The sequence below is a fragment of the Rutilus rutilus genome (assembly GCF_951802725.1).
Source record: "Rutilus rutilus genome assembly, chromosome: 9".
NCBI lineage: Eukaryota > Metazoa > Chordata > Actinopteri > Cypriniformes > Leuciscidae > Rutilus > Rutilus rutilus.
The window spans coordinates 44125374-44269552 of record NC_140223.1 but is presented as its reverse complement, the minus strand read 5'-3'; the positions used below and the strand labels follow the sequence as shown (position 1 = coordinate 44269552).

Here is a 144179-nt window from a genome sequence, read left to right as displayed (position 1 = left end):
TGAATCCGATCATTTAAAAGTACACACTTAAATGTTTATAAAGGTATATGGCTCATAAATGTGTGACAAGTATTCGCTGAGTTTTGTTTCAGTTTATAGACGTGCTCAAGAAAAAAAAGTTCACCGCGACGGAGAGGCAGAACGCACACCCTGTTTATTTTCTTTATTTTACAAAAGCACAATGTTTTGATTTGATTGTAAGTGGACACATACAAAAGTAGAAATATCACAGATTCTTTTTTTATATTTCTTTTTTCTGTATGACCATAAATGACGGAGTAATTTAAGTTTATAGTTCTACAATGTGAAGAAAATCCAGCAAAACGCGCGGGCGCGTTTGTCGACCTCAGAGGGTTAAAACACTCTGTATCGTAAGGAAATATACAAGTTGCCATAATTTTCTTCAAATGAATTTACTGCATGGAGGGGATGGTAACGCAGAAGATCATTGACGTCTACTGCTTCAACACAATGTGTAGGCTGAACTCCGTATGCGGAAAAAATGGCGCTCAAACCCAACTGTGTCCCACCTCTGAACAATAAGCTTGACCACAGTGTTAATAGCCATGATGGTTCGTACAAGTCCAAACTCAGGCTCACCACCTTGGCTATAGGACAAAAAGACTGTCATTCCCGGTCTATATTCAGTGCCCTTGAGGAGTTTGCTAGATGGTGCGACGACAACCTCCTTGACTTAAATGTGTCAAAGACTAAAGAACTGATCATCGATTTTAGGAAGGTTAGTGACGAACCAAAACCGAGTGTAATACACAATGAAGGTGTTCAGGTGGTACAAACATACAAGTATTTGGGCACAGTATTTGACTCACATATACATATACCTACTGAGGAAGCTGAACTCCTTTGGGGTTTGTAAAAGAATTTTATGTACATTCTATCAGGCATTCATTGAGAGTCTATTAACTTTTTCTTTCTTGGGTTGGTTTAATGGTCTAGCTGTGAAAGACAAAAAGAGTTTGAGTGACATTGTTAAAGTATGCTCAAAAATCACTGGTACCCAATTAAATGATCTTTGTTCTCTCTGGAAAAAAAGAGTGGTTCAAAAAGCAGATAAAATACTGTGCCAACCAGATCATGTGCTCAGGAATGGATTTCTTCTCATGCAGTCAGGTCGGCGGTATTATGTGCCAATACGGAAAACGAATCGCTATGCAAACTCATTCATTCCCTCTGCTATAAGATTTTTAAATGATAACTCATAACTACACAAAATGGCTCTTGTATTCCACTGCTTGTTCTGTCACTGGCAGGTGAATGTGTGTGTTGTGCTGTGTGTGTGTGTGTGTCTGGGTGTGATTGTTTTGTATACATTTTTAAATTTACAATTCTTATATTTACTGTGTGCTAATAATTTAATTTGAACCCTTATTGGATGGGTTGGCTGTAGAACTGAATTGCCCCCTTGGGGAATAATAAAGATATCTGAATCTGAATCTCTGTCCTTAACCCAGACTGGTAAAAACACTTCAGTTTGAGGTGGAACACCTCCGAGACCACTTTGAATGTCTCTGAAACCATCCAAAGTAGCGAGAAAAGCACAATGACCTGGTCCCACTTCAGTGTTTTGAGCAAACATGGAACCAGAGAGGAATGTGTAGCACTGCATCATTTGGTGCCGAAATGCCATAGTCTTGCATATGTTCTTAAAGTTGCAAGTGACTTGGCTAACACGCTTGAAAAATCCATGCTTCGATTCAAAACACATTGCCCAAAAGTGAACCAGTGGTCCCAGCTACATGATTGCCCTGGGGTAGTGTAGCATGAAGTGATGCTTGGGGTGTAGGTGGAGATGTGGGTACAGCTCCAAAAAGAGGCTATGATGCTCTTGGATAATGTAGGCTAGAAAGATTGTGGCTCCTGGTGTAATAGATGGAGAAAAGATGAGCTCCATACACTGTAAAAGTAGGAGCAGCAGATTCCAGTACCTGTTGCAGCGTGGAATAAGATCACCAATCATTAACGGTAGCAATCTTAATAAGCACCACATCTGGGAGGCAGATTGGCGCACACCCCCATCAGGTTTACGCAGATCACTTCTGCTGATAGGGGTAGGTTGATTCCGCTAATCGCAAAAGCCGTAATCAAAGCTAGTGATCCTGTAGTTTAGGGTATCAAGGGAGAATGTTTTTCCTCAATTAGAGAATTTATAACTAGCTTAACCTCAACTGACCCTACTTCCAAAATGTCATGCATAATGTCAGGGGCAACATTATCAGTCACATGAAAGAAGTGTAAACCATTTAACATACTTTGCTCTCTCACAGCTATACCTGAAGGATTATTTTCACAGAGATCAGCTTGGTAATTGTCTGGAAATTAGGCATATCTATGGAGATGCCTTCCAGTTCTAGAGACTTCAGCTCATCAATAATGGGATTCAGGACTGCACTACGACCATAAGTCTTGGCATCATCGGTTTTATAAACGGCCAACAGAAATTTGTGAATTCAAACTTGACGACAACTCTGGAGGCAAGCTCTTGATAGTGAAGTAAAGGAAGCCAAGTTTGTGCACAACAGTTTTGGATCCTAAAGGATTTACGGTCTCACAGTCATCATTGTATAAAACCAAGGGAATGGTGAACTCTTTAGAGAAAAGTGCATGTTCATGCCAAATCTCCCCATTACAAAAATCCTGTAGGACATCTGCATTGTCCCTTTGCTGGCACTGGAGTACACCTGGGCATTCAAGAATTTTTGTCAAAAGGGGCCTGAGTGGCACAAAGTATCCTGAACTGCAACCTGCCTAACTATGCCTGTGTCTGAGGCCCTTTGTGGCATATATGGCACACCAGGAAACACTTCTTCAATTGGTTCAATGAAGTTGCCCGACTGAGTGAAGTATGCCATTTGCTTTACATGAGTCTCAAGGCCTTTAAATGGTTCAGAGGCAATATTAAATTCCTCTCTGAGGACTTTTACCTCTGGAAAATGTATCTGGCCTAATCTCTGAAAAATCGACATAGTTTTGTTTTGTAGATCTGTGACAATGTCGTGAATCAAAGACGAAGTCTCCTGAACCACATAATTGACAGAACTATAGGTCTGAGAGGATCTGGACCTCAAACAGGCCAAGAATGTAGCAACCCTGTTCATGACACCCTCAGGGCCAAGGTCATCCCAATCATCATTTGGACCATCCGCATTTGAGTCCAAAACAGCATGATCAGCTGTAGTTCTGGGCTGTTCGTTTTCAGGAGCACTAGGCCCATCTTTCTCACTACACGGCTCATGTTTCAAAAGATGTAGTTTATATGATCTCAAGTAATAAAATGTCCTTCTGCACCCATGCTCACAACATTTAAAATGTGTGCATGCTGAGGTTATGCTATGTACTGCCCTCAGATGTGTAAAAAGACTTTTTTAAATCACCATGTATGAGTAAATCACATTTAAAACGTGTGTACCCCATGTTGGTTAATGAGCTCTTTGTGGTACTTTAGAAACTTCAGACGAAGACCAATTTTTGGTATGAGGTTTACAATTGCAGGCTCATCAAGCAGCATGAAACTGTCCTCATCAATTTCCTCATCTGAAAAATCACAATAAAAATAAACACATTAGACAAAAATACCAATTCTGCCATAATCAACTCGCCCTTGCATGTGACAAAGTGCACGGAAGAGAGCAACCTGGACATTCTGCTACATAGTTAGGTATGTAGGTGAGGTATACAGTGAGCAGAATTTCCAAGCTGCTCCTGGCAGAATTTAAAAATTGCATTTCTGTATCATAAGTACCGGTAATAGAGCAATGTGCTAGCAATGCTGAGTTCATGGGTTCTATTCCCAGGAAACACATTTAAAGGAGTCCGATTATACCCTTTTACGAAGTCTTGATTTTGTTTTTGGGGAGTCATTTAGTTCCGGTTCCGATGAAGCCCCTCCTTCCGAAATACGACATGTGCAGTGATTGGTTAGCTGGCCCAATGTGTTGTGATTGGCACCGCTTAGCGTGTGTTCGGAAAATGTCATGCTCCTCCATAACTGTGAGTTCTGCTCTAGTGTAAATATAAACAATGGCGGCAATTTCAAACCAATTCAAACCTGATTCAGACACTTAACAAACAAGAGGATCATCCAGAACAAATTTTATGCACGGACTTTCACAGATTTCACAGGACGTTTTAGAGTGGTAGGCTGTAGGGGTGGGGGAAAAAATCGATTCTTACATGCATCGCAATGCGGACGTGGACGTTCTGAATCGTTTCACAAATGTCAAAAATCGATTTTCAAAAAAAAAAAAAAAAATTCTAAAAAAGACGTAACTCTAAAGCGGACGAGCAGTGCGCGGACAGACTGTGGCGCGCACATAACAGAAACGCATGATGGCGGAGCGCCAGATTCGAACGGCACCCTCTTCGTTAAAAGCTAACGTATGGAAAATTGGTAATTTCATTGTGACCTATTTAGTATTTTTTGTATGAGAGCTGCTTTCTGTATTGTTTAGTTTTCACATCAGTATGCTGTAAACCGATCTGTTATACGTACGTTGTACTGCCCTGCAATATGTGCAATGCCAGTCACAACAAGCTACATTTTGACTGTGCTCTCTGCAGATGTTCATTCACTTTTTTGTATAAGCTGTTTTTGATTGTGGTATACAGTCATAACTCTTTATTATTTAGTTGTGTATTAGAGCGGCTTTGTATGTTACTAATTATTCAGCTGCTGGTACATCATTCTATATTTTTGAACGAAAACTGTTTGTGATTTTGCTACAGTAAAATGTTTTTTGTCTGAAGGATTATATTGCTCATTGGAAATAACAGGAAATAGCATTATTAAATGCTAGAGATTCAGAATATGCTGAAGTTTGTATTCATTGGCTACAAGTACGCTGCTAATACAGGAACACTTTTATTTTCCTGCTGCTGGTTCTTTGCAGTGTTGGGACATATGCCGGCAAATGTAAACTACAGTTGACTTGACAAATCACTTCCATTTGTTTTATTAATAAAATTAATACAATCGGGATCAGGGTTTACCGTCCCGAATCGTACTGTACCGTACCGTACTGTACCGCTCAGTGGAAACAAGCTATTAGTTTCTGGAAGTGATTGTTTGTAAAATGTGCAGCGCACAGAAAAACGTTGGGATTATAATGTTTAGGAACAGTGTTTAAAATAATTTGTGTTCGTGAGCCTTAGGAAGGTCAAACAAAAAAGTTGTGGGGAAAAAACAGCGTCTCTTTGACATTTCAGCAGCTCATTAAATACTGTGCCCGCAGTTTTTTTACCTTGTCTCTACACTGCTCTGTAGTTCTTTGATATCCATGACGAAGAAGATAGTCACGGATTTTTCTAAATATATCTGAGTTTTTATGCGTTTTGTCCAGCTGTTCTTGTATGCTCTCATCTGCCCAAATTTCCAACAAGCATTGCACCTCTGCCGTAGACCAAAGCGACCCTTTCCCCGCCATGTTGGTTTTGGAGCGTCGCAAAACCGTGACGTCACGCGTCCTGTTCCGTGCTCCAGCACGGTTAGCGCGCCCGAGTCCAACTGAACCGTGCTCTGGCCCACCTCTTCCAAGCGGGCCAGGGCCGGCTAATCGAGCCGCGCCCGGGCACGGTTCGGAGCACTCACTCTAGTCAAACGAACCGCGCTTTGGTGGTCAAACGCACTCGGGCACGGTTCAAACTGGCTAGTGTGAGTACACCCTTAGTGTGCCCTGTTGCCCTTCCTGTCAGGTTTCGCATAGATTTTAAAATTCTCATGCTCACCTACAAGGCCCTGCTTGATTTATGGCCAGAATACCTGTCTGAACTTTTAACTGTCTACACCCCAAGGTGTAATCTTCGCTCTTCTGAATCTGGCTTTTTAACTATTCCTGCAACTCGTTTACGCTCTATGGGTGACCAGGCTTTTTCTTCCTTGGCTCCAAAACTGTGGAATTTTTAAATCTTCTATTAAAACGTGTGTTTTTTTTCCGGCTAGCATATATACAATATTTTGATTGTATGGTTCTATTTTTTTTATTTTTTTATTTTTTATCTCAATGTATTTTTTCTGTATGTCTTTGTGAAGCGCTTTGAGATGCAACTTTTAAAGGCGCTATATAAAATAAAGTTTATTATTATTATTATTATTATTCAGAGATTATTACAGAGGCAGCTGACTTTGATGGAGGAATTTGCAGGTTTACTCACAAACTATTCCTGTTCATCAATTAGGTGAGACCCAGACCTGTTATAAACCTAAATCTACTCAAATTAATTCAATTAATTGAAAAGTGTCGGATCAAAGTAGTGATAGATGTTTGTTGTCGTAATGATGACAGTAGCGCACAGCTGTTGTGGTTAGCGATCACACTACATGTGTACTGCACCCAAGCCCAACTGAACCGGCTCTGGTCCACCTCTTCCACATGGGCCAGGGACGGCTGAGCGGACCACACCCGGGTACGGAGAGATCACACTACATGTGTACCGCACCCGAGCCCAACTGAACCGGCTCTGGTCCACCTCTTCCACACGGGCCAGGGACGGCTCAGCGGACCACACCCGGGTACGGTACGGAGAGATCACACTACATGTGTACCGCACCCAAGCCCAACTGAACCGTCTCTGGTCCACCTCTTCCACACGGGCCAGGGATGGCGTAGCGGACCACACCCGGGTACGGTACGGAGAGATCACACTACATGTGTACCGCACCCGAGCCCAACTGAACCGTCTCTGGTCCACCTCTTCCACATGGGCCAGGGACGGCTGAGCGGACCACACCCGGGTACGGTACGGAGAGATCACACTACATGTGTACCGCACCCGAGCCCAACTGAACCGTCTCTGGTCCACCTCTTCCACATGGGCCAGGGACGGCTCAGCGGACCACACCCGGGTACGGTACGGAGAGATCACACTACATGTGTACCGCACCCAAGCCCAACTGAACCGGCTCTGGTCCACCTCTTCCACACGGGCCAGGGACGGCTCAGCGGACCACACCCGGGTACGGTGCGGAGAGATCACACTACATGTGTACCGCACCCGAGCCCAACTGAACCGTCTCTGGTCCACCTCTTCCACACGGGCCAGGGACGGCTCAGCGGACCACACCCGGGTACGGTACGGAGAGATCACACTACATGTGTACCGCACCCAAGCCCAACTGAACCGGCTCTGGTCCACCTCTTCCACACGGGCCAGGGACGGCTGAGCGGACCACACCCGGGTACGGTACGGAGAGATCACACTACATGTGTACCGCACCCGAGCCCAACTGAACCGGCTCTGGTCCACCTCTTCCACACGGGCCAGGGATGGCTCAGCGGACCACACCCGGGTACGGTACGGAGAGATCACACTACATGTGTACCGCACCCGAGCCCAACTGAACCGGCTCTGGTCCACCTCTTCCACACGGGCCAGGGATGGCTCAGCGTCCCTGAACTTACCGTTAACCCTCTGGGGACCAAAAACGCGCCCGCGCGTTTTGCTCGTTTTTTTTTTTTTAGCAAGGAAAAATAAACACAAAATGCTCTGTTAATTTTGATCTTTCATTTTCGTGTAATACATCAATCGATCCTGTTCAGTTTCTATTTTTTTTCTGTATTCTCACAATAAAAATAAAGTGTTTTGCTTTTTGACAAATAAAGAAAAACTAACATGATGCGATTTCTGCCTTCTCTCTGTCAGTAAACTCCCGTTTGAAACGCGTTCGAAAATGATCTATAACTCCGCGAAAATTCAGTCAAACAGGCAAACAGACCCACGGGCATAAAGCTTGAGATCGCAGCTTTTAAATGAAGTAATTTATATAAAAAACAAATATTATCAGCTTCTGTAATCTGTATAAAAAGAGAGCGACTCCAGTCGAGCTCATTACGAGCCATTCAAAAGTAATTTGACCACTCCCCGGAGAGCGCGCGCTATTCAAACGCAAATTCTGAGAACCATTTCAGTCTGTGAAACGCCCCCACATCAGCTGTAAACAAAGAGGCATAATATAGCCTACCTTATGGAGAAAAGTTTCCGTGCTGATATGAGGAGCAGATCCCGCTGAGGAGTGAGGTAGGCTAAGTTATCCTTTCTCAAGTGTTAATGTGGAATAACGTTATGGAATAACGTTAGTGTAGGCCTATGTAAACAAAAAGATGAATCGCGTTTCTATAATATGAATCGCGTTTCTGTGAGATGAATGAAGGGTACATATTTGTAAAGACTGTTTACCCTAAATATGAATCGCGTTTCTGTGTGATGAATGAAGGGTACATATTTGTAAAGACTGTTTAGCCTAAATATGAATCGCGTTTCTGTGAGATGAATGAAGGGTACATATTTGTAAAGACTGTTTAGCCTAAATATGAATCGCGTTTCTGTGAGATGAATGAAGGGTACATATTTGTAAAGACTGTTTAGCCTAAATATGAATCGCGCGTCTGTGTGTGAATAAACTGCTTTGCTATAGCCTACTGAGATGAGTAAAAATCGACTGAAATATGTTGAAATAAAATGTATTTGTATAAGCAACGTATTAAACTGCAAATTAACATTTATAGGCTATGCCCTAATATTTCATAAAAACAACGTTACAGTCAGGCGAAGTATGAAAGACAATATTTTGTTGACTAGATTTGGGTACAGTTTTTACTGTAGAATATACTGTCACATCAAATAAGCTTTTCTGCTCATATATATAAAATACTATTTTGTCAAAAATAAAGTCATAGACTAAGATGTTCCAATGTTGGCTATATTCAAACTAATGAATACATATGATAAAATGTAGGCCTATAATCTTTTTTTTTTTTTTACAAAGAAAGAGTACTTTTTTGCAGAAATATTGCTGAAATTGTAATTATTGTTGTAATTGTAACCTTTTTAATAAAATAGCAAAACATATTTACAAGATAGATGTAAGCAAAATCTTAAATGGTCAATATAAGTCTTCTTCTAAATATATATTTTGTCCTTGCATTGTGGCTCAGTCAGTGTCACACCTGAATGAATGGCTAATTATGCAGAGTCATTATGCAGAGTGGGTGGGACATTGTAATCTAAAGCCTGGAACACACCAAGCCGACGGTCGGCCTTCGGGCAGTTTCCGTGCGTCGGCCGACTAAATCTTCTCGGTGTGTTCCCCTCCGTCGGCTGAAATTGGTCCTCGTCGGCTTTGTAACGGCCGATTCGACATGTTGAATCGGCGTCGGGCCGTCGGTGAAAGAGGGAACTCTGATTGGCTGTTCAGCTTAGTGAATGAGGCAGTGCACGAGAATAATAGCAAAACAGCGAGCAAAGTCAAAACGGTACAGATAGAAGGTTGTTCTAATGTTACGTCATCTTACCTGAGTGTTCCTTGGCGAATATTTCAATATTAACACGAGCGGAGTGGAATAAAGAAAGTGTTTAGCAGGATTGATATTCAAAACGGTAAGCACGCACTGCTTTGTTTACATTTGTGTATTTGCAGCCGGCAGCGTCCGTTTACCTTTTTGAATAACGAATATAGACGAATATATCTGCAAAATAGACAGTTGTCTCATTTACACGCAGGCGCAGAACCCGCTTTCTAGCTGACAGTCGGCAGGAGTTCTCTCGGTGTGTTCAAGTGCACTTTTAACCCCGACGTGAGGCGACAACACAGTCGGCTTTCATCAGCGCTAGTTCGTCGGCGTCGGCTTGGTGTGTTCCAGGCTTAAGGTGTAAACTACTCCTCCCCCTCGCATATTGGCTTTCCAAGCAAAACCTGTTTTACACCATTTAAATCAATGTATTTTTTTTTGTGAACGATAAAGCAAGACTATTTTCACATAATTTTGAAGCTAGAACTCGAAGAGAAAACATCCATTAGTCAAAAGTCTTGTGGGCACATATTTTGTATGAGTTTTGTGGTCTTATTTCAGCAACTTTCATTTTTATTTTTTTAAATAACCACGCATAAACATTATTCTCTTAAAAATACAAACATCTACATACATGTTGCTCGCATATTATGGTAGGCCTGTTTGTGCTATATAGAGTGAATTTACACCTTTGCCATTAACATGTTTATAAATAACTGAAAAAAGCACAAATGTCAGAGCATGTCAGAACATCTCAAGGGCCCCAAAAACAGCTTGGTCCCCAGAGGGTTAAACTTGTCGACAAGGCTGGGAAACTGCCACTCGAAGAGTTTTTCCCTCACTAAAGAATCCATATGCTTTTCTGATTAGAGAAAAATGACATTTTGAATTACATTACTGACTAATACTTTTTGTACCACATATGCATCAGATCACCTCAGTGGACACGCCACGTGTTTAAAAAGTTTCCGCGGCGCTGATAAGGGGATTCGTTTCCGGGAATCATTTTGTTTAAAAATTGGTGAACCGGTTTATTTGAACCGGATGGTCGGTTCTTTTAGACCTGCGGTCCCAGGACATTTTACGTACTTTTTATGTCTTTTACATGTCACTATGGACAATTGCAGGGGTTTTACAAATTACTCAATTGTTTTGTTTTGAGTGACTCACTTTGTTCAATTCGCTTGTCAGTGACAGAAACGACTCTTTCCTCTGTTTTCACAGATATTCACGTATTTCAGGGTTGCGTGTTGTAGCTATTAATCATGAACTGTATTAATCTGTCGTCTCACATACCTTAAAATGAATATGCGAGTCAATGGCATCTGATTCTGAGGTAACAATTGTTTGTCGTCCAAGTTGCATTACCAATTTTAGTCTGTATAAGTTTAAGAATTGTTGCCGCGAAAAAAAGTTATAATTATGCTAATTTAAAATAATTATTAATTAAAAATAACAATAAAACATTATAAACTTACCTTAAATCAGTTGCACCCAGCTGCTTTGCCCCTTTGTCCTCTCAAAATGACGGGTTGGGAGCGAATTTAAACATCTCCAAGGCACGAAGCTCGTGAAACAAACCAGCTGGGCAGAAACAACCCAGCGTTGCGACCCAGCAGGTTTAACCCAGCAACCGGAAAATTAAAACTACGGTTAAAAATGAGAAAAACTAAGCTGTTTAAAATGTGATAAAATAACCCAACAAAATTACCCAAAAGACTCGACCCAGCATTCTGGGTTAAAAAACACCCAGCATTTAGTGTGCCCTGTTGCCCTTCCTGTCAGGTTTCGCATAGATTTTAAAATTCTCATGCTCACCTACAAGGCCCTGCTTGATTTATGGCCAGAATACCTGTCTGAACTTTTAACTGTCTACACCCCAAGGTGTAATCTTCGCTCTTCTGAATCTGGCTTTTTAACTATTCCTGCAACTCGTTTACGCTCTATGGGTGACCAGGCTTTTTCTTCCTTGGCTCCAAAACTGTGGAATTTTTAAATCTTCTATTAAAACGTGTGTTTTTTTTCCGGCTAGCATATATACAATATTTTGATTGTATGGTTCTATTTTTTTATTTTTTTATTTTTTATCTCAATGTATTTTTTTTGTATGTCTTTGTGAAGCGCTTTGAGATGCAACTTTTAAAGGCGCTATATAAAATAAAGTTTATTATTATTATTATTATTCAGAGATTATTACAGAGGCAGCTGACTTTGATGGAGGAATTTGCAGGTTTACTCACAAACTATTCCTGTTCATCAATTAGGTGAGACCCAGACCTGTTATAAACCTAAATCTACTCAAATTAATTCAATTAATTGAAAAGTGTCGGATCAAAGTAGTGATAGATGTTTGTTGTCGTAATGATGACAGTAGCGCACAGCTGTTGTGGTTAGCGATCACACTACATGTGTACCGCACCCAAGCCCAACTGAACCGGCTCTGGTCCACCTCTTCCACACGGGCCAGGGACGGCTCAGCGGACCACACCCGTGTACGGAGAGATCACACTACATGTGTACCGCACCCGAGCCCAACTGAACCGGCTCTGGTCCACCTCTTCCACATGGGCCAGGGACGGCTGAGCGGACCACACCCGGGTACGGTACGGAGAGATCACACTACATGTGTACCGCACCCAAGCCCAACTGAACCGGCTCTGGTCCACCTCTTCCACACGGGCCAGGGACGGCTGAGCGGACCACACCCGGGTACGGAGAGATCACACTACATGTGTACTGCACCCAAGCCCAACTGAACGGCTCTGGTCCACCTCTTCCACACGGGCCAGGGACGGTTCAGCGGACCACACCCGGGTACGGTACGGAGAGATCACACTACATGTGTACCGCACCCGAGCCCAACTGAACGGCTCTGGTCCACCTCTTCCACACGGGCCAGGGATGGCTGAGCGGAACACACCCGGGTACGGTACGGAGAGATCACACTACATGTGTACCGCACCCAAGCCCAACTGAACCGGCTCTGGTCCACCTCTTCCACACGGGCCAGGGACGGCTCAGCGGACCACACCCGGGTACGGAGAGATCACACTACATGTGTACCGCACCCAAGCCCAGCTGAACCGGCTCTGGTCCACCTCTTCCACATGGGCCAGGGACGGCTGAGCGGACCACACCCGGGTACGGTACGGAGAGATCACACTACATGTGTACCGCACCCAAGCCCAACTGAACCGTCTCTGGTCCACCTCTTCCACACGGGCCAGGGACGGCTCAGCGGACCACACCCGGGTACGGAGAGATCACACTACATGTGTACCGCACCCAAGCCCAACTGAACCGGCTCTGGTCCACCTCTTCCACACGGGCCAGGGACGGCTCAGCGGACCACACCCGGGTACGGAGAGATCACACTACATGTGTACCGCACCCGAGCCCAACTGAACGGCTCTGGTCCACCTCTTCCACACGGGCCAGGGATGGCTGAGCGGAACACACCCGGGTACGGTACGGAGAGATCACACTACATGTGTACCGCACCCAAGCCCAACTGAACCGGCTCTGGTCCACCTCTTCCACACGGGCCAGGGACGGCTCAGCGGACCACACCCGGGTACGGAGAGATCACACTACATGTGTACCGCACCCAAGCCCAACTGAACCGGCTCTGGTCCACCTCTTCCACACGGGCCAGGGATGGCTGAGCGGACCACACCCGGGTACGGTACGGAGAGATCACATTACATGTGTACCGCACCCAAGCCCAACTGAACGGCTTTAGTCCACCTCTTCCACACGGGCCAGGGATGGCTGAGCGGACCACACCCGGGTACGGTACGGAGAGATCACACTACATGTGTACCGCACCCAAGCCCAACTGAACGGCTCTGGTCCACCTCTTCCACACGGGCCAGGGACGGCTGAGCAGACCACACCCGGGTACGGTGCGGAGAGATCACACTACATGTGTACCGCACCCGAGCCCAACTGAACCGTCTCTGGTCCACCTCTTCCACATGGGCCAGGGACGGCTGAGCGGACCACACCCGGGTACGGTACGGAGAGATCACACTACATGTGTACCGCACCCAAGCCCAACTGAACCGTCTCTGGTCCACCTCTTCCACACGGGCCAGGGACGGCTGAGCGGACCACACCCGGGTACGGTACGGAGAGATCACACTACATGTGTACCGCACCCAAGCCCAACTGAACCATCTCTGGTCCACCTCTTCCACACGGGCCAGGGATGGCTGAGCGGACCACACCCGGGTACGGTATGGAGAGATCACACTACATGTGTACCGCACCCAAGCCCAACTGAACCGTCTCTGGTCCACCTCTTCCACACGGGCCAGGGACGGCTCAGCGGACCACACCCGGGTACGGTACGGAGAGATCACACTACATGTGTACCGCACCCGAGCCCAACTGAACCGTCTCTGGTCCACCTCTTCCACATGGGCCAGGGACGGCTGAGCGGACCACACCCGGGTACGGTACGGAGAGATCACACTACATGTGTACCGCACCCGAGCCCAACTGAACCGTCTCTGGTCCACCTCTTCCACATGGGCCAGGGACGGCTGAGCGGACCACACCCGGGTACGGTACGGAGAGATCACACTACATGTGTACCGCACCCAAGCCCAACTGAACGGCTCTGGTCCACCTCTTCCACACGGGCCAGGGACGGCTGAGCGGACCACACCCGGGTACGGTACGGAGAGATCACACTACATGTGTACCGCACCCGAGCCCAACTGAACCGTCTCTGGTCCACCTCTTCCACATGGGCCAGGGATGGCTGAGCGGACCACACCCGGGTACGGTACGGAGAGATCACACTACATGTGTACCGCACCCAAGCCCAACTGAACCGTCTCTGGTCCACCTCTTCCACACGGGCCAGGGACGGCTGAGCGGACCACACCCGGGTACGGTACGGAGAGATCACACTACATGTGTACCGCACCCAAGCCCAACTGAACCGGCTCTGGTCCACCTCTTCCACACGGGCCAGGGACGGCTCAGCGGACCACACCCGGGTACGGTGCGGAGAGATCACACTACATGTGTACCGCACCCGAGCCCAACTGAACCGTCTCTGGTCCACCTCTTCCACACGGGCCAGGGACGGCTCAGCGGACCACACCCGGGTACGGTACGGAGAGATCACACTACATGTGTACCGCACCCAAGCCCAACTGAACCGGCTCTGGTCCACCTCTTCCACACGGGCCAGGGACGGCTGAGCGGACCACACCCGGGTACGGTACGGAGAGATCACACTACATGTGTACCGCACCCGAGCCCAACTGAACCGGCTCTGGTCCACCTCTTCCACACGGGCCAGGGATGGCTCAGCGTCCCTGAACTTACCGTTAACCCTCTGGGGACCAAAAACGCGCCCGCGCGTTTTGCTCGTTTTTTTTTTTTTAGCAATGAAAAATAAACACTAAATGCTCTGTTAATTTTGATCTTTCATTTTCGTGTAATACATCAATCGATCCTGTTCAGTTTCTATTTTTTTTCTGTATTCTCACAATAAAAATAAAGTGTTTTGCTTTTTGACAAATAAAGAAAAACTAACATGATGCGATTTCTGCCTTCTCTCTGTCAGTAAACTCCCGTTTGAAACGCGTTCGAAAATGATCTATAACTCCGCGAAAATTCAGTCAAACAGGCAAACAGACCCACGGGCATAAAGCTTGAGATCGCAGCTTTTAAATGAAGTAATTTATATAAAAAACAAATATTATCAGCTTCTGTAATCTGTATAAAAAGAGAGCGACTCCAGTCGAGCTCATTACGAGCCATTCAAAAGTAATTTGACCACTCCCCGGAGAGCGCGCGCTATTCAAACGCAAATTCTGAGAACCATTTCAGTCTGTGAAACGCCCCCACATCAGCTGTAAACAAAGAGGCATAATATAGCCTACCTTATGGAGAAAAGTTTCCGTGCTGATATGAGGAGCAGATCCCGCTGAGGAGTGAGGTAGGCTAAGTTATCCTTTCTCAAGTGTTAATGTGGAATAACGTTATGGAATAACGTTAGTGTAGGCCTATGTAAACAAAAAGATGAATCGCGTTTCTATAATATGAATCGCGTTTCTGTGAGATGAATGAAGGGTACATATTTGTAAAGACTGTTTACCCTAAATATGAATCGCGTTTCTGTGAGATGAATGAAGGGTACATATTTGTAAAGACTGTTTAGCCTAAATATGAATCGCGCGTCTGTGTGTGAATAAACTGCTTTGCTAGAGCCTACTGAGATGAGTAAAAATCGACTGAAATATGTTGAAATAAAATGTATTTGTATAAGCAACGTATTAAACTGCAAATTAACATTTATAGGCTATGCCCTAATATTTCATAAAAACAACGTTACAGTCAGGCGAAGTATGAAAGACAATATTTTGTTGACTAGATTTGGGTACAGCTTAAATAAGCTTTTCTGCTCATATATATAAAATACTATTTTGTCAAAAATAAAGTCATAGACTAAGATGTTCCAATGTTGGCTATATTCAAACTAATGAATACATATGATAAAATGTAGGCCTATAATCTTTTTTTTTTTTTTACAAAGAAAGAGTACTTTTTTGCAGAAATATTGCTGAAATTGTAATTATTGTTGTAATTGTAACCTTTTTAATAAAATAGCAAAACATATTTACAAGATAGATGTAAGCAAAATCTTAAATGGTCAATATAAGTCTTCTTCTAAATATATATTTTGTCCTTGCATTGTGGCTCAGTCAGTGTCACACCTGAATGAATGGCTAATTATGCAGAGTCATTATGCAGAGTGGGTGGGACATTGTAATCTAAAGCCTGGAACACACCAAGCCGACGGTCGGCCTTCGGGCAGTTTCCGTGCGTCGGCCGACTAAATCTTCTCGGTGTGTTCCCCTCCGTCGGCTGAAATTGGTCCTCGTCGGCTTTGTAACGGCCGATTCGACATGTTGAATCGGCGTCGGGCCGTCGGTGAAAGAGGGAACTCTGATTGGCTGTTCAGCTTAGTGAATGAGGCAGTGCACGAGAATAATAGCAAAACAGCGAGCAAAGTCAAAACGGTACAGATAGAAGGTTGTTCTAATGTTACGTCATCTTACCTGAGTGTTCCTTGGCGAATATTTCAATATTAACACGAGCGGAGTGGAATAAAGAAAGTGTTTAGCAGGATTGATATTCAAAACGGTAAGCACGCACTGCTTTGTTTACATTTGTGTATTTGCAGCCGGCAGCGTCCGTTTACCTTTTTGAATAACGAATATAGACGAATATATCTGCAAAATAGACAGTTGTCTCATTTACACGCAGGCGCAGAACCCGCTTTCTAGCTGACAGTCGGCAGGAGTTCTCTCGGTGTGTTCAAGTGCACTTTTAACCCCGACGTGAGGCGACAACACAGTCGGCTTTCATCAGCGCTAGTTCGTCGGCGTCGGCTTGGTGTGTTCCAGGCTTAAGGTGTAAACTACTCCTCCCCCTCGCATATTGGCTTTCCAAGCAAAACCTGTTTTACACCATTTAAATCAATGTATTTTTTTTTGTGAACGATAAAGCAAGACTATTTTCACATAATTTTGAAGCTAGAACTCGAAGAGAAAACATCCATTAGTCAAAAGTCTTGTGGGCACATATTTTGTATGAGTTTTGTGGTCTTATTTCAGCAACTTTCATTTTTATTTTTTTAAATAACCACGCATAAACATTATTCTCTTAAAAATACAAACATCTACATACATGTTGCTCGCATATTATGGTAGGCCTGTTTGTGCTATATAGAGTGAATTTACACCTTTGCCATTAACATGTTTATAAATAACTGAAAAAAGCACAAATGTCAGAGCATGTCAGAACATCTCAAGGGCCCCAAAAACAGCTTGGTCCCCAGAGGGTTAAACTTGTCGACAAGGCTGGGAAACTGCCACTCGAAGAGTTTTTCCCTCACTAAAGAATCCATATGCTTTTCTGATTAGAGAAAAATGACATTTTGAATTACATTACTGACTAATACTTTTTGTACCACATATGCATCAGATCACCTCAGTGGACACGCCACGTGTTTAAAAAGTTTCCGCGGCGCTGATAAGGGGATTCGTTTCCGGGAATCATTTTGTTTAAAAATTGGTGAACCGGTTTATTTGAACCGGATGGTCGGTTCTTTTAGACCTGCGGTCCCAGGACATTTTACGTACTTTTTATGTCTTTTACATGTCACTATGGACAATTGCAGGGGTTTTACAAATTACTCAATTGTTTTGTTTTGAGTGACTCACTTTGTTCAATTCGCTTGTCAGTGACAGAAACGACTCTTTCCTCTGTTTTCACAGATATTCACGTATTTCAGGGTTGCGTGTTGTAGCTATTAATCATGAACTGTATTAATCTGTCGTCTCACATACCTTAAAATGAATATGCGAGTCAATGGCATCTGATTCTGAGGTAACAATTGTTTGTCGTCCAAGTTGCATTACCAATTTTAGTCTGTATAAGTTTAAGAATTGTTGCCGCGAAAAAAAGTTATAATTATGCTAATTTAAAATAATTATTAATTAAAAATAACAATAAAACATTATAAACTTACCTTAAATCAGTTGCACCCAGCTGCTTTGCCCCTTTGTCCTCTCAAAATGACGGGTTGGGAGCGAATTTAAACATCTCCAAGGCACGAAGCTCGTGAAACAAACCAGCTGGGCAGAAACAACCCAGCGTTGCGACCCAGCAGGTTTAACCCAGCAACCGGAAAATTAAAACTACGGTTAAAAATGAGAAAAACTAAGCTGTTTAAAATGTGATAAAATAACCCAACAAAATTACCCAAAAGACTCGACCCAGCATTCTGGGTTAAAAAACACCCAGCATTTAGTGTGCCCTGTTGCCCTTCCTGTCAGGTTTCGCATAGATTTTAAAATTCTCATGCTCACCTACAAGGCCCTGCTTGATTTATGGCCAGAATACCTGTCTGAACTTTTAACTGTCTACACCCCAAGGTGTAATCTTCGCTCTTCTGAATCTGGCTTTTTAACTATTCCTGCAACTCGTTTACGCTCTATGGGTGACCAGGCTTTTTCTTCCTTGGCTCCAAAACTGTGGAATTTTTAAATCTTCTATTAAAACGTGTGTTTTTTTTCCGGCTAGCATATATACAATATTTTGATTGTATGGTTCTATTTTTTTATTTTTTTATTTTTTATCTCAATGTATTTTTTTTGTATGTCTTTGTGAAGCGCTTTGAGATGCAACTTTTAAAGGCGCTATATAAAATAAAGTTTATTATTATTTTTATTATTATTATTATTATTCAGAGATTATTACAGAGGCAGCTGACTTTGATGGAGGAATTTGCAGGTTTACTCACAAACTATTCCTGTTCATCAATTAGGTGAGACCCAGACCTGTTATAAACCTAAATCTACTCAAATTAATTCAATTAATTGAAAAGTGTCGGATCAAAGTAGTGATAGATGTTTGTTGTCGTAATGATGACAGTAGCGCACAGCTGTTGTGGTTAGCGATCACACTACATGTGTACCGCACCCAAGCCCAACTGAACCGGCTCTGGTCCACCTCTTCCACACGGGCCAGGGACGGCTCAGCGGACCACACCCGTGTACGGTACGGAGAGATCACACTACATGTGTACCGCACCCAAGCCCAACTGAACCGGCTCTGGTCCACCTCTTCCACACGGGCCAGGGACGGCTCAGCGGACCACACCCGTGTACGGTACGGAGAGATCACACTACATGTGTACCGCACCCAAGCCCAACTGAACCGGCTCTGGTCCACCTCTTCCACACGGGCCAGGGATGGCTCAGCGGACCACACCCGGGTACGGTACGGAGAGATCACACTACATGTGTACCGCACCCAAGCCCAACTGAACCGGCTCTGGTCCACCTCTTCCACACGGGCCAGGGATGGCTCAGCGGACCACACCCGGGTACGGTACGGAGAGATCACACTACATGTGTACCGCACCCAAGCCCAACTGAACCGGCTCTGGTCCACCTCTTCCACACGGGCCAGGGACGGCTCAGCGGACCACACCCGGGTACGGTACGGAGAGATCACACTACATGTGTACAGCACCCAAGCCCAACTGAACGGCTCTGGTCCACCTCTTCCACACGGGCCAGGGACGGCTCAGCGGACCACACCCGTGTACGGTACGGAGAGATCACACTACATGTGTACCGCACCCAAGCCCAACTGAACCGGCTCTGGTCCACCTCTTCCACACGGGCCAGGGACGGCTCAGCGGACCACACCCGGGTACGGTACGGAGAGATCACACTACATGTGTACCGCACCCAAGCCCAACTGAACCGGCTCTGGTCCACCTCTTCCACACGGGCCAGGGACGGCTCAGCGGACCACACCCGTGTACGGAGAGATCACACTACATGTGTACCGCACCCGAGCCCAACTGAACGGCTCTGGTCCACCTCTTCCACACGGGCCAGGGACGGCTGAGCAGACCACACCCGGGTACGGTACGGAGAGATCACACTACATGTGTACCGCACCCAAGCCCAACTGAACCGTCTCTGGTCCACCTCTTCCACACGGGCCAGGGACGGCTGAGCGGACCACACCCGGGTACGGTACGGAGAGATCACACTACATGTGTACCGCACCCAAGCCCAACTGAACCGTCTCTGGTCCACCTCTTCCACACGGGCCAGGGACGGCTCAGCGGACCACACCCGGGTACGGTACGGAGAGATCACACTACATGTGTACCGCACCCAAGCCCAACTGAACCGGCTCTGGTCCACCTCTTCCACACGGGCCAGGGACGGCTGAGCGGACCACACCCGGGTACGGTACGGAGAGATCACACTACATGTGTACCGCACCCAAGCCCAACTGAACGGCTCTGGTCCACCTCTTCCACACGGGCCAGGGACGGCTCAGCGGACCACACCCGGGTACGGTACGGAGAGATCACACTACATGTGTACCGCACCCAAGCCCAACTGAACCGGCTCTGGTCCACCTCTTCCACACGGGCCAGGGACGGCTCAGCGGACCACACCCGGGTACGGTACGGAGAGATCACACTACATGTGTACCGCACCCAAGCCCAGCTGAACCGGCTCTGGTCCACCTCTTCCACACGGGCCAGGTACGGCTCAGCGGACCACACCCGGGTACGGTACGGAGAGATCACACTACATGTGTACCGCACCCAAGCCCAACTGAACGGCTCTGGTCCACCTCTTCCACACGGGCCAGGGACGGCTCAGCGGACCACACCCGGGTACGGTACGGAGAGATCACACTACATGTGTACCGCACCCAAGCCCAACTGAACGGCTCTGGTCCACCTCTTCCACACGGGCCAGGGACGGCTCAGCGGACCACACCCGGGTACGGTACGGAGAGATCACACTACATGTGTACCGCACCCAAGCCCAACTGAACGGCTCTGGTCCACCTCTTCCACACGGGCCAGGGACGGCTCAGCGGACCACACCCGGGTACGGTACGGAGAGATCACACTACATGTGTACCGCACCCAAGCCCAACTGAACCGGCTCTGGTCCACCTCTTCCACACGGGCCAGGTACGGCTCAGCGGACCACACCCGGGTACGGTACGGAGAGATCACACTACATGTGTACCGCACCCAAGCCCAACTGAACGGCTCTGGTCCACCTCTTCCACACGGGCCAGGGACGGCTCAGCGGACCACACCCGGGTACGGTACGGAGAGATCACACTACATGTGTACCGCACCCAAGCCCAACTGAACGGCTCTGGTCCACCTCTTCCACACGGGCCAGGGACGGCTGAGCGGACCACACCCGGGTACGGTACGGAGAGATCACACTACATGTGTACCGCACCCAAGCCCAACTGAACGGCTCTGGTCCACCTCTTCCACACGGGCCAGGGACGGCTCAGCGGACCACACCCGGGTACGGTACGGAGAGATCACACTACATGTGTACCGCACCCAAGCCCAACTGAACCGGCTCTGGTCCACCTCTTCCACACGGGCCAGGTACGGCTCAGCGGACCACACCCGGGTACGGTACAGAGAGATCACACTACATGTGTACCGCACCCAAGCCCAACTGAACGGCTCTGGTCCACCTCTTCCACACGGGCCAGGGACGGCTGAGCGGACCACACCCGGGTACGGTACGGAGAGATCACACTAGTCAAACCAACCAGACTTTGTGGGTCAAACGCACTCGGGCTCAGTTCAGATCGCCTAGTGTGAGACACCCTCAGACTTTTGTTGAAACATAAGCAGGAAAGAGCCCTTATTAACTTTTGAGATGAGGCCTCTCCTAATGAAAAACATTTATTAACAGTTGGCCAATCCAAACTGCGTAATGTACGACATCTTGTCCTTTCCACACGAGGCTTGTCACACTAACACTAGTCGGTGTTACCGTAGTTAAGCCGCAGAACGTTTACATCACTTGCCCACCAGGGGACCAACCCCACCATCATTTTGATATTTGTTTTAAGTCATTTAGTTCAGTTAGAGAACAGACACTACAATGAAAAACTGAACGTGTGTGCTCAATGCAGCGTGAGCCGAACAAGAGTCCCAGCAGGAGTCAGATCTCACCTCACTTCAACCATTTCGCCTCACCCTTGACTGACAAGATGACAGCGGAAGATTTGGTTTCAAAACTAAATGGAAAAGCTCCTATTTAAGCGAGTTTGTCATTTCACTGGTTTGTTGTGTTTTTCATTAAGAATAAGAATAAACCCACCATTCAAGCGACTGCCGCCCCCAAACTGGCGCTCGGGCATTCATAACAGTGCGTATCCACTATTGTGGAGTGAGTGTGGTGTGTGTGTGTGTGTGTGTGTGTGTTTGAACCCTTATGAATGCCCGTTAGCATTTTACTGTCGGTTTTCGAATTAGCAATTTAAAAGTGAGGTGCAAAAGAGGGCAGAACTCCAATGCCCCGCTCCCGCCCCGTTGATACCGATATTACCGGTGTTGTCACACATGTCGATCAACACGCGTCACCTCCCTATTCCACACTTGAAGGTTTTAGTGATGTCAGAATCAGGGAACATAGTTTGAACCAGTTTTGAAACGAGTGGTGTTTTGCTTTCGTGTGTAAAGTAAAGAGCACCTCCGCTATTAGTGTTGGCATAGATCCAAACGCCATCATTGGAAACCATGGAAAGAATGCCACAAATGACTTCCTCATTCTCCACAACACCTTCGCTGACTTCAAAATGACTTGTCCAGGGGATTTCTAACAATCTCTTGACATACGGGCAGATCTCTGACAGATAAAATGATGGCTGAAAAACAGAGTAGGGAGCCTGACAAGTCAAAGACTCATCTGGCTCAAGGTTTACTTTGAATTGCATGTATGTGTAACGATCACCAGTGAGAGTGCCCGGGATTACCATCAGAGGGCACTTCAACTTGGACAGTCACAACACATCCACAGACTCCATTCCCCATAATCCTTTGCCCAGACCATCATCCATTATCACTTTCACCTGTGTCTCATTACTTTAACTCACCCTATAATAGCCTGGTTTTCACATTCAGTCCCTGTGAAGTCTTGTTTAGTGTTTGTACTGCACTTCTGAGCGTGTTTGTGTCCTTCATTCTGGATGGTTTTGGAAGTGTACTTGGTATTTTGTGGGATATTGGATGTAATGTAAGTATTTACCTTTTTCCCCAAAAAAACCCTGCATTTACGCAATCCTCCTCATTGTCAATGTTTCCCGGTCCCCATGTAGTGGAAGCTCATTGACCGCTATAAATGTCACGTCACCTGCCATGCTTTTCATGTTCTTAGCGATTCGAGCTCGGATGCTAAAACCGCCTGTAGGCGAGTCGTTCTTTCAGCTGATTGATTGAAATGGCTGGTTGAGGAACTAAAACCGCTGTATGTTGCTCAGAGATGCTCAACGGTTCTGTTAAGGCTTTGTCTGTAACTATTTCCATCTGCAGAACAGACCAAGCAGCGAAACAGTATCACACAATATAAACTTTTTTATTGAACTGTTATATAAAATCAGTTTCACGTGGTGATATTTGGGTAAAACAATACGCTTGTTTGTGTGATATTGCTTAACTATATCATATAGAAATATAAAAAAAAGGCATTTTTGCTCCATGTATTGAAGGTCATTCGAACTGCATTCAACTAGCAGTATTTAGTTCGTTTTTTTGCAAAGTGAGTGACATACTTCCTAATGTCAGCTCACACATCATTAAATGAACAGTTGCGATATTATCGTAGACGATACACATCGTCAACCATTAACATATTTACTGACATATTGCTTGAGACTTATTGATGTAAATATTATGATTAAACTTTATTGGAGTACTTTATTGCAAAATGCACATTTCTTAATATTAAGCCATTTCCTAATATTAACCTCACTACTATTAAGGATAGTATGATATTTATATCATATCAGTTTTTAAATGCAAGATATTTAAAGTGTACCTACAGAATACTTGCAATAGTTCAATTTTAGCAGACTTTAAGTATACCAATTTAGTAAATGTATTTGTGGAATACTTTGTCAGTCTTTGTGATACTTAGTGAGTCAGTCCTAGAGCTCCTCCTGTCCGATTTTAGGGGAAAATCGGGTCCATCGGAGACGTCCGTTAGATTTCTTAGGCGCGCCGAAAGAACCCCACAGACACAGTGTAATCACCATGGGAAAATCTCACAGTAAAACTGGGAGTTGTGAAAAATATGATATGGTGTTTTGCCAGATGAGAAGTTTATGTATCATCTTTTTACTCTTTTAATTAATTTTATAACTGTATCATATATTAGGGTGACCAAACGTCCCGTTTTCCCTGGACATGTTTTCACGTCCTGTCCTGGCCGTCCTGGCTGTTTTTTATAAAGTGATGAAAATGTCCTGGTTTTCATTATTTTTCATTGGGCCATTAAATTGACCGGCACTAGGGCAATCTACACCTGCGGTGCTGCATGTGACGTGATCCCTGAGAGGCTGCCGTGTGGGCGGATCTCTTTACACACGCAACGAGCGAGCAGACAGCCATCCGAGGCGAGCACGCCTGCAACATGCCGAAGCACAAATGCACATTTACCAATGAGTTACAGAAGAAATTCCCCACTTTCTCTCCCGGTCGGGACAAGTGGGAGGCTGCGTGCACCGTGTGCAAACCTGGCACATATGTTTCGGTGTCCAATGGGGGTGCCACAGATCTCAAAGCTCACATGGACACCGAAAAACATAAAAAAGATATGCGAGGTGAGAGTAGTTCAAGTTCAACAAAGTTGACGGAGTTCTTTATGAGACCCAGGAAATCTGAGGATGCTGTGAATGCAGCAGAGGGTGCATTGTCATTTCATACAGTGAAACACCACAACAGCTACAGGTCCATGGATTGCACTAGTGCATTGCTAAAAAAGGTATTCCCAGATTCTGACACGGCCAAATAGTTTAATAGTGCCCGCACTAAGACCGAAGCCATTGTGAATGGTGTTTCAGCGCCCCACTCTGTTGAAGTCACACGTGAAGCACTGAAAGAAATCCAGTATTGTGGTATTTGTACAGACGGGAGTAACCACGGAGCAGTGAAAATATTCCCGATCATAATCCAGTACTTTGGTTGGAAGAAAGACACACCTAATGAGAAATCAGAAACCATTGCAAATTATCTCACTGAAACGCTGACAAAAAACGATTTGTCTGAAAAATGCATTGCATTTACTGGAGACAATCGCAACACAAATTTTGGTGGAATCCGATGTGATGAAGGGGGAAACAATGTGTTTGCAAATGTGAAGAGGTTGCTGCAGAACAAGACTCTGATTGGTGTGGGTTGCCCAGCACACATATTGAATAATTGTGTTCATCATGGGGCAGACACAATAGAGCTTGACCTTGAGAATATCATGTTTAAAATCTACCAGTACTTCCACATTTACACTGTGTGCACTGAGAACCTGAAGGAGCTCTGTGATTATGTTGACATTGAGTACATTGAGTACAGGAGGATGCTTTCTCACAGCAAGACACGGTGGCTGCCATTGTTCCCAGGCATTGAGAGGATGCTACAGATGTTTCCAGCTTTAAAGGCATTCTTTCTGTCACAGCAAAAGCCACCCATAGTGATCAAGACGGTTTTCTTCAACGACTTCAGTGAGATCTACCTGTGGCACATGCACTCGCTCATGTCTGTGTTCCACACCTACGTTCAACATATGGAAAAGGAGAACAACTCCATCATGGAGGTGAAGAAAATATTGAACAGCATCCACAACATTCTTCTTGAATGTAAAAGCAAGAATTTCATTTCCCTTAAAGTTAAGGGACTACTGGCAGAATATCGCAGAGATGGATTTGGTGAGGGCTGCGACAAGTTCTGTGCTGATGTACAAGTTCTGTGCTGATGTACAAGTTCTGTGCTGATGTACAAGTTCTGTGCTGATGTACAAGTTCTGTGCTGATGTACAAGTTCTGTGCTGATGTACAAGTTCTGTGCTGATGTACAAGGCCTGTGCTGATGTACAAGTTCTGTGCTGATGTACAAGGCCTGTGCTGATGTACAAGTTCTGTGCTGATGTACAAGTTCTGTGCTGATGTACAAGTTCTGTGCTGATGTACAAGTTCTGTGCTGATGTACAAGGCCTGTGCTGATGTACAAGTTCTGTGCTGATGTACAAGTTCTGTGCTGATGTACAAGGCCTGTGCTGATGTACAAGTTCTGTGCTGATGTACAAGGCCTGTGCTGATGTACAAGTTCTGTGCTGATGTACAAGGCCTGTGCTGATGTACAAGTTCTGTGCTGATGTACAAGGCCTGTGCTGATGTACAAGTTCTGTGCTGATGTACAAGGCCTGTGCTGATGTACAAGTTCTGTGCTGATGTACAAGGCCTGTGCTGATGTACAAGTTCTGTGCTGATGTACAAGTTCTGTGCTGATGTACAAGTTCTGTGCTGATGTACAAGTTCTGTGCTGATGTACAAGTTCTGTGCTGATGTACAAGGCCTGTGCTGATGTACAAGTTCTGTGCTGATGTACAAGTTCTGTGCTGATGTACAAGGCCTGTGCTGATGTACAAGGCCTGTGCTGATGTACAAGGCCTGTGCTGATGTACAAGTTCTGTGCTGATGTACAAGTTCTGTGCTGATGTACAAGTTCTGTGCTGATGTACAAGTTCTGTGCTGATGTACAAGTTCTGTGCTGATGTACAAGGCCTGTGCTGATGTACAAGTTCTGTGCTGATGTACAAGTTCTGTGCTGATGTACAAGGCCTGTGCTGATGTACAAGTTCTGTGCTGATGTACAAGGCCTGTGCTGATGTACAAGTTCTGTGCTGATGTACAAGGCCTGTGCTGATGTACAAGTTCTGTGCTGATGTACAAGGCCTGTGCTGATGTACAAGGCCTGTGCTGATGTACAAGGCCTGTGCTGATGTACAAGTTCTGTGCTGATGTACAAGGCCTGTGCTGATGTACAAGTTCTGTGCTGATGTACAAGGCCTGTGCTGATGTACAAGGCCTGTGCTGATGTACAAGGCCTGTGCTGATGTACAAGTTCTGTGCTGATGTACAAGGCCTGTGCTGATGTACAAGGCCTGTGCTGATGTACAAGGCCTGTGCTGATGTACAAGTTCTGTGCTGATGTACAAGTTCTGTGCTGATGTACAAGGCCTGTGCTGATGTACAAGTTCTGTGCTGATGTACAAGGCCTGTGCTGATGTACAAGTTCTGTGCTGATGTACAAGGCCTGTGCTGATGTACAAGTTCTGTGCTGATGTACAAGGCCTGTGCTGATGTACAAGGCCTGTGCTGATGTACAAGTTCTGTGCTGATGTACAAGGCCTGTGCTGATGTACAAGTTCTGTGCTGATGTACAAGGCCTGTGCTGATGTACAAGTTCTGTGCTGATGTACAAGTTCTGTGCTGATGTACAAGGCCTGTGCTTGTCTGGAGTATATGGAGAAGGGGATGACTCCCATGGAAGAGTTCTCAACATTTATGTGGATGGATATGAGTGAGCCACCAGATTGGAATGATGTGGAGGCCTGCATCAAGTACCTTAGAGAGAAGGGGGTGCCAATTGACGATGTCAAGTGTTTTGACTAGGTCGCCAATCTGAAAAAAATCATAGAAAGGTACAACAGTGATGAGGAGTTCATTGGCCTGCATGTGCACCAGAAGTGGACCCAATACTTTGAGACTCAGAACTACTGAAGATTTCACAGTCTGTCTTTGCGCTGCCCTCTCACAATGCAAATGTTGAGAGGGTTTTCTCACTGATGCAGAGCCAGTGGACAAAGGAGAGGAACCAGCTCTCTGTTGAGTCACTGAAAGGGATTCTGTTTGTGCAATACAACTTCAGACACTTCTTGCAAAGACTTTCATGCTTATTTGTTAAGCAACAAAAAACTGCTGGGAAAGATCAGCTCTACAGCAAAATATAGATGGGAAAACAAGGAGGATGAGGAAGAAAAACAGGATAAAGAGGAAGAAGAAAACTAAAGATATAAATATCTTTTGTTAGTTAGTTTGTGAGAGCTATTTTTGTTCAATTTGGAGGTATTTTTTAGTTATTTATAATTTATTTATTTTTCTAATACAGAAGAGACATTAGTTCATTCATTATTTTTGAAACCTGTCATAATAAAACATGTTGAGTAACCTCTGAGAAGCCTATCTGAATTTGTGTCTTTGGTTATAGATAGTATTTTGTAATATAACAATTTTCTATCCATACAGAGGAGGCATAGCCATACTTTAAAATGTATTGAAATTAATAAGGCATGTTTGAGTAAACTTCGAGTATCATTTGAGTATCTCATTGCCGGGCCGAGTGTCCTGGTTTTCGGTAATCAGAATATGGTCACCCTGTCATATATCCCTTTTAATTCCTTTTATAACTGTTTTAATTTTCCTTGCTTTTATTTTGTGATTATTTTAATTCCTTTTTTGTGTAAAGCACTTTGAATTGCCATAGTGAATGAAATATGCAATATAAATAAAACTTGCCTTGCCTAACTTAGCATAAAATAAATATATTTCAAATGTATTTATTTTTCATTTGGGCATTTCTGTGTGAAATGTTTTACAGGACGAGGGGATTGCCCATGTAGTGCGTTCCTCCTCGTTCAGGCTGTCAAGTCTAGATTTAAACCCTCTTTGCCAATAGTTTTGGCGATTACACACGTATATAGCATTGAGTTGGATGTAGTAAGGAGGTTCTGCCATATTATATACAGAAACAGGAACTGACTAGCAGGCACAATGTGACGCATTATTAGTGTTTCATGACTTCACACATAACATCTTTATTATGTCATCTCTTTGCCAGCTGAACTTTTCAAACCCTCCAGTCCCTGACCAGATAGACAGGTTTGTCAGCCTTCCTCTCATTTCTCTCCCACTATGTCATTTTGGCCATGGCAAATGTGTGCAGTGCTTAGCTAGAACCATCCAAAGAACCTGTAATACTAGTTTAAACCACACCCGTTCAGGTTTAAAAGGAAATGCACCTCAGCCAGCATCTGTACTTTACCTTGGATTGTCCCTCTCCAGTGTCTCCAGTGTCTCCAGTGTCTCCAGCCTTGGATTGTCCCTCTCCAGTGTCTCCAGTGTCTCCAGTGTCTCCAGCCTTGGATTGTCCCTCTCCAGTGTCTCCAGTGTCTCCAGTGTCTCCAGCCTTGGATTGTCCCTCTCCAGTGTTTCCAGTGTCTCCAGCCTTGGATTGTCCCTCTTCAGTGTCTCCAGTGTCTCCAGCCTTGGATTGTCCCTCTCCAGTGTCTCCAGCCTTGGATTGTCCCTCTCCAGTGTCTCCAGTGTCTCCAGTGTCTCCAGCCTTGGATTGTCCCTCTCCAGTATATTTCCAGTGCCATGGCTTCAGCTGCGTGGGCTCCGGAGGCGTTTGCGTGCCCGATATGCTTGGAAACTCTGAGCGACCCTGCCACCCTTCCCTGTGGACACACGTACTGCCTCCTGTGTATCCAGAAGCACTGGGACCAGCCCTCGACCAAGGGCTCCTGTGAGTGTCCTCAGTGCAGACAGCGCTTCACCCCGAGGCCCGTCCTGGCCAGAAGCAACGTGCTGATGGAGGCGCTGGAGAAGCTGAGGCTGAGCGCGTCTGAGCACCCTGTCCCCGTGTGTGCGGATGCGTCCCCCCCGTCTGGCCTGTATCCCGCTCTTCCCACGGGATCACCGGAGCTCTGTCCGCTTCATCAGCAGCTGCTGGAGCTGTACTGCTGCCACGACCAACAGCGCATCTGTGACGAGTGTGGCCTTCTGGGACACAAAGGCCATCAGGTGGTGCGTCCGGATGAACAACAACACAAGATCCAGGTGCGCGACTGCATTGTAACCTTTATTACATTTGTGTGTGAATCATACATGCCTTAATTTACCCCAAACTTTTAATTATTATTAACTCACTAAAAGGCCTGGACCTGGTCACATAAACACTGTCTTAAGAACTAGTCTGACCAAAGAGCAGTCAGCCAAGAGGGAACCTTACTTCACAGATTCAAGAGAGACCAGTCTACGTTTCCATCTAACTAATCACCAAACGACTGTAAACATCATATACTGAGATCTTTCTACGAACGCTCCACAGATTAGGGCTGAACGATCATATATTGTGATTCTTTTTGTTCCCTCGCTATATTGTATCAATACTTTAGGTCTTTGTATCAATATTTTTGAGTTTATGTATTCATCAGTGAATTAAAAAGTAATTATTCCTTATGAAATGAGCAGTATGCGGTCAGCTTATGGTTTAGCGGTATAAATGACAGTGAGGTGCACCAGAAGAGCTTCTCTCTAACAGGAGTGACCCCATCTGCTGACTGAAATCAATATAATACTTCTGTATGAATGTGAGGACTTTTTGTTATGTTAACCATATTGCTGTGTCCACAAACAACTTCTTAATAGGGAATCATCTGAATTCAGTGAGTAAACATTACTGATCACTAGCTGTGTTTTCAGGGACACTTTTTGTTTCAATCCGAATGAAATTATTGAGTGGAAGTAGAGATTTAGATTGACTGACTATATATGTGTTTAGAATTTCAAAACCATTTACTGCTGCTTGACTCTTATAATATACATTGGCTGATGGCTATTTTGTGTTTTTGTTGTGTGTATGTGTCTCTTGGACTTTGGTACACTGACATTATACTGTATATCTTTGTGATTATTCAGCAAGAGCTGATAGGGTTGAACGCCCGGATTCAAGGGAGCATTGAAGACAGAGAGAGGGTTATTCAGAGCCTTCCCCAAGTTTCCCAAGCACACAAGGTAAACACTTCTCTCAATAACCATGTCAGAAGTATTGCAGCTGTGTGTTGAACCCGTCTGTGTGTTGAACCCGTCTGTGTGTTGAACCCGTCTGTGTGTTGAACCCGTCTGTGTGTTGAACCCGTCTGTGTGTTGAACCCGTCTGTGTGTTGAACCGGTGATGGGCTGTGTGTGTCCCCCAGGTCTCCCTGCAGCAGCTGATGGAGGACAGCCAGGCCGTGTTCGTGGATGTGTTGAGGAGCGTTGAGCTCAGTCGATCGCAGGTGCTCGAGCTGCTGCACACACACGAGAGCTCGTCCTCTACACACACCCAGGCCCACACACACCAGATACAGCAGGAGATCCTCCTGCTACGCCAGAAGCAAGAGCAGCTCAGGAGACTGGAACACATTCAGGACCCAGTCACTTTCCTCAATGTAAGTGAGCAAATTCACCTTCAGTAATGGCAGATATTAATAAAGCAGGCATATGACATTGCTCTATCTATGCTAACAGATGCTAGCGTATGAAAAGATTGCTCTGTTTTTGTTTTGTTTAAAATTGCTACATCTGAAGCAAAATATATATATATCAGTACAGTACTGTTTAATAGTTTGGTTGCAGTTCGGTCTCTTCTGCTCACCAAAGCTGCTATTATTTGGTCAACAATACACTAAAACCAGTCAAACATTATTTCAATGTAAATCATCTGTTCTCTATGTGAATATACAGTAAAGTGTAGTTTATTCCTGTGATCAAAGCTGAATGTTCAGGATCATTACTCCAGTCTTCAGAGTCACATGATCCTTCAGGAATCACTCTAATATGAGGATTTGATGCTCAAGAAACTTTTGATTATCATCAATGATGAAACCAGTTGTGCTGCGTAATCTTATCGACCCCAAACAGTAGCACATAAACAACGGCTGGACAATGAAACAGAAACACTGGCCAGTATATAGTGTTGGAGGTCTCATGCCTATACGCATGTTCACTGACTTCATCAGGAAGAGTCGAGATTAGATTGAAATCTACAAGAGTTCCTTATTTAAAATGATAAAATGAATATGAAGATAATGTTGTGTAGTCTATAATACTATAGACACAGCCAGTTTTACTGATTTGAGAGACGTGTTTGTGATGGGATAATTACTTTAAGATTGTATTGGAGTCTTACACACATGCTGTACAGTAAATCTGAGCCGTGTGGGGACAGATATTGTGTGTGTGAGTGGCTCGATAACTTGATCTTGACCCTTAATAAACTTTAATTACTGCTGTCACATTACAAATCTGCTTCAAAGATACAATTAAATGAATTGCTAATTCAACAAAATAAAAATGTAAAGCAAATACTAGAAATCATGTAAAAAACAAAACAAACAAAAAACTGCACTTTTTATTTATCTATTATAACTTTTATATCATTTTGGTCGCTTTCCTTCCTTGTAAAGGTCCAGAAATTTGTAATGAAACAACATGACGTGTTTTATAAAGTCTGTCTGCAGAAGAGTCATTAACCCAAGGGCAGAACTGATGTTCTTAAAGAGCCAACAGATGGACATATGTGTCCCAAACCATGACTGAGTCCAGCTGAACCTCTCTCCCAGGAGGAGTGTGTGTGTGTGTGTGTGTGTGTGTGTGTGTGAAGGAGATGTGTGTGAGCTACAACATCTCCTTAGCAAGGCCACAATTATTATTATGAAAAATTGGGGCAAAAACTAAAGTGTTTATAATTTTGTTCAGTGTATGTGTGTCCAAATAATTGATTTTATTTTTTATACTAGACTAGTTTATGAACAATGTTTACTATAGGTAACCATTTGAAACAACATGAATAGAGAGAAAATACATTGTTGTTGTTGTTGTTTTTCTGTCTAATACAGTTAATGGAGATTATGAAACCATAGACGTTTATGAGATTATGCAGACACTTGAATTGTATACTGGTTATTTAACTGGTGCTGATATCACAGGCGTGTGTGGCTAGTATTATGAAGGACAGTATGATTATTGTGAGCAGGCCAGAGGATGAAGGCGTCTTGAATACCTCTGCGTATCTATCTATCTGTGTCTGTTTTCACTTTACCATGGTATAATGTCTGAGACTCACAACCTTCTGAAAATCCTGTAGAAAATGATGCTTGTAATGATTCCTCAGGCGTTCATGAGCGTGGACTGTGCGGATCCGCCTGTGAACATCGCAGCGATGGAGATCTGGACCCCGCAGGCGCTGATATCAGGGGTCAGGTCAGTTCTGGACGCTTTCAGAGAGGCGCTGGAAGACCTCACCAAAACCAGCCTGGCCCGTGTCTTCAGAGTCGGTGAGTTGTGGAACGGCTTCATCTGCAATATCCTCTGGTCTTCCTGCCAAGCCATCAGCTCTACCCACTCTCTGCTGCTTCAAACCATTTCTGTTCAGACATTAATCATTTGAGAAGCGACAAACTCTCTGCGTTCACATAACTGTGGTAAAGTCACATGGTCTTTCATAGCTCATTGATTTGACAGAAATTGGTCAAGTGCAATAAGTGCATTCATTTGAACTAGAATGAAGTGTATGGTTGCCAAGCAACGTAGACATTTTGTAGATTATTACAGAAATGCTTCAAACACATTTATATTTATTTGTGTTTTACTATAGCAGAATTTAGTGTCTGAATTATTTGCTTTCTATAATAATCTACGAGCCATTCCACCGAATGGGTGACATTTGCCTGTTGTAAGTGAAAAAAAAAAATAATTTCAACACTGAATCTAATAACACACATATTTCACTGTTCAAAATGTATATTGGTCAATATCAGGCAACTTTATTTCATTTTTTTACAAGGTTTCAAAGTGGGAGATTTTTCTCAGTCCTGTTACCGAAACTCATGTGTCTTTTTAAAAGCATGTCAACTAATTTATTTGTTTTCCTCTCACAAAAGTGTTTATTTGAAAGCAATGGTTGGTTGCATGTTTGAATGATATTTTTCACTAAAGATCACTGTATAGGCACACAAGGGTGTATTTAAAAAAAAAAAACTGCAAAGCCATTATTAAATTTTAAAGGAGACCCAAACCTCAAGTTTATATATATTTTTTATCATGTAATTAATTAAGCATAGATGCAACTGAAGTCAGCCATCTCTCATGTGCTACAGTGCCCTGACACTGAGAGTAATGCTTCATTCTGACACCACAACCAGGATTCTAATTAATGTGGTTGTGAATTTGACTTTTACCGTAAAGCAGATGTATCAGTGAAATAGTGATCTATCATCTAGTGTATAAGTGTAAGTGTATTAGTGTATTAATGATCTAGTGATCTAGTGATCTAGGGCCCTATTTTAACGATCTTAAGCGCATGGCCTTAATTGCAGGGTGCAAGTTCACTTAAGGCGTGCCCGAATCCACTTTTGCTAGTTTAACGATGGGAAAAATGGTCGGGGCTCCCGGCGCTGGTCTAAAAGGGTCGTCCCTATTCTCTTAATGAGTAATGGGTGTGTTTTGGGATTTACGTGCGTTAAACCAATCAGAGTCTCATCTCCCATTCCCTTTAAATGCCAGTTGCGCTCGCGCCATGGCGGATTCGCTATTTACATGACGGAATTTGATAGTGGAAAGACCGAAGCCGTCTCTAGAGCGCAAACGGATCTGCTCGTGCGCGAGGTCAAAGTACGCAAGCAGAACATCTATGGGACACGCCGGATTCACCATATCTTTATGTACACAGTAATCATCTTTTACATTGTAATCCTTTTAATCTTAATATTTGGCATGTTTGTGTGCTGCTGTGCGTCCCTGTGTGTGTAATAAGCGGAGTGTACGTGTGTTGTGGACCCGCCTATAGGCGCACATTACAAAAAATATATATAAATATTGCGCCATTGACTTTAGAGCAGGTTTCAGTCGGTCAACGGCTCAGTCTGTTTCAGATCCTCAAAATAGCACTGAGCCAACAATGCTCCAGAACACACCTCGTTCTCAGACCAGCAGCCCATGGGCGCACAAATGGGCGCAGATGCATTTGCTATTTAAACATAGCGGCACAGGACGTGAAAATGAAAACTGCGTTGGGGTGAAACTAGCAAAAAACACTTGTGTCGCGCTTGGCGCTGCATTGCGTCGGGTGTAAGATAGGGCCCTAAGTGTATTAGTGATCTAGTGTATTAGTGATCTAGTGTATTAGGGATCTAGTGTATTAGTGATATAGTGTATTAGTGATATAGTGTATTAGTGATATAGTGTATTAGTGATATAGTGTATTAGTGATATAGTGATATTGTGATCTAGTGTATTAGTGATCTAGTGTATTAGTGATCTAGTGTATTAGTGATCTAGTGTATTAGTGATATAGTGTATTAGTGATATAGTGTATTAGTGATCTAGTGTATTAGTGATATAGTGATGATTTAGTGATATAGTGATCTAGTGATATAGTGATCTAGTGTATTAGTGATCTAGTGTATTAGTGATCTAGTGTATTAGGGATCTAGTGTATTAGTGATATAGTGTATTAGTGATATAGTGATATTGTGATCTAGTGTATTAGTGATCTAGTGTATTAGTGATCTAGTGTATTAGTGATCTAGTGTATTAGTGATATAGTGTATTAGTGATCTAGTGTATTAGTGAGATAGTGATGATTTAGTGATATAGTGATCTAGTGATATAGTGATCTAGTGTATTAGTGATCTAGTGTATTAGTGATATAGTGTTTTAGGGATCTAGTGTATTAGTGATCTAGTGTATTAGTGAGATAGTGATGATTTAGTGATCTAGTGTATTAGTGATATAGTGTATTAGTGATCTAGTGATGATTTAGTGATATAGTGTATTAGTGATCTAGTGTATTAGTGATCTAGTGTATTAGTGATCTAGTGTATTAGTGAGATAGTGATGATTTAGTGATATAGTGTATTAGTGATATAGTGTATTAGTGATCTAGTGATGATTTAGTGATATAGTGTATTAGTGATATAGTGATATAGTGATATAGTGATCTAGTGTATTAGTGATCTAGTGTATTAGTGATCTAGTGTATTAGTGATCTAGTGTATTAGTGATATAGTGTATTAGTGATCTAGTGTATTAGTGAGATAGTGATGATTTAGTGATATAGTGATCTAGTGATATAGTAATCTAGTGTATTAGTGATCTAGTGTATTAGTGATCTAGTGTATTAGTGATCTAGTGTATTAGGGATCTAGTGTATTAGTGATCTAGTGTATTAGTGAGATAGTGATGATTTAGTGATATAGTGTATTAGGGATCTAGTGTATTAGTGATCTAGTGTATTAGTGAGATAGTGATGATTTAGTGATATAGTGTATTAGTGATATAGTGATCTAGTGTATTAGTGATCGAGTGTATTAGTGATCTAGTGTATTAGTGAGATAGTGATGATTTAGTGATATAGTGATATAGTGATATAGTGATCTAGTGTATTAGTGATCTAGTGTATTAGTGATCTAGTGTATTAGTGATATAGTGTATTAGTGATATAGTGTATTAGTGATCTAGTGTATTAGTGATCTAGTGTATTAGTGAGATAGTGATGATTTAGTGATATAGTGATCTAGTGATATAGTAATCTAGTGTATTAGTGATCTAGTGTATTAGTGATCTAGTGTATTAGGGATCTAGTGTATTAGTGATCTAGTGTATTAGTGAGATAGTGATGATATAGTGATATAGTGTATTAGGGATCTAGTGTATTAGTGATCTAGTGTATTAGTGAGATAGTGATGATTTAGTGATATAGTGTATTAGTGATATAGTGATCTAGTGTATTAGTGATCTAGTGTATTAGTGATCTAGTGTATTAGTGATCTAGTGTATTAGTGATCTAGTGTATTAGTGAGATAGTGATGATTTAGTGATATAGTGATCTAGTGATATAGTAATCTAGTGTATTAGTGATCTAGTGTATTAGTGATATAGTGTATTAGTTATCTAGTGTATTAGTGAGATAGTGATGATTTAGTGATATAGTGTATTAGTGATATAGTGATATAGTGTATTAGTGATCTAGTGTATTAGTGATCTAGTGTATTAGTGATCTAGTGTATTAGTGAGATAGTGATGATTTAGTGATATAGTGTATTAGTGATCTAGTGTATTAGTGATCTAGTGTATTAGTGATCTAGTGTATTAGTGATATAGTGTATTAGGGATCTAGTGTATTAGTGAGATAGTGATGATTTAGTGATATAGTGTATTAGTGATATAGTGTATTAGTGATATAGTGATCTAGTGTATTAGTGATCTAGTGTATTAGTGATCTAGTGTATTAGTGATATAGTGTATTAGGGATCTAGTGTATTAGTGATATAGTGATCTAGTGTATTAGTGATCTAGTGTATTAGTGATCTAGTGTATTAGGGATCTAGTGTATTAGTGATCTAGTGTATTAGTGAGATAGTGATGATTTAGTGATATAGTGTATTAGTGATATAGTGATCTAGTGTATTAGTGATCTAGTGTATTAGTGATATAGTGATGATATAGTGATGATATAGTGATATAGTGTATTAGTGATCTAGTGTATTAGTGATCTAGTGTATTAGTGAGATAGTGATGATTTAGTGATATAGTGTATTAGTGATATAGTGTATTAGTGATATAGTGATCTAGTGTATTAGTGATCTAGTGTATTAGTGATCTAGTGTATTAGTGATCTAGTGTATTAGTGAGATAGTGATGATTTAGTGATATAGTGTATTAGTGATATAGTGTATTAGTGATATAGTGTATTAGTGTATTAGTGATCTAGTGTATTAGTGATCTAGTGTATTAGTGATCTAGTGTATAAGTGAGATAGTGATGATTTAGTGATATAGTGTATTAGTGATATAGTGTATTAGTGATATAGTGTATTAGTGTATTAGTGATCTAGTGTATTAGTGATCTAGTGTATTAGTGATAGTGTATTAGTGATCTAGTGTATTAGTGATCTAGTGTATTAGTGAGATAGTGATGATTTAGTGATATAGTGTATTAGTGATCTAGTGTATTAGTGATCTAGTGTATTAGTGATCTAGTGTATTAGTGAGATAGTGATGATTTAGTGATATAGTGTATTAGTGATATAGTGATCTAGTGTATTAGTGATCTAGTGTATTAGTGATCTAGTGTATTAGTGATATAGTGTATTAGGGATCTAGTGTATTAGTGGTCTAGTGTATTAGTGAGATAGTGATGATTTAGTGATATAGTGTATTAGTGATATAGTGATCTAGTGTATTAGTGATCTAGTGTATTAGTGATCTAGTGTATTAGTGATCTAGTGTATTAGTGAGATAGTGATGATTTAGTGATATAGTGTATTAGTGATATAGTGATCTAGTGTATTAGTGATATAGTGTATTAGTGATATAGTGTATTAGTGATATAGTGTATTAGTGATATAGTGTATTAGTGATCTAGTGTATTAGTGAGATAGTGATGATTTAGTGATATAGTTTATTAGTGATATAGTGATCTAGTGTATTAGTTATCTAGTGTATTAGTGATATAGTGATGATATAGTGATATAGTGATGATATAGTGATCTAGTGTATTAGTGATCTAGTGTATTAGTGATCTAGTGTATTAGTGAGATAGTGATGATTTAGTGATATAGTGTATTAGTGATCTAGTGTATTAGTGAGATAGTGATGATTTAGTGATATAGTGTATTAGTGATATAGTGATCTAGTGTATTAGTGATCTAGTGTATTAGTGATCTAGTGTATTAGTGATATAGTGATGATATAGTGATATAGTGATGATATAGTGATATAGTGTATTAGTGCTCTAGTGTATTAGTGAGATAGTGATGATATAGTGATATAGTGTATTAGTGAGATAGTGATGATATAGTGATCTAGTGTATTAGTGATCTAGTGAATTAGTGATCTAGTGTATTAGTGATATAGTGATGATATAGTGATATAGTGTATTAGTGATCTAGTGTATTAGTGAGATAGTGATGATATAGTGATCTAGTGTATTAGTGATCTAGTGTATTAGTGAGATAGTGATGATATAGTGATATAGTGTATTAGTGATCTAGTGTATTAGTGAGATAGTGATGATATAGTGATCTAGTGTATTAGTGATCTAGTGTATTAGTGAGATAGTGATGATATAGTGATCTAGTGTATTAGTGATATAGTGTATTAGTGATATAGTGATGATATAGTGATATAGTGTATTAGTGATCTAGTGTATTAGTGAGATAGTGATGATATAGTGATCTAGTGTATTAGTGATCTAGTGTATTAGTGAGATAGTGATGATATAGTGATCTAGTGTATTAGTGATCTAGTGTATTAGTGATCTAGTGTATTAGTGATCTAGTGTATTAGTGATATAGTGATGATATAGTGATATAGTGATCTAGTGTATTAGTGATCTAGTGTATTAGTGATCTAGTGTATTAGTGATATAGTGATATAGTGATGATATAGTGATATAGTGTATTAGTGATCTAGTGTATTAGTGAGATAGTGATGATATAGTGATCTAGTGTATTAGTGATATAGTGTATTAGTGATCTAGTGTATTAGTGAGATAGTGATGATATAGTGATATATCCCATGTTCCCCTGCAGTGAATGATGCGGCCGCTCTGGCACAATCATCCAGTCAGTCATGTGACCCAGGCGTTGTCTCCAGCCAATCACAGCCGCCCTCACTAAACCCAGGTAAACACACACTATCCTCAGTGGACAATGAACTCATCTTTCTAGAGTGTTATTTTTGAAACAGGCTTCTTCTCAGCTTTTCAGATTACAGAAGTAAAGTCTGACTCTGCAAAACCGGATGTTGAACCCAAAGTCAAAGCTTCTTCTCCTGCAACACAAGAACACCACACGAACCAAGGCTCTGCCAATCCTGGTAAATAATGAAGAGTATTAGATTACACAGTACTTTTGACTAATCACAGGAATAAAGTTACGTTATCTAAAAATGAGAAATAGGGGAGAACGGGGTAATGTGAGACATCGGGTAATGTGAGACACCCCCTATATCTAGGCAACGGAACACAATTTTGGTCATTTGACCATTATGTTTTCAAGCCCCTTTCATTTCACCTTGGCCATGAAGAAGAGGACCTCATGGTGCTGTAGTAAGCATGTTTTTTTCACAAAAATATTTTTTTTGCATGTAAAAGTAAATTTTCTTGCTGTCAACTTAATCAACTGTTGTGCCAAAGCAAATTGATTCAGGTAGAAAAACTTATATCATACATGTTGATGAACTACCAACATATAAAACCATGTGATGATGCTAGCTGAAGATAAGCCCGAATTGCTTAGAGAGATCGTTTTTTTCTAAAATGTGGCGGTGGGGTAAAGTGAGACAAATGCTGTGGGGTAAAGTGAGACATGAGGCACAAGTTAAGTTTAGTCTTAAACATATTTTAATGTAATATTACATGACATATGTTTTATTTTTAATGTCATAAACATAGTAGAAAAGCCATCATGCCAAGGCAATACACCAGGAAGAAAACCTGACGGCCCGAATGAGAGGGTGCGCTCCTCTGGGCCCCAGGCAACCCGGAGGCGCCTGTTTTCCATTACCTAGTCCGATAAGAGTGTCGTCTTCCTCCTCTACAACACCCCGAGCGTCCGTGTTTGGACCGTCATTGCTCCAGCAGGAGCGCCAGCAGGTGTACGGATCTGACTTTGACCAGAGATGACCCACCCTCCCTGGGGCCGGCCCGGGAGGTCTGCAAGCATGGAGCTCTTCTTCAAATACAAGATATTTTTGGACATTTTTACAAGGAGGAATATCCTCCAGTGTGTCTTTCACCCCAGCTCACCCAGGATGGTGCACATTCACCGGTGTGCACGCCCTGGCACCGAGGGACTGGGTGTCCAAACCAGACCCTATTTACTGGAAGTCTCGCCCGCACAAAGTGCACTTTCTCTGGGCTGGATCAGGCTGTTTCTCCACCCGGTCTGACCACCATGGTTCTCTGGTCCATGTTCCTTGTCCGAGCGGAGCATTGTCCCTCCTCCACAAAGACCCAAAGGTCCGTTTTAGGACTGACTTTGCTCCAGACGGAGCTCCAGCGGTGGCGGACAAATCCGAATCTGGCTCAGGACGGGCCACTCTCCCTGGGCTGGCCAGGGGAGGTCTGACAGCATTGAGTTTTCAAAATGTATCACAATAATTTGGACATAGTTCTTTTTTTTTAGGAGGAATTTCCTCCAGTGTGCCATTCACCCTTAGCACGCCAAGGGCGTTGCACCTTCACTTGGATGCGCACCGGTGGGTCATAAAAAAATGTGCTTAATTGACCAATCTCCATGATTCTGTTACTAGTCCGACATTAGTTCTGGAATGTGTGGTTGTCAAGCTAGCTGTCAAGATTCTTACTGTTACAACATGTGTTGTTATGGAAGTTTCAGAGTGGAAAAAGTAAGTGGATCAGTTTACCCCCAGCTGGTTCACTTTACCCCCTTGATTTCTCTGGTCTGTCTCAGTTTACCCCTAAGCTGGGGTAAAGTGAGACACAAGACCACTTTTTTAAAAACAATCATATTTTCACTGCCCTTCGTCCTGAATACATTCTAATAATTTCCATTGCTAGGAAACATCCTGAATTAATGGAAAATGTGTAAATTTGACTGATATATAATTTTAGCTTGCTTAGAGGGGAACGAATGTAAAAAATGTCTCACTTTACCCCACTCTCCCCTACAAAACCAAACTCAAAAGTAAAAGATTTGCATTATGGGGCAGAGGCTTGTGTAAATAAATGTTACAATGCAAAAATCTTAATGGTACTAAAAGTAGTGTGTGTGCTTTTGAAACGCGTGAAGCTTCGAAACCTTTGTGAATCATTTGTTTGGATCCAGTCGTTCGGAGTGCTTAAGCGTGTCATGTGATTTCAGTAAACGAGGCTTCGTTACGTTTCGAGATGCCAATGGTTCGCCGCTAGGGGGCGATGATCTCTGTGAATACATGAACCAGTCTCTATATATGATTTTTAATCATATATTTCACACGATTTCTATATATGATAAATAATGACATATTTTTATAATAAAAGGGAAGAGTTGTAGTTAAAAGTCTGTTATTGGTCTTATTAACCAAGCTCTCCATAAAACAAACAAAACAAGGTCTACAGTTTAATAAAATAACACATTATAAAGACACTTCATATTTAATGATTTGTTAATGGCATTTAATAGATTACATCTTCAATAAGACAGTTGCAGTTGGTTTGTAAAAGGTGTTTTTATTCATATTTTTATTCATAATTCATATTTATTCATAATATTATTCAGTTTTTGCTGCATTTACACGCTCTGACCAGCATGTGGCGTTTTGAGCGCTTCGAAACAGTGAATAATTTTGCGAAGCAAATTCTGAAATTGATTCAAAATTTACAAAAGCTTTGGTTCACCCATTGCTACCTAAAATATGCATATATTATGTCTAGTACACATCATTTTTGTAGGCGTGAAATGTGACCTAGATGTGTTTTCCTGAGATTTGCCCTATTACACATCTTCATTGTGTCTCTACAGTGGAGGGATCAGCATCGTGTTGTCTGGCTAAACCAGCACCTAAAACCCGAGAGGAAATGCTTAAATGTGAGATCAACTGTTACTGATTTTGTACAAATATGTCCTTTCTCTTTCTTTCGGTAATGTTTAATGTTGTATTTTCTTTCAGTCCGCACCGAGCTTACTCTTGATCCCAATAGTGCTTTCCGTCAGATCCGTTTGTCTGATGGCTATCGCAAGGCGACGCTGTGCGCGGAGAGCCAGAACTACCCGGCTCACGCGGACCGCTTCATGTTCTGGAGGCAAGTCATGTGTGCGGAGCCGCTGGCTGGGGGCCCGAGCTACTGGGAGCTGGAGTGGACCGGGCAAAGGGTAAATACAGCACACTTTAAATCAAGCATAGCGTCAGTTCTGGCAGGTCACGTTAGTCAAGCTCACATCAGTTACTCTCAGCTGATCCACATCTACCTATAGGAAAACAACGCCTATCACTGAATACATATATAAGCTCCTTCAGTATTATCAGCAGATATCGCCTTTCTCAGGAGCTAATTACCCTCCTCCCTCCCCAGCTCCTCTTGTCAGTCAGGATTTGCCGTTCTGATTCCCTTTGAATCAGAATAAATTCTCAAATTATGTTGTACTTTAAAATCTTGAATTAAATATATATCGGACCCAGGCGAAAGTATAAACAAGGCTTAAGACAGGACCTGATAGACCGACCCAGGTCTGAACCAGTCTAAGACAGGAGGACCTGATAGACCGACCCAAGTCTGAACCAGTCTAAGACAGCACCTGATAGACCGACCCAGGTCTGAACCAGTCTAAGACAGCACCTGATAGACCGACCCAGGTCTGAACCAGTCTAAGACAGGAGGACCTGATAGACCGACCCATGTCTGAACCAGTCTAAGACAGCACCTGATAGACTGACCCAGGTCTAAACTAGTCTAAGACAGCACCTGATAGACAGACCCAGGTCTGAACCAGTCTAAGACAGCACCTGATAGACAGACCCAGGTCTGAACCAGTCTAAGACAGGACCTGATAGACCGACCCAGGGTTGAACCAGTCTAAGACAGGACCTGATAGACTGACCCAGGTCTGAACCAGTCTAAGACAGGACCTGATAGACAGACCCAGGTCTGAACCAGTCTAAGACAGGACCTGATAGACAGACCCAGGTCTGAACCAGTCTAAGACAGCACCTGATAGACTGACCCAGGTCTGAACCAGTCTAAGACAGGACCTGATAGACCGACCCAGGTCTGAACCAGTCTAAGACAGGACCTGATAGACAGACCCAGGTCTGAACCAGTCTAAGACAGGACCTGATAGACAGACACAGGTCTGAACCAGTCTAAGACAGCACCTGATAGACTGACCCAGGTCTGAACCAGTCTAAGACAGGACCTGATAGACAGACCCAGGTCTGAACCAGTCTAAGACAGCACCTGATAGACAGACCCAGGTCTGAACCAGTCTAAGACAGGACCTGATAGACAGACCCAGGTCTGAACCAGTCTAAGACAGGACCTGATAGACCGACCCAGGTCTGAACCAGTCTAAGAGAGGACCTGATAGACTGACCCAGGGTTGAACCAGTCTAAAACAGCACCTGATAGACCAACCCAGGTCTGAACCAGTCTAAGACAGGACCTGATAGACCGACCCAGGTCTAAACTAGTCTAAGACAGCACCTGATAGACTGACCCAGGTCTGAACCAGTCTAAGACAGCACCTGATAGACCGACCCAGGTCTGAACCAGTCTAAGACAGCACCTGATAGACAGACACAGGTCTGAACCAGTCTAAGACAGGACCTGATAGACAGACCCAGGTCTGAACCAGTCTAAGACAGCACCTGATAGACAGACACAGGTCTGAACCAGTCTAAGACAGGACCTGATAGACAGACCCAGGTCTGAACCAATCTAAGACAGCACCTGAGAGACAGACCCAGGTCTGAACCAGTCTAAGACAGGACCTGGTAGACCGACCCAGGTCTGAACCAGTCTAAGACAGGACCTGATAGACAGACCCAGGTCTGAACCAGTCTAAGACAGCACCTGATAGACCGACCCAGGTCTGAACCAGTCTAAGACAGCACCTGATAGACCGACCCAGGTCTGAACCAGTCTAAGACAGCACCTGATAGACCGACCCAGGTCTGAACCAGTCTAAGACAGCACCTGATAGACCGACCCAGGTCTGAACCAGTCTAAGACAGCACCTGATAGACCGACCCAGGTCTAAACCAGTCTAAGACAGCACCTGATAGACCAACCCAGGTCTGAACCAGTCTAAGACAGCACCTGATAGACCGACCCAGGTCTGAACCAGTCTAAGACAGCACCTGATAGACCGACCCAGGTCTGAACCAGTCTAAGACAGCACCTGATAGACCGACCCAGGTCTGAACCAGTCTAAGACAGCACCTGATAGACCGACCCAGGTCTGAACCAGTCTAAGACAGCACCTGATAGACCAACCCAGGTCTGAACCAGTCTAAGACAGGACCTGATAGACCGACCCAGGTCTGAACCAGTCTAAGACAGCACCTGATAGACCAACCCAGGTCTGAACCAGTCTAAGACAGCACCTGATAGACCGACCCAGGTCTAAACCAGTCTAAGACAGCACCTGATAGACCAACCCAGGTCTGAACCAGTCTAAGACAGCACCTGATAGACCAACCCAGGTCTGAACCAGTCTAAGACAGCACCTGATAGACAGACACAGGTCTGAACCAGTCTAAGACAGGACCTGATAGACAGACCCAGGTCTGAACCAATCTAAGACAGCACCTGAGAGACAGACCCAGGTCTGAACCAGTCTAAGACAGGACCTGGTAGACCGACCCAGGTCTGAACCAGTCTAAGACAGGACCTGATAGACAGACCCAGGTCTGAACCAGTCTAAGACAGGACCTGATAGACCGACCCAGGTCTGAACCAGTCTAAGAGAGGACCTGATAGACTGACCCAGGGTTGAACCAGTCTAAAACAGCACCTGATAGACCAACCCAGGTCTGAACCAGTCTAAGACAGGACCTGATAGACCGACCCAGGTCTGAACCAGTCTAAGACAGCACCTGATAGACCGACCCAGGTCTAAACCAGTCTAAGACAGCACCTGATAGACCAACCCAGGTCTGAACCAGTCTAAGACAGCACCTGATAGACCGACCCAGGTCTGAACCAGTCTAAGACAGCACCTGATAGACCGACCCAGGTCTAAACCAGTCTAAGACAGCACCTGATAGACCAACCCAGGTCTGAACCAGTCTAAGACAGCACCTGATAGACCGACCCAGGTCTGAACCAGTCTAAGACAGCACCTGATAGACCGACCCAGGTCTGAACCAGTCTAAGACAGCACCTGATAGACCGACCCAGGTCTAAACCAGTCTAAGACAGCACCTGATAGACCGACCCAGGTCTGAACCAGTCTAAGACAGCACCTGATAGACCAACCCAGGTCTGAACCAGTCTAAGACAGCACCTGATAGACCGACCCAGGTCTGAGCCAGTCTAAGACAGCACCTGGTAGACCGACCCAGGTCTGAACCAGTCTAAGACAGCACCTGATAGACCAACCCAGGTCTAAACTAGTCTAAGACAGGACCTGATAGACAGACCCAGGTCTGAAGTTGGTCGAGTAGAATCTCCTAATCAACGGTGTCAAAAGCAGAGGAACTTCTGAGATATTAGCGCAGGTACATGATCTCAGGCTTTTTCTCGCAGCACTTTGTTGTAATGAAGCCAAATTTGGAAAGAATCATTAAAGCTACACCTGAGAAGTTAAAATGTTTATGAACCCTAAATTAGACTACATTATAATCAGATCTTCATCTAACTAGAAAAAGAGAATCCTATCAAACTGACAATAAACACATCTTCTTGTCTAGTCGTGAGATTTCTCTTCCTCCTTCCATCTGTGTGTGTGTGTGAGGCAGATTAATGTTGATGACGCGGATCATTGCTGTGTGCAGGTGACGGTCGGCGTGGCTTATAAAGACATGGATCGCTCCTCAGCCGAGGACAGTGCCAGACTGGGCCACAACACACACTCCTGGAGCCTGTACTGGTCCGGCAAGGCCTTCTCCCTGTGGCATGCTGGGAGAGAGACGGCTCTGGCGGGTCCTAAAGCCAGGCGTGTGGGAGTGTATGTGGACCAGCAGGCCGGAGAACTGGCTTTCTACCGCGTCTCACACACTCAGGCCCAGGAGATCTGCTGCGTTCACACACACTTCCACGGGCCGCTGTTCGCCAGCTTCCGCTTCTGGTCTGGAGTCGGCTCCTCCGTCACCATCTGTGAGCTCAACTAGGAGGAGAACAGATTTACTGACGGAGAAGATGAAGAACTCCTCCATCACTCTCCTCTATCAATCTCTGTGAACTCGACTGAAGAGAAGGTCATCTTTAGAGACAAAGAAGATGAAGAATATCAGCTGTTAAACATATGCATTTATGCCTTTCTATATCTGTTTCTTATCACTACTAGACTATGAAAATAAAAGCTAATACTAATGCATCAAAAGGTTTTGTGATTATATGATGAATTTGTCTGTAACTTGGATTCAAATAAGAGCAGATGTGATCATTAAGCTCAGTCATCTGTACTCTATACACACACACACACACACACACACACACACACACACAGCAGTTATACGGGGGTTAAAGTGGGCACCTGGCACCTCAGATAAATTAAGAAGAAGAAATAGGGCAGGATAATGAGACTGAGAGAAAAAGAAAGACTGGTGGATAAGGAGAGAGCAGGTATTGACAAATAATCGCATGCTCACTGACATGGTTTTAAAGCTATTTCTTATCCATTTTTGGATAAAAAAATTGCACATATGTAGGTCAGAGAAATCCAGATTTCCTCGGGGGAACATGCCCCCGAACCCCCGTGTCTGTGGGGGGATGTGGATGGTAATATGGGCTGGTGTGGCCAGGGCTGAAGTTTTGTCCCAGTCCATTTTCAGCCCAGTCAATTTTTCACATAGTATTGTCATCATATCAGTGTAGATGTAGATGGACCAAAATAAAACCATTCAAATATCAAGTAAATAAGTATTGTGATAGTTAGTGCCACAGTGACACTCTTGTTCCAAAAAAGTATTGCTATAGGGTTAGTCAATATCACCATACTCAATATTATATAGAAAGTTTCTCCACATGCTCACCCTGCAGCCATGATCCACACATGTGCCACACAGGTGAGCACACACACTAATACAGACACCACAGCCCCGGTGACACACACACTAACTAATGACGTCACTATGCACGTGCACAACAGTATAGACAAAAGAGGAAACATCATAGAAGACAAGTCAAACCCAATGTATTACACTCTACAAACTACATTCCGGCCCCAAATTATTTCATAGTAATAATTGACCACCACCATCACCTTGTGGGAGACAGACACCAATCAAATGCAAAGTGATCTGTTTGTCCTTTAAAGTCCAATAACGTCAAAGTTCATGTCCGCTGTATCCAAAGCTCTTCACTGCCCCTCTTCTTCCTGCAGAAGGCACACTTTGGTTATTGGCTGGTTCAGAGAGCCGGTTTTAGTTTTAATCCATACACTTCGCACCAGTCCATTTTTGTCCGGAACAGTATCCACAATTCTTCCTGTAATCCAAGTATTGTGAGGTGCCTTATCATCCACTAGCACCACAAGATCTCCTGGAACAAAGTTTCTTTTGGCAGTATCCCACTTCTGGCGCTCCTGAAGTCCAGGAAGGTACTCCTTCACCCAGCGCTTCCAGCGACGACGAGCATAAACATCCTCCTTCTCTAACAATCCTGATGGCAACAACGGCCGCGACTTAAGCAGAAGTAGATGGTTAGGGGTCAACGCCTCGCTTCAGCCTCACAAAACACCGTCGCCAAGCTTTCCTCGTCCAGTCTGAGTCTTCAAATTGGAGTTTAGCACTTTACGGACTGACCGAATCACCCTTTCCCACGCGCCTCCGTGACGCTGCTGGGGGATTGAAAACACCCATTTCACACTCTTTTGTAACAGCACGTCATTTATGAGGTTGTGGTTCAGATTCTCAATGGCCTCCCTCAATTCACGTTCAGCGCCCATGAAGTTAGTACCATTATCTGAACGGCTTTCCAGGACTTGACCACGTCTCGCCACACACCTTCTAGAACCATTGATGAAGGAGTCTGTGTCTAAAGATGAAAGAACTTCAAGGTGAATGGCTCGCATCGCCAAGCTCTTCCACGTTTAACCTCGAACGGTCCAAAGCAGTCCAAACCAACTCGACTGACAGGAGGCTCATCAGGAGTTACTCTGCTGGGAGGAAGGCTCATCAGGAGTTACTCTGCTGGGAGGAAGGCTCATCAGGAGTTACTCTGCTGGGAGGAAGGCTCATCAGGAGTTACTCTGCTGGGAGGAAGGCTCATCAGGAGTTACTCTGCTGGGAGGAAGGCTCATCAGGAGTTACTCTGCTGGGAGGAAGGCTCATCAGGAGTTACTCTGCTGGGAGGAAGGCTCATCAGGAGTTACTCTGCTGGGAGGAAGGTTCATCAGGAGTTACTCTGCTGGGAGGAAGGTTCATCAGGAGTTACTCTGCTGGGAGGAAGGCTCATCAGGAGTTACTCTGCTGGGAGGAAGGCTCATCGGGAGTTACTCTGCTGGGAGGAAGGCTCATCGGGAGTTACTCTGCTGGGAGGAAGGCTCATCGGGAGTTACTCTGCTGGGAGGAAGGCTCATCGGGAGTTACTCTGCTGGGAGGAAGGCTCATCGGGAGTTACTCTGCTGTGAGGAAGGCTCATCAGGAGTTACTCTGCTGTGAGGAAGGCTCATCAGGAGTTACTCTGCTGTGAGGAAGGCTCATCAGGAGTTACTCTGCTGGGAGGAAGGCTCATCAGGAGTTACTCTGCTGGGAGGAAGGCTCATCAGGAGTTACTCTGCTGGGAGGAAGGCTCATCAGGAGTTACTCTGCTGGGAGGAAGGCTCATCAGGAGTTACTCTGCTGGGAGGAAGGCTCATCAGGAGTTACTCTGCTGTGAGGAAGGCTCATCAGGAGTTACTCTGCTGTGAGGAAGGCTCATCAGGAGTTACTCTGCTGTGAGGAAGGCTCATCAGGAGTTACTCTGCTGGGAGGAAGGCTCATCAGGAGTTACTCTGCTGGGAGGAAGGTTCATCAGGAGTTACTCTGCTGGGAGGAAGGCTCATCAGGAGTTACTCTGCTGGGAGGAAGGCTCATCAGGAGTTACTCTGCTGGGAGGAAGGCTCATCGGGAGTTACTCTGCTGGGAGGAAGGCTCATCAGGAGTTACTCTGCTGTGAGGAAGGCTCATCAGGAGTTACTCTGCTGTGAGGAAGGCTCATCAGGAGTTACTCTGCTGTGAGGAAGGCTCATCAGGAGTTACTCTGCTGTGAGGAAGGCTCATCAGGAGTTACTCTGCTGTGAGGAAGGCTCATCAGGAGTTACTCTGCTGGGAGGAAGGCTCATCAGGAGTTACTCTGCTGGGAGGAAGGTCAGACATTTTCTGATGTCCAGGTGAAGCAGACAATCTACGACAGATGACACACTTAGTCACAACCTTTCTAACGGCAGCACAGGCACCAGGACTCCAGTACTTCTGACGCAGATGAGAAAGCATGTGGTTTGGTCCACCATGGCCTGTCTCTGGGTGTACATGACAGAGAGTAAGACTGGAGATGTGTTGATCTTTAGCCAGTATAACTGGATGCTTTGCTTCAGCTGAGATCTCCATCCAGGATCGGGTTAAGCTTGTAGAGGTGACTCCTTACACACTCTCCTTTCTTCAGGTTGGCCAGTTCTTCCGGAAACCTTATTTTTTGACAAAAGCGGATGATATCTGACTCTGCTATACAACCATATCCTCCATGGACAGAACTTGAGCCTTGACTCCCTCCATCCGGACCCATAGCTCAGTCTCCAGCTGCTCAGCTCAGGTCCGGTCCAGAAAGGGTTTCTCTCAGCAGCCTTCGATGTCGCACCACATTTGATGTCGCTGATTTAGTTACTTCCTGTAAGCACCTTGGTTATGCTTATTCTATTAATCAGGATGAAAACGTTTTTTGGTGATTCACTAATTACTGTTGATGAGGTTAAGGAGGCAATTTCTCAACTAGAATGTAACAAGTCGCCTGGTGACGACGGGATAACGGCTGGATTGTACAGGTCTTATTCCGAGGTTATATCCCCTTTCCTCCTGGAAGTGTGTATAGAGAGCTTAAACTGCTGTGTGTGAAGCAGGGTGTCATCTGCTTAATACCTAAGCCTAAAAAGGATACGCTTTTCTTAGAAAACTGGAGACCCATCCGCCTACTTAATAATGATTATAAATTGTTTGCCCTCGTTTTCTCAAGCCGTTTCAAGTCGATTTTGAACTCCATTATTGATGAAAATCAATCAGGTTTTATGAAAGGCCGCCATATTTGTAATAATGTTAGGCTTGTGTTCGACCTTATTGATTTCTCTGATCTTATTGAGGATGACAGTCGGACAGTCTTTCAAGGCCGTTGACACTATTAAACATCCTTTCATTCTTTTCTGTTTAGAGTGTTTTGGTTTCGGTTCCTACTTTTGTGATGCCATGAACACTTGGTATGCCGGAGGAAATAGCTCAGTGAAATCAGGACATGGCCCAACCCAGAGACTTCTTCTAGAAAGAGGAATTCGGCAGGGCTGTCCAGTTTCGCTATATCTTTTTCTTATTGTATCACAGGCCTTCTGTCATTTTATTACGGACAGTAAGCTAGGAGGAGTTCATATTGCTGGTAGAAGTATTGTAATTAGTCAACTAGCGGATGACACTCTAGCCAGGTTCATCAGGCAATTAAAAGTATTCAATATATTATATAATATTCAATAACAAATCTATTCGTTCTCTATTTTTAAAGGAGGTTGTCACCAAATCTTGCTCTATTGCTTATTGGACTAAATGTGTTAATGATCCTGATTGGGAAAGTGTCTGGTTATTACCTCATACGTTTTTTTTTGTTACAAACAAGGTGAAAGAAATCTCAAGATATTGCACACATTCTACCCTGTCAAACATTTCCTTAGTAAGTTTAAGAAAGACACTGATGTAAGCTGCTGGTTTTGCTCTTTGCACTTGGAAACAGTGCCACACATCTTCTGGCATTGTCGTCATGTGAAGAAGTTATGCTATGAAGTGTCTATGTTTATTAAGGGAAAGGTACTCTCTAGTTTAGTTTTGCATTTTGAAAATGTAATTTTTGGATATTCAAAGTATGATAACAGTGTGATTAAGGAGGCTTTTGTAATTAATCTGTTAATTTTATTAGTCAAATTTCACATCCATAAGTGTAAGTTTTCTAACAAAAAGCCCCTTTTCTCAGTATTCCTTAAAGAATTAGAATATTACTTTTCTACTATTCATTCTAGTTCAAATGGAAAAGCTATGAAGACTGTTAATTTGTGTAGTACTGTAGTCTGTCTGTGTACAAAATATTTGATTGATACTAAGGTCTTGTATTCTTGTGATTCATTATTGTTTACTTTTATTTTATTTTATGTGTGTTTTCTTTGCTCCCCTGGCTCTAAAACTGTATGTTGTATTGTTTTGTTGTTTAAAGCAATACAAAAATACAAAAAGAAACTGCTTATACGGGACCATAAGCATCGATTGAAGCTTTTGAAAGGGAACTAAAGAAGAGAAGAAGAGAAGAACTGAAGAACTGCAGCGCCATCTAGTGGACAAACAGATAAACGGACAAGATCCACTTAACGTTAGTCTTTCAGCAAGATTTTTTTTTTTTTCCTTTTTTATTAATCTTTACTCTCTGTCTCTTACCAAAGATGCACATTTTTATTTAAAAAGCGTTTTCAAAACCTATTATTAATTTATGCAATATTTTGCCTATCACGTTCAGATCTCTGCCGTCACGTGATATATGTAACTTTTCTCAGCCATTCGCCTTGGATTTAATTGACAGGCATTTATATTTATTTATTTTATAGTAACAGATGAGGCAGATTTCCGTTTGAATTTCAGACTAAATGATCCAATCACACCAGAAGGAAAAGCGACGGCATGTATATATAAGTATATTTGAGTTTGTGGACGGTGACAGTGTCGGACACCGGATGTGACGAGCAGATGACGCATGCGGATGTTTGTCTCGGTACGAACACGTGACGCGGGTTGAGTTATGTCGCTGCTCGAGTTGATAAAGAATGACTTTAAACATCTCGGAAATAAAACACACAAGCGATAGCGAAACACACCACCGTTACTACGAGGTAAGAAGAGCTCTGTCTATCACCCTGACAGGTTTGGGCATCACTGTCTCAGACCGGCTGTTTAATTAGGCCATTATGTTTCCTTAGTGTGTGTGGAATTAATTATTTACAGTAGAAAACGAGCTGATGTGTTACAATATTATTATTATTATTATTATTAGTAAACAGCGCGACATGTTTTTGAGAACTTCCGGTTTCTCTCTCTCTCTCTCTCTCTCGCTCTCGTTCTCTCGTTCTCTCTCTCGCTCTCTCTCTCTCTCTCTCTCGCTCTCTCGCTCTCTCTCTCTCGCTCTCTCTCTCAGCTGTAAGTTATGAGCATGAAGTATATCGCCCTGTCAGACACATAGATCATAGATTAAACATGACAGGTGTAGAGTGGAAATATGAATACGACACATTACACACCACTGTAAGTGTAGCAACACGTTGGCGTATACCTGTGTGAAGGAAGGAGGGAATAGAGCAGAACTATTGCAGTGTTTCAGTCAGTTGAAGTGTAAGTGGTTTTAAGGACTCTTAACCCTAACCCTAACCTATAGTTGTAGAGTGAGAGAGTTCCCAGTCCTGATGGAGACATGGGGTCAGTGGTTTCCCTGAGGTTCAGGTCTCACAGCAGATCTGCTTTACAGTACTGGTTCAGTTCCATACAGTGGATTAACACAGCCTATGTGATAAGATCATCATTAAAGTAATAACCAAGAAAACAATTTGGTCAAACAAATACGTAGAACAAACATTAAACAGGAGTAAATAAAACAGGAAGTGGGAGCTGTGTCTGAGTAGTACCCAATAATCATGATTTATCAATGTAAAAAAGCCCCTTTATCCTTATTTACATCAGATTAGTAGTATTTGTATAAATAAATATGCTATCACTTTTTATTAGATGGATTAGAGTCATTCAGTGTTACTCTTCTTTAAAATGTAAGTCACATATGAAACCAGCATTCATCTCAGCAACACCTGGCACATGCGTCTTAAACTAGATTTGTCCATTTCTTTACTGTAGTATTTTATTTGTTAAAAACACAAATGTGTTTGTGCGGATGAAGGAGTCGCATGTAAAGCTCTGCGAGAGACTGGAGACCGCAGAAGCTGTTTCATCGGTCCTTCCCAAACCCATCCTGTGGAAACACACCATCCCTCCGCAGATCCTCCCTGTTGGGCTGTGTCTGTCTGACTCTACTGCACTGGTTTATCATCCCATCTTCCTCTAACGTTGCCCAAACACAGCATGACACTGAATGTTTTCATGTTTCCACATGTATCTGGCCTCTGTGTTGAGCTATTGTGACCAGAGTATGTGGCTGTTTTTTATGGAAGCTTGTTTCCGCCACAGAATAAAACATTTTAAAAGATAATTGTGACTTTTTTTATCTCACAATTATGAGTTAACATCTCGCAATTCTAGTAAAAAATCAGAATTGCGAGGAAAAGGTCAGAATTGCGAGAGAAAAAGTCAGAATTGCGAGAGAAAAGTCAGAATTGTGAGAGAAAAAGTGAGAATTGCGCGAGAAAAAGTCAGAATTGCGAGTAAAAAGTCAGAATTGTGAGTTAAAAGTCAGAATTGCGAGAGAAAAAGTCAGAATTGCGCGGAAAAAGTCAGAATTGCGAGAGAAAAAGTCAGAATTGCGAGAGAAAAAGTCAGAATTGCGAGTTAAAAGTCAGAATTGCGAGAGAAAAAGTCAGAATTGCGAGAGAAAAAGTCAGAATTGCGAGTTAAAAGTCAGAATTGCGAGAGAAAAAGTCAGAATTGCGAGAGAAACAGTCAGAATTGCGAGAGAAAAAGTCAGAATTGCGAGTTAAAAGTCAGAATTGCGAGAGAAAAAGTCAGAATTGCGAGTAAAAAGTCAGAATTGCAAGAGAAAAAGTCAGAATTGCGAGTTAAAAGTCAGAATTGCGAGAGAAAAGGTCAGAATTGCGAGTTAAAAGTCAGAATTGCGCGGAAAAAGTCAGAATTGCGAGAGAAAAAGTCAGAATTGCGAGATATAAAGTGAGAATTGCGAGATTTAAAGTCAGAATTGCGCGGAAAAAGTCAGAATTGCGAGTTAAAAGTCAGAATTGCGAGAGAAAAAGTGAGAATTGCGAGAGAAAAAGTGAGAATTGCGAGATATAAAGTCAGAATTGCGAGATATAAAGTGAGAATTGCGAGATATAAAGTCAGAATTGCGAGAGAAAAAGTCAGAATTGCGAGATATAAAGTCAGAATTGCGAGATATAAAGTGAGAATTGCGAGATATAAAGTCAGAATTGCGAGATATAAAGTGAGAATTGCGAGATATAAAGTCAGAATTGCGAGATATAAAGTGAGAATTGCGAGATATAAAGTCAGAATTGCGAGAGAAAAAGTCAGAATTGCGAGATATAAAGTCAGAATTGCGAGAGAAAAAGTCAGAATTGCGAGATATAAAGTGAGAATTGCGAGATATAAAGTCAGAATTGCGAGATATAAAGTGAGAATTGCGAGATATAAAGTGAGAATTGCGAGATATAAAGTGAGAATTGCGAGATACAAAGTCAGAATTGCGTGATATAAAGTCAGAATTGCAAGAGAAAAAGTCAGAATTGCGAGTTAAAAGTCAGAATTGCGAGAGAAAAGGTCAGAATTGCGAGTTAAAAGTCAGAATTGCGCGGAAAAAGTCAGAATTGCGAGAGAAAAAGTCAGAATTGCGAGATATAAAGTGAGAATTGCGAGATTTAAAGTCAGAATTGCGCGGAAAAAGTCAGAATTGCGAGTTAAAAGTCAGAATTGCGAGAGAAAAAGTGAGAATTGCGAGAGAAAAAGTGAGAATTGCGAGATTTAAAGTCAGAATTGCGCGGAAAAAGTCAGAATTGCGAGTTAAAAGTCAGAATTGCGAGAGAAAAAGTCAGAATTGCGAGAGAAAAAGTCAGAATTGCGCGGAAAAAGTGAGAATTGCGCGGAAAAAGTGAGAATTGCGCGGAAAAAGTGAGAATTGCGAGATATAAAGTCAGAATTGCGAGATATAAAGTGAGAATTGCGAGATATAAAGTCAGAATTGCGAGAGAAAAAGTCAGAATTGCGAGATATAAAGTCAGAATTGCGAGATATAAAGTGAGAATTGCGAGATATAAAGTCAGAATTGCGAGATATAAAGTGAGAATTGCGAGATATAAAGTCAGAATTGCGAGAGAAAAAGTCAGAATTGCGAGATATAAAGTCAGAATTGCGAGAGAAAAAGTCAGAATTGCGAGATATAAAGTGAGAATTGCGAGATATAAAGTCAGAATTGCGAGATATAAAGTGAGAATTGCGAGATATAAAGTGAGAATTGCGAGATATAAAGTGAGAATTGCGAGATACAAAGTCAGAATTGCGAGATATAAAGTCAGAATTGCGAGATATAAAGTGAGAATTGCGAGATATAAAGTCAGAATTGCGTGATATAAAGTCAGAATTGCGAGATATAAAGTGAGAATTGCGAGATATAAAGTGAGAATTGCGAGATATAAAGTCAGAATTGCGAGATATAAAGTCAGAATTGCGAGATATAAAGTGAGAATTGCGAGATATAAAGTCAGAATTGTGAGATATAAAGTGAGAATTGCGAGATATAAAGTCAGAATTGCGAGATATAAAGTCAGAATTGCGAGATATAAAGTGAGAATTGCGAGATATAAAGTGAGAATTGCGAGATATAAAGTGAGAATTGCGAGATATAAAGTCAGAATTGCGAGATATAAAGTGAGAATTGCGAGATATAAAGTGAGAATTGCGAGATATAAAGTGAGAATTGCGAGATATAAAGTGAGAATTGCGAGATATAAAGTGAGAATTGCGAGATATAAAGTGAGAATTGCGAGATATAAAGTGAGAATTGCGAGATATAAAGTGAGAATTGCGAGATATAAAGTTAGAATTGCGAGATATAAAGTGAGAATTGCGAGATATAAAGTGAGAATTGCGAGATATAAAGTGAGAATTGCGAGATATAAAGTGAGAATTGCGAGATATAAAGTGAGAATTGCGAGATATAAAGTGAGAATTGCGAGATATAAAGTGAGAATTGCGAGATATAAAGTGAGAATTGCGAGATATAAAGTCAGAATTGCGAGATATAAAGTCAGAATTGCGAGATATAAAGTCAGAATTGCGAGATATAAAGTGAGAATTGCGAGATATAAAGTGAGAATTGCGAGATATAAAGTGAGAATTGCGAGATATAAAGTGAGAATTGCGAGATATAAAGTCAGAATTGCGAGATATAAAGTGAGAATTGCGAGATATAAAGTCAGAATTGCGAGATATAAAGTCAGAATTGCGAGATATAAAGTGAGAATTGCGAGATATAAAGTCAGAATTGCGAGATATAAAGTGAGAATTGCGAGATATAAAGTGAGAATTGTGAGATATAAAGTGAGAATTGCGAGATATAAAGTGAGAATTGCGAGATATAAAGTGAGAATTGCGAGATATAAAGTCAGAATTGCGAGATATAAAGTCAGAATTGCGAGATATAAAGTCAGAATTGCGAGATATAAAGTGAGAATTGCGAGATATAAAGTGAGAATTGCGCGGAAAAAGTCTCAATTAACTTTTATATTTTTACTCTGTGGCGGAAACAAGCTTCCATAGTGTTTGGTGTAGAGCCTGAACAACATCTCACAGGAACCTGGAGTTTAGTGATGATCGACCTTAGATCTGGAGCACACTGACATGGCTTTGATTTTGTTAAATATAGCCTAGAGCATATATATTTAGATTTTATATATATATATATCTGATTAGTGATAATGGAAGCGTATCTTCCTCTATACTCTGCTGCTCATCTGATGTGTGTGTGTGTGTGTCCGCAGCTCCTCTGATGTGTGTGTGTGTGTGTGTGTGTGTGTGTCCGCAGCTCCTCTGATGTGTGTGTGTGTGTGTGTGTGTGTGTGTCCGCAGCTCCTCTGATGTGTGTGTGTGTGTGTCCGCAGCTCCTCTGATGTGTGTGTGTGTGTGTCCGCAGCTCCTCTGATGTGTGTGTGTGTGTGTGTATGTGTCCCTGCTGCTCATCTGATGTGTGTGTGTGTGTGTCCGCAGCTCCTCTGATGTGTGTGTGTGTGTGTCCGCAGCTCCTCTGATGTGTGTGTGTGTGTGTGTATGTGTCCCTGCTGCTCATCTGATGTGTGTGTGTGTGTGTCCGCAGCTCCTCTGATGTGTGTGTGTGTGTGTCCGCAGCTCCTCTGATGTGTGTGTGTGTGTGTGTATGTGTCCCTGCTGCTCATCTGATGTGTGTGTGTGTGTGTCCGCAGCTCCTCTGATGTGTGTGTGTGTGTGTCCGCAGCTCCTCTGATGTGTGTGTGTGTGTGTGTATGTGTCCCTGCTGCTCATCTGATGTGTGTGTGTGTGTGTCCGCAGCTCCTCTGATGTGTGTGTGTGTCCGCAGCTCCTCTGATGTGTGTGTGTGTGTGTGTATGTGTCCCTGCTGCTCATCTGATGTGTGTGTGTGTGTGTCCGCAGCTCCTCTGATGTGTGTGTGTGTGTGTCCGCAGCTCCTCTGATGTGTGTGTGTGTGTGTGTATGTGTCCCTGCTGCTCATCTGATGTGTGTGTGTGTGTGTCCGCAGCTCCTCTGATGTGTGTGTGTGTGTGTCCGCAGCTCCTCTGATGTGTGTGTGTGTGTGTGTCCGCAGCTCCTCTGATGTGTGTGTGTGTGTGTGTATGTGTCCCTGCTGCTCATCTGATGTGTGTGTGTGTGTGTCCGCAGCTCCTCTGATGTGTGTGTGTGTGTGTCCGCAGCTCCTCTGATGTGTGTGTGTGTGTGTGTCCGCAGCTCCTCTGATGTGTGTGTGTGTGTGTGTATGTGTCCCTGCTGCTCATCTGATGTGTGTGTGTGTGTGTCCGCAGCTCCTCTGATGTGTGTGTGTGTGTGTCCGCAGCTCCTCTGATGTGTGTGTGTGTGTGTCCGCAGCTCCTCTGATGTGTGTGTGTGTGTGTCCGCAGCTCCTCTGATGTGTGTGTGTGTGTGTGTGTGTGTCCGCAGCTCCTCTGATGTGTGTGTGTGTGTGCCTGCTGCTCATCTGATGTGTGTGTGTGTGTGTCCGCAGCTCCTCTGATGTGTGTGTGTCATGGCTCCGCCTGGTCAGAAGCGTATCCTCCTCCTCTCTCCTCTGCTGCTCCTCTCGCTCGCCCCGCTGCTCAGCCACTGCTCCTCCTCCTGTGGGCCGGGCCGCTCCTGGGCGGTGCGGCTCCGGTCCGGCTCGGCTCCGGCGGGAGACTCCCTGCACCGGCTGGCCCAGAGCGTGGCCCAGGAGGCGGGTCTGCAGAACCGGGGGCAGATCGGGCAGCTGGAGGGGCACTACCTGCTCTGCCAGGGGCCTGAGGACCGGGTGGACCCCGGGTGGACCGCGGCGGCTCTGGACCAGAACCCTCATGTGCTCTGGCACTCGCAGGAACAGCTGCTCCGGCGCTCCAAGAGGAGCCTGGCCTTCAACGACCCCAGATACCCCAGCCAGTGGCACCTGGTGAGTGCTGGAACACATAACACACACATCACGGGTGACAGCGTCGAGGGCTCTCGCTCATTTCAGTAATCGAGGATTCTTCTGATTAAACACAATCTGCGTTCCCAAACGCACGTTATCGGACACATAAACAAACAGCGCATGCAGAGACTGAGTGTGTGTGAGCAGCGGTTACTGTGAACGAGCTGATGCTTTTAATATGTAATCTGCACGCATGTAAATAATTAAATCCTCGTGCTTCTCTGTGAAAAAATAATAAAAAACAGCGCATATCTATTTAACTGAATCGCAGCCTTTGTGATTCCACAATAACACTATGCTATATTATGAGTGTAAATGCTTTTATATATATTGCGTAGTCTTAGAGAACGGTGTAATAATGCGGTCAGTGTATTCTGGTCTGTGGAGCGCGCCACTTCCGCTGTTTTACCGGTTACTCGACACAGGTAAATTACAATCGAGGATTTTTAGTTTTTGGTTTTACAAGAGGAAGTGAGAAGATGAAGACAATTACTTTATGATCAGAGATGCCCAAATCATGACCCTGAGGATGAACACTGTCAATGCCACTAGTACAAAGCAAATCGAGGGTATGAGAGTGAGAATGTGTGGGAAAATCAGTATGCTGAGATACTTCAACATAATCCAAAACAGACACAGAGTCTTTTACAGCAGTACAGTCAGCATCAGCATCAGGATCCTGTCACGCCGGCACAGGCCAGAGTGAGAAGCTCAGTCAGATCAGAGCAAAAGGTATTATATCTAGGGGGTCAGAAGCGGAGCGGGACCAGCACGTTTCACAACTAGAAGCGTCAAGAACGTCATATTTAGTCACTATATAATTGTTCTTAAAGATGACTGCCAGACCACCACCTCTGCCACTGAGTCGAGGCTTTGATAACTGTATCCAGGAGGGGTTAAACGGTTCAGGTCAGTGAAATCATCAGGTGTTCTCAGGTTTCAGTCAGAAAAAGTAGGAGTTGCAATCATAAAACCATTGACGTTTAGCAGGCCGATGGATATAACGTGTTGCGAGGGTAGTCCACCAATCAGATGTAGAGGTTTCCAGTCGGGAGGGACGGTTTAGGTTGTACAGTTGCAATGAAGTATAATGGAAATCCACACCGTCATTGAGAAGCAAAGCAAGCCCAACAAAGCCCAGGGCCAGCGGTCTCAATGCCGGAGAGTTATTGATAGCTTCTCTTTGCACAGTTTGAGACCGCACTCACACAAAGCCGAACGGCCACCCATGTTACAACAACACCACGTTAGCCAGACCCAGCTGATGCTAGGTGTGATCCACAAAACAGCTCGCCGAACAAGCGGAAACTTGCTTACCGGCTGCATCAGATGTTCTGGGACTCACGGATATGCAGCGGTGGAGGGCTCGCGGGAAACAGTACAGTGAGGCCACAGCTCTCCATAGCCGCGTTTCCACTGTCGGGCCAGGGCTTGATCGGGGCTTACTCGGGGCCAACGGCCAGGATTTCTGGCCCGTCGAATACCTTGGGCCAAAGCGGGCCAGCTCGGGCTAGAGGAGTGGTTACCAACAGAGGAGGAGTTTACCGTTGGGAGACGGCAGCGCCGGATGATTCTGTCAGCATTAAAGACTTAAAAATAAAATAATTTAAATCACGTTCATGTTTGAATGCCTTCTGTTTGTGATGCAAAAGACTATGCGCGCTAGCCGTTACCATAGTAAACATAGTAAACGCTTGAAGATACGCATAGTAAAAAAAACAACATAGCGAACGCTTGAAGAAATCAGACCAATCTTAAAGGCTATCACAGTCATGTTTTTATTTTATCTGTCATAGCCTACGTCTCGTCTCTTTAAACCGGACTATCATAAAATAAAGTAACTTTTTTTTTCGGGAGCTTCCTCTGTTTCTCTGACTGAAAATATCTGTATGGGAGTCGAGAGAGTGCTAAAGCTCCTCAGGTCGTATGGCATATATTTGTAGAAATTATAATTTTTTCTAAATGTGATGTAAATATGTCCTGTAACTAAGTTACCAGATAAAGAAACAGACGCGACTGAAAAAGTAAGTGTGCATGTCCTCTTTCTTTTGTGAAATAGACCTAACGGTAATTTATTTCTGAGTGACTAATGTGCAATTTTTACATAAATTAATTCATTATGATCAATGTATCACTTTTTATTGTAAACCTGTGGTAAAACATCGATGCTTGGGTTTTAAATATTCAAGAAGCTGCTAAACAATCAAACAAAAAAAAGCTAGCAAACGGCCGCTTTTATCGTGTTTGTTTTCAACGCTGTTTCCAGTGATTTCTGATTAGTTTTCTGATAAAACTTCCATTTGTTGGTGAAATGATGGGTTAGTGTGACGTTGTCCCAGAGAGGCGTGTTACGGGCGTGTTTTAGTGAAGCGCTGTGGAGCTTCTGGCCCGACAGTGGAAACGCATGCCCGGTGCTATTGGCCCGAGGCTATTAGCCCGGCACGGCCCGTTTAAAGCCCTGGCCCGGCCCTGGCCCGACAGTGGAAACGCGGCTCATGTTAGCCAGAACCACAAAGAAACACTACCCAATGAACAAGAGGAAGCGTACCCAATATCACAGAGCAGTTGAAGATGCTTCACTCAAACATCCAACACTGTTCCAGGAAGTCCAGAAGCCCTGTTCCAGCAGTGTGGCCCAGAAGAAAACAACAGGTTGACATGAACAATTGATGACGAAACGTATCAAACGATGAACGATGAGAAGCGGCAGCCATCCGCGCACAGCGTACTCTCGCCGCAAGTCAAGAGCCTCAGAGACTCGACATAAACGAAACGTTTATTATGGTTATCTTCTAGTCATTGATTAGCATAACCTGTCATGATAATCAATCAATCGTGTTCTGGGGGGCGGGGTTTATGTAAATTCTAGGGTTGGTGATGTCACTAACCCGGGAGGAATGTGGTGTAGTCCATATCAGCCGTCCTTAAAAAGAAAGAAAATCTTCAAAAGCAAATATCTCCCTTTGCTCTGAACTTTGAGTGTCGTAACTTTGCAGATGTTGTTTATGCTCAAACAGCTTCATTACACACTAACTAAAGTTAGAAGAGTGAAATCATACTCTACCAGCCCTAATGGTGTCTGATTCTCTGCAGCACAACGATGTGAAGGACGGGATGGACATCAACGTGACGGGCGTCTGGGAGCGCAACATCACCGGCGCCGGGGTCACAGTGGTCGTGGTGGACGACGGGGTTCAGCACACCCTGGAAGATATCCAGCCCAACTATGTAAGTCAATCGCCATTTCTTTTCTCGTGAGTGTTTTCTTCTTCTTTTTTTAATATATATATGTAAGGGATAATCCTCTGCTATTTACTTCCCTGCCATGTCCTGATAAAGAAGAATAAACAATCATACTTTATTATTAAAGTGTGTATTTGTATCAGGGCCTGACTTTCGGTGCAGGATTAATATAAATTATTCCCGCAAGCCTCACTTTTATAATGCTAGAACTTCCCAATCAGATTAATTCACTTTATTTTTAAACAAATTAGGAAACTAATGCAAGATGTGAACAAATGAAAGTTAGCATGTGACGTCGGACGAGGAGAGGTGGACCTGAACCTGAATGTGTGTGTGTTAAACTATAAACGCCATGAATATAGCCAGTGTTAAACTATAAACAAACACCCCTAACTGGAATGAAGACACAGGCTTAAACAGAGAGAGGAAGTGGACGAGTAACAGGACACAGGTGAACTGAATGGCAGATGATTAGAAACTATAGCGACCTAATAAAGCAGAGGAACCACAGCCCTGCAAAGAAGAACAAGCTGACCGTCTGGAGGAGCAGAAACTGAGCCTGTGTTTCTCTAGTTCAGCTCCAGCAAGGCCTGAAGATCAAAGCTTACTACAGTTTCCGAGAGCTGGCTCAGTGTCGGGGTGATGGAGCTGTCTCCTCCTGACTGCACTACAGCTGCTTCTGCTTTATCTGCACTCAGATGTGGTCTCAAAACATCTCTCTTTTCTTTGGGTTTTAATATATTGCAATGTCTTGTTCTCTTCTCTGTCTCCTTTTATCTGTCATCTTTATGGTCTTTTATTTTGTATTGTACAGCACTTTGGTCAGCCTTGTTGCTGTCATTAAATGTGCTTAAGAAATAATCTGAACTGATGTGACTTCAGTGGTTTAAAGTAATGCACCACTTTATTTACAAAATATGAATCCCCAAATGGCAAGAGCACCTGTGGGAGATTGATGTTTAATAAAAAAGCAAGAAGGGTTTTCTGTGATAATTGGCCCAGATGTTGCCGACAGAACATGAGATGTGTTGACCCTGGATGTGAGATTTGTTTCATGTGTTTCAGAGTCCCGAGGGAAGTTACGACCTGAACTCGGACGACCCCGACCCCATGCCTCATCCCGACGGACACAGTGACAACCATCACGGCACGCGCTGTGCCGGAGAGATCGCCGCGGTGTCCAACAACAGCTACTGCGCTGTGGGAGTGGCGTACGGCGGACGAGTGGCAGGTGTGGCTCACTCACCTTAATCCAAGAGTTAATATAGAGATTTATTACCCATTACACTGAGTAATGCTTTATAGAGCTGAGTGATATAGCTAAAATACTAATTGATATATTGATATCCAGCTGATATTCAATACATATAATAGATAATACATGAACTCTTGTCCTTTCAGCATTGCATCCACTGTAGCCTAGCACACTCTTTAGCAAACTTGATGGCCGTATTAAAATTGCAATGTTCACGATGTTGCTTAATTTTAGTAGTACGTCAGTGGTATTCTCTCCATTGCCCAGCCCTGCTGTCATGCTTGACTACAGGTGTGTGTGTGTGTGTGTGTGTGTGTGTGTGTGTGTGTCTCAGGCATCCGGGTTCTGGACGGACCCCTCACTGACAGCATGGAGGCGGTGGCTTTTAACAAGCACTACCAGGTCAACCACATCTACAGCTGCAGGTGTGTTTCTGTGCCCAGATCAATCAGCAATGACACACTTTGACACTTTGATCGTCTGATCTGACAGCGAGTGCTCTGCTGGACAGCTCAAGAAAGCAGGAGATGGCTGATGAGGGCGAAGAGGATTTACAACCCGAACCCTCACAGCCACCCTGCCCCGTGTATGATGAGTTGTGAGTGTTATATAGCGCACTTCAGCGCGGCTTCAGCTCGTGGCAGACTTGACAAACGGTTTCTTTCCAGCCGTAACGCTGCTCGATCTATACAATGAGATCGAAAAGGCATGGAAGAACCCGTGTTCAGCGTGCATTCATCGCCTTCAGCGAGAGGACTACGCTGATGCCGAGGGGATACGCGAACATGGGTATGTGTCGATGCCCCGATTGATGAGATGTTTGCGAACTGTCTCACAGCTGGAGAGGCACCGGCACTGAGTGCTCCGGCCCTGCCTTCTAAGCCACTAAAAATTACATTGTGTGTATATAAGCGGTTGCGGGTCTGGCTAGTGCTGCCTTGTACACTATGGCTGTGTTGCGGAGAGGCTGGTTTAACTTGGCTGACATCAGGGAGAAAGAAAAAGCCTTTCTTCTCGTTGCACCAGTGTCGCCTCTGAACTGTTCGGCACCTCCGTCAAGACGGTGATGGGAAAGTTCAGAGATCGGAAACAGGGCCAGAGGCCCAGAGTCGCTTCTCTCGCCCCTTCCCCTCCCAGGAGCAGATCGCAGAGAAGGCGATACTCACGGAAGAAGGCTCTGAGAGAGGTGATCCAGCTTAAACGCTCTGAGAAACATCAGTGAAGGACCCCCTTCCTCTGAGGGTGAATAACCTCTCCTCTCTTCTCTCCTATCTTCTCTCGACAGGCCCGCCTTTTGCATTCGGTGTAAATGCTAGTGGTGTTACAGGGTAGATAGCAGCACAGGTAGCAGGCTACCTTCAAAAAGCCTCCCATGCCGATATCTCATGGGCGTTGTCAGGCCTTTCTCTCTAGAAAGGAAGAAGCAGTGTGCTCAGCCCTCCGCCCTTTAGAGCTGAGTATATTAGCTAGTTTATCCAGCAAGGCCTTAAGTTGAAATAGGGTTTTTCCTCTGAGCCCCTTGAAGTCATGAGGTTGAATGTCGTTGGCCTCTTACTGAGGCCTCCATTCCCTTGGGTTTAGTAGAGAATATAAAACCTTGTAAAAAAATACACGATAATAGGACTTGACCCTGATACATCCTCAGGGTCAGCTGATAGTACTCCATTAGGGTCATTTAGAGTACTTTGCTACTCATGGCTCTTATGTTATCACCCTTCAGCACCCAGGCTCAGGTAGAGACAGATTAGTTACTCCGTCCCACTTGGGATGGTTGAGTATGCTCCCTTAGAGCCGAAGCACTGACGCCCGTGACTGTCGAAGCTGTTGGCCTTACAGTAGGCCTCCTCGATAGTCCGGTAGCGTAAGATTGTACTATCCTTGCTTTAAAGGGTCGATAGCACTTCTGCTGAGTACACTGCCTGTTGGCAATGTGAATAAGTATAACCAGGCCCACAGGAATGTCTGTGATAGCACCTGGCTTCTGAGGCTAGCTCTGCTAACAGTCCCGCTATCAAGTAGTTAGGCCTCAACAGGCCTCCTTGAAGGCGGCTCCCCAACGAGTTGGATGCTTAGCATGGCAAAGGCATTAAGTATCAAGTTGCAGGCCCCATGGAGCCTCCCTGATTTCAGCCCAGAGCCTGGTCAATACTTATCAGGTTGAGCATACCTGTTCCAGAATCCATCTGAGGATCGCACTGTATGAATACTTAACTCCCCAAGACTGGTCGGAAGGTCGAAGGATTCTCACGAGGCCTCCCTGTTAGATCAGCCCTAGAGCTGGAGGCGCTCCCCTTATTAGGGTCCCTGTAGAGTGCCCAGGATCGAGTAGAGTTACTCCCCATGTTTTAGAGGGTTAGGATGCTACTCTCCAGGATGCCCGTGTCTATGATCCAGTCTGTGAACGATCACTGCCACTATCTGCAGTCCTCTCTATCGGATGCCTCCACAAGTGAGGCAAATAATGTTAAAGACTCTGTATAGGAAACAAACAGGTTGTTGGCAAGTCACTAAATTAGACCAGGACAGCCTCCCTGGTGGCATGAGGGGTTGACTTCATGTCCCTCTCAGAAAGTGGCTGGACAGGACTCCTTTTGGACCCACTGGCCATATTCCCTTAAAGGAACCCTTTCCACGGAAGCTGTTGGTTCCAAGCCTTTGAGCGGCCTTGGTAGGCCTTCGTTGTTCGAAGGTCACTTTGAGTCTTATATCTTGGGCAGTGGCCGTAGGGAATACTGTCACCGACCTTTCGAAAGGGAACATCTCAAGGTACGACTGTAACCTCTGTTCCCTGAGACCGCGTGTTTCGCCATGCCTCGGGGATGCCTACTGAACAGTCCCTTCAGACGAAAAGTGGATGACATGTTCTCTAGGCGCCCCTTACTGCCGGGTAACACTAGTAGTGACGCCATAGGCTGTTGTTGGCCAATACGATTGCCGTGATTGGATAAGCGTTTCAGACACCAGTTCACGGGGAGGATTTCCCTAAAAGCGTTAATCGACGCAGTGCGAGTTCCCATTCGAAAGGAGATATAGGTTACAGTCGTAACCTGAGATGTTTTACGTCTTTATTCTGTTTTGTAATATCACAAAATGGCATGATGATAATCATTTTGTGATTTTGATCCAATCTTTTTATAGTTTAAGGGTTTGTTCAGGTAACTTTATATTTTCCCTGTAAACAGCATTTTTCAATCACAGATTTATATCAACAAATATTCATAATGTTTCTGTTGTGAATTAATTGGTTAAAAGTGCCTTTTAAAAAATCAACTTGTACATTTTTATCTTAAGTGAACAATGAAATGTTTTTTTTTAGTTGAACACAACTATTCTCAAGTTTAAGATTTGTTAAGATTAGGCACTAATGAATGTCTTTATTTTATTTATTTTGTAAATGACAGCTTTCATGATAAATAATAATATATAATGTTATATCATTTTTATAGTATGTTTCACTTATAGTTCCATGATGCAAACATTAACATTAGTCAATGCTTATCAACTAATAATTAACTGTACTTTTTTCACAGCATTTATTAATCTTGGTTAATATTGAGTCATGAATATGTTAGTTCATAAACCATGAACGTATGCAACGTTTCCACTGAGAATGGTCACCTGACATGTATGGTTTGTCTTGTAGCTGGGGACCGGATGATGATGGTCGGACGGTTGATGGACCTCATCCCTTAGGCAAGGTCAGTCTGAATATGCATCTCATCAGTGTAATGCAGTTTATGAAGGAGATTCATGAAGCATATGAGCAGTTCTCTGTGCTTTCACCAACACACAGCGGTGGCGCTTCGGCCATAGCTTTAACAGATCAATAAAGCCAGCGATGGTTTAGAAACACAATTACAGTCATCACTCATTAGTCCATGTTTTAGTGTGATTTTGAGGAGTAATGCAGTCCCTGCTCTCTCCCACAGGCGGCGCTGCAGCACGGCGTGATCGTTATAGTGTGTTTTAGTGTGATTTTGAGGAGTAATGCAGTCCCTGGTCTCTCCCACAGGCGGCGCTACAGCACGGAGTGATCATTATAGTGTGTTTTAGTGTGATTTTGAGGAGTAATGCAGTCCCTGCTCTCTCCCACAGGCGGCGCTGCAGCACGGCGTGATCGTTATAGTGTGTTTTAGTGTGATTTTGAGGAGTAATGCAGTCCCTGCTCTCTCCCACAGGCGGCGCTGCAGCACGGCGTGATCGCGGGCAGGAAAGGTTTCGGCAGCATCTTCGTTGTAGCCAGTGGCAACGGAGGACAGTATGACGACAACTGCAACTACGACGGCTATGCTAACTCCATCTACACCGTGACCATTGGTATAGTTCTCTCTGCTCCGTCACGAGTGTGTAGCCCTGTCTGCTTCAGATGTGTATCAGCGTCAGTGATGTGTGCTTGCAGGAGCGGTGGATGAGAACGGCAGAAAGCCGTTTTACGCTGAGGAGTGCGCCTCTATGCTAGCAGTGACCTTCAGCAGCGGAAGCAGACAACTGCGCAGCATCGTAAGCATTAGCAGCCTGCTAAAGTCTGCTTTATCCCGTAGGTGTTGGGTGAAGGAAAGAAGATGATCAAGTTTAGACATTGATTCAGAGTTACACGTTTAACAAACAAACAAATAAAATAAAGATATACAGTAGTCAACAGTAGTTCATCAAAGTTGTCCTAAGACAAGAACGGGTATTGTTCAAAATTCATGTATTACTCTGATGAACGGTTTTGATCCACTTCAACTGTTGACTACTGTACATTAGAGCTGCACGATTAATCGGTACAAGATGTTGATCTCGATGCAAACACACCCATGATCTTATTCCTAGATGACAGTGATTCGGCTCTCTCCGTTTAAGCCGTTGACGAGTGGGATCACGGCAAACAAACAGATGTGTGTTCTGATCCAGAGGAAGCCGTTGTCATGAATCGAGATGAAACCGCTTCAGTGTTTCAACACACAGTTTCAATATTTTTGTCTTACAGTAAATCAACGTCTGAAAGTAACTTGAAAAGATTGTATCAGTTACAATGGTCCACCAGTAGGTGGCGACAGAAGTGTTAAAGAATTTATTTCTCATTGAATCATTGAAGAGATTCGTTCAAAAACACTGAATCATCCAATATATGAAACAAGCTGAGTCTTTATGAGTGAGTCCATGAATCATTCATTTTATTTAATTTTTTTAAATAGATGCAGCAATTAACATGTTGTCAGAACCTCTAGTAAATTACATGTTATTTTGTTTAGTTCTCTATTCAGAATCACGGTAGAATCAATTTATCCCAGTGTATCCAGAATCGTGCAGCTCATGGATGAATCCGATCTATAACATGCATTTAGAAAATAGCATTGCATTTTAATTTCACGACGGCTTTAACCAAACACACTATTACAATGTAAAACTTCAGTATACTGACACTGGAGCTCACCCAGATCTAGTTAGAGAGGAGTGTGTGCGTGCGTGTGTGCGTGCGTGTGTCAGAATCAGAATCAGAATCAGAATCAGAAAGAGCTTTATTGCCAAGTGTGCTTGCACCCACAAGGAATTTTTCTTGGTACTGAAGCTTCCAGTGCACATATACAAATACAAATACAACAAGAACATAGTAATACAAATTCTAAGAATGAAAATATATAAAAAATAAATAAAAATAGTATAAAAGTAAAAAAGTAGGGTCACAGTTGGGTTTAGTCTGAATAAACATTTACAGATTATGAACATATTTACAGTATTTTGAGTAGTATGAATAATATAAATATCACCTGAATTAGAGAATATTACACTAGACAGTGGGAGTCTAGCGCATGTTACAGATTATAAACATATTTACAGTATTTGAGTAGTATGAATAATATAGATATAAATATCACCTGAGATTATTGCACTAGACAGTGGGAGTATTGCACTTACAGGCATATGCTTTGGGGGGCATGTTAAGTGTTCAGAAGGGAAATGGCCTGTGGAAAGAAACTGTTCCTGTGCCTGGAAGTTCTTGTGGCCAGTGATCTGTGTCGCCGTCCTGACGGTAACAGTTCAAACAGGGGGTGTCCAGGGTGAGTGGAGTCTGTGATGAATATACCTGCTCTCTTCCTCACTCTGGAAGAGTACAGGTCCTGGAGGGTTGGCAGGGGGGCACCAATAATCCTCTCTGCAGTCCGGACTGTCCGTTGTAGTCTCCTGATGTCCGATTTGGTAGCTGAACCAAACCAGACAGTGATGGAAGTGCTTAAGACAGACTCAATGACGGCTGAGTAGAACTGGATCAGCAGCTCCTGTGGCAGATTGAACTTCTGTGTGTGTGCGTGCGTGTGTGTGTGCGTGCGTGTGTGCGTGTGTGTGCGTGCGTGTGCGCTCTCCTGACGTGCGTGTCCCGTGCCCAGGTGACGTCGGACTGGTCTCTACAGAGTGGCACGGGCTGCGTGTGTGCGTGTGTGTGAGTGTGAGTGTGAGTGTGAGTGTGCGCTCTCCTGACGTGTGTGTCCCGTGCCCAGGTGACGTCGGACTGGTCTCTGCAGAGTGGCACGGGCTGTGAGTGTGAGTGTGTGAGTGTGAGTGTGTGTGTGCGCGTGTGTGCGTGCGTGTGTGCGCTCTCCTGACGTGTGTGTCCTGTGCCCAGGTGACGTCGGACTGGTCTCTGCAGAGTGGCACGGGCTGCACTGACGGGCACACGGGCACGTCTGCAGCGGCTCCTCTGGCCGCAGGGATGGTGGCCCTCATGCTGCAGGTGCGGCCCTGTCTGAGCTGGCGGGACGTTCAGCACATCATCACCTACACCGCCACACAGGTAACATAGCACTCACGCTTCAGTGCCAGTCATCTGCTGTGCACACACATACTACAGTCCTATAAACCGGCACATAATTTAAAAATTATAAATGAACATAGATCAACCTATATCACCCAGACAGCGAATTAATTCAGTGACCACAACCTACAACTCTCTCGTCAATTTAAGATGGACCAAAGTTATTTTTTTAGCATGTTTGTAAAACAGTTATTTAATTTATTCAATGAACACATGCTTTGTTTAATTTAGTTTGTTTTCCTCGTTTACCTACACATGGTCCAGATTTCACAGATATTGTCCAAATGTCCAAAGCCTTGCTCAGTCTGTCAGTGCTGATCCGATTGGAGGACTGTCATAGTTAGCAAGTGTGAATGGCAAAAAAACATCCAAACATCTTGGAGCGAAACTCCTGACACTAAGGCCTAGAGGCAGCTGTACTCCTAGTAGAGTGGGCCCGTACTGCTAAAGGGGCAGGCAGTCCGCTCGATTCATAAGCAAGAGAGATAGCCTCGACTATCCATTTGCTCATTCTCTGCTTAGATGCAGGGGACCCTTTATTAGGAGGTCCAAAGCACACAAACAGTTGTTCTGATCTACACCACAGGGCAGCTCTGTGGACGTAGGCATCCAATGCCCCAACTGGACACAGCGGATTATTTCTTTCCTCGTCGGCATCCCGGAATGGAGGAGGACAGAAGGCCTGCAGAATGATGGATCTGGCCACATTAGGGCCTTTACCATGGCGGGCGCAAAGGCCAAGCACAAAGGGGAAACCGACAAAGCTTGGAAATCTCCTATCCTTTTAAGAATAGTAATATCCAGGAGGAACAACGTCTTGAGAGTCAGACACTTGACTGGAACCTCATCAATAGGCTCAAAGTGAGCCAGGGATAGGCCTTGGAGAACCACGGCCAAAGCCCATGCCGGTTCCCTAGTGTAGTGTAGTAGACCTTTAATGTAGTGAAGCGCTCTTTCAGGAACTCCAGCACTGTACCAACAGGGCAATAAACTGGGTCCAGCTGACGACCAGTGCACCAAGAGGTGAAAGCTTGTCACTTCAAGGCAGACAGTTTCCTCGTGGAGGGAGCTCTGGAGTGTAGAATGGTCTCCACAACCTTGGTTGAGAGACCAGTACCTATGAGCTGTGTCCCCTCAGAGGCCAAGCCCTCAGCTTCCATTGTTCTGGACGGGGGTGAAATATTGACAACAGGTCCCTCCTGATCGGACTCTCCAGAGAAGAGCCGTCGAGGAGAGACACTCGATCTGAGAACCACACTCACCCCAGCCACTTCGTTGCAATCAAGGTGAGCCAAACTTTGTCCTGGTGAACTCTCTCCAGAACCCCCTGGGAGCAGAGCGATCCTCCATTCCCCGGGCCTCAGCCCCTGTCTCGACAGGGTGTCTGCTCCTATATTCTGGGCCCCAGGGATGCAAGCCAGTATGACAGTATCTTCTCCTGGGACCACAGGAGGATTTGGTGCGCCAGTTTGCAGAGTAGACGCGAGTGCAAATCCCTCTGGTGATTTATATAGGGGACCACCGATCTGTTGTCTGTGTGGACGTCTGCAAGGGAATTCTTTAAGGCAAGAAAAACAGCCATCATTTCCAGACAGTTGATTTGCCAGGAAAGATGGTGTCCCCTCCACAGACCTTGAGTCGAACGACCCTCTAGGATTGCTCCCCATCCCGTGAGGGAAGCATCTGTCTTTAGCATCTTGCGACGACAAAGAGCTCCCAGCACGGGACCTTGGGATAGGAACAAGGGTTTCTTCCACATAACCAAGACACGAAAGCATCGCCACGTGACCTTGATCATGTGAAAAGGATTGCCCCCCGGGGAAAACCCCTGGTCCTGAGCCACCACTGCAAGGGTCTCATGTACAACAGGCCAAAAGGTATCACGTTGGATGCTACCACGTCTAGAAAAGTGGTCCTCTGAACTGGAGAAAGTACACTCTTTTTGACATTCAACCTCAACCCCAACCTTTCCATGTGCGCGAGAACAACACCTTGATGTCCGCTAACTGATGCGATTGAACTAAAATCAACCAATCGTCGATGTAGTTCAGAATACAAATGCCTCATAAACACAGTGGTGCTTGTGCCGCATCCATGCATTTGGTGAAAGTGCGGAGTGATAAAGCTAGACCTAATGGAAGAACCTGATACTGGTAAGCTTTGCCCCCGAAAGCGAACCTCAGGAACTTCCTGGATGGATACATGGAAGTATGCGTCCTTGAGATCTATCGTAATAAACCAGTCCTTGGATCTCATATGTGGTATGATCTGTCTTAAGGTTAGCATTTTGAATTTAAGCTGCACGACAGACTTATTCAGAAGGCGCAGATCCAAAATGGGACACAACCCCCTATCCTCCTTTGGAACGATAAGATACCGGCTGTAGATACCAGTTTCTGTGTCGGGAATAGGTGCACATTCTATGGCCTCTTTCGCCAACAGAGTTTTTACCTCCTGTTCCATGACCAGAGTCTGCTCGGGGGCACGACCCCCATGAACCTGAATAGTGTAACCCTGCTTGATTGTTTGCAGGACCCACTGAGATATATTTGGCTGTAGCTTCCATGCTGCCAGAAAATCTGCTAAGGGAACCAGCCTCTCGAGTCTGGCCTCTGGTGTTTTCCGAGCGACCGGTGCGATGTCCTCTCTAAGACCCTCCTCAGAGGGGGCGAGCCTCCCAGCACTGCTACGTGTCCGGGCTGTTGCTGAGATATGTGCCCGTGGGAGACCGCTGCGCACTGAAGCACACGAGGTGGCAGGGTTAGCAGAACGGCCCCCTGAGGGCACAGAAGGGATTTGGGCACCGTGTACTGCGTTGTTGACAATTTCTCTTCGGAGGGGACTACCCTCAGAGGCCTGACGCCATAGACGTCAGGACCTCTTTTCCGAAGCCTTCTTGCCAATAGGAACGGTCCTCAGATCCGCCTTACCCCTCAAAGGCTGCGGATGAGAGGGCCGTCCTGGACCCCCTTTTTTATAGGGGGGGGGTACGGGTAGCGAAGCTCTGCTTTTGTACCGCATGGTCTGGCTGTAGTGGTTTGGGGCTGCTCCCGCTCAGCATCGGGGGCTCCAGGGACGACGCAGACTGAGGGGAGAGAGAGCTGGCAAGCGTCTCCGTCACCATAGGCCACCGTGCCCTTTATGGCCAACTATAGAGAATAGTGTGATGTATGTTTTTATAGGAGACTGGTTTCTTCCACAGGCCCCGGCGAGGAGGTTGTGCTCGCGAGGGCAGAAAACGGTTATCCAGTTTGGATTTAGAAAAAAAAGTTATCGCGCAATCGTTGAAGATGAATTACCAATCAGTAATAAAATTTGAAAAATGTTGCTGCTGTTGTTGTTGTTGTTATTATTATTATTATTATTATTATTATTTCTACTATTAATCTTAATGTGTTAATGATGTGTGTCCAGCATGATGCACAGGCGGACTGGAGAAGGAATGGAGCAGGTTTCCATCACAGCCACATGTACGGCTTCGGGTTGCTCAACGCCTGGAGGCTGGTCAACGCTGCCAAGGTCGAGTGTGTGTGTGTGTGTGTGTGTGTGTGTGTGTGTGTGTGCTCATCACAGCACTGCTGCTTTCAGACAAACACAGTTCGCATAAACAAGCTGAGTGTCTGTGTGTCTGGCAGGTTTGGGAGTCCGTCCCCTTCTTGGTGTCCTACCAGAGCCCAGTTCTAACGACCAATGAGATCATCCCAGCCCATCCGAAGACGCTCACTCACACTTGGAATGGTAAGAGATTTATATGGAGGATATTGTTTGGATAAACAGCAGAACTGAGGATGAATTGTGGGTAGAGATCTTAAAAACATGCAACATTTCACCCTGAAATCAGAATGAAAAATAAAGATAATAGGTTTTGCATAGATAGAATAATGGAATGAATGAGTAAATTTTCTTTATTTCAGTATTTAAATGTGTAACTTAACCGAGATCTGATTATTTGCTGTTCTCCGATCAGTAGTTGGCCATAAACAGGGCTCTTATGACCGCAGTGTGTGCTGAGCAAGGCTCATGGACCCGTCCCGCACACAGCAGTGTTCTGCCCTTACTTGGACATGTGTGTCAGTGTGTGTGTGTTTAAGTATACAAGTGGAAGTGAAATGTTGCTTCCCTTTTCAGTTTCACTCACAGCTTTCTGGCTGTCTTCATCTGGTCTCTCTCTGCCTTTAGTCAGCTGGTGGAGAACCGCTGCACTTCTTGCTGTGTTTGACAGGTCTTCCCTCTCTGAAAAACTGTGTGTCTTTTGAACTGAATCTTCTGACACAATTCAGCAGCATTTGGTCATGGGAAATATCATGTGTCCACTTGCACAGTATTGAGAAGTGACTTTTGCAGCTGAGCATCACTAGACAGCACTAATGGAGCAACGCACAGAAAGCGGAGGTTTATTTATGCTTTTATTTTCTTCCTGTGACACTAATTTGCTATTTTTACATTCAAGCTTTTACAACCCCAAATCAGAAAAAGTTGGGACACTGTACAAATTGTGAATAATAACAGAATTCAATGATGTGGAAGTTTCAAATTTCAATATTTTATTCAGAATACAGCATAGATGACATATCACATGTTTAAACTGAGAACATGTAGCATTTTAAGGGAAAAATAAGTTGATTTTAAATTTCATGGCATCAACACATCTCAAAAAAGTTGGGAAAAGGCCATGTTTAGCACTGTGTGGCATCCCCTCTTCTGTTTATAACAGTCTGCAAACGTCTGGGGACTGAGGAGGCAAGCTGCTCAAGTTTAGGAATAGGAATGTTGTCCCATTCTTGTCTAATACAGGCTTCTAGTTGCTCAACTGTCTTAGGTCTTCTTTGCCGCATCTTCCTCTTTATGCACCAAATGTTTTCTATGGGTGAAAGATCTGGACTGCAGGCTGGCCACTTCAGTACCCGGATCCTTCTTCTACACAGCCATGATATTGTAATTGATGCAGTATGTGGTCTGGCATTGTCATGTTGGAAAATGCAAGCCCTGAAAGAGACGACGTCTGGATGGGAGCATATGTTGTTCTAGAACTTGGATATACCTTTCAGCATTGATGGTGCCTTTCCAGATGTGTAAGCTGCCCATGCCACACGCACTCATGCAACCCCATACCATCATGCAGGCTTCTGAACTGAGCACTGATAACAACTTGGGTTGTCCTTGTCCTCTTTAGTCTGGATGACATGGTGTCCCAGTTTTCCAAAAAGAACTTCAGATGTTGACTCGTCTGACCACAGAACAGTTTTCCACTTTGCCACAGTCCACTTTAATGAGCCTTGGCCCAGAGAAAACGCCTGCGCTTCTGGATCCTGTTTAGATATGGCTTCTTTTTTGACCTATAGAGTTTGAGCCGGCAGCGGCGAATGGCACGGTGGATTGTGTTCACTGACAATGTGTTCTGGAAGTATTCCTGAGCCCATGTTGTGATTTCCATTACAGTAGCCTTCCTGTATGTGATGCAGTGCCGTCTAAGGGCCCGAAGATCACGGGCATCCAGTATGGTTTTCCGGCCTCGACCCTTACGCACAGAGATTGTTCCAGATTCTCTGAATCTTTGGATGATATTATGCACTGTAGATGATGATAACTTCAAACTCTTTGCATTTTTTCTCTGAGAAACTCCTTTCTGATATTGCTCCACTATATTTCGCCGCAGCATTGGGGGAATTGGTGATCCTCTGCCCATCTTGACTTCTGAGAGACACTACCACTCTGAGAGGCTCTTTTTATACCCAGTCATGTTGCCAGTTGACCTAATAAGTTGCAAATTGGTCCTCCAGCTGTTCCTTATATGTACATTTAACTTTTCCGGCCTCTTATTGCTACCTGTCCCAACTTTTTTGGAATGTGTAGCTCTCATGAAATCCCAAATGAGCCAATATGTGGCACGACATTTCAAAATGTCTCACTTTCAACAGTTGATATGTTATCTATATTCTATTGTGAATAAAATATAAGTTTATGAGATTTGTAAATTATTCCATTCCTTTTTTACTCACAATTTGTACAGTGTCCCAACTTTTTCTGATTAGGGGTTGTATTGTTAGTCTTACTATATCAAAATGACAGACTAGATGTTCTAGATTGAGATCCTCATATCTCTGGAATTGGACCCCATATAGTGCCTTTAAAATGAAGATGCCAAAATAAATGTTTATTGAGAACCAAAGTCTAAAAGGATATTAAAATATCTTTAATATTTGAGTTACAGGCATGCAGACTTGGGCCAAATGAGCTTTTCTTCTTCTTCTTCATTTCCAGCAGTCACTGTTGGCATTAATATGCAACACAGATTGCTTAAGTCAATAGATTTGACTAAAAGATCTACAAATCACCTATTAAAATAAAATAATGATGCTGCCATTTCTCCAAGTCATTTTGACCCCCCTGTAAATTAGCTTCAAATCTCAGGTGGAAATGGTCATTTTGACCCCCTCTACAACATGAAGTATGGTGGATTTGACACGGAAAGACTCGCGTGTCTTTACAGGATCTTTACGGGATGTGTGTGTGAACGCACTCAGAGATTCCAGGAAATCACTGGCAGTGTGAATGAACCATAATCAGGTGATCCTGGGACACATTACCAGAGTATTGTCCTGAATCTGTGTGTGTAAGGGGCTAAAGTGACACCTGCTGATGTCTGTCATCGTTCATCAAAGAATACAAGAGGAAATCACTCCCTGCTCTAGACTCAATAACTGTTCTAGCTTTAGTAAAGATTGAACTATATTCACTGTTTACTTCCTGCAGTGTGGACAAGGTTACACAATACCTTACAAGTACATCGTGTTTGGATCACTCTCAGACCCTAGCGTTGAGCCCTGATGATAACAACGGCTAAATCTGACAGTCTGAGTTATATATATGTTTAAAGCCTATTAAATGTTCAAATTGATAGCTTTCAATTATACTGTAATGTTGATATAATTAATTGTTAATATTGAGGGGAATCGAGAGACGTCAGTATCAGTGATGCTTCATTCATAGGGCTTAGAAGATGACATTAAACACAAGTTTAAAATATACCGTCTTCATGTTGCTTTACATTATTCTGGAGATTTAATGTTTCTAAAACATGTAGTGCTGTTAATCAATTACAAAAACATCTAATCAATCACACATTTTTGTTCTGTGATTAATCGCGGTTGATCGTCATTGATCGTATTTTTAGATTGTAATAATTTGACATTTAATCTCCACATTAATGTAGAAACAGTATAAAGACACTAGCCTACATTTTAAACACTTGTTTAATGGCATCTTTTTAAACCAATACCACCACTGATGTCTCTATGAGATTAAATCCTCTCAGTGTTTTAGCCATTATAAGCACTGGGGATTACAGTATAACTGAAAGCTATCAATATGAACATTTATTAGGCTTTACATAATATAACCTTCACATAAACCCATTTTAATAAATGTCACATTTACCTGTACATGTAAGCTGTTATGTTTATTATTATTATTATTTATTTATTTTAATCTAATGTTTCTAATAAGTTACTAGATAAGCCTGTTTGGGGGGTGTTTGGGTGTGTGTGTGTGTGTGTGTGTGTGTGTGTGTGTGTGTGTGTGTGTGTGTGTGTGTGTGTGTGTGTGTGTGTGTGTGTGTGTGTGTGTGTGTGTGTGTGTGTGTGTGTGTGTGTGTGTGTGTGTGTGTGTGTGTGTGTGTGTGTGTGTGTGTGTGTGTGTGTGTGTGTGTAGAGAAAACACACGAGATCATCAAGTCATGTGGACCACAGACCTTATATATAAACAGAGAAACCCCCTTTATAGAAACCATAGGAGCATCCGGAGGGAGCCGTGATGAGTTAGACGTCCCGCCAACACTAAATAATCGAGCTGAATCGCGACGACATTTGCTTGGCCCGATGCGAGTGACAGACACACACACACACACACACACACACACACACATGATGAGTGTGCCTGATGATCCCGTGCTCCTCGTATGCAGACCCTGCTGTGTACTTGCGCTGTGTGAGCGCTATAATCTGCGTCATGTGATGGACATCAGGGATTTCTTTCCTCTTTGTAATTGCTTCATATCGATCTATAATGTCTATAATGCAAAACAATAAAGCTAAAAGAAGTTTTGTCTTGCATGTACCCCCTCTCCCCCCAGTCTCGCTGTCGGACCTGCGGCGCTCGGGCATGCAGACGCTGGAGCACGTGTCCGTCACCGTGACGATCGTCCACCCTCGGCGCGGGGACGTGGAGGTCACGCTCGTGTGTCCCAGCGGCATGACCTCGCTGATCGGAGCCAGACGAGCGCTGGATGTGTGAGCGTCCACACACTCACTCCTCATGTGTGTGTTCTGTAGGCCGCCCGTGCGAGTGTGTGTGACGTGAACCCTGTGTTTGTGTTTGAACAGAGATACGACTGGATTGACCGACTGGACGTTCTCCACTGTGCGGTGCTGGGGAGAGAGAGCCGAGGGCCAGTACAGTCTGCAGGTCACCGACCACAGTAAGACATCGCCGCCTTTCCTGGAGGAGTAATGATGGTTCGCTGAGGCACTTCCAGAACACACACAGCCGTTTCCTAAAGGCTACAGACAGCACCAGTGTTTAGCTGTAGGCCCACATGCCCAGCGCTGTGCTGAGAGCGGCGATTAGATGAGTGTGTGTAATAATGTGCAGCGCTTTCCTCTTAATGACAGATAAACACAGCAGCTAAAGTGTTTTAACAGCGGTTGAGAAAGCCTCTGATCACAGCGATGATATAGATGTGTGTATGGGCACTCCAGTCATCTATACAGCTCTTCACACCACAGATCTCTGTGTTTCAGGAGACTCGACTCTGGCACTGGGCGTCCTGAAGTACTGGAAGCTCACGCTGTACGGCTCGTCTCTGTCTCATCAGCAGGTGAAGGAGAGGCAAAGGTGAGATGCTTCTTTCACTGCACATACAGTACAGGTCAAAAGCTTGGACACATCACTGTTTTTAATGTTTTTGAACATGCTCATCAAGCCTGCATTTATTTGATCAAAAATACAGAAAGAAAGTGTAATATTGTGATTATATTATTACAATTTAAAATAATTGGTTTTCAATTTATTATACTTTAAATGATCATTTATTTCTGTGATGCAAAGCTGAATGTTCAGCATCATTACTCCAGTCTATCACATGATCCTTCAGAAATCACACTAATATTGTGATGTATTATGAGTGTTGGAAGCAGTTCTGAGGAATAAAAGGTTAAAAGAACTGCATTTATTCAAAAAAAAAAAATTCTAATAATATAAATCTTCTTTACTATCACTTTTTATCAGTTTAACACATCCTTGCTGAATAAAGTATTGATTTATTTCAAAGAAAGAGAGAAAATGACTGCCCAGTGTATATCGCTGTTACAGAAGATCTCTATTCTTAATTTTTCTGTTTTTACTTTTGATTCATCACAGTATCCTAAAGCATCACAGGTTATGAAGGAATATTAAGCAGCAGAACTGTTTCCAGCTTTGATAATGAATCCTCATATTATGATGATTTCTGAAGGATCATGTGATAGGGAGTAATCTGAGTAATCTGGGAGTAAACTGGAGTAATGATGCTGAACATCAGCTTTGATCACAGAAATAAAAGAAAATAAATTGAAAACCAATTATTTTAAATTGTAATAATATTACATTTTTCCCTGTATTTTTGATCAAATAAACGCAGGCTTGATGAGCAGGAGAAACCTCTTTCAAAAACATTATAAACAGTGATGTGTCCAAGCTTTAGGCCTGTGCTGATGAGGAATAAACTCTGCTCTGTTAAACAGATTCTTGTTTGTTGGCCAGATAATCATGAGGTTTATCTTTAGACTAGATATGACAAACCTCTAGTATTAAAACATGTGTATGTCGGCGATGCATTTAAATGAACGTGTGTGTGAATGTGTAGAGTTGTTGAGGACGCCATGGGGGGCCAGTACCTCCACAGCAGCTTCTCCCTGCCCTGCCCTCCGGGGATAGATGTTCCTCCTGAGGTCGTGAGCCCCTTCACCTCCAGCAGCCTGAAGGTGTGTGGTGGATTACACAGAGCACAGATAACCTCTGTATGTTCAGAATACCATGCTATATAATCAGTAGCATTAGCATGAGCAGTGTTGTGTTGTCCTGCAGTCTCTCCTGCTGCTGGGCTGCTTCGCCCTCTTCTGGTCGCTGTACTACACTCTGGAGGTGACCCTCACGCACTGGGACTGGCGCGGGTGCGGTGTGGCCGTGAGGGGGAGAGACGGCGGGTCCGTAGGCCTGGAGGACAGTCAGGTGGTGGAGATCCAGCCCGAGGCGGACAGCGAGTCCAAGGTCCCGCTCATCGCTGCGGATGAGAACACGTAGCACTCAGGAAAACCCCACCTCTCTCGTGTCTCCCAGTCTCCATTTCTTCTGTTCGGACTTCCAGGTTGCACTTTGCTTTTGTTTGAGCATGTGAGCAAACGCTCTATATTGAGTTGCCTTATTTTGTTTTCTCTGGTTTATTTGCTGATAGGTGTGGAAGCTTGTTTCCGCCACAGAGTGAAACATGAAAAAGGTAATTGCGACTTTTTAATCTCACAATTCTGACTTTTTATCTCACGATTGCGTGTTATAAAGTCAGAATTGTGAGATATAAACTATTCTGAGGTGAAAAAACTAAAAAAAAACTTTTTTCTCCCTTAGAATTGGACTTTATGGAGAAAAGATGTCAGAATTGCGAGATATAAACTCGCAATTATGTGTTATAAAGTCAGAATTGCGAGGAAAAAATCTGAATTCTGACTTTATAAGATGCAATTGCGACTTTATTTCACGCAATTCTGACTTTATATCTCGCAATTGTGAGAAATAAAGCTAGAATTGTGAGATGTAAACTCGCAATTGTGAGATAAAAAGTCGCAATTATCTTTTAAAGTGTTTTATTGTGTGGCGTAAACAAGCTTCCACAGATGTGTTCTTGACAGTGTGACCGTATAAGAGTGCCTGATAAAGTGAGCGAGTCTCTGCCGTATTTGAAACAGTTATTCCACATAAGATTGGGTGGTTGCTCGACTGGAAGAGTGTGTGTTTGGTGACGGAAGAGTGTGTGTTTGGTGACGGCTGCGTGAAAGAGTTTAATATAATGACATTTTTTACATATTTTTTTTGTTTTGTCATGATTCATTGAATGTGTCACGATTGGATAATTTGAGAGTATAAATGCCTACAACACTTGAATTTTGAAATAAGGAAAGAGATCGGTTACACTATTTTGATGGTCCCTTATTAACCTTCTGTTGACTGAGCAAGTTAACGCAGCAACTACACGCCAGCTTATCCTGGATCAGTGTAATAACACTCAGTGCAACGTTACTATAGTCCGCAGAATGTGTTAAAGGGACCATCAAGATAGAGTGAAGCCTAGAGATTGTTTAAAGCTGACGTCTGCTTAACTGCAGCTGTTTTACTGATTTTAGCCTGTTTTTTTACACTGGTATTTTTGTGAACAAGAACTCAAATGTGGTTTAAATAAAAACAAAAAGGGAAAGTGTTTCCGCATCTCTTTTACCAATAATATGCACTCACAGACATGCTCTACAAGTCAACACAAACCTGTAATAATTACTTCTGTGATGAGATGAGTGAAGCCTACTTGACTTGAGTCATTTTATTGGCTGAAGTCTTTCTATAAAAAGGGATCTGTGACATTGGCTAAAAAGAAAAGACATTTCATAAGTAGAGCAAATAACATTTGATGAACGATTAGTGCCCGGTTTTAAAAACAAGGGTTGAGTAAATCATGGGCTAATTTTAATTTTAAAGTGAGCTACTCCTTTAAAACCTTGTGTCATTGATGTTGTCAAAACCTCAGTCCAACCAGCCGAACAAAGCTGATACTCCAAGAGAAAAATATATTAAACATTATATTAAAATGGAGTATGTTTGGTTTTACATGTGAATCACAAAATATCCTCACTAATATGAAACATGAGGAAAATTATGATTAATATAATTACTGTGTGTCATGAGACCTATTTCTTTCCACAAGAACAAACTTCCTGGGTCAGAAAACTAAATATAGCCTGACTAAAACCCCAACATCTGTGCAAATATATCTAACATATACTGCAAATATATTACTATTTCAGCAAAATATACCAAATTACAATCTCGAGGGCTTGGAGCCAGAGGGGCGTAAGTGGCATTTTGGGCGAATATGAGTTCAATAAAAGGTCTCGATGAGCTCTATCCAATGGTGCCAAAAATACCTATCTGAGATCAAACTGTATTGAATAAGGCAACAAAACAATAAAGACCAAACCAGAAGGGCCAGAGGGGCGTAAGTGTAGTCTGTTGCCCTAAAACAGCATTCAAAATGGCTGACACAACTGGAACAACATGGAACTGTCTGAGGCAGAAAAAATGAATAATGTAATGAAATAAATTGAACAACTCATGAATTGCCAATCAGAAGTGCGTTTAGAAAGTTCAGTGACTTTTATTACAGTCTGTACTGGTCAGCAGATGCCCAGAATGGAAAAGTGAAATGAGTAAAAAAGAAAAGAAAAAATGAATGAATGAGTTAAATGAAAATTAATTACTTGTTCAAGTGTTATTCAAGTGTTAATTATTCAATCAATTCCCCTTTTGACCAATTATTTTATGCATTGTTCAGCAGATACACCCAATATGTCCATAGAAGACTTGGAAATGTTTGGTGCCAAAAAGGCGTATCTGACGGTTTTGCCTTTTTTTATTATTTTTTTATGTTTTAGAACATGCTCATTGTGTTAATATGCCATAAGTTTATTACTTAAATACTCATTCGTGTAAGTATACCTATATGGTTGCAATGTTTGTGGTTTAAGGTTAATAATACAGGTCAAAATGTTGTTTGAGCTCTCCTGTAAAGTTTGTCAAAAGCCACTTACGCCCCTCTGGCTCCAAGCCCTCGCGAGTGACCTGCGCTTTATTATTTACATTCATTTAGCAGATGATTTTATCCAGAGACTTATGGAGGAATACAGTCTTAAGGAGGCAATGATATAAGATATTCATTTCAAAGTTTCAAACATTGTCCAGAAAAGTACAAGCTAGAACAAGGAGGGAAGTAAGAAATAGTGAGAAAAATAAGTAGTTTTTAAGTCACTTATTGCTTTAAATGAGAAACTCATTCAGATGAGCTTTAACACAATCATCATTCACAAGCCGAAACCCAAATGATGATTTACATTTTTATATAGAGATGATATGATGTACATCCACTTATGAAAACAAGTAAAACATTAACTCTGTGTGATCAGTATTGATGATGATGAGGATTATTAAGGCCAGAGATGAGAGTCAGAGACAGACTCTGGATGATGTTCTTGTGCTTCAGTCGGCCCAAAACACCATCTGTGTCAAAGCCTCCCCTCGACCCTCACTGATGCTGATTTCATTAAAGTCTCTTTCAGACTGTTTGCTGAACACACAGAGGACGCCTTCAGACTTTTACACACTTTTACATTAAAACTATCCATCACATTTCCCCGCAGCGTTTCCCCGCGGCTGATGCTCGCCTTGGATTTGATCTGACGGAGGCAAAAGAAACATTTCCTCTTCGCGTATTTTAGTCTCTAATGAAAGCCCAGAACCTCTGCTTGCTGTTCACTTTGTTTTAATCGCGACAAACTATCGTATCGCTCCAGTTTTGGCCCAAATGTAAGAGAAGAAAACACAAGAGTCCGCGGCTCGTGGACGCGCACAGACACCGAGCGGGCAGGTTGAGTCTACGAGGTTCTCATGTGTAGTTTAAGAGCGCAGCGCCGCGAGAGCTGATCATTGATCGCTGAAAGCAGACCGTGTGTGAAATCCTGCAGATCATCATCCGATCAGAGAGAGAGATGGCAGAAACCTCCCCCGCCCCGGCCGCTGCCGCCCCGGCCAAAGCGCCCAAGAAGAAGTCCGCTACTGCGAAAGCCAAGAAAGCAGGTCCCGGCGTCGGCGAGCTGATCGTCAAAGCGGTGTCCGCGTCCAAGGAGAGGAGCGGCGTGTCCCTCGCCGCGCTGAAGAAGGCGCTCGCTGCCAGCGGCTACGACGTAGAGAAGAACAACTCCCGCGTCAAGATCGCCATCAAGAGCCTGGTGACTAAAGGCACCCTGGTGCAGGTCAAGGGAACCGGCGCCTCGGGCTCCTTCAAGCTCAACAAGCAGCAAGCCGAGAGCAAGAAGAAGCCCGCGGCCAAGAAACCCGCGGCTCCTAAAGCGAAGAAGCCCGCGGCCAAGAAACCCGCCGCCGCCAAGAAGCCCAAGAGCGCCGCGGCAAAGAAGCCCGCAGCCGCGAAGAAATCGCCCAAGAAGGCCAAGAAACCCGCCGCCAAGGCCGCTAAGAAGGCGACGAAGAGCCCCAAGAAGGCGAAGAAGCCCGCGGCCGCGAAGAAAGCAGCCAAGAGCCCGAAAAAGGCCAAGGCGGCGAAACCGAAGGCGGCAAAGCCTCAAGCCGCCAAGCCTAAAAGGGGACCTCCCAAGAAGAGATGAACACTCGCTGTTCCTCAACGGCTCTTTTCAGAGCCACCCACTGACTCCGAGTAAAGAGCAGCACTCGAGCGCTGTGAGCTAACAGACCAGATGTGCATTCAGGCCACTCGGTCTAATGCAATCTGAACAAACAATAGAAAATGGTAACACTTTAAGGTTCATTAGTTAACATGAACTAACAATGAGCAATACTGCATTTATTAATCTTAGTTAATATTAATTTCAACATTTACTAATACATGATTAAAATCAAAGGTTGTATTTGCTAACATTAGTTAATGCACTGTGAAAAACATGAACAATGAACAGCTGTATTTTTATTAACTAACATTAACAAAGATTAATAAATATGTATTGCTCATTGTTAGATTGTGTTAGTTAATACATTAACTAATTCTAACTAATGAACCTTAATGTACAGTGTTACTATAAAACACTTTATATCTAAAATGAGTCAAAAGATTCCAAAAGAAACTGATTACAGGTAAAAATGGCCAAAAAGGTTATGAGGGTTCAGACAGTGATCACAGTTCAGATAAGATTTATAACAGTACAGAATATACATATACACAACAGAATTATGACAATACAAACAACAAGCAGTGATTTAACTCCAATATTACAATAGGAACATAATTCTGTAGAGTATCAGACGGTTAATGTGCGCAGAATATACAGTGTGTGTGAAAGGTGAAGCACTTTTGTTGGGAACAGCGTATAATATACTTTTTTTTAGTTTTACAATGTTGTACAAATATTTTATTGGTTTCATCTCTTCTGTCAGCGTAATTAAGGAGGTTGGGCTTGCGGAGGGAAGTTCAGTGATTGGTTGAAATCTTCTCAGACTCTCAGCCAATGGGCGACTGGCTCTCTCGGCTAAAGGCAGTGTGTGGAGGCGCTGCTCTTCATTCTGTTCTCTTCGACTGAAGGTTCTGGAAAGTCACTGTTAAAATGAGCGGCAGAGGCAAAACCGGCGGCAAAGCCCGAGCAAAGGCCAAGACTCGCTCGTCCAGGGCAGGGCTGCAGTTCCCCGTCGGCCGTGTCCACAGGCTCCTTCGCAAAGGCAACTACGCCGAGCGCGTCGGTGCCGGAGCTCCCGTGTATCTGGCGGCTGTGCTCGAGTATCTGACCGCGGAGATCCTGGAGTTGGCTGGAAACGCCGCTCGGGACAACAAGAAGACCCGCATCATCCCCCGGCACCTGCAGCTGGCGGTGCGCAATGACGAGGAGCTGAACAAGCTTCTGGGCGGAGTGACCATCGCTCAGGGCGGCGTGTTGCCCAACATCCAGGCCGTGCTGCTGCCCAAGAAGACCGAGAAGCCCGCCAAGGCCAAATGAGGCTCCAGTCTGGCTCTCTGACCCCCAAAGGCTCTTTTCAGAGCCACACACTTCATCTCAAAGAGCTTTTCTGTGTTCATGCTTATAACGCCTTAAACCCGTTTGGTTGAGAAGAAACATGACATCTTTAGTGGAGCAAAACTAGGGACCTATTCACACCCCAACCCATCTCTCCTTATACATAACATCATGTCTGACAAGACGTTTTGGATATTAATAGATTATCCAAAATCAAAAACGCTGTTTCTGGGATAAGGTCATATTTCAGTCCCACAGACTTTATAAAGTTCACCAAAATTGCTTGTCATGATACTTTGGTATGTCCATTATAATGAATACAAATAATTTTAGTACTTCAAGAATATTTAACAAAATGTGCAATCTATACGTTTTGTTTCTGCAATATTGTATTTGTTACTTTATTGTGAAAAATATATATTTTTTAATTAATTAAAAATAATAATAATTAAAAAACAGACTAAAATGAAGGCATTTCTTGCTGATCACTGACATGTTAAAGACTAACACAATAAAAGAGTGGTTTAGTTAAACATCTAAATTGAAAACATAAAAAAAATAAAGACCACAGACAAACAATTTGTCTATCTTTAACTTCCGCCCCATAAAAATGTGAGAATTATCATAAATATTTCATGGGTAGTTATTAAATTGTTATGAGGGACACACTGGGAATTAAGGCGAGTATTTCAGAACAAATAAATCCAGCAATGTGAGAATAAAGCCGTTACACTGATTATTATTATTTTATTTTTTTATTAAACATTACAGAGCATTAAAGGAACAAAACAAATAAGACTAAAAGATACACAGACACAAATAAGTTGCCAGGGCAACAAAAAACAAAACAAAAATTATCACAATATCTTGAATTGATGTATAAATATTATTATTATTAATAAATCAAGTTATTATAGAATTTGGAGTGAAAATAAGCTATTTCCCTAGGATTATTGAGAACTTTATAATTTATGGAGATGATCGATAGACATATTCACAGCATTGGATCTTGTCCAACCATCTTTAGCTGTGGATCTATACAGAAAAATAAAATACATATCATATAAAATCGATAAAAAAGGCAGAATTTTGCTCTCCTTCTTCCAGCATTTGTTCTGGATCTAACACAGGCTTCTTCAGCTGTGGATCTGCAGGGCATCTCATGTATTTGGTGGAATATTCAGTGCTTTATATCTGTCAATGGTTCCTTAAATGATACAGCAGATTCATCCTCTATTAATCTATTTTGCTTTGCTATATTACTTCCACATTTTCTTAAGAACTTCCCTAATTCATATTTTAAAAGCTCCCCGTTACGTCCATAAGCTTTTTGTGATTCAGCCCTTTCCCAGTAAATCTGGATTAGTTCAATAATCTGTTGTTTGGCCTTTTCATATTTAAGGATGGAGCTGTTTCATTTCCAGAGCGACGCTTTAGAGGCAGTAATTGCCATATTTTGCGACAAAATAACTAAAATATAAATGTCATTATGGTCAGTCCCTAATATGAGGCTGTTGCTAATATTAATAGAGATATTATTCATGTTTTACAAATCAACCAATAATCAATTCTGGACTGCCTTGAACGGTCTTTGTTACTCCAGGTGTGCTGTATTACATCCTAATACTTTTCTCTGCAGATGTCAACTATGTGTGTCAAATTTATCCATAAATGCTACAATATTTGAATTTGAGGAGGGAAATGTAGGAATGTATCAGGAAAGCAGTAACTGAACAAAAGCGTGTTGAGCGGGAAACCCTCCGCTTGTTTGAAAAGAGGAAACGCGCAGTCATTGGCTAGCAGTCATAGCACACGTCACACACTAGCCAATCACAAGCCTCTGCATCATCGCGACACTATGAGCCCGTGACGGTATTTATTCCCGCCTCAGCAGGAGCGAGAGAGAGAAGAAACTGCAGCCATGGCGAGAACGAAGCAGACCGCTCGTAAATCCACCGGCGGCAAAGCCCCGAGGAAGCAGCTCGCGACTAAAGCAGCGCGGAAGAGCGCGCCCGCCACCGGCGGCGTCAAGAAGCCCCATCGGTACCGGCCCGGGACCGTGGCTCTGCGGGAGATCCGCCGCTATCAGAAGTCCACCGAGCTGCTGATCCGCAAACTGCCTTTCCAGCGGCTGGTGAGAGAAATCGCCCAGGACTTCAAGACGGACCTGCGCTTCCAGAGCTCCGCTGTCATGGCCCTGCAGGAGGCCAGCGAGGCTTATCTGGTGGGTCTGTTTGAGGACACCAACCTGTGCGCCATCCACGCCAAGAGGGTCACCATCATGCCCAAGGACATCCAGCTGGCGCGCCGCATCCGCGGAGAGCGCGCTTAAACCCGTCGCCGCTGCTGTGCACGCGCGTCAAACCCAACGGCTCTTTTCAGAGCCACATCACTTCCTGTAAACGAGTCTCATTTCCAGTGTAACGCAGAGTATAAGCAACAGGGTCCTACAGCAGTGCAGGGGTGGATCTCGGTGATGCCAGATCTGAGCAACTATGAGGGGGAAAAGCATACAACAAATTAAATATCCAGACTATCGCCTTATACTGTTTCTTTAAATATACAAGAGCCATTCTGCACAATCAAAATGAACTCTAAAATACCTTGTATTATTAGGCAGTGTCACGCACATTAAGCAAACTATACATTAAAACTGTATAATTAAAAATAAACAAAACATTTGTTTCATGTCCCCACTCTCTATCTCTAAACTTTACCATGAAATGTATTTATTAAAATCCAACAGAATTGTTTTGTTTGCAGTGTTGTATCACTCTATAGTCTATATCCAATCTATGCTTTAAATGTTTTTTTTTTTTTGTATCATTAGAAAAAATATTTGATTTAATATTTTAGATAAAATACACATTTTAGTTGTGTTTTCACGGAGTCCTGTTACACACACTGTTGCACACACACCCTCTGAAAAACTTGGATCATTCCACAGGACACATTCCCAACAGGAAGTTGCATCATCTGGATCTTCTGAAGGCCAAAGGAAGACCAAAAGTTCATCCTCTCATTTTAATTTCTGTATATTTGATGAAATTGTAAATATGACTAAGGTGGTCCATCTCAACATACTGTCCTGTTACCTAAATTATTTTGTTGATTTTAAAAATAAATATGAACTTTTGGTGAGTCGATCTGCTCAGTGTCCTCATGATATTAGCATGTGTCTGATAACTTTATGCTTAAAAACTCAATCCTGTTACTTTCAGTCCTGTTGCTGAACTGTAGAATAACAGGAGTGAGTCCAGTCCTCTGTTTTGTTGATTTAATACTGTAAATATTAGTTGATATAATACTATTCACCTGAAGTATGAGTTTTAAGGTTGCAGTTGCTTAAATTGTAGACATTAGTATTATAGTTTGACAATGTGAACACGTTCCTTCCAGGAGCCAGTCCACCACTGAGTGACTTACAGGCTTTATCTGTGTCTTATACTGTAGAAGAAGGAGAGAACACACACTGCAGGAGCAGACACACTCACGGCATCGCAAGGGAAGGGACAAACTACTTTCATTTCTTTCTAAAAAAATAAAGTTAAACCACTGTTTTTTTTATCAGTTTTGTTTGGTCCATCATTTATACAATTGTTTAATAAATTCAATTAAAAAATATTTTATAAACTTGAGGTTTCGGTCTTCTTTAAAATAAAATATTAATAAATACACCCCGCCTTAGTGATTTTTTTCGTCACAAATATGAATTATCTGAACATATAACCAGCAATTTCTTTCAAATAAACAGTTTCTTGTGGGGAAAACAAATGAATGAATTGACATGCTTTTAAACATGCATTTTAAATGGCACATGCGTTTCGGTAACATGCATCTTCTGCTTAGAAACCTTGTATAAATGAACTAAAGTTACCTAAGATTGGCCAATACACATTTTGAATAGTTAAATGTGTGTAGTATTAGATTGTGTTGAAATAAAGTTTAATTTTTAAGAGTTACAACAAGCAAATGTCACCCATTCGGTGGAATGGCCCACAATTGTCAATTTCTGTTTTATATGCTGGGAGTTTATGGCCTGTGGATCAGACAGCCAGTGATTAGCATGACTGAATGATGAGCGCCTGTTATTAAGCAGAGATGCAGATTATAGAGCGTTTTAAACACATTTATCACTTCAACAAAACCAATATATGCCTGAACATGTGAGAGTGAATTGGAACTGGAGTTCAGATATTCCCCATATGTAGGGTTTACCAGGACACACACACACACACACACACACACACACACACGCGTGCGCGCGCATAAACAGAATAATATATAACATATGCCACTATTCATAATTTTAATCAATATTGTGATATGATGTCTTGTGTCCCTATTTGTTTACTTTGCTGTGCTTGTAGAACATCTCTGTTCATTATCAACCAGTACTATTGTAAATTACATGATCTGAAACATTATTACTGTAATATTTCATATAAAACAAAGGAGAGGCTCCATCAGATCGGGGTGGCGGTTACATTCCACGTGACCATGTGACGCTGCGCTGGTTTCTCTCAGGTCCTGTTAGCGAGTATAAAAGACCTCCCTTCAACGCTCACAGTCATATCTGCTCTTCGTCACCGTGTGAGCATCGCATCAATCCTGTAAAGCATCATGTCTGGAAGAGGCAAAGGCGGGAAAGGGCTCGGGAAAGGAGGCGCGAAGCGTCACCGTAAAGTTCTGCGCGATAACATCCAGGGAATCACCAAACCCGCCATTCGGCGTCTGGCGCGTCGCGGCGGCGTCAAGCGCATCTCCGGGCTGATCTACGAGGAGACCCGCGGTGTGCTGAAGGTGTTCCTGGAGAACGTGATCCGCGATGCCGTCACCTACACCGAGCACGCCAAGAGGAAGACCGTCACCGCCATGGATGTTGTGTACGCGCTGAAGCGGCAGGGACGCACCTTGTACGGCTTCGGGGGATAAACGCCTGAAACACGAGAAACCGACGAACCCAACGGCTCTTTTAAGAGCCACACACTCCCGCACTTAAAGAGTCCATGATTTAGCAGTGGCAGTCCATACAGTTAACTATAAATGACTTAGTCATTGTGCTCTATTAATTAACTCCAAAATGATACGTATTGATACTATCAGTATATTTTCATATTATCTTCTGATTAGTTAATATCAGAAATAATATATTAATTAATGTTTATCCACTTAGAGATGCTAAAGTGTTTTACAAAATGGACAAAATCAGAAATGGTACCAAAGTAAGCAGAAGTGAAAGTAAAACCAGATTATTATAATTTTTTTTTAACTCAAATGGGCTTTTATTTGCTACTATTTATAAACTATTTGCTACTAGTTTAAACAGCGGAATGAATCAATGAAGTTATGAGGAAAAGCTGTTTTTATAAAGGTCTGTTATTGCTCTCTTTCCTCTAAAACCACTTATAAACACATTGAAAGAGTTTTAAATACACGATTGTGCAGAATGTGTGTCTAGAACCGCTTATTTTTTCAAAATATCACTAAAATCTATAAATAAATGAAAAGTGCGGGAAATGAAACAAAGGAAACTATGTCGTTCAAATATGGGGCGGTGGGCGGGGCTATTATTTAAGCGCCTGTGATTGGTCCTCGTTCCGCTCTTGATACTTTGAGTTGTCCAATGAAACACAAGTTTATGGGTTCGGCCAATGACAACAGGCAATCCGAAGGTTTGAGTGTCTCCTTGTAAATTAGCATAGGGCAGTGAATAAAAGCCTCTGTGTCGCTCCTGAGTTTACACTGATTCTTCAGTTTAGCGAACATACCTCATCATGCCTGAACCAGCCAAGTCCGCGCCTAAGAAGGGCTCCAAGAAGGCCGTCGCTAAGACCGCCGGGAAAGGAGGAAAGAAGCGCAGAAAGTCCAGGAAGGAGAGTTACGCCATCTACGTCTACAAAGTGCTGAAGCAGGTTCACCCTGACACCGGCATCTCCTCCAAGGCGATGGGCATCATGAACTCTTTCGTCAACGACATCTTCGAGCGCATCGCCGGTGAGGCGTCTCGTCTCGCTCACTACAACAAGCGTTCCACCATCACGTCGAGAGAGATCCAGACCGCCGTGCGTCTGCTGCTGCCCGGAGAGCTGGCCAAACACGCCGTGTCTGAGGGCACCAAGGCCGTCACCAAGTACACCAGCTCCAAGTAGAGGCGAGGAGGCGCTCACACACACAAAGGCTCTTTTAAGAGCCACACACTCACTCCTGGAAAAGAGCTGATTATGCCAGATGAGTAAATAATGGTATTTGTAAATACTAACTAAAAACGCTTAATTATAGTGACCGTCACATATACGATTGCGGAGCTTTTGGGGTTCATCATGTGTTCGTGGCACACACACACACACACACACCTTGTTTATTGCGAATGTTCATAATTGTTGCTGCAGAGCAATCGTACATGTGACGGCTACTTTCTCCTCAACCAACTGCGTTTATGGTGTTAATAAGAAAAGCGTTCTCTATCAGATAAAATGGCGGATCTACAAAGAGCCTTTGGGTTATGACAAAACACGCGTTAATCTGTTTATTTGGGTTTGTCGGCACTGATGAGAAGCGCTGTACTACATTTCCAGAGAAATAAAAGTAAATGAAACCAGGAAAAGAATGTTTCAGCTTCCTGAGATTCTCTGAGAGTGTGTTAACTTCTGATAATCAGGTGTGGTTAACTTTCATTATACAAGGGGAAAAGTAAACTGGTTATTAAAAAGACAATAGTAATTTGTGCAGAAATATAAACCGACTAATGTACATCATTAAAGTTTAATTTCAACCTGCCTAGATTACTGAACTGAAAACAAATATAAATATGAATGCTCTGTATTTGTTGAATATTTATTAAATCTTTTACTGAGGACACTGATGCCTGTTTTCTAATCCATTCATTAGAACTGCTTTAGAGTAGCAGAATATTGTACAGTAATCTCTCATAGGTGCCATTGTGTCATAACTTTCATTTCAATAAAATGAAATCACTCATGAATATTGTTTCAGTGAAAAACCTCCCGACCTATAGTGTAGGCCTATAGTAGGCTGTGTTATTTATCCTGATTGACTTTGATTAGTTAAATCTGTTTTGCACAGAGTTAACCATTTCAGACAGTACCGGACAGCCTCTGTCTCGTTCACTTCACGTCTGTGGGCGTTACGCACAGCTCAGTGTGGCCCAGGCACGGCGCCAGGATTCCAGTTTGAACTGGTGTCAAGGCGCTATGAATGAAATGCACAAATGGTAATTAAATAGAACCCCTGAAATGAACGAGGGCGAGCTGTTCAATATTTCATATTGTTTGGAACATGAAAATTCATACCGGTAATATCAAGCCACTGAACGAACATATAGAGCCCTATATTGAAATAGCATTGACAGTCAAAACATTTAAAGCTATGAACATGCTAGTAGACACATACGCTACTCAAAAAGTGCATTAAACCAAAACAATTAATTCATGCATTTCCAAAAGTGGATCTTCTTTCAGTTGTTCGACTTGTACAATTTTTTATCAGAGTCGAGACATCGATTTCATCCAGGAGATCACTGTGGGCATTCATAATGGCCAAGTGCGTTAGTCTCTCCTGTGACATGGTGTTACGCAGGCAGGTTTTCCACCTGGCAAAGCCGAGAAGGAGCGCTCTGATGCAACGACAGATATGGGCAGGCACAGGCATAGTTTGATGAGCTTTTCCACCTCTGACAGCATGGAGCGGGTTTGTGGTTGCGTGGTTTGGAGAATGGACACAACATCCCGAATTGTGTTAACTTCACGCCCTGTACAGATATCCCACAGTATGTCCAACTCATGACTTAGTCGCTCTCTTGTAAAACCGGTGAGTTTCAGGGAAGTCACATTAACTTTTTTTCCTTGAGCTGCCTCAATGATCGCCTGCTCTCGCCCTGCAGCAACTTGGATTCCGACCTGGTCAAAACGCCTCTCCACTTCTGAGCGCACCAGGTCCAGCGCCTCAAACATATCCCTTTTCCACACGTTCGGATACACTGATTACAGAAATATAACATAAATAACCTTAGCCTACTACAACTGAAAAGACCAATTGTGTATTTTTTATTACAAACATTTACCCTCCACTTCGCTGCACTCTTGGTCATTGGCCTCCTCCACTTGTGTATAGTGAAAGCGTGCAGGTGTCTTGCTGCTGCGCGCTGGATGTGGCGGCTTCAGGCCGTAACGCTCTGCATATTGCTTGGTCTTGGCCACAAGGTCAGTGATGGTTTCATCCTGTCGCAGTGTGCCCAGTTGTTTGCAAAGGAGTTTGCCAGCTTCCATGGATCCTAGAGCTGTGACTTTGGTTCCTTGAAGTGATCGTGCCACTGCTTCACATGGGGTAAACAGGGTTACGCAGGCAAACAAACCAAACACTGTGCGCATATTTGTGGCCTTTGTTAGCAATCCTGCAATTTTGGCACGGGTGTCCCCTTTCACAGCTTTGTCACTCTCCAAGGATCTGAAAGTCTGTATCATCTCTCCGTAGCAGGCCAGCAAACGTGACAGTGACACAACTCTGACGCACCACCGAGTTGGGCAGAGGCCAAGCAAGTTCACAACGTCTCCGGCTCCAAATAGGGACTGATACAACGCTTTTCTCTTTGCTGAATCGTTGATTATAACACTGACTTCACGCACAAAGTTTAGCATATCAGCAACAAGACGCACTTGCAGCACCAGATCCAGTGAGTGATTTGCGCAGTGGACAAAAACAGAGTCGGGACATACTTCCTTCAGTTTAGCTTGCACCCCACTGAACCTCCCTGACATGTTACTGGCTCCATCAAAGCAGTAGCCCTTCAGTCGCTCCAGTGGCAAATGGAGGCGCACCAGGACATCCTTTATGCACAGAAATAAGATTTCAGCCATTGTGTCAGGAGCGTTGTAAAAGCCAAGATAGACATTTTGAACTTCTAGGTGGTCATTGCTAAACTGCAGACTGATTGAAAATTGTTCTTTGCCACTGATATCTGTTGTCCCATCCGCAGTTAACCCAAAAAAGTCATGCGCAAATAGTTCCAGAATCTCATTTTGGATGTTGTTTGACATCCAGTTGTCTCTCCTTTTCAGCCACTTATCAAGGTCAGGATCATGGCGCACTCGCTCCTGCATTAGCTGCCATAAGACTCCATCCCGATTGGCATCCCCTCTCAGTGGAATTTTCCGCGCTGTTCTCTGCTCCTTTGCCTTGGCGTCAGAGAGTAGTGCATTTATTGGAGTGTTTTTCAACGCTGCCAATCTTTGGGTTGCATCTAAATGAGTTTTAGATTTCTCATGGTCTCTGATTTTCTCTGTTGCTTTTTTCCAATTTGGAAAAAATTGGTCGGTGGTTGGACACAGCAGTTTACTTTTGACAGCCGATCTGCACACCCCACACACGATGCCATCACTGTCCGAAATATATTCCTGCCACTTCCACTCTCGGAACCAGGATGCCCTACAGCTGCGTGCGAAGCTCTCCCCACTTTTTTTTTTGACTGGAAAATTATAATCAGGCGGAGGCCTGAAGGACTGTGCACCTGCACCTGCATCTGCTTTTTGACTATCCGACGAGGGATGAGGGTGGCTCGTAGTGAGGGTGGCGGTGGTGGGTTCACTCACTTGGGTCAGCTGCCGCTGCTCATCCCGGCAGCTTTCTGCCGGTGGTGCTGCACATAACGATGACTCGGATGTCAAATCCAGTGATGTTGCCCCCCCCTTCTCTTATTCGCTTTGCTGTGGGAGCTTTTGAAAAGAAATTTGAAATCCGTTTTTGTGTCATTACCGGAATGTTGCTTTCTTCAGATCAGCTACTAAGAGGATAAAATCATATTCTTGCGGGACTCGCGCGCGCCCTTAAATTATGTCTCCGCTGCGGCTGCGCATACAACATATAGGCTAACCCTTTCACACGTAAATTTAAAATAATCTGGCCCCCCAGCGTGAGTTTTTCAAGGCGACCGTTATTTGATGGTTTCCATGGTGACCATTGCTTGTCACGTGACACACCGCAGCAGCAACAGCGCTGAATGAATGATGATCTGTTTTTGTCATTTTTCCTTTTTTATTCAGAATATTCACAAATGTGTTAGCTATGGCATGAAATATCTGATATTCCGATTGTCAAATACATGCAAGTGGAAGTGTATTGTTGTTTAAACACCCTTATAACGATCGCGTTAGTTGAGCTGTATGCGCGATATAATTTTATGACACAAAATTTTGAAATGTAGGCTTAAATCAAACACATTTTAATTCAGATTCTGTATTTATATATATATATAAATAATATATTATGATTTATATTTATGGGCGGTGGTGCGAACGGAAGAATCGCTACCCTACTTCCGGTCACGGTCGCCATTTTTTGAAATAGGCCTATGCCTGTCTTATTTTATGTCTGTACCTGAATATAGTTAGCCTTACCTGAAAAACATAAAGCACTACTTATTTCATGTGTGATGAGGACAGCTTGTAGGAGAAGTGTGCTGTGTAAAGCACCAAGCAGCATCTTCAGGTGCTGGTTATAGGTTATAGAGAAACGAGGGCGCCGCCATCTTTAGAATATTGTCTTTTAACTTCCGTTTTTGCGGTCGCTCTGTATATTTCTATGGCATTACTGTCCAGGAGTAATTAGCCTTTGAAGTGGATTTACTTAATGTAAAGTTAACAAAAGTTATCATGAGGACTGTAATGTTTAAAGCAGATGACTTAACAAATGTCAGTCGACCGGGAAGATTTTAAAACGAGCCGGTCATTAATAAACACGCAAAATCGCTGTGAAAATACAGACCGGAAGTCAAAAGACACCGAGCGCAGCGCTGAAAAGGGACGGGGCTACACAAGGTCTATACACTGGCTAGTGATCATTATCCAATTTTATGCAGGTTTGGGTATTATAAATCTAAATAGCAGTTTTGAGTAGTACGAAGCATATACTTATTCTCAGCTTCCTGAATGGCGAAATTATACATGTGGGTATTAAATTAATTAGCCTGACCTATACTTGAAGAAAAGGAGGAAAGACATTACCAGCATGAAGATACGCCTGAAGCAACTGGTGCCTTTCTGCCAGAGTACTGGAGAGGTTTTTGAAGTTGTGTTAAAATATGTGTGCTTACTCTCAAACCGCATTGTCCAAAGATGAATGAGAGGACCACATTTAAGAATTAGGTCTGGATAGTGGAGAAGGAAGTGGTGTTTTGGTTTGACAGGGGTATCTGGGAAAATATCCACTTCCATCTGAAGATACTCCCTGAGGAGAACCTCGAGATAGGCAACCCGATTGGTGTGAATCTTGGGTGCACAAACAAGCTCTACAATTTCCCTGAGCTTTACAGATACAAAGCAAGACCGTTCGACACAATCCCCTCGAAAAGATCATGCCCTAGACATGGCAGAAAGTGTCTCAAACGATTAAAAACAGAATCAAATTTAACACCATCTATAACGCTCTGACCCAGTAACAACCCTGTCACACTGTTCTGATAGGCTTCTAGAGTCTTCAGAGGACCAATTTTTGTAGGCTCCCTTTCAAAGTCGTTTCTATGTCATACAGTATTCTTTATTCTTTTATTTTGGATAGCCCCTTGAGATGTACCATCTCATTTTCAAGGGGGTCCTTTCAATCACTGATTGAAAATAACAACAAGAGCCACACATGCTCAAAACATGACAATACACAATAACACATGTAAAAAGAAAGACAGCACAAAAAGAAAGACCAAACTCAACAGGACATCATTCACAGCATGTTCCCCCTGAAGACCCACCACCTCCCCAAATTATACAATAATTTACATGGTTTACATTGAAAAAAAAAAAAAGGCCTCATAGGCTGTTCACAGGACATTACAGCTTTCTAATGAGCCCAAGATTTACTACAATATAATCTGAGAAAAAGAATCCTCCATTAAAACATGTACATGGTGTCTTTAAATATGAAAATAGTGCCGATTTAAATAAATGTAAAGATGTGATAGATTTCAGTGACAGTGGGAGGTTATTCCAGTCCGTAGGAGCTTTATGACAAAATGCTCTTCTCCCAATTCCCCGATGGATTCTTGGTGTAGCAACAAATGGATGTAGCAAGTGTCGTATGGGATAGGCTGAGATGTGTCTGACAAAGTATTGTTGAAGATAAGGGGGACATTTATTGGCACAATTAGTGCAATTAAAAATAAACATATACCAGTGATACCTTCTTCTTTCTTTAGGTTGGAGCCAGTCCAATTTTTCATAGAGCGTGCAGTGATGTGTCATAAATGGATACCTTAAAACAAATCTACATATGGAATTAAATAAAAGATCTAGAGCTTTAAGAGAAGTAACACTTGATGTGTGGTAAACAATATCTGCATAATCAATTAGCGGTAATAGGAGTTGCTGCGCAATACGCTTTCTTGTACCAAATGTAAAGCAATCAATTGAACGGTACAACTGACACAAGCATTGTTTAACTTTCTTGACTGTAGCTTCAATATGAGCACTGAATGATAGCTCAGTATCTAACCACAGACCCAGGTACTTAAATGCATTTACATTTACAAGAGATCTTCCATCATTCATGCAGATTTGTGTTTCATTCGTGGTAACTTTAGATGGTCTCAACTTAACATAGTGCATGTTTTTTTTCTCATTAAGAAAAAGGTTGTGCTCTCTGAGCCATTTCTGGACAATGATAAAATCCGATTGTAATGCATTTTGTACCTGGTCCTTCTGGTTATACGATGCATATAGGACTGTTTCATCAGCATAAAGATGGACATTACAGGATAAACAAATTCAGGGCATATCATTAATATAAATAGAAAAAAGGAGTGGCCCCAGCACAGAGCCTTGAGGCACACCTTTACCTATAATTATACTAGTGGAGCATGTATTTTGTAAAGCAACGTATTGACGCCTACCATGTAAATAGGCATTAAACCATAATAAAGATCTTTGGCTTAAGCCAATCGAATACAATTGATCTAGGAGTAAATAATGATCAGCTGTATCAAACGCTTTCGAAAAATCAACAAAGATGGCTCCAGTATATTTTCCTTCATCAAATGCTGTATATACATCATTTGTAAAGTTGAGGAGAGCTGTGGCAGTAGAATGATTAGGTCGGAATCCAGATTGTGCTGATGATAAGATACCATGTTCTTCAATAAATTCACATAATTGCATGAAAATTCATTTCTCAAATATTTTTTGGACTGTACATATAATAGAAATAGGTCTGTAGTTATTCAAGTCATCTGGTTTTCCACCCTTGAAAACAGGCAATACCCTAGCCAGCTTCCAAATAGGTGGAAGTGAGTTTGTATTTATAGATAAATTATATAATTATGCCAGGGGGAACATCAAAATATGTGATGCATATTTTATAAACTTGGATTCCATTCCATCAGGTCCAGCACCAGTACTCAACTTCAATTTTCCTATAGCTTGATAAACATCAATAGGTGAAATCGGTTTAAAAGAAAAAAAAAAGATTTTGGGGCAGGTTTTTTTTTTAAAGTTGCATGTGAATATGGGGTCTCATTAGCTTGAGAGACTATGGGGTGAATATGGGGTCTCATTAGCTTGAGAGACTATGGGGTGAATATGGGGTCTCATTAGCTTGAGAGACTATGGGGTGAATATGGGGTCTCATTAGCTTGAGAGACTGCAACAAAGTGTTCATTAAGAGTTTGTGAGATTATTGTGGAGTTCTGTATAATTTCTTTATTGATATTCAGTTGATTAATCCGCCCTATTTTGTTACGGTTAAGTAAAGTGTTAAAGTGTGTATGTCAGGTTAAATTATTTTTTTAGATAAACACAAAATAGTTAGGGGAAATACACGTTTGACAAGTTGATGTATTGTTTTTTAGGTTTTTCGATACCTAAAGGCAGAATATAAGATGAAAAAGTTCGTTATTTTCAGTACTCGCTTAAAACTGCTCCTCCCCCCAAACGAATCGCTTGACGTCATAAGAGGGAGACGCCTCCCCAGTTCAGAGTTGAGGAGAAGTTTGTGAGCTGTGTTGATAATTGTACGAGTGATAGAGCGAGAGAATTAGTGATTAGGACATTTATTTATTTAGTTAGTTATTTAAGTTAGTTAGTTATTTAAGTTAGTTAGTTAGGTATACGCAGGCGTATTTTCACGATGGTGAATTACTGCGTTTTTGCTGGGTGCAAAAACACCGTTAAAACCGGTCACAGAGTCCACTTTTTCCCAAAAAAGCAGGTCTGTGTTCCGTGCCTGGGTCAAGTTTGTTCGGACCAAACGCGCTGATTTCAGTGCTGCTTCCGTATCCAAGTCTTCGGTCATTTGTAGCGCCCATTTCACTGAGAAGGACTACGCTGTTGGAGATCCCATGGGTTATAAAATGGGATTTAAAACCCGAATGAGACTGGTAGCTGACGCGGTGCCTACGGTGTATGCTACTGTAACGTTAGTAGAAGAGGTCGACGAGGGACAGCGAGCTGGTCAACAACGAGCCGGACGGTCGAATGCCCTGATGAAGCGGAAAGTGCTCACTGTAAGTCTAGTAAGATAATTGCGTGGTTTATGTGAAAACACGATTTGATGTCAAAAATACGTATGGCCTTACTCTTATAAATACTCATTTGATTGTAGCAATTGCCTAGCTAACGTTAGCATTGTGATCATAGTCAGCAACCTTGTCATTATGTTGTAATTTTAGTGTTTCGCATTATTCCCACATACATCCTTCGGATGAGACGTTAAACCGAGGTCCTGACTCTCTGTGGTCATTAAAAATCCCAGGATGTCCTTCGAAAAAGAGTAGGGGTGTAACCCCGGCATCCTGGCCAAATTTGCCCCTTGGCCTCTGTCCATCATGGCCTCCTAATCATCCCCATATACTGATTGGCTTCATCACTGTCTCCTCTCCACCAGTAAGCTGGTGTGTGGTGGGCGTTCTGGCGCAATATGGCTGCCGTTGCATCATCCAAGTGGATGCTGCACATTGGTGGTGGTTGAGGAGATTCCCCCCTTTCATGTAAAAGCGCTTTGAGTAGGCCTACCTAGAAAAGCGCTATATAAATGTAATTAATTATTATTATTATTATTATTATTATTATTCTCTTCCTGTTTTAAAAATGCAGTAAAATATCATTAGTCCATTTGTTCAAGGATGTATGTTGACTGCTTTATTTCCTTCAGCTTTTGGAAGATGCAGCGGGACCGTCACGGATTGATGCACCCACAGTCAGCCATACAGTGGATGTTGACCCAGAACCAGAGGTAGACCCAGATGCCTATTACCCACCAGCATCTGTCCATCACAGTGGCTCACAGTGCAACATTAGACCTTTGCGACGTTCAGCAGGTAGGATATAATTGGTCTTATATTGAGTTAGTTTCTAGTTGGCGAACCCACTCTAGAGTGTGTAACCCAGGCTGTCATATTGGTTTGGTTGTGTCTTTTTATAATGCAAGACCTTCATTCAATCACAGCTGTTCAGGTAAGGCCGAAGATGGTCAGTGTGGGGACACAGACAGTAACACCAAAAGTCAAGACCACTTCAACCCCTCTGCCCAGTCCTGTTCAAAGTGATGATGAGACCAGCTCTCTCATAGACAGCGACCATGATATGTCATGGATGCCAGAGGAGGAGGAGGAGATGATGAGTGACTCATCACTGCCACAGGAGTCTAACCCAGAACTCAAGTAAGGCAATTAGACTACTTTGGTTTTAGATTTTGACTGTCAAGAAATTCTGTTGTGGTTCGAAGGTTCTGTGAATGTGTGCTTTAAGTATAGTTGTTGAGCATTTTTGCCTTTATTGTGATAGGACAGTTAGAGAATAACAGGAATGAGTTTGTTTTTCAGCATGGCTGATAAGTTTATTGTCTGTGAAAGCAGCAATTTGGTCTTTTCTTTGTGTCATACCCATATTTTGTTTTACAAGTTTGTTGATATCGTGTTTTTTCTTTGAGTATGGTTGCAGGAGCTGGGGTTTTCTGGAGAGGGAAGGATAAGTGTGGTGTGATTACACCTAGTGTGTCTTCTCGAATCCAGTTCTCATGTGTGTGTGTGTGTGTGTGTGTGTGTGTGTGTGTGTGTGTGTGCGTTTTCCGACAGCAGCACTAATTAAAATCTGCACCCGACCCGCTTAAAATAGAACCGACACCCGACCCGCACCCTAAATAAAATCAGTTTAGACTATCGCATTATAGACACACTTACAAAAATGTTTATTGCCAGGTCATACAGAAGTTATTACACGACAATTAACACAAGGACAACTTCAGCCGAAGCTGTCAAAAGGCCGGTACATGAAGAACATGGCTAACGTTACCACAAAACTGAGTAGCCTTATCACATTTTACCAATCGAACAGACGCGGCTACAACACTATATGCCACGCAATTTCGTCTAGCCTACATCTGACCATTTTGGCCTCAAACACGCCCTGCACACCACACATACTGTACTTAACAGTGTTAAATATGAAAAATACTGTTCGATAGAACTGCTTTGTTACCACAGTTTCTGCGTGCTTCCTCAGGGATGAAGTTCCACATTTGCGGCTATCCAACACGAAAATGTTTGCAGCAAAGCCTTTCACAATATTTTCTTCAGATAACTCCAAATTTCTCCCACACACTGGACTTGATTTTTGATGACGTATTGTCGACAACTTTACTATCTCCACTAGCTATTCTTTTCTTCAACTCCTCAGCATCCATCTCGACCACTGCAAGCAGATCGCGCGCGCGGTTATGAGGAATTTTTAAAAGTGAAAGTAGCCTAGGTAACGTTATAGATCCTGGGAGGGCGTGGCGCGTCGGCACAAATAAACTGATGTGGATTTTAAATTATTTTATCAACTTGAAATACAGACATAATTTTGTAGATGTGTTCCTAAAAATATGCATATATTTTTACGTCTGTCATGTTGGATCCATAGATATAAACAAACTGCTTCGGTGTGTCGCATAGATGTCATCATCGTCTTGCTGCTCCCTCCCCGTTCTGTGATTGGTTCCCTAGCTGAGGTGAAAATCTGGTCCATGGAATCCATGCTGATTAGCAGCGCAGCATGGGGAACCCCAGGCTAAGGCAAAGCAGCCTCAGGTCTCACATTACCATCGCCTACCTGCAAGCTTCTGTAAAAAATGCAGATGATATGACTACTATTAGGCCTAGTAATAATAACAATAATAAAGCATAAATTCATATCAGAGGTCTGGTGCCAATTCCCAATTATAGCAATAGCCTAGTAATGAGGAGGGGGGCCCCCACTGCAAAAGGTTGAGAACCCCTGCCTTAACTGAAACAGCACAACTAACTCTTCAGTACTTCCATTTCTCCTAACTTCATCTCCTGATATTTCAGTTATTTCGCTCGATGCCTCCCTCTTTCCCTAACCAGCGTTTGCCACCCACCACCCTCACCACTCCGTGAAGCCATGGGCCTCCAAAACCCCCTCCTTTCCCAACACTAATCTCAATATATTATTATTAATCCTAATTATTAATCCTAATACTGATAAAAGAAAATGGAAAAAAAAAACAAGGACTTTTCCAGCACAGAACATCAACTGATCACCCACCTGCCTCTACAGGTCGGCTTAATGGTTTGGCTTCATACCTACAGATTGTGCTTTCAAGGAAATGATGTCACTTCTTGCAAGTCATGTGATTTAGAGAATATGCTGAAGGTCCTAAAGGGCAAGTATGTAATTTAATGATTTTGCACATTATGCATTACATTTAATTGTATTTCATGTGAAAGAAAACAAGCATATACTACTACTCAAAACTGCTATTTAGTTTTAGAAATATATGTGTTGTATATTTTAAAGTATCTAGGGACATTCTTTTCCACTTCTCAAATCCCTACCAAACCTGCATAAAACTGGATAATGATCAGCGTATAGAAACCTATAACCAGCACTGAAGATGCTGCTTGGTACTCACACTTTACACAGCACACTGCTCCTACAAGCTGTCCTCATCACACATGGAATAAGTAGTGCTTTATGTTTTTCAGGTAAGGCTAACTATATTCAGGTACAGACATAAAATGAGACAGGCATTGTGCGTGCATGTGTCTGTTCAAGCTCAAAAGAAGAGGAAGAACTCTGCGTTTACGTGCTTTCTGCGTTGCTCTGTGTGCGCGCACAAAACAGCGCGTGAGCTCCAGTCTTGTTCTTGCGCTTGATGTTTAAACTGACAGGACTGATGAAAAAACATGCAAGTAATAAACTTTCACTCTATGATGTGTAAACTTTGCAATCAATCCGCGAATCACATGCGTTCCGAACCGAAACCAATCAACTAAGATCTCTGTACTTGACATTGCACATCCTGTGATGTGACTATTTTGCGGATAAGCACATCGCTAAAACACATTATCGTGCTGCCCTAATCATGACTGCTATCTTACCAGAGATGGGGAAAATCCGACTCCAGTAAGCGTGTCCGTGTCCCCCAAAATGTTGGTACTCAAAAGCGCTTCCTCCACGTTCTCTGGTGCACATCGTTCATCTTTAGCACGCATGCGCACCTGTATATAACAGCCCCTTCACCAACTCTAGCTCAGTTTGATGAGGCAATTAATAAATCTACATGGCTGCCAGTATTCCTCACAATATCGGCCTTCCATCATTTAACACCAACTCGTACTTTTCAAATAATCCTTCTACTAACACCATTTGTCTCCATGTGATCACTCCACCATACTGGATGATGTGCATTAAAATCTCCAATCCATATAACAGGACATCTTACCCTCTCCATTATCTCATCAAGATATGACAAGACCAAAGGTTGACAGGGGTTATAATAATGTATGACAGTCATATAACTGTGTCCAAACCTCCACAGCTGAAAACTCAAGATTTGATTTATATCTCGTATATTATAAAAATGAAACCTTTATTTTAAAGTGAAGCTGAGAAAACATGATTGAGGACAAGGGAAACTGATTGTCAAGTCAAGTCAAGTCATCTTCATTTATATAGCGCTTTTAACAATGTAGATTGTCTCAAAGCAGCTTCACAGAGATAAATGTATAATATAACGTAAGATTGTTTTGGCTTTATAGCGGTTCTTTAATAAAGTTATTTTCCAGCTAAAGTTAGTTTTGATTGATTCGCTTCCGTCGCAACGATCATTTGTTTTTAAATTAGGGCCGCCAAGACGACACCATTCTCTCTACACAGACTTTAAACGCGAACCTGTGAGAAACGCTGATGGCGTTCAGATGCGCATTAAGAACAGGTTCTATAGTTATGTGCGTTTGAATATATGTGTGCAGGTTTGGAATTCCCTACAAACCAAACCTAAACAAATTACTGGTGTTTCCTTATAGTTTTGATTCAGAATTTTATTTTATTTTATCAATTCGGGGTAGATACGCAAATTGAGTTTTCCCGACGACGCGTTATCTGTAGAGTGGGAAAGGGATCCTCCATAGGGAGAGACTAGTTGGCCCTTCAGCACTGCGTTGACACCGGGTCCAGGCGAAGGTCCTTCATCAGATCTGGAAACGGCCTGGATCCGGCAGGCTGCGGGAAAACCTTGGGATAAACAAAGACACTAAAATTAGCGTAGATGCCATTCTTCTCATGATGTAACAAGTACATCAGGATTTATGGGAAGTGTTCCCGGTTCCAGCTGACCTAATCTATGCAGCCTAATATTGAATTATAGAAGTCTATAATGTATTATGTGAACGCTATGTCAAAGAGATGTGTCTTTAATCTAGATTTGAACTGACAGAGTGTGTCTGCTTCCCGGACAATGGTAGGAAGGCTGTTCCAAAGTTTTGGTGCTAAATAGGAAAAGGATCTACCGCCAGCAGTCGATTTAGATATTCTAGGTATTATCAACTGGCCGGAATTTTGAGATCGCAATAGACGTGAAGGAGTATAATGCGTTAAGAGCTCGCTCAAGTACCGCGGAGCTAAACCATTTAGTGCTTTGTAAGTAATCAGCAATATTTTAAAATTGATGCGATGTTTAATAGGGAGCCAATGCAGTTTTGACAGAACTGGGCTAATATGGTCTTACTTCCTGGTTCTGGTAAGAACTCGAGCTGCTGCGTTTTGGACCAGCTGTAGTTTGTTTATTAAGCGTGCAGGGCAACCACCCAGTAGAGCATTACAATAATCTAGCCTTGAGGTCATGAACGCATGGACTAATTGTTCCGCATTTGTCAATGAGAGCATATGACGTAATTTAGATATATTTTTAAGATGGAAAAATGCGGTTTTACAGATACTAGACACGTGACTTTCAAATGAAAGATTGGTATCAAAGAGCTTAATCAAGGTCTGTTTTAAATAGTGTTATCATTAAGTACTAATCATTATTATCCATTTGTTTGTTAGTTAACTGTCTATTGATGGAAAACCATGTGGCATGAAAATTAATTAACATTTTATGTAGCTAAAATATGCAGTATTGTTTTTTCATGAGGATATAAAACTCACCGAACTGAAGGAACGACCCACATGTATTTACACACTTCAGAAAATGTCTGTTTAAATGTACCAAACATCACGAAAAGCATAGAAATGCATTTACTGGGAAAAGGTCGGGAGGTTTTTCACTGAAACAATATTCATGAGAGTAATTTCATTTAATTGAAATGAAAGTTATGACACAATGGCACCTATGAGAGATTACTGTACAATATTCTGCTACTCTAAAGCAGTTCTAATGATTGGATTAGAAAACAGGCATCAGTGTCCTCAGTAAAAGATTTAATAAATATTCAACAAATACAGAGCATTCATATTTATATTTGTTTTCAGTTCAGTAATCTAGGCAGGTTGAAATTAAACTTTAATGATATACATTAGTCTGTTTATATTTCTGCACAAATTATTATTGTCTGTTTAATAACCAGTTTACTCTTTTCCCCCTTGTATAATGAAAGTTAACCACATCTGATAAGTAGTTTACACATCAAACTCTCAGAGAATCTCAGGAAGCTGAAATATTCTTTTCCTGGTTTCATTTACTTTTATTTCTCTGGAAATGTAGTACAGCGCTTCTCATCAGTGCCGACAAACCCAAATAAACAGATCAACGCGTGTTTTGTCATAACCCAAAGGCTCTTTGTAGATCCGCCATTTTATCTGATAGAGAGAACGCTTTTCTTATTAACACCATAAACGCAGTTGGTTGAGGAGAAAGTGGCCGTCACATGTACGATTACTCTGCAGCAACAATTATGAACATTCGCAATAAACAAGGTGTGTGTGTGTGCCATAAACACATGATGAACCCCAAAAGCTCCGCAATCGTACATACGTGTGACGGTCACTACAATTAAGCGTTTTTAGTTAATATTTACAAATACCATTATTTACTCATCTGGCATAATCAGCTCTTTTCCAGGAGTGAGTGTGTGGCTCTTAAAAGAGCCTTTGTGTGTGTGAGCGCCTCTTTCCTCTACTTGGAGCTGGTGTACTTGGTGACGGCCTTGGTGCCCTCAGACACGGCGTGTTTGGCCAGCTCTCCGGGCAGCAGCAGACGCACGGCGGTCTGGATCTCTCTCGACGTGATGGTGGAGCGCTTGTTGTAGTGAGCGAGACGAGACGCCTCACCGGCGATGCGCTCGAAGATGTCGTTGACGAAAGAGTTCATGATGCCCATCGCCTTGGAGGAGATGCCGGTGTCAGGGTGAACCTGCTTCAGCACTTTGTAGACGTAGATGGCGTAACTCTCCTTCCTGGACTTTCTGCGCTTCTTTCCTCCTTTCCCGGCGGTCTTAGCGACGGCCTTCTTGGAGCCCTTCTTAGGCGCGGACTTGGCTGGTTCAGGCATGATGCTGAATGTTCGCTAAACTGAAGAATCAGTGTGAACTCAGGAGCGACACAGAGGCTTTAATTCACTGCCCTATGCTAATTTACAAGGAGACACTCAAACCTTCTGATTGCCTGTTGTCATTGGCCGAACCCATAAACTTGTGTTTCATTGGACAACTCAAAGCATCAATAGCGGAACGAGGGCCAATCACAGGCGCTTAAATAATAGCCCCGCCCACCGCCCCATATTTGAACGACATAGTTTCCTTTGTTTCATTTCCCGCACTTTTCATTTTTTTATAGATTTTAGTGATATTTTGAAAAAATAAGCGGTTCTAGACACACATTCTGCACAATCGTGTATTTAAATCTCTTTCAATGTGTTTATAAGTGGTTTTAGAGGAAAGAGCAATAACAGTCAGACCTTTATAAAAACAGCTTTTCCTCATAACTTCATTCCGCTGTTTAAACTAGTAGCAAATAATTTATAAATAGTAGCAAATAAAAGCCCATTTGAGTTAAAAAAAAAAATATCTGGTTTTATTTTCTGCATTTTCACTTCTGCTTACTTTGGTACCATTTCTGATTTTGTCCATTTTGTAAAACATTTTAGCATCTCTAAGTGGATAAACATTGTTTAATTAATATATTATTTCTGATATTAACTGTTCAGTAGAGAATATGAAAATATACTGTTAACATCAATACGTATCATTTTTGAGTTAGTTAATAGAGCACAATGACTAAGTCATTTATAGTTAATTGTATGGACAGCCACTGCTAAATCATGGACTCTTTTAAGTGCGGGAGTGTGTGGCTCTTAAAAGAGCCGTTGGGTCCGTCGGTTTCTCGTGTTTCAGGCGTTTATCCCCCGAAGCCGTACAAGGTGCGTCCCTGCCGCTTCAGCGCGTACACAACATCCATGGCGGTGACGGTCTTCCTCTTGGCGTGCTCGGTGTAGGTGACGGCATCGCGGATCACGTTCTCCAGGAACACCTTCAACACACCGCGGGTCTCCTCGTAGATCAGCCCGGAGATGCGCTTGACGCCGCCGCGACGCGCCAGACGCCGAATGGCGGGTTTGGTGATTCCCTGGATGTTATCGCGCAGAACTTTACGGTGACGCTTCGCGCCTCCTTTCCCGAGCCCTTTCCCGCCTTTGCCTCTTCCAGACATGATGCTTTACAGGATTGATGCGATGCTCACACGGTGACGAAGAGTAGATATGACTGTGAGCGTTGAAGGGAGGCCTTTTATACTCGCTAACAGGACCTGAGAGAAACCAGCGCAGCGTCACATGGTCACGTGGAATGTAACCGCCACCCCGATCTGATGGAGCCTCTCCTTTGTTTTATATGAAATATTACAGTAATAATGTTTCAGATCATGTAATTTACAGTAGTACTGGTTGATAATGAACAGAGATGAACAGCAAAGTAAACAAATAGGGACACAAGACATCATATCACAATATTGATTAAAATTATGAATAGTGGCATATGTTATATTATTCTGTTTATGCGCGCGCACGCGTGTGTGTGTGTGTGTGTGTGTGTGTGTGTGTCCTGGTAAACCCTACATATGGGGAATATCTGAACTCCAGTTCCAATTCACTCTCACATGTTCAGGCATTGGTTTTGTTGAAGTGATAAATGTGGTTAAAACGCTCTATAATCTGCATCTCTGCTTAATAACAGGCGCTCCTCATTCAGTCATGCTAATCACTGGCTGTCTGATCCACAGGCCATAAACTCCCAGTCCCAGCATATAAAACAGAAATTGACAATTGTGGGCCATTCCACCGAATGGGTGACATTTGCTTGTTGTAACTCTTAAAAATTAAACTTTATTTCAACACAATCTAATACTACACACATTTAACTATTCAAAATTGATAAAACTGATAAAAAAAAACAGTGGTTTAACTTTATTTTTTTAGAAATAAATGAAAGTAGTTTGTCCCTTCCCTTGCGATGCCGTGAGTGTGTCTGCTCCTGCAGTGTGTGTTCTCTCCTTCTTCTACAGTATAAGACACAGATAAAGCCTGTAAGTCACTCAGTGGTGGACTGGCTCCTGGAAGGAACGTGTTCACATTGTAAAACTATAATACTAATGTCTACAGTTTAAGCAACTGCAACCTTAAAACTCATACTTCAGGTGAATAGTATTATATCAAGTAATATTTACAGTATTAAATCAACAAAACAGAGGACTGGACTCACTCCTGTTATTCTACAGTTCAGCAACAGGACTGAAAGTAACAGGATTGAGTTTAAGCATAAAGTTATCAGACACATGCTAATATCATGAGGACACTGAGCAGATCGACTCACCAAAAGTTCATATTTATTTTTAAAATCAACAAAATAATTTAGGTAACAGGACAGTATGTTGAGATGGACCACCTTAGTCATATTTACAATTTCATCAAATATACAGAAATTAAAATGAGAGGATGAACTTTTGGTCTTCCTTTGGCCTTCAGAAGATCCAGATGATGCAACTTCCTGTTGGGAATGTGTCCTGTGGAATGATCCAAGTTTTTCAGAGGGTGTGTGTGTGTAACAGTGTGTGTAACGGGACTCTGTGAAAACACAACTAAAATGTGTATTTTATCTAAAATATTAAATCAAATATTTTTTCTAATGATACAAAAAAAAAAAAAACATTTAAAGCATAGATTGGATATAGAGTGATAAAACACTGCAAACAAAACAATTCTGTTGGATTTTAATAAATACATTTCATGGTAAAGTTTAGAGATAGAGAGTGGGGACATGAAACAAATGTTTTGTTTATTTTTAATTATACAGTTTTAATGTATAGTTTGCTTAATGTGCGTGACACCTAATAATACAAGCTATTTTAGAGTTCATTTTGATTCTGCAGAATGGCTCTTGTATATTTAAAGAAACAGTATAAGGCGATAGTCTGGATATTTAATTATTTGTATGCTTTTTTCCCCTCATAGTTGCTCAGATCTGGCATCACCGAGATCCACCCCTGCAGGACCCTGTTGCTTATACTCTGCGTTACACTGGAAATAAGACTCGTTTACAGGAAGTGATGTGGCTCTGAAAAGAGCCGTTGGGTTTGACGCGCGTGCACAGCAGCGGCGACGGGTTTAAGCGCGCTCTCCGCGGATGCGGCGCGCCAGCTGGATGTCCTTGGGCATGATGGTGACCCTCTTGGCGTGGATGGCGCACAGGTTGGTGTCCTCAAACAGACCCACCAGATAAGCCTCGCTGGCCTCCTGCAGGGCCATGACAGCGGAGCTCTGGAAGCGCAGGTCCGTCTTGAAGTCCTGGGCGATTTCTCTCACCAGCCGCTGGAAAGGCAGTTTGCGGATCAGCAGCTCGGTGGACTTCTGATAGCGGCGGATCTCCCGCAGAGCCACGGTCCCGGGCCGGTACCGATGGGGCTTCTTGACGCCGCCGGTGGCGGGCGCGCTCTTCCGCGCTGCTTTAGTCGCGAGCTGCTTCCTCGGGGCTTTGCCGCCGGTGGATTTACGAGCGGTCTGCTTGGTTCTCGCCATGGCTGCAGTTTGAGTTTCTTCTCTCTCTCGCTCCTGCTGGCGCGGGAATAAATACCGTCACGGGCTCATAGTGTCGCGATGATGCAGAGGCTTGTGATTGGCTAGTGTGTGACGTGTGCTATGACTGCTAGCCAATGACTGCGCGTTTCCTCTTTTCAAACAAGCGGAGGGTTTCCCGCTCAACACGCTTTTGTTCAGTTACTGCTTTCCTGATACATTCCTACATTTCCCTCCTCAAATTCAAATATTGTAGCATTTATGGATAAATTTGACACACATAGTTGACATCTGCAGAGAAAAGTATTAGGATGTAATACAGCACACCTGGAGTAACAAAGACCGTTCAAGGCAGTCCAGAATTGATTATTGGTTGATTTGTAAAACATGAATAATATCTCTATTAATATTAGCAACAGCCTCATATTAGGGACTGACCATAATGACATTTATATTTTAGTTATTTTGTCGCAAAATATGGCAATTACTGCCTCTAAAGCGTCGCTCTGGAAATGAAACAGCTCCATCCTTAAATATGAAAAGGCCAAACAACAGATTATTGAACTAATCCAGATTTACTGGGAAAGGGCTGAATCACAAAAAGCTTATGGACGTAACGGGGAGCTTTTAAAATATGAATTAGGGAAGTTCTTAAGAAAATGTGGAAGTAATATAGCAAAGCAAAATAGATTAATAGAGGATGAATCTGCTGTATCATTTAAGGAACCATTGACAGATATAAAGCACTGAATATTCCACCAAATACATGAGATGCCCTGCAGATCCACAGCTGAAGAAGCCTGTGTTAGATCCAGAACAAATGCTGGAAGAAGGAGAGCAAAATTCAGCCTTTTTTATATATATATATATATTTTATATGATATGTATTTTATTTTTCTGTATAGATCCACAGCTAAAGATGGTTGGACAAGATCCAATGCTGTGAATATGTCTATCGATCATCTCCATAAATGATAAAGTTCTCAATAATCCTAGGGAAATAGCTTATTTTCACTCCAAATTCTATAATAACTTGATTTATTAATAATAATAATAATATTTATACATCAAGATATTGTGATAATTTTTGTTTTGTTTTTTGTTGCCCTGGCAACTTATTTGTGTCTGTGTATCTTTTAGTCTTATTTGTTTTGTTGCTTTAATGCTCTGTAATGTTTAATAAAATAATAATAATAATAATCAATCAGTGTAACGGCTTTATTCTCACATTGCTGGATTTATTTGTTCTGAAATACTCGCCTTAATTCCCAGTGTGTCCCTCATAACAATTTAATAACTACCCATGAAATATTTATGATAATTCTCACATTTTTATGGGGCGGAAGTTAAAAATAGACAAATTGTTTGTCTGTGGTCTTTATTTTTTTATGTTTTCAATTTAGATGTTTAACTAAACCACTCTTTTATTGTGTTAGTCTTTAACATGTCAGTGATCAGCAAGAAATGCCTTCATTTTAGTCTGTTTTTTAATTATTATTTTTAATTAATTAAAAAATATATATTTTTCACAATAAAGTAACAAATACAATATTGCAGGAACAAAACGTATAGATTGCACATTTTGTTAAATATTCTTGAAGTACTAAAATTATTTGTATTCATTATAATGGACATACCAAAGTATCATGACAAGCAATTTTGGTGAACTTTATAAAGTCTGTGGGACTGAAATATGACCTTATCCCAGAAACAGCGTTTTTGATTTTGGATAATCTATTAATATCCAAACCGTCTTGTCAGACATGATGTTATGTATAAGGAGAGATGGGTTGGGGTGTGAATAGGTCCCTAGTTTTGCTCCACTAAAGATGTCATGTTTCTCCTCAACCAAACGGGTTTAAGGCGTTATAAGCATGAACACAGAAAAGCTCTTTGAGATGAAGTGTGTGGCTCTGAAAAGAGCCTTTGGGGGTCAGAGAGCCAGACTGGAGCCTCATTTGGCCTTGGCGGGCTTCTCGGTCTTCTTGGGCAGCAGCACGGCCTGGATGTTGGGCAACACGCCGCCCTGAGCGATGGTCACTCCGCCCAGAAGCTTGTTCAGCTCCTCGTCATTGCGCACCGCCAGCTGCAGGTGCCGGGGGATGATGCGGGTCTTCTTGTTGTCCCGAGCGGCGTTTCCAGCCAACTCCAGGATCTCCGCGGTCAGATACTCGAGCACAGCCGCCAGATACACGGGAGCTCCGGCACCGACGCGCTCGGCGTAGTTGCCTTTGCGAAGGAGCCTGTGGACACGGCCGACGGGGAACTGCAGCCCTGCCCTGGACGAGCGAGTCTTGGCCTTTGCTCGCGCTTTGCCGCCGGTTTTGCCTCTGCCGCTCATTTTAACAGTGACTTTCCAGAACCTTCAGTCTAAGAGAACAGAATGAAGAGCAGCGCCTCCACACACTGCCTTTAGCCGAGAGAGCCAGTCGCCCATTGGCTGAGAGTCTGAGAAGATTTCAACCAATCACTGAACTTCCCTCCGAAGCCCAACCTCCTTAATTACGCTGACAGAAGAGATGAAACCAATAAAATATTTGTACAACATTGTAAAAGTAAAAAAAAAGTATATTATACGCTGTTCCCAACAAACGTGCTTCACCTTTCACACACACTGTATATTCTGCGCACATTAACCGTCTGATACTCTACAGAATTATGTTCCTATTGTAAATATTGGAGTTAAATCACTGCTTGTTGTTTGTATTGTCATAATTCTGTTGTGTGTGTATATTCTGTACTGTTATAAATCTTATCTGAACTGTGATCACTGTCTGAACCCTCATAACCTTTTTGGCCATTTTTACCTGTAATCAGTTTCTTTTGGAATCTTTTGACTCATTTTAGATATAAAGTGTTTTATAGTAACACTGTACATTAAGGTTCATTAGTTAGAATTAGTTAATGTATTAACTAACACAATCTAACAATGAGCAATACATATTTATTAATCTTTGTTAATGTTAGTTAATAAAAATACAGCTGTTCATTGTTCATGTTTTTCACAGTGCATAATGTTAGCAAATACAACCTTTGATTTTAATCATGTATTAGTAAATGTTGAAATTAATATTAACTAAGATTAATAAATGCAGTATTGCTCATTGTTAGTTCATGTTAACTAATGAACCTTAAAGTGTTTTCTATTGTTTGTTCAGATTACATTAGACCGAGTGGCCTGAATGCACATCTGGTCTGTTAGCTCACAGCGCTCGAGTGCTGCTCTTTACTCGGGTCAGTGGGTGGCTCTGAAAAGAGCCGTTGAGGAACAGCGAGTGTTCATCTCTTCTTGGGAGGTCCCCTTTTAGGCTTGGCGGCTTGAGGCTTTGCCGCCTTCGGTTTCGCCGCCTTGGCCTTTTTCGGGCTCTTGGCTGCTTTCTTCGCGGCCGCGGGCTTCTTCGCCTTCTTGGGGCTCTTCGTCGCCTTCTTAGCGGCCTTGGCGGCGGGTTTCTTGGCCTTCTTGGGCGATTTCTTCGCGGCTGCGGGCTTCTTTGCCGCGGCGCTCTTGGGCTTCTTGGCGGCGGCGGGTTTCTTGGCCGCGGGCTTCTTCGCTTTAGGAGCCGCGGGTTTCTTGGCCGCGGGCTTCTTCTTGCTCTCGGCTTGCTGCTTGTTGAGCTTGAAGGAGCCCGAGGCGCCGGTTCCCTTGACCTGCACCAGAGTGCCTTTAGTCACCAGGCTCTTGATGGCGATCTTGACGCGGGAGTTGTTCTTCTCCACGTCGTAGCCGCTGGCAGCGAGCGCCTTCTTCAGCGCGGCGAGGGACACGCCGCTCCTCTCCTTGGACGCGGACACCGCTTTGACGATCAGCTCGCCGACGCCGGGACCTGCTTTCTTGGCTTTCGCAGTAGCGGACTTCTTCTTGGGCGCTTTGGCCGGGGCGGCAGCGGCCGGGGCGGGGGAGGTTTCTGCCATCTCTCTCTCTGATCGGATGATGATCTGCAGGGTTTCACACACGGTCTGCTTTCAGCGATCAATGATCAGCTCTCGCGGCGCTGCGCTCTTAAACTACACATGAGAACCTCGTAGACTCAACCTGCCCGCTCGGTGTCTGTGCGCGTCCACGAGCCGCGGACTCTTGTGTTTTCTTCTCTTACATTTGGGCCAAAACTGGAGCGATACGATAGTTTGTCGCGATTAAAACAAAGTGAACAGCAAGCAGAGGTTCTGGGCTTTCATTAGAGACTAAAATACGCGAAGAGGAAATGTTTCTTTTGCCTCCGTCAGATCAAATCCAAGGCGAGCATCAGCCGCGGGGAAAAGCTGCGGGGAAATGTGATGGATAGTTTTAATGTAAAAGTGTGTAAAAGTCTGAAGGCGTCCTCTGTGTGTTCAGCAAACAGTCTGAAAGAGACTTTAATGAAATCAGCATCAGTGAGGGTCGAGGGGAGGCTTTGACACAGATGGTGTTTTGGGCCGACTGAAGCACAAGAACATCATCCAGAGTCTGTCTCTGACTCTCATCTCTGGCCTTAATAATCCTCATCATCATCAATACTGATCACACAGAGTTAATGTTTTACTTGTTTTCATAAGTGGATGTACATCATATCATCTCTATATAAAAATGTAAATCATCATTTGGGTTTCGGCTTGTGAATGATGATTGTGTTAAAGCTCATCTGAATGAGTTTCTCATTTAAAGCAATAAGTGACTTAAAAACTACTTCTTTTTCTCACTATTTCTTACTTCCCTCCTTGTTCTAGCTTGTACTTTTCTGGACAATGTTTGAAACTTTGAAATGAATATCTTATATCATTGCCTCCTTAAGACTGTATTCCTCCATAAGTCTCTGGATAAAATCATCTGCTAAATGAATGTAAATAATAAAGCGCAGGTCACTCGCGAGGGCTTGGAGCCAGAGGGGCGTAAGTGGCTTTTGACAAACTTTACAGGAGAGCTCAAACAACATTTTGACCTGTATTATTAACCTTAAACCACAAACATTGCAACCATATAGGTATACTTACACAAATGAGTATTTAAGTAATAAACTTATGGCATATTAACACAATGAGCATGTTCTAAAACATAAAAAAAAAAGAAAAAAAGGCAAAACCGTCAGATACGCCTTTTTGACACCAAACATTTCCAAGTCTTCTATGGACATATTGGGCGTATCTGCTGAACAATGCATAAAATAATTGGTCAAAAGGGGAATTGATTGAATAATTAACACTTGAATAACACTTGAACAAGTAATTAATTTTCATTTTACTCATTCATTCATTTTTTCTTTTCTTTTTTACTCATTTCACTTTTCCATTCTGGGCATCTGCTGACCAGTACAGACTGTAATAAAAGTCACTGAACTTTCTAAACGCACTTCTGATTGGCAATTCATGAGTTGTTCAATTTATTTCATTACATTATTCATTTTTTCTGCCTCAGACAGTTCCCTGTTGTTCCAGTTGTGTCAGCCATTTTGAATGCTGTTTTAGGGCAACAGACTACATTTACGCCCTTCTGGCCCTTCTGGTTTGGTCTTTATTGTTTTGTTGCCTTATTCAATACAGTTTGATCTCAGATAGGTATTTTTGGCACCATTGGATAGAGCTCATCGAGACCTTTTATTGAACTCATATTCGCCCAGAATGCCACTTACGCCCCTCTGGCTCCAAGCCCTCGAGATTGTAATTTTGGTATATTTTGATTTAACCACTATTAAAAACTGATTGATGAAATAGTAATATATTTGCAGTATATGTTAGATACAGCGGGGAAAATAAGTATTGAACACGTCATCATTTTTCTCAGTAAATATATTTCCAAAGGTGCTATTGACATGAAATTTTCACCAGATGTTGGTAACAACCCAAGTAAGCCATACATACAAAGAAACAAACAAAAATAAGTTCAGAAATTAAGTTATGTGTAATAATGTGAAATGACACAGGGAAAAAGTATTGAACACATGAAGAAAGGGAGGCGCGACAACTGCTGAAAACGTACTCGGTTACTAACGTAACCTCGGTTCTCTCTAGAAGAGGGAACGAGTACTGCGTCTTAGCTAAGACGCTGCGGGGAAAAGTCTCTTTTCACGAATATTGAAGCAAAAAATTATCCTTAATTTTAATATTTGTAAAACGCATTTGCCACAGTATGCAGCCATAGGCAAGACGGCTCGTTTGCTCATTGGCTGTTGTACTAGCAAATGCATAAGCCTATCGAGCGCAGGCTGATGCAACATCAGACCAATGAGGCCACTTCCCGCCGACGCGGGCGTGGCCTCGCCCTATAAAGGTAGCTCGAAAAGGCTGACTCACTTGATTTATTTCAACGAAGAAGCGAACCAAAGTGAATCGTACGCACGGCAGGGAACGCAGTACTCGTTCCCTCTTCTAGAGAGAACCGAGGTTACGTTAGTAACCGAGTACGTTCTCTTACGAGAGTTCTCTCGTACTGCGTCTTAGCTAAGACGCTGCGGGAACCCAATGTAAGACGCCGTGCGTGCAGGGATTAACAACCATAAACCTGGAGGCTGACCCAGGATTTACAGTGCACAATCACCAGAGGGACTGACATAGAGTCCTAGAACAAGAGGAGGAACTCTCCGTTCTGATATGTGGCTGCGTCTGCAGACGTAATATAAGACATCACTTAGACAAGACACCCTTGACTAAAGTGGGAATATGGGTCTTACGTAAAACTGCCCGTAAGATAGTAGTAACGCACTGTGCTTGCATTCTCAGTGTTCAATTACACCGATAACAGCTTAGCCTGCAAAGCGGGAACCTCGAGGTTATAAAACCTGATAAATGTAGACGGCGAGGCCCAGCCTGCCGCCATACAAATATCCTGTAGAGATATTCCACTAGACCAGGCCCACGAAGAGGCAACGCCTCTCGTGGAGTGCGCTCTGACACCCAGCGGGCACTGAAGACCCCTGGAGGTGTATGCCAACGCTATGGCGTCAACTATCCATCTGGATAGGCCTTGTTTCGAAACAGCCGTTCCCTTGGAACGTCCACTGAACGAGACAAATAGTTGCTCAGTCTGTCTAAAGGCAGCAGAGCGAGACACATAGGCTCTTAAAACCCTGACAGGGCAGAGAGAGCCCAAGTCTCCTTCCTCTTCTAACACCGGCAGGGCGGACAGGGATATAACCTGAGCCCGAAACGGTGTGTTGAGGGATTTCGGCACATAGCCGTGCCTAGGTTTGAGTATGACTCTCGAGTCACTAGGCCCAAACTCCAGACACGACGGGCTCACTGAGAGCGCGTGCAGGTCCCCTATGCGCTTCACTGAAGCAAGGGCCAGCAAAAACACTGTCTTAAATGACAGATGTTTGAGACTAATCGACTGGATGGGCTCGAAAGGGGAACCTTTCATGGCCTCCAGGACCGTAGAGAGGTCCCAAACAGGGACCGACGGGGGTCTGGGAGGGTTCAGTCTCCTAGCTCCCTTGAGGAAGCGGATGACCAAATCGTTCCTTCCTATCGACTGACCGAGCGTTGTCTCAGCGAACGCTGCGATAGCCGCCACATATACTTTGAGCGTGGATGGGGCTCTGCCCTTATCCAACAGCTCTTGAAGGAAGGAGAGAACCTCCGTTACCTCACAGTCGAGGGGTGAGCATCCCCGAGCCACACACCAACTGGAGAATACCGACCACTTTGAGGCATAGAGCCGTCGAGTCGACGGTGCTCTAGCCTGAGTGATAGTATTTAGCACTCCTACTGAGAAATCAGCGGGTAACCGTTGAGAGCCCACACGTGTAAGGCCCACAACTTCGGTTGAGGGTGCCAAATCGAGCCCCTGGCCTGCGAGAGAAGGTCCCTTCTCAATGGCACCGGCCATGGGGCAGTGTCTGCCAACTGCATCAGCTCTGGAGACCAAGGTTGGTTCCTCCAGAGTGGTGCTACAAGCAGCACTGAGCATTTCGTTTCCCTCACTCGTTCTATCACCTCTGGAAGGAGGGAGACGGGGGGAAAAGCATAGAGCGGGCGGCGCGGCCACCTCTGGGACAGCGCGCTTTCGCTCTTGGAAAAGAACGCGGGGCAGTGAGCGTTTTCGCTGGACGCGAAGAGGTCCACTTCCGCTCTGCCAAATCTCTCCCACAGCAGCTGGACTGTTTGTGGGTGTAGAGACCATTCGCCCGCGGGAATGTTGTTCCTGGACAGCCTGTCTGGACCCACATTCTGTATCCCAGGCACATGAGCTGCTTTTAGCGAACGCAAGTTGTGCTGAGCCCATACCAGGAGGCGTTCCGCCAACCTGTATAGATCTCGGGATCTGAGACCGCCCTGGCGATTTATGTAGGACACCACCGACATGTTGTCCGAACGGACTAAGACGTGATGGCCCTTGATTTGGGGACGAAAACGTGTCAGCGCGTTTTCTACTGCCAGCATTTCCAGACAGTTGATGTGTCGGAGCTTTTCCCGTTCTGACCACAGGCCATATAACGGTCTGCCCTCGAGCAGCGCTCCCCATCCCGAGGTGGAGGCGTCCGTGGACACCACTCTCACTCTCGAGGAAGTCCCCAGGCTTGCACCTGTTTGGTACCAGCCGTTCACTGTCCAAGGTTCTAGAGCTGTAACACAGCTCTGGTTGACCTTGAGGCGCAGTCGACCAGAAGTCCACGCTCTGCGTGGTACCCGCGCTTTCAGCCAGAACTGTAGGGGGCGCGTGCGGAGCAGGCCCAGCTGAAGAACTGGCGACACAGCCGCGCCGTCATAGACTGTGAGTCCAGAACTATGCCCAAAACAAAATCGTTTGACTGGGGTTCAGTGAACTCTTCGTCCAATTGACTCTGAGACCGAGTTTCTCGAGGTGATCGAGTAACATGGTCCTGTGCTCCACGAGCTCTGATCGTGAATGAGCCAGAATCAGCCAGTCGTCCAAATAGTTCAGCACTCGCATGCCTCTGAGTCTGAGAGGGGCGAGCGCTGCGTCCATGCACTTCGTAAATGTGCGAGGTGCCAGGGACAGACCGAATGGCAGGACTGTGTACTATGCGCGAGGATTTTCCTGGTCGTAAGCATTCTGAAACTGCGTTTCACTAATGCTTTGTTCAGCTGTCTCAGATCCAGTATGGGTCTGCAGCCCCCGTCTTTTTTGGGAACCAGAAAGTATCTGCTGTACAGCCCCCGTTCGCTTTGAGCATGAGATACAGGCTCTAAGCCCCTTTGCTCATCAGTTTTGAAATTCGGCTCGGAGTAGGTGTGCTACTTCCGAATTCACCGTAGTTTCGACACGCGCCGTAAAGCGGGGAGGGCGTCGATAAAACTGTAGCGAGTAGCCTCTCTTTATAATGCTTAGCACCCATTCCGAAACCCCTGGAAGCGCTGCCCGTGCATCTGCATGGATGGCTAAGGGTTGGATGCGAAGCGCACTCTGTTGGCTGAGCAACGGAGGCGCTTCAATGTGCTGTAACACAGGCGTTATGTCTGTGGCATTCGAGGCGTGGGGCGCGCTGATGACAGCGGGCAGAGAGCTCGTCCTCGACCCCGCTATGGCGCTTAGCCGAGTGAGGGAGGGCTGAGCGAGTCCCGTGGGACTCGTATCGTCTGTGAGTAAATGTGGGCTGGAAGCGCGCACCTTTACTACTTTTGGCGCGTTGTCTGTCTGAGCAGAACGAACGTGCACGGGTTTCGTTTTTACAGAAACCGTCAGACGTGCGTGACATAGTGTTCGTGTGCACTGAGGAGTGGGCACGTCTACTATGCAGTGCGCGCGATCGACTTGAGTCGATTTTATGGGCGCGAGCCCTGTGTGAAGGGCTGTGCTTGCGTGTACGGATGGGCACTGAATAGTGGGCATCAGCACTACATTTATAGCACCATCGGCCGTGGCCGGGTGTAGCCGTGAAACGGCTTTTGTGTGCAGGCAAACAGGCACGGGTTGTACCACGTGGTTGCCTGCTGCAAAATACATGTCTGCAGTCGCCTCTCAGGGAACTGGCAGAGCGATTTGTATTTGACGGCATAAAAACTTTTTGCCATCTGAGCGGGGATCGAACCCAAGTCGCCTGCACGAAAGCCTTAGAATCTACCACTGGACCACAGTGGAAGACACATTGACTTTCTGTTAACGCGAGTGTTTGTTTGCAAGCATGCGGGTAGCATGACGTGCAATATCAACATTCTCAGACGCACTCGACCTCGCCGCGGTGTTTAACCGAGTGAGGGAGGGCTGGGCGAGTCCCGTAGGACATGCAATGTCTGTGAGTGAATGTGGGCTCGGAAGAGCGGGCACATTTACTGCATTGAGCGCGCTGTCTGCCTGAGCAGAGCGAGTGCGGAAAGGCCTCTTAGTAGAAGAACGGTTTTTGTGTGCAGGCGAACGGGCACGGGTTATACCACGTGCTCGTCGGCTGCAAAAATTCACATCTGCAGTCGCCTTCCAGGGGACTGACAGAGCAAATTGTATGCGACGGCATAAATTTTTCAGCCGGCGGACCCGGGTCGACTGCGCGATAGGCTATGAATCTACCACTGGACCACAGGGGAAGATACATAGACTTTCAGTTATCGCGAGTATTAACCACACTTACTGCATTGAGCGCGCTGTCTGCCTGAGCAGAGCGAGTGCGGAAGGCAGTAGAACGGTTTTTGTGTGCAGGCGAACGGGCACGGGTTATACCACGTGCTCGTCGGCTGCAAAAATTCACATCTGCAGTCGCCTTCCAGGGGACTGACAGAGCAAATTGTATGCGACGGCATAAATTCACATCTGCAGTCGCCTTCCAGGGGACTGACAGAGCAAAATGTATGCGACGGCATAATTTTTCAGCCGGCGGACCCGGGAACCGAACCCGGGTCGACTGCGCGATAGGCTATGAATCTACCACTGGACCACAGGGGAAGATACATAGACTTTCAGTTATCGCGAGTATTAAACACACTAGCGTTCATTTGCAGGTATGCGTGTAGCACAACATGCAATACTGACATTTTCAGACGCCTGAAAAGTGCCAGAATGTGAGAAGAGAGGATAACGCCCGGTCTCAGCGGGGCTAAAGCACTCCATTCTCTTTTCGCCAGTGACGCACGGGAACCGTAGAAACGGTGTTCGGTTGCAGGCAAGCGGGTACCACGCGCTTGCTGGCTGCAAAAATGCACCTCTGCAGTCGCCCTCAGGGGAGTGACAGAGCGAAGCATTAGCGGCATAATTATATGCGGCCAGACCGGGAATCGAACCACAGTCGTCCGTGCGAAAAACCTAACACTCCACCACTGAGCCACAGGGGAATACAGGTTTTTGGATGCGTTGAGCGTCAACATTCTTCAGCGTTTGCTAGCAGGCGTACGCTTGCTGCAAATGACATTTCCAGTCGCCGACAGGGAACTGGGAAATGTAAGAGAAAAGAGGCCAGTACACAACGAACACACTTTTCTCCTTTCGCCGGTGAATGACGCGCAGAGGCAGGGTAGTTTTTCTTATAACGTAAAGAAAAACTAACCCCGACCGTCCGCTTTCAGGAGGAGCAGCCTCGGAGAAGGATGCCAGGTGAGTCCTCAGAGTCACCATAGACAATTGGCTCGGAGTGGGGGCAGTCGCCGCCAGCGAGCGCGAGAGCTGCGAGATCCTCTAGGAAAGGGAGGGCGTCTTGAAAAAGACGCGAGCTCTTTTACGAGTGTGTGTCGCGGGGCGAACACACACATACACACACACAGAGAAACAGAAAGGATATGAGCGCCGGAAAGCGCAGCAGGTACGGCAGTGGAAGACGGCGAAGGCCAGCGACTTCAGATGGCTCGTCCCGCTGATGTGCTTGCACTCAGACGACGCTTGCTTCTATCCGAGATCCAGCGATGTGAGAGGTTCGCTGAAGAGATGAAAAATCAAGTGAGTCAGCCTTTTCGAGCTACCTTTATAGGGCGAGGCCACGCCCGCGTCGGCGGGAAGTGGCCTCATTGGTCTGATGTTGCATCAGCCTGCGCTCGATAGGCTTATGCATTTGCTAGTACAACAGCCAATGAGCAAACGAGCCGTCTTGCCTATGGCTGCATACTGTGGCAAATGCGTTTTACAAATATTAAAATTAAGGATAATTTTTTGCTTCAATATTCGTGAAAAGAGACTTTTCCCCGCAGCGTCTTAGCTAAGACGCAGTACGAGAGAACTCTCGTAAGAGAACTTACAGTAATTAAAAAGCAATCCAGCCCCCTGTCAGTGGAAATTAATAACAGCTGGTTCAGTCCCAAATGATGGCCTACAAAAAGGTCTCATTGCCAAGGTGTCACACAAGACATATCTCATGATGGGTAAAAGCAAAGAGCTGTCTCAAGACCTTCGCAACCTAACTGTTGCAAAACATAATGATGGCATTGGTTATAGGCGCCATTCTAAGCTTCTGAATGGTCCAGTGAGCACTTTTGGGGCCATAATACGGAAGTGGAAAGACAATAATTTCACCATAAATTTGCCTCGACCAGTGCTCCTCGCAAGATTTCTGATAGAGGAGTGAAAAGAATAATCAGAAGTAATGAATGAGCAAACAAACTTTTGGTAATGCTGTCACAGCTGTGTGTTTGTGGAGTAACACTAATGTAATGCGGTCACAGCTGTGTGTTTGTGGAGTAACACTAAAGTAATGCGGTCACAGGTGTGTGTTTGTGGAGTAACACTAATGTAATGCTGTCACAGGTGTGTGTTTGTGGAGTAACACTAATGTAATGCTGTCACAGGTGTGTGTTTGTGGAGTAACACTAATGTAATGCTGTCACAGGTGTGTGTTTGTGGAGTAACACTAATGTAATGCTGTCACAGGTGTGTGTTTGTGGAGTAACACTAATGTAATGCTGTCACAGCTGTGTGTTTGTGGAGTAACACTAATGTAATGCTGTCACAGCTGTGTGTTTGTGGAGTAACACTAATGTAATGCGGTCACAGGTGTGTGTTTGTGGAGTAACACTAATGTAATGCGGTCACAGGTGTGTGTTTGTGGAGTAACACTAATGTAATGCTGTCACAGCTGTGTGTTTGTGGAGTAACACTAAAGTAATGCGGTCACAGGTGTGTGTTTGTGGAGTAACACTAATGTAATGCTGTCACAGCTGTGTGTTTGTGGAGTAACACTAATGTAATGCTGTCACAGCTGTGTGTTTGTGGAGTAACACTAATGTAATGCTGTCACAGCTGTGTGTTTGTGGAGTAACACTAATGTAATGCGGTCACAGGTGTGTGTTTGTGGAGTAACACTAATGTAATGCGGTCACAGGTGTGTGTTTGTGGAGTAACACTAATGTAATGCGGTCACAGGTGTGTGTTTGTGGAGTAACACTAAAGTAATGCGGTCACAGGTGTGTGTTTGTGGAGTAACACTAATGTAATGCTGTCACAGCTGTGTGTTTGTGGAGTAACACTAAAGTAATGCGGTCACAGGTGTGTGTTTGTGGAGTAACACTAATGTAATGCTGTCACAGCTGTGTGTTTGTGGAGTAACACTAATGTAATGCGGTCACAGGTGTGTGTTTGTGGAGTAACACTAATGTAATGCGGTCACAGGTGTGTGTTTGTGGAGTAACACTAATGTAATGCTGTCACACCTGTGTGTTTGTGGAGTAACACTAATGTAATGCGGTCACAGGTGTGTGTTTGTGGAGTAACACTAATGTAATGCGGTCACAGGTGTGTGTTTGTGGAGTAACACTAATGTAATGCTGTCACAGGTGTGTGTTTGTGGAGTAACACTAATGTAATGCTGTCACAGGTGTGTGTTTGTGGAGTAACACTAATGTAATGCTGTCACAGGTGTGTGTTTGTGGAGTAACACTAATGTAATGCGGTCACAGGTGTGTGTTTGTGGAGTAACACTAATGTAATGCGGTCACAGCTGTGTGTTTGTGGAGTAACACTAAAGTAATGCGGTCACAGGTGTGTGTTTGTGGAGTAAAACTAATGTAATGCGGTCACAGGTGTGTGTTTGTGGAGTAACACTAATGTAATGCTGTCACAGGTGTGTGTTTGTGGAGTAACACTAATGTAATGCGGTCACAGGTGTGTGTTTGTGGAGTAACACTAATGTAATGCGGTCACACCTGTGTGTTTGTGGAGTAACACTAATGTAATGCGGTCACAGGTGTGTGTTTGTGGAGTAACACTAATGTAATGCGGTCACAGGTGTGTGTTTGTGGAGTAACACTAATGTAATGCGGTCACAGGTGTGTGTTTGTGGAGTAACACTAATGTAATGCTGTCACACCTGTGTGTTTGTGGAGTAACACTAATGTAATGCGGTCACAGGTGTGTGTTTGTGGAGTAACACTAATGTAATGCTGTCACAGCTGTGTGTTTGTGGAGTAACACTAATGTAATGCGGTCACAGGTGTGTGTTTGTGGAGTAACACTAATGTAATGCTGTCACACCTGTGTGTTTGTGGAGTAACACTAATGTAATGCGGTCACAGGTGTGTGTTTGTGGAGTAACACTAATGTAATGCTGTCACACCTGTGTGTTTGTGGAGTAACACTAATGTAATGCTGTCACACCTGTGTGTTTGTGGAGTAACACTAATGTAATGCTGTCACAGCTGTGTGTTTGTGGAGTAACACTAATGTAATGCTGTCACACCTGTGTGTTTGTGGAGTAACACTAATGTAATGCGGTCACAGGTGTGTGTTTGTGGAGTAACACTAATGTAATGCTGTCACACCTGTGTGTTTGTGGAGTAACACTAATGTAATGCGGTCACAGGTGTGTGTTTGTGGAGTAACACTAATGTAATGCTGTCACACCTGTGTGTTTGTGGAGTAACACTAATGTAATGCGGTCACAGGTGTGTGTTTGTGGAGTAACACTAATGTAATGCTGTCACAGGTGTGTGTTTGTGGAGTAACACTAATGTAATGCGGTCACAGGTGTGTGTTTGTGGAGTAACACTAATGTAATGCTGTCACAGCTGTGTGTTTGTGGAGTAACACTAATGTAATGCGGTCACAGGTGTGTGTTTGTGGAGTAACACTAATGTAATGCTGTCACAGCTGTGTGTTTGTGGAGTAACACTAATGTAATGCGGTCACAGGTGTGTGTTTGTGGAGTAACACTAATGTAATGCGGTCACACCTGTGTGTTTGTGGAGTAACACTAATGTAATGCTGTCACACCTGTGTGTTTGTGGAGTAACACTAATGTAATGCGGTCACAGGTGTGTGTTTGTGGAGTAACACTAATGTAATGCTGTCACAGCTGTGTGTTTGTGGAGTAACACTAATGTAATGCTGTCACAGCGGTGTGTTTGTGGAGTAACACTAATGTAATGCGGTCACAGCTGTGTGTTTGTGGAGTAACACTAATGTAATGCTGTCACAGCTGTGTGTTTGTGGAGTAACACTAATGTAATGCTGTCACACCTGTGTGTTTGTGGAGTAACACTAATGTAATGCGGTCACAGCTGTGTGTTTGTGGAGTAACACTAATGTAATGCTGTCACAGCTGTGTGTTTGTGGAGTAACACTAATGTAATGCTGTCACAGTTGTGTGTTTGTGGAGTAACACTAATGTAATGCTGTCACAGCTGTGTGTTTGTGGAGTAACACTAATGTAATGCTGTCACACCTGTGTGTTTGTGGAGTAACACTAATGTAATGCGGTCACAGGTGTGTGTTTGTGGAGTAACACTAATGTAATGCTGTCACAGCTGTGTGTTTGTGGAGTAACACTAATGTAATGCTGTCACTGGTGTGTGTTTGTGGAGTAACACTAATGTAATGCTGTCACTGGTGTGTGTTTGTGGAGTAACACTAATGTAATGCGGTCACAGGTGTGTGTTTGTGGAGTAACACTAATGTAATGCGGTCACAGGTGTGTGTTTGTGGAGTAACACTAATGTAATGCTGTCACAGCTGTGTGTTTGTGGAGTAACACTAATGTAATGCGGTCACAGGTGTGTGTTTGTGGAGTAACACTAATGTAATGCTGTCACACCTGTGTGTTTGTGGAGTAACACTAATGTAATGCTGTCACACCTGTGTGTTTGTGGAGTAACACTAATGTAATGCTGTCACACCTGTGTGTTTGTGGAGTAACACTAATGTAATGCTGTCACACCTGTGTGTTTGTGGAGTAACACTAATGTAATGCGGTCACAGGTGTGTGTTTGTGGAGTAACACTAATGTAATGCGGTCACAGGTGTGTGTTTGTGGAGTAACACTAATGTAATGCTGTCACAGCTGTGTGTTTGTGGAGTAACACTAATGTAATGCTGTCACAGGTGTGTGTTTGTGGAGTAACACTAATGTAATGCTGTCACAGGTGTGTGTTTGTGGAGTAACACTAATGTAATGCTGTCACAGGTGTGTGTTTGTGGAGTAACACTAATGTAATGCTGTCACACCTGTGTGTTTGTGGAGTAACACTAATGTAATGCTGTCACAGGTGTGTGTTTGTGGAGTAACACTAATGTAATGCTGTCACAGGTGTGTGTTTGTGGAGTAACACTAATGTAATGCTGTCACACCTGTGTGTTTGTGGAGTAACACTAATGTAATGCTGTCACACCTGTGTGTTTGTGGAGTAACACTAATGTAATGCGGTCACAGGTGTGTGTTTGTGGAGTAACACTAATGTAATGCTGTCACAGGTGTGTGTGTTTGTGGAGTAACACTAATGTAATGCTGTCACAGGTGTGTGTTTGTGGAGTAACACTAATGTAATGCTGTCACACCTGTGTGTTTGTGGAGTAACACTAATGTAATGCTGTCACAGGTGTGTGTTTGTGGAGTAACACTAATGTAATGCTGTCACACCTGTGTGTTTGTGGAGTAACACTAATGTAATGCTGTCACAGGTGTGTGTTTGTGGAGTAACACTAATGTAATGCTGTCACACCTGTGTGTTTGTGGAGTAACACTAATGTAATGCTGTCACAGGTGTGTGTTTGTGGAGTAACACTAATGTAATGCTGTCACAGGTGTGTGTTTGTGGAGTAACACTAATGTAATGCTGTCACACCTGTGTGTTTGTGGAGTAACACTAATGTAATGCTGTCACACCTGTGTGTTTGTGGAGTAACACTAATGTAATGCTGTCACTGGTGTGTGTTTGTGGAGTAACACTAATGTAATGCTGTCACAGGTGTGTGTTTGTGGAGTAACACTAATGTAATGCTGTCACACCTGTGTGTTTGTGGAGTAACACTAATGTAATGCGGTCACAGGTGTGTGTTTGTGGAGTAACACTAATGTAATGCTGTCACAGGTGTGTGTTTGTGGAGTAACACTAATGTAATGCTGTCACAGGTGTGTGTTTGTGGAGTAACACTAATGTAATGCTGTCACAGGTGTGTGTTTGTGGAGTAACACTAATGTAATGCTGTCACAGGTGTGTGTTTGTGGAGTAACACTAATGTAATGCGGTCACAGGTGTGTGTTTGTGGAGTAACACTAATGTAATGCGGTCACAGGTGTGTGTTTGTGGAGTAACACTAATGTAATGCTGTCACAGGTGTGTGTTTGTGGAGTAACACTAATGTAATGCTGTCACAGGTGTGTGTTTGTGGAGTAACACTAATGTAATGCTGTCACAGGTGTGTGTTTGTGGAGTAACACTAAAGTAATGCGGTCACAGGTGTGTGTTTGTGGAGTAACACTAATGTAATGCTGTCACAGGTGTGTGTTTGTGGAGTAACACTAATGTAATGCTGTCACACCTGTGTGTTTGTGGAGTAACACTAATGTAATGCTGTCACAGGTGTGTGTTTGTGGAGTAACACTAATGTAATGCTGTCACAGGTGTGTGTTTGTGGAGTAACACTAATGTAATGCTGTCACAGGTGTGTGTTTGTGGAGTAACACTAATGTAATGCTGTCACAGCTGTGTGTTTGTGGAGTAACACTAATGTAATGCGGTCACAGGTGTGTGTTTGTGGAGTAACACTAATGTAATGCTGTCACACCTGTGTGTTTGTGGAGTAACACTAATGTAATGCTGTCACACCTGTGTGTTTGTGGAGTAACACTAATGTAATGCTGTCACACCTGTGTGTTTGTGGAGTAACACTAATGTAATGCTGTCACAGCTGTGTGTTTGTGGAGTAACACTAATGTAATGCGGTCACAGGTGTGTGTTTGTGGAGTAACACTAATGTAATGCTGTCACAGCTGTGTGTTTGTGGAGTAACACTAATGTAATGCGGTCACAGGTGTGTGTTTGTGGAGTAACACTAATGTAATGCTGTCACAGCTGTGTGTTTGTGGAGTAACACTAATGTAATGCTGTCACAGGTGTGTGTTTGTGGAGTAACACTAATGTAATGCTGTCACAGCTGTGTGTTTGTGGAGTAACACTAATGTAATGCTGTCACAGCTGTGTGTTTGTGGAGTAACACTAATGTAATGCGGTCACAGGTGTGTGTTTGTGGAGTAACACTAATGTAATGCTGTCACAGCTGTGTGTTTGTGGAGTAACACTAATGTAATGCTGTCACAGCTGTGTGTTTGTGGAGTAACACTAATGTAATGCGGTCACAGGTGTGTGTTTGTGGAGTAACACTAATGTAATGCTGTCACAGCTGTGTGTTTGTGGAGTAACACTAATGTAATGCGGTCACAGGTGTGTGTTTGTGGAGTAACACTAATGTAATGCTGTCACAGGTGTGTGTTTGTGGAGTAACACTAATGTAATGCGGTCACAGGTGTGTGTTTGTGGAGTAACACTAATGTAATGCGGTCACAGGTGTGTGTTTGTGGAGTAACACTAATGTAATGCTGTCACAGCTGTGTGTTTGTGGAGTAACACTAATGTAATGCTGTCACAGGTGTGTGTTTGTGGAGTAACACTAATGTAATGCTGTCACAGGTGTGTGTTTGTGGAGTAACACTAATGTAATGCTGTCACAGGTGTGTGTTTGTGGAGTAACACTAATGTAATGCTGTCACACCTGTGTGTTTGTGGAGTAACACTAATGTAATGCTGTCACAGGTGTGTGTTTGTGGAGTAACACTAATGTAATGCTGTCACAGGTGTGTGTTTGTGGAGTAACACTAATGTAATGCTGTCACACCTGTGTGTTTGTGGAGTAACACTAATGTAATGCTGTCACACCTGTGTGTTTGTGGAGTAACACTAATGTAATGCGGTCACAGGTGTGTGTTTGTGGAGTAACACTAATGTAATGCTGTCACACCTGTGTGTTTGTGGAGTAACACTAATGTAATGCTGTCACAGGTGTGTGTTTGTGGAGTAACACTAATGTAATGCTGTCACACCTGTGTGTTTGTGGAGTAACACTAATGTAATGCTGTCACAGGTGTGTGTTTGTGGAGTAACACTAATGTAATGCTGTCACACCTGTGTGTTTGTGGAGTAACACTAATGTAATGCTGTCACAGGTGTGTGTTTGTGGAGTAACACTAATGTAATGCGGTCACAGGTGTGTGTTTGTGGAGTAACACTAATGTAATGCGGTCACAGGTGTGTGTTTGTGGAGTAACACTAATGTAATGCGGTCACAGCTGTGTGTTTGTGGAGTAACACTAATGTAATGCGGTCACAGCTGTGTGTTTGTGGAGTAACACTAATGTAATGCTGTCACACCTGTGTGTTTGTGGAGTAACACTAATGTAATGCTGTCACAGGTGTGTGTTTGTGGAGTAACACTAATGTAATGCTGTCACACCTGTGTGTTTGTGGAGTAACACTAATGTAATGCTGTCACAGGTGTGTGTTTGTGGAGTAACACTAATGTAATGCTGTCACACCTGTGTGTTTGTGGAGTAACACTAATGTAATGCGGTCACAGGTGTGTGTTTGTGGAGTAACACTAATGTAATGCTGTCACAGGTGTGTGTTTGTGGAGTAACACTAATGTAATGCTGTCACAGGTGTGTGTTTGTGGAGTAACACTAATGTAATGCTGTCACAGGTGTGTGTTTGTGGAGTAACACTAATGTAATGCTGTCACAGGTGTGTGTTTGTGGAGTAACACTAATGTAATGCTGTCACAGGTGTGTGTTTGTGGAGTAACACTAATGTAATGCTGTCACAGGTGTGTGTTTGTGGAGTAATTTACAACGGCTTTGAACGCGGCTCAACCAATCAGAATCAAGGACCGGAACTATCCATTTTATAAATACCGTTTTTTTTAAATACAGATTGTTTCAAAGCAGCATTACAGTGATAACAGGAAAATAATACAATACAGTTTGTTTCTGCTGTACAGTAGATCTAGAGGAAAATAGCTTCATTGTCCAGCTAAAGTAAGTTCAGAAAACCGTGATGTCATTGTCCAGCTCAGTTCAGTTCTCATATAATGGTGTCAGTGCAGGCAGATCAATAATATTGATGAATATTAAGTGTTAACCAACAAAGCAAGACAAAAGCCAGAGGTGACAGTGGCAAGGAACCAAATCTCCATCAGTGGCAGAATGGAGAAACCCTTGGGAGAACCCAGGCTCAGTCGCTCAGTTCTCCTCTGGCCAACGAGCGAAGAGTGTATGATTATGATTCAGGCAGCATTACAGGTCAGAAGTCCTCCATCTGATCTGGATACGGCCCGGATCCGGCTGATTACAGTAAACCCCAGAGTAAACAAGACTAACAATAGTGTAGATGCCATTCTTCTAATGATGTAACGAGTACATCGGGTGTTATAGGAAGTGTTCCCGGTTCCGGCTGACCTAATTTATACAGCCTAATAATAATTTAACTGATTTGAATAATAGAAGTCTATAATGTATTATGTGAATGCTAGGTCAAAGAGATGTGTTTTTAGTCTAACTTTGAACTGACAGAGTGTGTCTGCTTCCCGGACAATGGTAGGAAGACTGTTCCAAAGTTTTGGTGCTAAATAGGAGAAGGATCTACCGCCAGCAGTCGATTTAGATATTCTAGGTATTATCAATTGGCTGGAATTTTGAGATCGCAATAGACGTGAAGCACTATAATGCGTTAAGAGCTCGCTCAAGTACTGCGGAGCTAAACCATTTAATGTTTTGTAAGTAATCAGCAATATTTAAAAATGTATGCGATGTTTAATAGGGAGCCAATGCAGTTTTGACAGAACCGGGCTAATATGGTCATACTTCCTGGTTCTGGTAAGAACTCGAGCTGCTGCGTTTTGGACCAGCTGTAGTTTGTTTATTAAGCGTGCAGGGCAACCACCCAGTAGAGCATTACAATAATCTAGCCTTGAGGTCATGAACGCATGAACTAATTGTTCTGCATTTTTTATTGAAAGCATATGTTGTAATTTAGATACAGTATTTATGTAATGTCTTATAATTTGTAGAAATTAAACAACAACATTTCAATGTTTATTTTTATTTATTATTATTGACCGAAAACTAACACTTCACTGTCACTTCGTAAGCAAACCTTTTTGCTTGTTGACAACTTTAAATTGTTTAGAGGAACATGAACACACAGTATTCAACAACATGCTTATACCCTTTTGAATGACCACAGACACGCGTTAAAGCTTCTTACAATTCCTTAAAAAAAAAATTACTTACAATTTGATTTTCTCAATGTTTGTAAGCTGGGTTTTAGTTCACTGTGCCACAATGCCATCCATCACAACTTCTCCCTCAATGATGATCTTAACTGAGGCTGGATAGAGATGAAGGGAAGATGGGCACAGGACCTTCATGCTCACGGAGGAATCAGAGTCCTAAAAACAGAGCACATTCATGACATTAAATAACCACAAATAATGTTAACCTATATAGTGAATGTGTGAATTGGTTATGCCTGCTGGAGTACATTAAAAGGTTAGTTCATTCAAAAATATACATTTTGTCACTTACTTATTTACCCTCATGTCACTCCAAAAAACCCATACGACTTATGATCATCTTCAAAACAGACATATATATATATATAACCCCTGAGGTTTCTGTCTCTCCATTCAAAGTCACACAAAGCCATCTTATCTTATTAAAAGACTTATATAAGACCTCTTGATTCATATGGATTTGCTTTATGTTGCCTTTTTTGACCTCCAAGTTTTAATGGAGGGACAGAAATATCTACGGTTATATAAAAAATACATCTAATTGTGTTCTGAAAATGAACAAAAGTCTTACGGGTTTGGAATGACATGAGGGTGAGTCAATTATAAAATGTTAGAAAGACCTTTTGCTACTAAGTTTCAATGGTTTAAGATCTAATTGCACACGTTTAATCATGCACAAGGACTATCAAATAATAAAATAAGTATGTTGTCATGGTCCTTTGAGATAGCCTCAAATACGTAAGCATGCTTTGAAGAAGTCTGTGGTGTTGTCACCAAGGACGATCAGGATCCTCTGAGCATCAGTGACCAATCAGCTGGCTCTCGAGTCTGTGGGGTAAAAAAACAAAAAACAAAGTTACATAGCTATACTAACAAGACATTATCTACAAGAATGAAGATCCAACAAAGCACAATTTTGATTTTATTGGACAACCAATATAGTATTAATAATAATATAGATTTGTGATAAAAACATGTTTTTATTACTTAAACTGTAAAAAAACTAAAACAAACAAACAATGCAAGTGTATAATGGATATGGACCAATCGTGGTTTGTTGTGAAAGCTGTGTCCAACATTCACTCTTAGATCGAAAGATCTCAATAAGACAAAGCACACAATCCTGTTGAACCATGAACACCTGTAAAATAGAGAAAAATACAGAGCATTACATTTCAAAACTAAATTATACTGTGGTTTAAGGTACCGGTGTTGTGTGTGAGAAAAGATTAAAGGGATACTTTTACCCAAACATGAAAATTTGCTAATCATTTACACACCCTTATGCTGTCCCAGGTGTATATCAATTTCTTTTTCTTTTGATGAACACACAGAAATCATTTCTGAGAGCTTATATAATACAATTGTACAGTGAAAACAAAGGTAGTCAAAAGTAGTCGATCTCCGAATGCAACGTAACATGAGGAGCTCCTAAAGCTTGTTTCCATATAAATTCACGGATAATTTTTTTAAGTTATCATGCTTTTCATTGAAATTACAAGTTCATGACATTTCCTCATATGGAGTCAGTTCATTACGTTGCATTCGGAGATCGACTACTTTTGACTGACAAAATTCCAGCCACCGGAAACACTAACTGATAAAGTGAGTCGTACAAAACCTTTCTTTTTAGTAAACTCTGTGTACACAAACACTGTTCTCAATGCTGGAGTTCATGTGTAGAGCCCCTGGTGAGACTTCCAGCACAGTTTCATGTTGTGTCAAGCCTTCTTAGTGTTTTAAAAAATAGCGTTAATCTTAATCCTAAAACAAAAATATGGTCAATCTTAAAAGTGACATTTCCATTGTAATTATGCTTTTACACGAAAGTTTGACTCGGGTAGATTAACAAAAAGAGCCTAGGTTCAATTTTGGTGACAGTTTCCCTTTAAGTACAATTGCGGTGTGCCTAAATGCTCTAGGATGTATCGCAAAGCAAATATTTTGAAAACTCATATGTATAGAGAGCATAAAGGGCTTGCAAGCAATTTGAAACTCCCTTAAATTGTGTGGCTCAGTTTTGTACAGTTTCACACCGTAAGCTCCCTCATCAAGCATTTGAAGTCACACATACATGAGGGTTTAGAAATCAAATGCCCAGTCAGAGGTTGTGATTGCAGCTTTACAGTTGCATCCACTTTAGCCTCACATTTTTCAAGGAAACATAAAAATCTAGATCCACCTTGTTAGATGTGTCCGATCCTGCTGAGCCTAGTAGTCTGCATAGTCAGCCATGTTCTGATACTTCTGTTGTGGATGATAATGAGCCAGAGGGGCAATTTGCTGTACATGAAACTCTCTATTAGCAAAACCTTGCCCTTCTGTATCTTAAATTACAAGGAAAGTTATTGCTACCAGCCAGGACCATTCAGACAATTATTGAGGACTTTCACATTCACATTCCCTTATGATCTTAAGTAAGAAACTGAAAGAAATTGGAATCCAAGAGGCCACTATAAGCAACATCATTGATGAAATCAACAGGGAAGATCTTCTTAAAGGAACACTGTGTAGCTTTTCAACCTTCATAATATATTTCCAAGACCCTTCTGATGGTACATCGACTTACAATAGGTTGAATGACACGTCTGCCATAGCCTGACGGGGTCTGTATCGCTTTTACTGGCACTGCGTAACTTCAGGGTTCGGGTAGTAACCCGAGCACAAAAAGAACAACAAAATTCGACTGCTTTACGGCATACGTCACTTCCCCCACCACTTCCTCTAATCTGGACGTGAGAGGCCAACCAGCGTTTGTTTTCGCCGGCTTTCGTGTGTATGTTTTTGTCATGGGGGCTGTTTACACCTGGCCACTTCATGCGTTTTCTTAGATCGGATCGTGAAAAGACCAGGTGTAAACGCCCTCCGAAACGCATTCGAGACGAATTTGAATCCAATCGCTCAAACCACTTCAGGAGGAGGTCTGAGACGCATTCCAGACGAAACCTCATCGCTCAAACCACTTCAGGAGGAGCTCTGAGACGCATTCCAGACGAAACCTCATCGCTCAAACCACTTCAGGAGGAGGTCTGAGACGCATTCCAGACGAAACCTCATCGCTCAAACCACTTCAGGAGGAGGTCTGAGACGCATTCCAGACGAAACCTCATCGCTCAAACCACTTCAGGAGGAGGTCTGAGACGCATTCCAGACGAAACCTCATCGCTCAAACCACTTCAGGAGGAGGTCTGAGACGCATTCCAGACGAAACCTCATCGCTCACACCACTTCAGGAGGAGGTCTGAGACGCATTCCAGACAAAACCTCATCGCTCACACCACTTCAGGAGGAGGTCTGAGACGCATTCCAGACAAAACCTCATCGCTCAAACCACTTCAGGAGGAGGTCTGAGACGCATTCCAGACGAAACCTCATCGCTCACACCACTTCAGGAGGAGGTCTGAGACGCATTCCAGACAAAACCTCATCGCTCACACCACTTCAGGAGGAGGTCTGAGACGCATTCCAGACGAAACCTCATCGCTCAAACCACTTCAGGAGGAGGTCTGAGACGCATTCCAGACAAAACCTCATCGCTCAAACCACTTCAGGAGGAGGTCTGAGACGCATTCCAGACAAAACCTCATCGCTCAAACCACTTCAGGAGGAGGTCTGAGACGCATTCCAGACAAAACCTCATCGCTCACACCACTTCAGGAGGAGGTCTGAGACGCATTCCAGACAAAACCTCATCGCTCAAACCACTTCAGGAGGAGGTCTGAGACGCATTCCAGACAAAACCTCATCGCTCAAACCACTTCAGGAGGAGGTCTGAGACGCATTCCAGACAAAACCTCATCGCTCACACCACTTCAGGAGGAGGTCTGAGACGCATTCCAGACAAAACCTCATCGCTCAAACCACTTCAGGAGGAGGTCTGAGACGCATTCCAGACAAAACCTCATCGCTCAAACCACTTCAGGAGGAGGTCTGAGACGCATTCCAGACAAAACCTCATCGCTCAAACCACTTCAGGAGGAGGTCTGAGACGCATTCCAGACAAAACCTCATCGCTCAAACCACTTCAGGAGGAGGTCTGAGACGCATTCCAGACGAAACCTCATCGCTCACACCACTTCAGGAGGAGGTCTGAGACGCATTCCAGACGAAACCTCATCGCTCAAACCACTTCAGGAGGAGGTCTGAGACGCATTCCAGACGAAACCTCATCGCTCAAACCACTTCAGGAGGAGGTCTGAGACGCATTCCAGACGAAACCTCATCGCTCAAACCACTTCAGGAGGAGGTCTGAGACGCATTCCAGACAAAACCTCATCGCTCAAACCACTTCAGGAGGAGGTCTGAGACGCATTCCAGACAAAACCTCATCGCTCAAACCACTTCAGGAGGAGGTCTGAGACGCATTCCAGACGAAACCTCATCGCTCAAACCACTTCAGGAGGAGGTCTGAGACGCATTCCAGACGAAACCTCATCGCTCAAACCACTTCAGGAGGAGGTCTGAGACGCATTCCAGACGAAACCTCATCGCTCAAACCACTTCAGGAGGAGGTCTGAGACGCATTCCAGACGAAACCTCATCGCTCACACCACTTCAGGAGGAGGTCTGAGACGCATTCCAGACAAAACCTCATCGCTCAAACCACTTCAGGAGGAGGTCTGAGACGCATTCCAGACAAAACCTCATCGCTCACACCACTTCAGGAGGAGGTCTGAGACGCATTCCAGACAAAACCTCATCGCTCAAACCACTTCAGGAGGAGGTCTGAGACGCATTCCAGACAAAACCTCATCGCTCAAACCACTTCAGGAGGAGGTCTGAGACGCATTCCAGACGAAACCTCATCGCTCACACCACTTCAGGAGGAGGTCTGAGACGCATTCCAGACGAAACCTCATCGCTCAAACCACTTCAGGAGGAGGTCTGAGACGCATTCCAGACGAAACCTCATCGCTCAAACCACTTCAGGAGGAGGTCTGAGACGCATTCCAGACGAAACCTCATCGCTCAAACCACTTCAGGAGGAGGTCTGAGACGCATTCCAGACAAAACCTCATCGCTCAAACCACTTCAGGAGGAGGTCTGAGACGCATTCCAGACAAAACCTCATCGCTCAAACCACTTCAGGAGGAGGTCTGAGACGCATTCCAGACAAAACTGGACACGTGTAAATGCATCTGGTTGTTGAAACCACATATGGAAATTGTGCTCATCCCAAAAATGCTACAAATAAATAAATAAATAAAACGTGTGAGAGCATGTTATAGGCTATGTAATGTAATGTTATAGCCAGATATGAGGACGCTACTGGAACACGCATCACCGCAGATGAGCAGCTGAGCATCTATTCATCAAGCCAACGTGCAAACTATCGCAAATCAAAGTGAAAGTAAGTCGCAGACGCTTAACACACAATCATCATCATTAAAAGTAAAGAAATTAAATGATCTTACCAGGGCTGTTACTGCTCTCTCTTATTGCGGTCTTTGATTTTGAAATTTTAGCTGATGATCAATAAAATGCAGCTCATATCTGTTGCTTTCGGTGACGTGCACTCCATTAAATCTGCATATAGCGCGGGAACTGAAGATCGGATTTAAATCCGTTTCGCAAAAACACATTTATGTGACCAGGTGTAAATGGAATCGTTTTGATAAATCAGATAGCTATCCGATCTGAGAAAACGCATGAAGTGGCCAGTAAATAAATCTCTTATTTGTAAACTTGTTTGCACTCTATGTTGTATGTTGTTGCGCTTGCTTGTAGTATGTCATTTTTTTTTTACATGCTGTTCATTCATCCATTGCTGATAATTAGAGCAGTCCAATAATTTCCACATATGTCAAGCTAGCTTTCGATTATCAGAGCTGTTGACAGACTTACAAACACTCGTTCTCTTACGTGTTTTTTGCGTGACTCTAGGGGTCGCTGTTTGACAAAAACACAATTTCTCCACAGTGTGCCTTTGAGATGTGTAACAGGGACATTTCGAGTACAGACCAAAAAAGGAAGAGTTTAAAAAAAAAAACAGTTTCAACTGTGTTGAGCCTGTGCCTTTTCTTGTGGGCAGTGATGAAAATGGTAAGGAGTGCTTTTCCCAGTATATTCCTATCCATGAGACATTAGCTACACTGTTCAAAAGTGAGTCTGTAAGAGAACAATATGTCGCCACACATTTGCAACCAACTACTGAAAACATAATTCAGGATGTGAGAGATGGAGAGGGATTTAAGGGCAATCAGCTGCTGAAAACAGAACCTTCCTCTGTTGGTGTGATACAAGATGCTTTTGAGGTTGTGAACCCACTTGGCTCAGGAAAAAACAAAAAACAAACAATGTTTTAGCTGTTTACATGACCCTGACTGACATTTTGCCTCACAATAGATCACATGCAACTTGTCCTCCTATGTAGGGATAAATATTTTAAATACGTTGGCATGAACAAAGTTTTTGAACCATTGATCAGTGACCTCAAACTTCTAGAGGAAGGAGGTATTTTGACAAATGATGGCAGAGTTGTAAAGGAGCTTTAGTTGCCATTTCAGGAGACAACCTGGGATCACATTGCATTGGGGGATTTGTCGAAAACTTTAGTCGGGCAACCCATTTCTGCCGCTACTGTGAGATCGACAGAAATGCATTTATGAATGAACCATACACGTGTGGGACTTCGAGAACTGCACAATCCTATCAAAGTAATTTGCGAGGTTTAGACACCAGTGCTACTGCCACAGTATGCGGCATCAAGATGGACTCTCCTTTTAACCAGCTTAATTATGTTCATGTTTGCCAGCCAGGGCTCCCGCCATGACTTGTTTGAGGGTATTGTGTCTTATGACCTTGCCTTGTTTGTTGGTCACTTGGTTCAGGAGAAGCACTTTACCTACTTACAATTAAACAGATGTAAAAATCAATTCAAAATGGAAAAGATGCCAGCAGCAAACCAGCAGACATGTCTCCTGGTAGTGAACAATTAAGTGGACATGCAGTTAAAAACTGGTGCTTTCTGAGGTTGCTACCTCTTTCTGTGGGTGACAGAATTAAAAATCTTTATGAAAATGAAGTATGGCAACTCATTCTGCAGCTGAGAGAGAGTGTGGAGCTTGTTTGTGCAGCAGCCATTACAGCAGGCCAAGTGGCATATCTTAAAGTCCTTACTGGAGAATATGTCTTCATCCGTCAAAGGCTTTTCCCTGCCAGTCTGTTAAAACCCAAGCAATCACTATGTTTGCCATTACCCAGAGCTGATTCTTCACTTTGGCCCACTTATACGCCTGTGGACGTTACGGTTCGAGAGCAAACACACCTTCTTCAAGCAGTGTGCTAGGAAATTGCACAACTTCTTTGCAAAACTCTTGCAGAAAGACACCAACTAGCCTACCTGAGTCTCTTTCCCTCTGATGTGCATGTTGAGAAGGGCACAGAGTTTTATGTGAGTGATTACAACGACAGGATCAGGGCATCAGTGGCTGGTCAACATTTTGAGTCACGGTCTGCAGTAGCTTGCAGTGAAGTCACAGTGAAGGCCCAGTATACGGAAAGGGGATGTGTGTTTTGCTTGAGAGTACTGATGGAGAACTTTCTGTTGGAAAGATTAATCGTATCATTGCTCTTAATGAGTCTGTGCAGTTTGTGACTCAGAAACATACTTTTGTGAAGCTGAGCGACATGGGTGTCTATAGGAGCAGCCCAAGAGGATTATGTTTATACAAAGTGTATGATATATCACTAATTGCTCTCCACCATTCTTTTCCAGAGGCAGGGGTAGCTGGAATAGTTGTGACGAGTGGAGCAAGCTAGTTAGGTAAAAATACACACACAAGATGTAAACTTATTGGGTGTTCCTTTTAATAACATGTTTTTAAGCTATGGCACAGGTTCTGCTTTACTACCAGCACATGTTCTGTAAGTACATGTTCTCATCACAGCGATGGAAAAAGAAAATTGATTGTAAAACTGTGCATATGTTAAGCTTGTTTAAGCTTAAAGTCATTATTTTATCACTCATCACACAGTCAGAGTTTAGGTGCCCAGAGCTGGCGGTTTTTAGGTGTGGTAAAAAACAAATGCTATAGAAAAAAATAAACTGATTCCATCCTGTCTGTATTAAATCCAACTATTTCAAAATATTTTGTCTAAACTGTTATTTGTTTCTTAAAGGGGTCATATAATGGTACATGCACTTTTACAAGTTGATTATACTGAAGTGTGTGTTGGCAGTGCCTGTACACAACCATCATATAATGATAAAAATCCATCCAGTGTTTTTTTTTTTTAATCTTCTTATATGTTTTCCCCGTCTCAAATCAAGCCGTTCGACCTAGTGACGTCACACGGTCGGACGCCCCTCCCACGATTGTTGATTGACAGCAGCGTTTCAACACAGACCCGCCCTCGCTCGAGAGCAACCATAGTCCACGCGGACCGGCGCGGTCATTGTTGATACGCTGGAGCACTGTCTATGAGCAGAATGGCGTCTCAGTGATTGTGGTGTTCTGTTCTTGAACAAGAGGATTTTCTCCTAAATCCGAACCGCTGAAGACGCTGTGGCTGAGTTTTGTTTTCGAAGGGAATATTCCCCACGATCAACAGCAATGCTTTCATGTTTGCGCAAATCATTTCACACACCAGACTGCTTTACAAACGAGGGTCAGTATAAAGCTGGTTTTGCTAAGAAGCTGCTCCTGAAAAAAGGATCGGTAGCAACTATTCGTGTTCCTGCTGCACCTCCAGAAGAAGAAGTGAGTGTAACGTTTTATTAACCTTTATATTAATATTTATATTAATCTTTGCAAATCACTTGCATGCTTCACGATGAATGCGGCTGTTTACACTCAGGGTACATTACGGCATGTTTTCTATGTACGACGTTCTCAATATAATTCATAATCCCACGTTTATAATGAACAACGCGTTATGGTTATTGTGTTATGGTGTCTGCACAGAACAGAGGGGCGGGGTCAGCAGAGCTCATTATCATTTAAAGACACATGCACTGAAACGGCGTGCTGAAAACAGAGCTGTGTTTGACCAGGTAAAATGAGTGTTTTCTTACAATACTAATGAGGATTTTTAATTAAAGTATATTACAAACTTTTAATTTAGACCCTAAAGAATCATATTAGCTTGAACAGAAATGGCATTATATGACCCCTTTAAATATCCTGGTTCATTTCATCCAGATTGAATTCATACATTCCTTTTGTCAATTACTTGAGACAATTTTTTGCTTACTAAATGTGTTTTTCTATGTAGGTGTAAATAGTTTAATTGTATCCCCCCAGTTAGTATATTCTGCAAAGGGATAGTGTACTTTCATTTCTGTTGTGGAAATGTTGGACAACTTGTACATGTAACAGTAAAGTGTGAGTAAACATAATTTGTTTGTAATCAACATGGAAAATGGACAGTGTGACTGAAAAGTGCAGTAAACTTAGAAACTTTTAGTTTGGTCAGGAATGATGAGTTATATATAGTTCCACTCTTTTAGGTACAGTCTGTTGCAGTAATAAGGCCACATTTACACAGCCGGGTATTTACAGAAATGAATATTTCCCCCCTTCCATTTTCAATAAAAACATTGTGCACACAACATCGTTTTAAAAAAAAGTTGTCATTTACATCAACCCGCATAAATACGCCGTCGAGCGCCATCATAACTATGCCAAACCTGTGGGGGGCAGTGTAGGGAGAAGGATAAAGCCATGCAAGCCAATCAGAATCCTCAGAATCGACAACAACGGATAACACGAGCGACTTCCTAGGGCGCTCACATGACGTTAAGCATTTTCTGCCGCATAATGTGACGTTTGAGAACCTAAAACCCCGTTTCTCCCAGTTGACACGGCAACACATAACCGGCGTTATCAGAAATCTCCACTTTGGCCGGAGTTTTTAGAAATAATCGTTTTCTGTGATATAAAATGGGGTTTTCGTGTAAATGAGAGGCCAAACCGCAGAGAAATATCTTCATGTAAACGGGGCCTAAAGCTCAAACACTGTGTATAACTATAGTAATTTGACAAATGGAATTGTTTGTATGTCTGCTAGTCAACTAGAGTTGTTTAATTTGTTATAGATATATCTGTACCGCCAACTGTTTCAAAGATTTCCAAGATTTTGGACTTTCTTCTAAACAGACCGCAGGTGGTAAAGATGGGAGGGATAATATCAGAAAATATTACAGTTAGCACAGGCTGTTGCCTCAGCCCAAGGCTCTATACACTGACTGCACACACATGACTGCGTCTCCACTCAGGACAGCTCACTCGTCATCAAATACGCAGATGACATGACCATCTTGGGCCTTATTAAGGGTGGGGATGAGACAGGGTACAGGGAGCTGGTCAAAGACATCATTGTCTATGGAGAGGAAAATGACCTGTTCCTCAGTGTAGACAAGACCAGAGAGCTCGTCATAGACCTCAGGAAGAAAAGCCCTCCTCCGCAGCCTCTCACCATCAAGGGCACTGTGGTGGAGAGGGCCGACAGCCACAAATGCCTTGGCCTGCATTTGACATCTAACTTGAGCTGGACTACAAACACTGTCACCACAGTGAAGAAAGCTCAAAAACGCCTGCATTTTATCAAGCTTCTAAAGAAGGCTGGGCTGGGGATGTGCCCTCTTACTCATGCCTATAGAGGACTCGTAGAGAGTGTCTTGACATATGGCATCACCGTGTGGTTTGGAAATGCAACACAGGCAGAGAAGAAGTCTCTCCAAGGAGTTATAAAGACTGCAGAGGGAATCATTGGGACTAACCTCCCACCCATGACCACACTGTACACAGAGCGCTGTAAGAAGAAAGCTCAGTCCATAGCTCACTCACTACTGAGGCCCAGACACAAACCCTACAGCCTGAGACACAGAAGAGCTGACAGTCTCATCACACATAACACACACTTGTCCAGCAGCTTCTGTCCAGCAGCAGTGAGACTGATGGCTAACTCATAGAAATAGGGTATATATAGTATAAACGGCTAGAAGCACTGGTGTACTTTGTTTTAACACTCTAAGGGTGATGCAGTACAACTCCTATGTATGTGTACAATTTTCTTTGTGCTCTACAAATGACAAATAACACTTTGACTTTGACTTAAATGTACTGGATAATGCATTAATACAATTTTTCTAAATGTACTGGCTGTATAGGCGCTTTTCCACTACACAGTACCAGCTCGCCTCGGCTCGGCTCGACTCGACTCGGCTCTGTTTGGTTTTCCACTGTGTAAAAGTTGTACCTGTACCTGCTTCCAGGTACTTTTTTTCGTACCACCTCCGGCGAGGTTCTAAGCGGGCTGAGGCGAGCTGAGGCGATACTAAAATGTGACGTGAAAACACGGCAGACTGCTGATTGGTCAGAGAGAATCGTCACTATTCACTGCGTCATCATTGCACGCGCCGGACGGAGTATCCTGAATAAAAAACAGCAAAAACAAAAACAAAAACATCCAAAAACAGCATACACTCGATTTCCTCCATTGTCCTGTGTGTGTGGGTAGCGGGTGTGTCTCGCGCGTCTCGCGTAAAAGATTAAGTCACGGCAGTTTCCTGCGGCGTCGCTATGACGTCCAGGTACTATTGTGGAGGTACTATCTGCAATGGAAAACGGAGCGAAAAGCGAGCCGAGCCGAGCTG

At 43.3% G+C, this 144179-nt stretch overlaps 12 protein-coding genes across 14 annotated transcripts; 7 read left to right on the top strand and 5 right to left on the bottom strand.

The window, feature by feature from the left end:
* Window positions 1–28442: 28442 nt before the first annotated feature.
* ftr86 (finTRIM family, member 86) lies at window positions 28443–46553 on the top strand. Of its 2 annotated transcripts, none has more exons than XM_084418037.1 (10): window positions 28443–28625; window positions 28914–29585; window positions 30447–30542; window positions 30725–30958; window positions 32683–32845; window positions 39103–39195; window positions 39272–39388; window positions 42037–42102; window positions 42185–42387; window positions 46010–46553. In XM_084418037.1, the coding sequence occupies exons 2-10, from the start codon at window positions 29124–29126 to the stop codon at window positions 46343–46345; spliced, it is 1770 nt and encodes a 589-aa protein (XP_084274163.1). In that variant the 5' UTR covers window positions 28443–28625; window positions 28914–29123; the 3' UTR covers window positions 46346–46553. The 2 variants fall into 2 exon arrangements, with proteins under 2 accessions (XP_084274163.1, XP_084274164.1); XM_084418038.1 differs by lacking the exon at window positions 28443–28625 and having other exon boundaries at window positions 28775–28921; window positions 28971–29585.
* Window positions 46554–52116: 5563 nt separating this feature from the next.
* On the top strand, window positions 52117–81569 carry pcsk7 (proprotein convertase subtilisin/kexin type 7). Of its 2 annotated transcripts, XM_084418382.1 has the most exons (17): window positions 52140–52284; window positions 52587–52780; window positions 58332–58748; window positions 61863–61997; window positions 63078–63243; window positions 63602–63692; window positions 66911–66965; window positions 67446–67584; window positions 67667–67767; window positions 69875–70042; window positions 73478–73582; window positions 73699–73801; window positions 78195–78351; window positions 78445–78539; window positions 78862–78955; window positions 79965–80082; window positions 80186–81569. In XM_084418382.1, the coding sequence occupies exons 3-17, from the start codon at window positions 58353–58355 to the stop codon at window positions 80399–80401; spliced, it is 2139 nt and encodes a 712-aa protein (XP_084274508.1). In that variant the 5' UTR covers window positions 52140–52284; window positions 52587–52780; window positions 58332–58352; the 3' UTR covers window positions 80402–81569. The 2 variants fall into 2 exon arrangements, with proteins under 2 accessions (XP_084274507.1, XP_084274508.1); XM_084418381.1 differs by lacking the exon at window positions 52587–52780 and having other exon boundaries at window positions 52117–52284.
* A 2332-nt stretch (window positions 81570–83901) lies between these two features.
* Window positions 83902–84609, top strand: LOC311296558 (uncharacterized protein). Its single transcript, XM_084418384.1, has one exon. The coding sequence runs from the start codon at window positions 83905–83907 to the stop codon at window positions 84535–84537; it is 633 nt and encodes a 210-aa protein (XP_084274510.1). The 5' UTR covers window positions 83902–83904; the 3' UTR covers window positions 84538–84609.
* Window positions 84610–85406: 797 nt separating this feature from the next.
* LOC311296561 (histone H2A) lies at window positions 85407–85961 on the top strand. The gene has a single exon (XM_084418387.1). The coding sequence runs from the start codon at window positions 85489–85491 to the stop codon at window positions 85873–85875; it is 387 nt and encodes a 128-aa protein (XP_084274513.1). The 5' UTR covers window positions 85407–85488; the 3' UTR covers window positions 85876–85961.
* A 1746-nt stretch (window positions 85962–87707) lies between these two features.
* On the top strand, window positions 87708–88638 carry LOC311296560 (histone H3.2). Its single transcript, XM_084418386.1, has one exon. It carries the CDS (start codon window positions 87815–87817, stop codon window positions 88223–88225), a length of 411 nt encoding a protein of 136 aa, XP_084274512.1. The 5' UTR covers window positions 87708–87814; the 3' UTR covers window positions 88226–88638.
* Window positions 88639–90488: 1850 nt separating this feature from the next.
* Window positions 90489–90966, top strand: LOC311296567 (histone H4). Its single transcript, XM_084418392.1, has one exon. It carries the CDS (start codon window positions 90517–90519, stop codon window positions 90826–90828), a length of 312 nt encoding a protein of 103 aa, XP_084274518.1. The 5' UTR covers window positions 90489–90516; the 3' UTR covers window positions 90829–90966.
* Window positions 90967–91569: 603 nt separating this feature from the next.
* On the top strand, window positions 91570–92752 carry LOC311296565 (histone H2B-like). Its single transcript, XM_084418390.1, has one exon. The coding sequence runs from the start codon at window positions 91671–91673 to the stop codon at window positions 92043–92045; it is 375 nt and encodes a 124-aa protein (XP_084274516.1). The 5' UTR covers window positions 91570–91670; the 3' UTR covers window positions 92046–92752.
* A 13836-nt stretch (window positions 92753–106588) lies between these two features.
* On the bottom strand, window positions 106589–107796 carry LOC311296564 (histone H2B-like). The gene has a single exon (XM_084418389.1). It carries the CDS (start codon window positions 107665–107667, stop codon window positions 107293–107295), a length of 375 nt encoding a protein of 124 aa, XP_084274515.1. The 5' UTR covers window positions 107668–107796; the 3' UTR covers window positions 106589–107292.
* Window positions 107797–108361: 565 nt separating this feature from the next.
* Window positions 108362–108852, bottom strand: LOC311296566 (histone H4). Its single transcript, XM_084418391.1, has one exon. The coding sequence runs from the start codon at window positions 108822–108824 to the stop codon at window positions 108513–108515; it is 312 nt and encodes a 103-aa protein (XP_084274517.1). The 5' UTR covers window positions 108825–108852; the 3' UTR covers window positions 108362–108512.
* Window positions 108853–110033: 1181 nt separating this feature from the next.
* LOC311296559 (histone H3.2) lies at window positions 110034–111268 on the bottom strand. The gene has a single exon (XM_084418385.1). The coding sequence runs from the start codon at window positions 111181–111183 to the stop codon at window positions 110773–110775; it is 411 nt and encodes a 136-aa protein (XP_084274511.1). The 5' UTR covers window positions 111184–111268; the 3' UTR covers window positions 110034–110772.
* Window positions 111269–113048: 1780 nt separating this feature from the next.
* On the bottom strand, window positions 113049–113537 carry LOC311296563 (histone H2A). Its single transcript, XM_084418388.1, has one exon. The coding sequence runs from the start codon at window positions 113519–113521 to the stop codon at window positions 113135–113137; it is 387 nt and encodes a 128-aa protein (XP_084274514.1). The 5' UTR covers window positions 113522–113537; the 3' UTR covers window positions 113049–113134.
* Window positions 113538–114319: 782 nt separating this feature from the next.
* Window positions 114320–115101, bottom strand: LOC311296557 (uncharacterized protein). The gene has a single exon (XM_084418383.1). The coding sequence runs from the start codon at window positions 115090–115092 to the stop codon at window positions 114460–114462; it is 633 nt and encodes a 210-aa protein (XP_084274509.1). The 5' UTR covers window positions 115093–115101; the 3' UTR covers window positions 114320–114459.
* Window positions 115102–144179: the final 29078 nt, after the last annotated feature.

Coding starts and splice junctions, on each gene's coding strand:
- ftr86 (XM_084418037.1), top strand. CDS start 29,124: ATGGCTTCAGCTGCGTGGGCTCCGGAGGCGTTTGCGTGCCCGATATGC. Junction 30,543..30,724: donor AAGTTTCCCAAGCACACAAG/GTAAACACTTCT, acceptor TGTGTCCCCCAG/GTCTCCCTGCAGCAGCTGAT. Junction 42,388..46,009: donor TGGAGTGGACCGGGCAAAGG/GTAAATACAGCA, acceptor TGCTGTGTGCAG/GTGACGGTCGGCGTGGCTTA.
- pcsk7 (XM_084418381.1), top strand. CDS start 58,353: ATGGCTCCGCCTGGTCAGAAGCGTATCCTCCTCCTCTCTCCTCTGCTG. Junction 58,749..61,862: donor ACCCCAGCCAGTGGCACCTG/GTGAGTGCTGGA, acceptor GATTCTCTGCAG/CACAACGATGTGAAGGACGG. Junction 78,956..79,964: donor CAGGTGAAGGAGAGGCAAAG/GTGAGATGCTTC, acceptor GTGAATGTGTAG/AGTTGTTGAGGACGCCATGG.
- LOC311296558 (XM_084418384.1), top strand. CDS start 83,905: ATGGCAGAAACCTCCCCCGCCCCGGCCGCTGCCGCCCCGGCCAAAGCG.
- LOC311296561 (XM_084418387.1), top strand. CDS start 85,489: ATGAGCGGCAGAGGCAAAACCGGCGGCAAAGCCCGAGCAAAGGCCAAG.
- LOC311296560 (XM_084418386.1), top strand. CDS start 87,815: ATGGCGAGAACGAAGCAGACCGCTCGTAAATCCACCGGCGGCAAAGCC.
- LOC311296567 (XM_084418392.1), top strand. CDS start 90,517: ATGTCTGGAAGAGGCAAAGGCGGGAAAGGGCTCGGGAAAGGAGGCGCG.
- LOC311296565 (XM_084418390.1), top strand. CDS start 91,671: ATGCCTGAACCAGCCAAGTCCGCGCCTAAGAAGGGCTCCAAGAAGGCC.
- LOC311296564 (XM_084418389.1), bottom strand. CDS start 107,667: ATGCCTGAACCAGCCAAGTCCGCGCCTAAGAAGGGCTCCAAGAAGGCC.
- LOC311296566 (XM_084418391.1), bottom strand. CDS start 108,824: ATGTCTGGAAGAGGCAAAGGCGGGAAAGGGCTCGGGAAAGGAGGCGCG.
- LOC311296559 (XM_084418385.1), bottom strand. CDS start 111,183: ATGGCGAGAACCAAGCAGACCGCTCGTAAATCCACCGGCGGCAAAGCC.
- LOC311296563 (XM_084418388.1), bottom strand. CDS start 113,521: ATGAGCGGCAGAGGCAAAACCGGCGGCAAAGCGCGAGCAAAGGCCAAG.
- LOC311296557 (XM_084418383.1), bottom strand. CDS start 115,092: ATGGCAGAAACCTCCCCCGCCCCGGCCGCTGCCGCCCCGGCCAAAGCG.